This window comes from Phocoena sinus, chromosome 9 (assembly GCF_008692025.1).
Source record: "Phocoena sinus isolate mPhoSin1 chromosome 9, mPhoSin1.pri, whole genome shotgun sequence".
NCBI classification, from domain to species: Eukaryota; Metazoa; Chordata; class Mammalia; order Artiodactyla; family Phocoenidae; genus Phocoena; species Phocoena sinus.
In genome coordinates this window covers 104662114-104805343 of record NC_045771.1, presented here as the reverse complement: position 1 = coordinate 104805343, position 143230 = coordinate 104662114, and the positions used below count along the sequence as shown (strand labels likewise).

Genomic DNA, 143230 nt, shown 5'->3' with positions numbered 1-143230 from the left:
ACTCAGCACTTTCACTGCCGGGGGCACGCGGGTTCGATCCCTAGTTGGGGAACTGAGATGCTGCAAGCCATGCGGTACAGCCAAAAAAAAAAAAAAAAAAGTCAAAAACCAGTTGTTCCAAGTGGCTGTTTCCTTCACCAATCCCTGGGGGAAGAAGAAATCGTCCTGCCAAATCAGTTGCTTTTGGGGGTGTTTGAGAGTCAGAGAACGGGGCCACTTCTGGCGATGTGGCTTAGCACTGGAATAATTATCGGTTAACCTTGAAGCATCGGTCACTGCAGTCTCTGGTCTCCCAGGCAATGCTGCCTCTGAAGGTGTGGGTCAATGCTCAGCAGACAGGTGTTCCACCTGCTGCTCCAAAGAGGCACCACCACCTCAGCTTGTTCTATTTAAATTTGTGATGGAAAAAAAAAATTCAGAAGCGGGTCATCACAAGCCTCCCCTGTAAAAACACAGCTTGTTTTCTATCATCGGCAACCTGAGTTACACCAGAGCCCTGACACGTACATTTCAGGAGAGATTAGGAATCGCCGGCTACATTTACATGACGTTAAGATCACTGTCTCCATGCACAAAATAAAATGAATCTCTTCCCATCTCTCCCAGGGGGCCTTGCCTGCGACAGAGTTCTGTCTGGCTTCCACTTTCGGAGCCCCGCTGATGTATGGGATCTGTGCATCCTTGGCTTTCCCTGGCAGTGGCTGGATTCCCCTGTGCTCTGGGCCGGGAGGGAGCAACAAGCCAGGCCCGCGGGAGCCAAACCGCCTGAGAACACGCGTGAGGTGAGGCCCAGGTTGCGCACCTCCTCCCCGGCATGCCTTGCAGCTGCAGGAAGCCGGCCCCCCCCCATTTCAGAAACCACAGGCTCCTGCGGGCGCCGAGATCCCCCGTTTTCTGTGCTCTGCAAAACACGCACACCATCTGCTCTCTTGGGAGTCGCCTCCTTTCACAGTTTTTGGAGGAGCTGGGCCTGGGAAAGGACAGCGTGACCTGAGCCCCGGGGCGTTGGCACTCCAGCCTCCCCATCCCCCTTGGCACCAAGGGCACTGCCCCCCTGCCTCGTGCTGGACTATTCCATCTCCTAGACTGCAGCACTGATGGCGCTGTTTCCTGTGATGGGATCGCACCCCTAACCGCACGGCAAGGGCGCTAAGCAAACAAGGACGTGTGTTTAGCTGCCACTGTCATTTTGGAAGCAGGGATGTGTCTCAGTGGTATGAGGAAGCAGGGGTCTCGGGGTTGGGGCCATGGCTGAGAGCTGCCGCCCCCCGCTTCTGCCCAGGGCACCCCCTTCCCATTTCCACCTGCCTGCTTCATCTGCTTGTCACTGAGGACTCAGCCCAGGGCCTGCATTGCATGCCTTCTCGACCAGATGCTGCCAGAGCCCCTACTGCTCTTCCCGAGGGCCCCACTGGGCTGCCCATGCCCGGGACCGTGGCTCTGAACTCCCTGGCCCTCTGTCTCTGAAGCCCAGCGAAGGGTCTGGCCATCCGTGGGAGGTACGGGGGCCCTGTCAGCCTCAGCCAACGGGTCGCCAAGCAGCTGCAGGTGGAGTATATCACACCAGGCAGGGGCCAGAGGTGGACTCCACAGCTGCCTACTGAGGGCTGCCCCAGGCCTCGGGGGCGGGCGGTGGGGAGGGTCCCTCCACGATCACAGCCAGCCTTCCCGACCACGAGGCCAGCCCCCAACCCCGGGGCAGCTGCAACTCCCAGAGCCAGTCAATCCCAGAGGCAGTCACCCCCCGAGGTACGGGACCTCTGCCCTTGACGACCCCTCCATCCTCCCGGTGCCCTGGGATCGGCTGCCGCATGCAGAAGAGGCAACTGAGGCCCAGAAAGGTCAGGCTACTCTCTCAAGATCACGTGACCCATAAAGGGCAGACAGGCGAAGCCATCAACGTTGAGAAATCCAATGCACTGGATGGTTTTCTGTTTCCCTGGCCGCCCACGAAGCCTGGCAGCTGGGTCACCTCCCAGGGCCTGCCCACAATGCGGTCGCTCGGGGCCCGGGTGTGGGAGGCCCCACCAGTACTGCTTCACAGTTGTGGCCTTGAACTGTTGGGTGTTTCACCTTTGACTTTGTGTTTGGTATGTAGGGTGAAGGGGACAGTGGAGAGTGTGCCAGGGGAGCCGTACTCCCAGCTGTCTCCCCACCCACCCACCCCGCCTTGCCGTCTGCTCCGGCACCCTGCCCCTCCCTCATGGCCGCCCTCCACCCTGCGCTGGGACCAGGCCTGGGTGTGGGACACAGGGACCTGGGGACCTGGGGACATGGTTAGGTACACACAGCTGTGGGCGGTGCCCTGGATACTGGGAGGTCTGCAGTAACCCCCTTGAGTATCCCCGAGGCCAAGGGAGATGACCTCAAATAACAAATAAAAACCCTCATGACAAGTTAAGAGAGAGACCACAAAAGAAAGAAAACACGTCTTTCCTCTTTTTTGCACAAGGAGCCCATGTCTTCAGTTTGCACAGGACCCACCCATTACGTAGCCTGCCTTGCCCACCCGGCGGGTGCCAGGACACCTGGTCACCCGGGACACAAGGTTATGGACGGAGTGCTGGCTCCTGGGGCCCACACCGTCCGGGACTTTGGCTGACGTTCTCCTTAAGGGATAGGTTGGGTTCGGAGGAGACAGACCCACCTGCTTCCTCTCTCACAGCTTGGTTTCTATACGAGCCAGGGCCCCGGCGGCCAGCAAGTTGGGGTCAGGCCACCTCCTACTCAAAGATGCAAGGTACTGCCAAGGATTTAAGAGCTGCATTCTCAACGCTTGTGGCTAAAATAAGGCTGCGATTTTGCATCTGCAATTATTTATGCCTGGAAATAAGGAAGTGAAATTCCCACCTACTGGAAAGACAGTAACAATGGTCACAAGGGCCACTCCCTGGGGCAAGTGTGGCTTCGGGCTGCGCAAACAGTGCCTCACATGTGTGGGGAGGCTCAGGGGCCATGACAGGGAGCTGCCAAACATGCTGGTGTCCCGCAAGATAGGGACCAGCCTGCGTTTCCTCATCTGAGATGTGGAAGGGGCATGGACTTCTCGGGGAAGTGGTGACGGCTGGAGGAGACGATGCAGGTCTGCAGGAGGCCTGTGCCCACGCAGGGACTGTCACCCACGGCTCGTGCCCTCCAAGGCAACCTGTCACTGACAATCCCGCCTGTATGGGACCTTCTTGAGGTGTCCTGGGCTCTGTCAGGCTCAAAGTCACTTTGGGGAACGCCTTTCTGTCCTTCATGCCCATGCTGGTTTCCTGTACAGGGCCTGCCTCGCGGGCTGCTTCAGTTCCTCGCAAGGAGCGGCCTCATCTGAGCTGACCTGTGAATGACCTGGATTCCATGGTCACTGCAGGAAGGGGCCCTGAATGGCTGACACCACCGACCACAGTCATCAGTTACAGGACAGGGAAGTGACCCAACCAGAGCCAAGGATGCTTCCCAGGGCCTCTGGACAGAAGAACTTTGTCCTCTGCAAGAGCTTCAAAGGCCAACATCCTCCCTTCCTCTGAATGGTACGAAGGAACCCCTGGATCTGGATGTGAGGGCAGAGCTCACCTGAGCAGGAACCACCCTGTGGATTCTAAGGATGACACCGTAGAAGGCTGACCATGGGCAGGGAGGATCTTTGATGTTCTTGCAGATCTGCTGGGTCTTCTTTCTGTGTCACCTGTTGACTTCCTATTTGAGCTGATACATTTCCTATACTGTTTAGATATAAGTTTCAGGTTTGTTTGGGTTTTTTTTAATTTAAAAAATGTTATTGAGGGATTTCCCTGGTGGCGCAGTGGTTAAGACTGCACGCTCCCAATGCAGGGGCCCCAGGTTCAATCCCTGGTCAGGAAACTAGATCCCACATGCATGTTGCAACCAAGAGTTCACATGCCACAACTAAGGAACCCGCCTGCCACAACTAAGACCTGGTAAACCAAATAAATAAATAAATATTTTTTTAAAAAATGTTATTGACTTGATAGGTATTCAGTTGTATCTCAGAGTTGTTCAACTTATATTTCGATTAAGTCATGAGTTAACTACTAGTTTCATCTCTTCTCGACCCCATGATGAAGGAGAGCATCTCGAAGTCCTTAGATGGATAAGTCTATGGACCATGGGATGGACCCAGCCTCTCTGGGAAGAGAATACCCTGTCTTGAGTGTGGTTGCACACCTGGGATGGTATGAACCTGGTGCCTGTATCATACCCATCCCCTGGATAGACAATCAATCTAAACTATGAGGCCAAGTGGGAGATGGAGGATGTATGTAGCAAGGAGAATTCTAAGATGATCCCCAAAGGCCCCTTCCCTTATGTAACTTCCTTCCCTTGAGTGTGGGTGGAATTTGTGAATATGATGAGATACCCATTAGCATAATTATGTCATGTTATATGGAAAGATGATTTTTGCAGATGTTATTAAGATTACCCATCAGTTGGCTTTGAATTAATCAAGAGACACTGTCTGGTTGGACATGGTCCCTTTCGATTTGGCTCTAGAGGCCAGAGGCAGGAAGTGAGCGACTCAGAGTGTGAAGGAGATTTGACATTAGGGGCATTCTCCACTGTTGGCTTTGAGAAGGGTGGGGACCAGGTTGCAAGGGCCATGGGCAGCTGACAGATGCTGGCAGCAGTCACCTGCTGACAGCTGGGAGGAAAGGGGGACCTCAGTCTTCCAACCATAAGCAGTGAACCTGCCAATAACCTGGACGAGCTGAAGCACGTCCTTCCCCAGACCCCCCAGATGAGAACTCAGTCCAGCCGACACCTTGATTTCAGCCTCAGAAGATGCTGAGCAGAGAAAGCCAGGCACACTGTGACCGGGCTTCTGACCCATTAAACTGTGTGCCAAAAAAACAAAAAGAGGGAATAGTTCTAAGACTCAAATTGTATGGTACTTTGTTATACAGCAATAGAAAAGTGATACAGGAAGCCAGCCCCAAGGCCCTTCTTTCTAAGCTTCCATCCAGGGGCCTACAAACCTGTTTGTACCTGAACTTTAGAGTTACCAGGGAAAATAGAGTCTTTTATTTATTTAAGTTTATTGAAGCTGGATTTTCATTGTTGGTGACCAAAGCCCTACTATAGCCCTTAAGTTCTTTAATTTCTTATCTTATGATACATTTCAAGGAATAAGATGACCTGGACAAGTAGTATTGACAGTTTTAGGAAAGCTTGATGAGAATTTTTAATTGTTTCCTAAAAGAGCGCATCAATATATCCTGTCATCAAAAAGCCATAAATATGCCAACGTCAGCATAATGTTTACCATTATTGACACTTTTATGTCATATGATGTTATACAGTGACCATAGGATATTAATTTGTGTCTCTGGGTGTTTTTTTTTTTCAACTTTCAAATTGGATAATGTATAATCAACTTCTGTGAATTGTCTGTTCATTAAGTTTGCCCAACTTTCTATTGGAGTCCTAATTTTTTTCTTACCAATTTTTATGAGAATCCACATTAAATCTCTTATCATATTTATTGAAAATATTGCCCAGCTTGTTTCCTTTTCATTTTATTCCTATTGTGTACTTGCTTGATAGAAATTTCCCATTTTTGTGTTCTATATCTGTTATTTGCTCTCCTTATAATTTCTTATGTTGGATATCAAATTTTTGGAATTATGCCAACTTTCTGATACGTGCTTTACCGCCATATGCATTTCTGAGACTTTTCTATGTTATTAGTTTTTTCAAAAGTAACTTAAATTTATTTATTAATTTTGCTTTTGTGCATTTTTTCTCCTTTTGTCCTATTTCTCAGGAGTCACTCAGTTGCCTGTGACAGAAACCCAGTTTGAACTGGCATGAACCACCCTAAATTCTCATGAAAAAGATGCTTGAAAAATAAATAAATAAGTAAAGAAATTAAAAGACGCTTGAGTGAGGGAAGTCCCTGGCAGTCCAGCGGTTAGGACTCTGTGCTCTCACTGCTGAGGGTCTAGGTTCGATCCCTGGTCGGGGAACTAAGATCCTGCAAGCTGCTCGGTGCAGCTGAAGGGAAAAAGTAAAGGTGCCTGAGTGGTCTATAGCTTTGAAGGAGAAGCTGGACTGTGAAGCAGGATGACTGCAGGTGAAGAAGGCTGCGGCAGGGAATGCTCTCTGCCACCCTCTGTCTCTTTTTCTCTTCACTCCCGGATCTTGGTACCTGTTCTTTCCCAGTGGCTAACATTTCTCTGTGCTGACGAGGACACAGGACCATGACCAGACACCTTGCAGCCCATCACCCAGGGTGTGGAAAGTCTCTGGGCACAGCAGCACGCAGGAGAGTCCAGGGAAGGTCCTACCGGCGCAGCCTTACAGAATCAAATTCCAGTTGGTCTTTCTGCATGAAGAAATTTCTTGACTGTCGATATTGAGAAGACTTTAAATTCACCTTTTTTTTTTTTTTTTTTTTTTTTGCGGTACGCGGGCCTCTCACTGTTGTGGCCTCTCCCGCTGCGGAGCACAGGCTCTGGACGCACGGGCCCAGCGGCCACGGCTCACGGGCCCAGCCGCTCTGTGGCACGTGGGATCTTCCCGGACCGGGGCACGAACCCGCATCCCCTGCATCGGCAGGCGGACTCCCGACCACTGCGCCACCAGGGAAGCCCTTAAATTCACCATTTTAAAGCTGAGCCCTCCATGATCCAAGCCTCCTGAACATGAACCAGGCCTCAGACTGACCTCAAAGCTGAAAGCAGAGGTTCCATCCCTGAGCAGCCCTGGGGGCTTCATGATAACCCCCAGCCATATCCCACATTCTCCACAAATGACCACGGCCACCTGTCACAGGTGGAGAGAGGGCATTCCCCTGACCCCTTCTTCTAGAGAATTCCCACATCTGCCATTTATTCTCAGAAAGAGATCTGGATCCTTAAACCCGGACTCCTTGGTAAGTGGGCTGGAGTACAGGTTTCATTTGACCAAATCCAGACGTTTTGGGTCAAGTTTTTCTCTATTATTATGGTCAAGAGTAGGGAGACCAGGAAAACAGCATCCTTGACACAACTTCGCCTGCATATCGCTGTCCGTTTATGCTATTTGCCACACAAATTCCCTAGGCTCCATTCTTCCTGAGCAAGTTGGCCCCAGCATCACAGGGTGCCACATTGCGGTACATAATGACACATTTTAAGCCACATTTTTTGGAGGAGCAAGCTTTCCTCAACGTGGTGAAAACTTCTGTTTTCCCAGTGCGCATTAGTTAACTTTATTTGCATCATTTGGGGCTTTGGTTTCAGTCAGCACCATTAATAATTTACTCTTGGACTTAATGGTGCTGTCGAGGGGATGAAGGAGGTCCAGACGGTATGGACAGCTAAGGGCACCTGGTGTGAGTTGCCAAGTGCACTGCAGGGTAATAAATGTATAACGAGCCAGGCCGCCTTGCATGCGCTAAAAATGAACTCTGAGTTAAGTAAGAGAGGCGTTTCGGGGCTTCACTGGTGGCGCAGTGGTTGAGAGTCTGCCTGCCGATGCAGGGGTCTCAGGTTCGTGCCCCGGTCCGGGAAGATCCCACATGCCGCGGAGCGGCTGGGCCCGTGAGCCATGGCCGCTGAGCCTGCATGTCCAGAGCCTGTGCTCCACAACAGGAGAGGCCACAACAGTGAGAGGCCCGAGTACTCCCTGCAAAAAAAAAAAAAAAAAAAAGAGAGGCGTTTCCACTGTCCTGCCTCTGCTCTCTGGGAACCTCCCCAGCCGTGGAGCTGCTCAGACCCCACTTCTCAGAAGGAGCAAGGGGTGTGTGTCCACGGCCAGCCCCAGCGCCTGCAAACCCTGTGTTGTTTCAGAAACTCTGCTTCTCCATCAGTTATCTTCATCAGGAGAGATCATTAGCCGCGTTCCGGATCGTGCGCCGTGTGACAGGGCTCTGTTCTCCTCCACGTTTTCCCATCTCACGCATTTTGCTGAGCCTGGACTAAGCCATTCCAGGGCCGCTTGTGGATGTGAAATGGTTAAACAGTAAAAGCTCACAGGTCTGCAGCTATGGGCGATGGGGCTGAGTGTCTGCCCACTGGACCACATTCACAGTGGGGAAGGATTTGCTCTCCACACACTCAATCCAGAGGAGTCATAGCTGTTCACAGGTCCCTCTACTCATGCCCAAGTAACAGAAAAGCTGCCAGAACATTCCAGAATGGGAGGAAAGTCCCTCCCAAAGATTTAGCAACAATCAAAGCCATTTGGAGTGGGTAACTGCAGTTAAAATGTGAGTATCCATCACTTGCAGAGAGAGAAACTGAGCATCTTTTTCAGTCAGGGTAAAAGACCCTATCCCAGAAAGATGGCCTCGTGAGGGTCAAGAATGAGCTGGGAGCAGGGGTCAGCCTGAGCAACACCCACGAAGGAAGTGGGCCTGATGATTCAAGACACCGGCCAAAAACAGGACCCAACTATTCCATGGCTCCCAGCTGACAGCCTCCCCCCATCCCCTAACAGAGTGGGAGCAGTGGGTAGTATCAGACACCCTGCAAACTAGCTACAGTATTTTATACACGTGATTGGCATCTATAGCGATCCCCACTGGGTAGACCCCCAACCAGCCTTCACTCCGTATGCATACGCCACATTGCAATACTTAATGATAACGTTCAAGCCACAGAAATCATAGAGAAAACTTACTTTAACAATAGCAGGGAGACAAGGAACACAGCATTCTTTACAGAACTTTACTTGACTAGCACTGTCTGTGCTATTTCCTATAGCGTCCAGGATTTCCAAATTTTAAAAAAGGTAAAGCCAAAGAATTAGTGCTGGGTTGTTTTCTGCTATTTCAGTATTCTTAGGTCATTTCATTGTATCCAACCCAGCCCTTCTCCCTTAGGTAGGAACCAAGGGGGCATTAGGCCTACCTCTCTCCCAAGAGGCTAACCCTGTTGGTTAGGGCAGAGATGGGTCATTTTCAAGGGTGGGCCCTGTTATGTGCTCAGGAGGAAGTGGTGGGTCTTCCTGCCCACATACACACAGGAGCCCAAGAACTGGAATTAGCCTCCATATTGAGTGAAGGACCCAACCTTGATTTATTCATCCAATAAACATTTATTGAGCACCTACATGCATATAAAAGAGAAAAGCTTCAGGATCCTGTCCTTGAACACTGGTAACATAGCAGTGATCAAAACTGACTTGATTAAACCAAGGTCGGGGGTGGGAGGGTGCATATCCAAATGGCTCCATCCTGGAAGAACCCAGGGTGTCACAAAGGGGGCTTTCTGAAATGTACTCTTCCCATCGCGAAGAGCAGAGTTTAAACACTTGTCTCTGAAGATGGAGAAAACACAAGAACAGCTGTGCAGAAGTCAACACATTACGTTCTTAAAGAATAACATGCTTAATTAAGCGCATGCCATGTGCCAGGTGCCCTTCTAATCCCTTTATGTGCCTATTTAATCAACTCGACCACACTGACTGAGGCCAGATTGTGTGCCAGGCATGCTTTTACATGCTTTAGAAACACTAATTCGTTTACCCCTCAAAGCCACCCTATGGAGAGGTACTATTATTATCCCCATTTTATAGAGGAGGACACTGAGACCCAGAGAGGCAAAGTAATTTGCTCAGGGACACACGGAAAAGAAGAGGAAGAGCCAGGACTGGAATTCAGGCAGACTCTCTGTGGACTCCATGCTCTTAACTATGGTGCCTCGTCCCAGGTGAGGGAGCAAGTGTCAGGCACAGAGCAGGAGGAGGCAGAAGTGGAGTGTCTGCTTCAGTGAGAGCCTGTCCCTGTTACCCGGTATATAAGCAGGAAGACCACGGTAGCACCTTCAGCTGGGCTGTGTGGACGAGGGGAGAGAAGAGTAAGAAAAGGAAAAACAAGTTCATACAGAACATATGTGAGTTCAAGTCTAACTTCACCAACTGACTAGCTGCTCTGAGCCTCAGTTTTACTCATCTGCAAAATGGGGATAATAATGTCTACCTCCCAGAGGTGTGATGGGAATTCAGTGATGCATAAAACCTGTTCACACAGAGGTAGTGAGCAAAACAATGTTAGTCACTTCTCATAAACCGGGTCCCTCCCTCATGAATGAAGATTTACTGTGGAGCCAGACAGGACCTTAAACTGCTCCCAGAGCACCTGCGGTGTCAGCAGAGATGCTGCTAATGGGTTCTAACAAGACACAAACATACAGGCCATTCATACATAGATGTAATCAGGTAACCCTCGGAGTCCCTTCTGCTTCAAACACCTGATGTGCTGGGAGTCGAGATTACCATAATTATGGTCGTTGCATGGTCGTTGCCAACACACAGATCAATACTTGTGGAAGAAAAATCACATTTACTTTGGGAAATTAAATGAAGACTCTCCTTGGGCAAACTTTCTTTGCCTTACATACACCCCATTAGCAGGAAATGAATATATTACATGTAATACATACTTATTTAAATACAAGCGGAAATCAATTATTCCTCAATTCTTTTTATATTTATTTATTTTTGGCTGCATGGGGTCTTCGTTGCTGCGTGCAGGCTTTTTTTAGTTGTGGTGAGCCGGGGGCTACTCTTCTTTATGGTGCCCGGGCTTCTCATTGCGGGGGCTTGTCTTGTTGCGGAGCACGGGCTCTAGGCGCCCAGGCTTCGGTAGTTGTGGCACGTGGGTTCAGTAGTTGTGGCTCACGGGCTCTAGGGCGCAGGCTCAGTAGTTGTGGCACACTGGCTTAGTTCCTCCGCAGCATGTGGGATCTTCCTGGACCAGGGCTCAAACCCGTGTCCCCTGCATTGACAGGCGGGTCTTAACCGCTGTGCCACCAAGGAAGCCCCTATTCCTCAATTCTAATAAGTTTGGAAATAACACTTTTGGAAAAAAGTTATAGTGACATTAGAGGAAAGGGGAATTCTCTTTGTTTAATTGAAATTTTCATAAAATTAGGTAGAAGATTTGACACATTTTCAGATTTTCCAAATGGAACTGTATTTCTTTTTTAGACAGAAAATTAGAAAATAACTATCCATACGTTGCTGATGTCCAAATAGCAACAAATATCATTAAATGACAGTAGCAAGCAGCTCCTAATATTGTCTATAGATGCTGTAGCAGTCAATACAGAGGATTATATAAGTGAGATGTTTGGGAGAGGGGAAAAAAGAAAGGTGAGGCAACGGTGATACATTTTTCTAAACATTTTTCTAATCTGATTTTACAATGGCTCAATTACTCTCTTTTACACTTCATTTCCTCTGTGCCTCTAAATGTATACAGCTCATGAATGTGATCCACAACCCCTGGAATATCGCCTATCAACCTCCATACCTTAAACCCCAGCACCATGGGGCAGACCTCCTCCATCCTCTTTAATGGCTGGGCTGATCGATCTCATTAATTGGCAAGAGCTATTTGTTTCTTTTCTAATAAATACTTCTTAATTCAATTAATCTTTTTCCTAGAGGACACGCTAAATCTAGAGATTGTGCTTTAATAGCAGAGGTACCATGATGCGGGAAGATTGCTATAATAGCAAATTCATTCTTTCCAGAACATTAGCCCAGAACTTCTAATAACCTCTCAGGAGCAATCGGGTTTGCACAGGAACACAATGGCTAAGTCTCTGGCCCAATTTATTCTCTTACACAGATACCCACGCTAATTCACAAGCTTGAAATGTATCCGTTTTAAATTGGGAATTTAGAGGTCTTCTTGATAGAAAGCAGTAAACTAGTATGCTCCAATTCCAGGCATGGCTAATGGAAATCTGATTCCTAACTGTTACTTAATTACTTGGATATTGTGTTTTTGGTTTCTGTGACCCATTACATACTATAACATCTTTATTTAAATGGCATCTCAGGTCATATTTTCAACAACCTATTAAAAAGATAACTGAGTTATCTATAATAAAGGAACTCATTTATTACTAACAGTTCTAAACTGAATAAATTCTTCTTTCCCTTTTAGATGGTCAACAAATTAAATAATCAACAAATGTTCCTGTATCATTTTAGAGGCAGGAGGACCATTGTGTGCCTCGCACTGGCTGGCCCTGGGCTTCTTTGCAAACACTGACGGAAAGAGAATTTATACCTCCTGTGCCTTCTCCTGTTCATTTCTTTATAGATCCAACTCCTGGTTCCTGCATTTTCTAATTATCCCCGACACTCATACTGAAAATGCCATTCCTGAAGCTTTCGGAGAAAAAGAAAACCTACTAAATTTACAGATAAGATAATTACACATAAGAAAAACTTGCATTGAGGTAGCAGAGGGGTTGAAGACGTTTCAGTAAAATGAAGGGTCCAGCTCACTCCTGCGGAACAAAAGGAGACAGAAATTCTCTGGTGTCTTGATAATAGACCAGGATTACAGAGCGTGATTCAGGCTCACAGCTTAGGATCACCCCAGCCTCAGGAGTGACTCACTCCCTTCACCCCCCACCTCTCTGGAATCTCTCTTCCTTATTCTCCAAGGTCCAAGGCATCAAGTCTTCTACGTGGGGGAGCTAGAAAGCATGGGTGTGCTTGTTTCATTAAACAAAGACACATCCTTTTCCGAAAAAAAAATACCAATTTTAAAAAGCCCTTTTTAGATTCTGTTATATGAGAAATGTCAAAACTTGGGAAACAAAATCCTTAAATGTACATCAGCAGGGAAACGAATAGATCAAAAATGACGTGTCTGCATTACAGACTAATATGCATTTTGAAAAAGAATGAAGTACAACTGAATGTTAGAAGTTGGAAAATTATTCACGACATGTTCAATTTTTCTTAAGTATTGAGTAGACACAAAATTATTAATATACATAAAGTACAATGAATAGCTAACTAACAGCCATGAACCCACTTGGTGCATTAGGAAAACCAAGTATATCATTACTTTGAGGTCCCCCTTCCTAATCTCATCTCCTTCTGTCCTATGTTCTTTAGAAAGTTATTCTTATTTCTCACCATCTATAAATAATATATTTGGTTTTTATGTCTTTGGACTTTACAGGAATAGAAATTTACCTTTTATATTCTTTGTGACTTGCTTTTCCCATTCAAGAAGAAGTTCATGACATTCATTCATATTGATGTGTGATGAACAGTTAGTTCATTTTAACTGCTATGCAGTACCCCCAGCTTTTAAAAATATTCACTTGCCAGTGGACCTTCTGGTTTCTTACAGTTTTGTTTTTACAAAGAGTGCTACTTTATATTCTTGAATATTTTAGTTTTTCCAATCTGGTGATATGATAATATGATTTTAACTTGCATTTACCTAATTACTAATGAGGTTGAACATCTTTTCATGTGTTCAGTCATTTACGTTCTCTTTTGTAAGTGCCTGTTCAAGCCTTCTGTCATTTTGCTATTGCTTTATAATCGACTTTTAAATTCTGATTTGTAGGAGTTATTCATGTATTCTGAAAATGAGTAGTACATGTTCTTTACAGATTCTGGAAATGACTATGATATGTATGTACTTGTGAGAGAATCCCTCAGTTTGGAGCTTGTCTTTTCATTTTCTTTATAGAAGTTTTTAATATTTTCTTTTTTAAAATGTGCTTTTTGTGTCAAAACTTTCCTTACCTCAAGATCATGAAGAGTTTTTTCTATATTTTCTTCTGAAATAAAAGTTTTTTACTTCACAATTTGGTCTTTAATGTCTTCATTTTAAAGGAATGGATTGAGGAGAGGGTTAGCTTTCATTTTTTTCCTTCTGTAGATAACGAATTATCCTCTAATTATGACTTACTGAAAAAACTTTCCTTCTCCATCATTTGCAATTTTAGCTCCATTATAAATTGTTTCCGTGTATGTATGAGTCTATTTCTAGGCTTTCTGTTCTGTTCCATTGATTCACTGGTCTATTTCTGTACTAAGACCAGACCATAGTAGTCACTATGTTATTCCTAATAATTCTTGTTAGCTGATCAGGAAAATAGTCCCGCATTTTGAATCAGGATTTTCTTAGCTACTCTTAACTTGTGGATCCCTTCCACATAAATCCTAGAATTATCTTTTTGAATTCCTTAAAAAGGTAGAGATTTGACTGACATTGAATTGAACTCCTCAATCAATCTGGAAAATTGACATGTTTAAAATATTGAGTTATTCAATCCATGAACATGGTACATCTCTCTATTTATTTAAAAATATGATGGTAAATTTATCTATTTTAGTCCTGTGTGTGCAATTGTATTTCTATATTATGAGGCTATTTCTCAGTTTACAAGTTTATTACAAGAATTATTATATTTTTCTGACAATGATGTAATAACTCTTATTCTCTCATAATTCCCTTTACCTTAGAGTCTCTTTGGTATGATGGGAATATAGCTACACTTCTTTGTTTGTTTGCTTTGATCTCTATTTGGCTACTTTATCTTTTCTGATAGTTTCATTTTCAATCCTTCTGAAATCTCTATCTTATATCTATCATTAAAAGCCTATAGCTTTGTTTATTTTTAAAATCCACCCTCAAAATCTAGTTTAATCTCAACTAGAGAATTTAGCCTATTCAAATTTATTTTAAGTAATGACATATTCTGATTTATTTCTATCATTTTGCATTTTCTGTGTATTCTGCCTTTTTTTTTTTTTTTTTACTATTTTCTTGTTTCCTTTTGAATTGTGTTTTTTCTTTACTAATAGTTTGACAGTTACATACCTTATTCCTGTTTTTTTGTTTTTAGTGGTCACCATAGAAGTTTTAATATGAACACTTAACACATAAAGTTAATAAATATTTTTACCTCGATTCAGAAAATGTTAGGACCTGAGGTTCCTCAACTCCAGTTCTCTTCCTTCCGGTTTACACGCTATTGTTGTAGCTGGAGCCCAACAGAGCCTGGGGCCAATGCCTTAGAGTTTGTCTGGGCGATTTTTTCCTGAAGCTGAAGTTCATTTCCAAGATTTTCTGTTCTCCCAGGATCTTCCATCACCAGCTTTGGATGGAATCAGAGAGCTCATCCACAGGCTTTTGTGAAACCAGAGAAAGTGACAGGAGGAACACACTGCACTTGGATGCATCTTTACCAGGATGAAAATGACCAGGGAATATTCTCCTCATACCTTACCTGCCCCTGGCTAAATCCAATCCACCTGGGCTCAGAGTGCAGCAGTCAAAGGCTGTGTCTGTTAGCATCTTCTAGGTTTGGGGGCTCTATGTAGTTGTAAGAATATTCTAAAGTCCTTTGAAGAGAGGGGAACTCTGAGGCTCTTAGAGGAAGTGACTGAGGTCACCCAGGAGTCAGTTGGTAGGGCCAGAAATAGACTTCAGGTCTCACTCAGTTCAGACAAGACAGAATGTTCGCTTTGATGCTACCAGAGAGAGAGAGAGAGAGAGGCCAACAGACACCATATTTGTGAAGTCGATACAAGAGAATTATCCACTTAAGAACAGTTCTTTCTTCTCCCCTTCTACTCAAGCCCATCTGAAACTCCTTTGCTGACTGGTGTCACTATTAGGAATACTCCAGCTACAAGAAGTCCTGAATGGTAAGCACGGCAGCTGCCGTCCCCCACAGCTGCGACCACGTCTTCGTCTTGTGATTTCCGCAGCGCTCAGCCTGTGCCTCTTTGTTTCTCCTTGCCCTGCATGCTGAGTGTGAGAAAATTCTGTGTGGGAGACTTTGTCTTGAACCCTTGGGGTGTGTGCCACCGCCGGCCTTTCACTCCTGAGTACACTGGCATGAGGGACGGCTCTGAAACGGTGTCAAGACAACTTTAGGAAAGCACAGGGAGAAGGCACACTTCTGACTTGCCTCTCACCCAGCTCTGAAATCCCAAAGGCAGGGCTTCAAAGAGCAGAGAAACTCTGGAGAAGAGATTAGTCTTCACTTGGTTTCCTCCCCAGTGGGGCAGCTTGAGGCCCTACACGCCCTCCTCCTAAAAGAGACCAAGGCCACACAGCAAAGTGAAGCTGTGCCTTCAGATTTTCTCCCTTTCCCAGAAATAAGAGGTTACAGAGAAAACACAAATGGAATCTAAATCTGGTAAGATTTGCAGAACCTCGAGGTTTCGCTGGATCAGGAACAGAGTAAAAATAGTCTCTCGGGATGAATCCTGGCCAGAAAAATAGAGACAAGTGAAGGGCAAGAAAATGCATAGTAAAATTTCACTTTTTTCCAACTTCCTGTTTGGTTTCACTGTTTTCTCTGGATCGGTCATTTCTCCCACCGCCTTCATGGTATTTCTGATGAGCCAGCTAGGATACCAGAATCCAGGGGATTGCAGAGTGGGGAATTTTCACAGGTCTGCTCATCAAATCTGGCCACAGAGCTGGCCAGACCAATTCCTATGATGCAGGACCTCACCCCTCAGCACAAAATATGGCCACAAACAAGCCTTGAGGGAGACTCAAGAGGCCAAAGAGAAGGAAAAACCGAGGGTCACTTCATCACCAGACACTCCCAGCTGTCCCCGATGAGCAACTGCTCTCTTATTTCTGGAAACCTTCAGGATGGAGACATCCCTGCTCTCCTCGATGGCTACCTCCTCTCTGTCCGACACTTACGTTCATTTCCCTCAGGGCGATCCAGCCTGTTCTCACCCAGCTCCTCCTTCTCTCCTGATGCTCTTGTCATATTCTAGGGTCATGACTTAAAGATTCCATGTACCTGTCATTAGAGTCATAATAATCTGCTTTTAAAGGACTATCTCAAGACATTCAACTGCCCAAGGTCAGCAAGCATGAGAATAACCCACACTCTGAGATTCTCTTTTAGGACAAGAAGTCAAGTTCTGTAGGTTGCAAGTAACAGAGACCGACTCAACCTGCCTTAAGTAAAAAGTGTGTTCTCATGTTCTTTTCTTTCTTTGTTTCTTTCCTCATAAGGAATAAGGGGTGTCTGTGATACCCAAAGTCAGAGAGGTCCCCCGGGGCTTATCAGAAGTTAGAACCAGGAGCAGGGAAGTCCCAGCTGAGCACAGCCAGGAACCTCGACTCTTCCTTCCTTGGCAGCAGGTCTCACCGTGTCTTCCCCCTTCCTCCCTGAGTGCCTCTTATTCCTACGAGTCTGCAAAATGCATTTCCTTGTTGAGGCATCTACATCAACAACTGAATAGAACTACCTCAACCTCAGGCTCATGACCTTCCTTGGATATCAATCAGCATGTCAAGTAACAATTCCAAGTTCCTGGGAAAGAAAATCTAACTGGCCCGTCTTAGGTTAGGAGACAAACCCTAGTCCAATAAATTGTGCCCAGAAAGAGGAGGGACTTATGGTTGAAATAAAGACATATTCCCACCTTGTATGGGTGAGACCCTTGTGGGCTCCCACTACCCACCTGCTATGAGACTAGCAAATGACTTTCATCGGCTTAAAGTAATTAATAAGCTTTATCCAGGCCACTGTGTCTAAGAAAATGGCCGCTCTGGAACCTTGGAGGAGAGATGCACTTGCATTCTTCCCATATATTCTTTACTTTGTTAGGACTACACCTCAAGGGAGAGAAAATATTGAGTGGGCCTGAGCCCTCTCTGGGTATGACCAACGGGAGCCCACATCCATCAGCTAGGCAGATGCAGTGGTAACATACCATGGGTTATGTCACTGACGGATCAGTTATTAGTCGCACAGTCCCTGGGTGCAGGTTTAGTCCCAATATCAAGCCCATACCCAGCATGTGCTGCTGACCCCAAAAATGTGTATGCAGGACAGTAGGACAACCCACTCCCATTGCTTGGAAGAAAATCACAAAGCCCCAGTACTCTGGATCATCTTTGTTTGTAAAGGTGAAATTAAAACGTGCTTTGAGACTTAGGAGGTGGATGACCAAGAGAATATCAAACCGTAATTATGTCCAAGTTTCAATAACATCTTAAATCACCCAGTGCATTGTCTCAGTCTTTTGGAACTGCTACAACAAAATGCCAGTGACCGGGTAGCTAATAAACAATAGAAATTTACTTCTCACGGTTCTGGAGGCTGGAAGTTTGAGATCAGGGTGCCAGCACGGTTAGATAAGGGCTTTCCTCCTGGTTGCAGGCTTCTCGCTGTGTCCTCACATGGTGAAAGGGGCTGAGGATCTCTCTGGAGCTTCTTTTATGAGGGCACTAATCCCATATGTGTGGGATCCACCCTCATGGCTTAAGCACCTCCCAAAAGCCCCGCCTCCTAATACTATCACATTGGGCATTAGGAATTCACATATGAATTTTGGGGGGACACAAACACTTAAAAAGAAGCCCCTGGTGTCCCTGGGGCTTTCAGTCTACTTATCTCCTCTTCATAGCATTGATCATCCAGAATGGCATTAGATTTCATGTTCGCCTTCCTCACTAAACACTGGGGCTGTTGAGTGAAGGCACCATAACTTACCATGTCATAGGCTTAGAGCCGGGTCCAAGACCTGGTATGTAGCAATAGACAGTTGACAGTAGATGGTTGGATAAATGACGTATGGAGGAAAAGATTTAAGAGTTGAAGGCTGAAAGAAAGGAAGGAATGGACTGAAAGGAAAGGAAGGAAGGAAGGAGAGAAGGAAGGAGGGAGGGAGTTCCATAGCAAACATGACATCAGAGTAAGCCTTGGTGTCATCTATCCTGTGGTTCAGCTTGGCAAGCAGGTGTGAGCAACCTCCTGGACCAAAAAACATCGACACAGTGCTGCTACTTGGCTTCACCCAAGAAGCTAACAAGCTTGAGCCCCAGGCTAAAAGTTCCCAGTGTCACGTTGCTTTGGGGGTTTCTCTTCCACTCCTGCGTACCTCTCTCCTCTACCCATTTCCTCTACTCCAACAGTGTCTTCCTCACATCAGACAGGGAGGACACTGCTATGGGCATTTGCTTTTGTGAGGGACTACGTTTCCGTGTAAACGTGCTCTAGCAGTTTTAGTCCAGTGGTACTTAACCTTCCTGGGTGGATGCATCACAGGCCTATCAACATCCCGATAAAAGCTACCACTCCCTTCTAGGAAAACGTACCCCTACTGCCCCTCAAATGCACAAACTCCGACACCATTCCAGGAAGCTTCTGGGGCTCACAGCCTTGAGATCTGTGGTCCAGGGCTACTGGACTCTGTGTTATTTGGCTCAGGATATTTTTTAATGTGAAACTTCTGCTCTCTCATTGGTAAAGTACCCAACTTAGAGGACTGTCAGGCACCAATAACCAGACAGGGAGAAACATGCTTCGCTGATCTGAATCAGACCTCGAGGTGCAGGAAGGAAAGCCTTGTTGATCTTCCTGGTAATTGGGAAAAGATAAGGTACCAAGGATGGAGATGCCCTTCTCCCAACCCCTCGGCTCCCACCTGTCCTGCACACACACGCAAACACACACACACACACACAAACAGTGGTCATTGGGCAAAAGTGCTAGAAGACTATCACCTCTGGGGAGCAGCCCCCATGGACGATTGTTATGAGTCAATGGATCAGCTGCTCAGCTTCCTTCAGGTGGAACACCTAGGCATGCTCCCTTGTCTCCCAGAGGCCCCATGGGGTGCAGGTGCAGCTGCCCACAGTGTCGCCTGTGCACTCATGCACCCGTGTTGGCCTCCTTCCCTCCCCAACTCATCTTCCAGCTCGGCCACCAGGGCCTCCTGGGATCATCTCCTGAGAAACTACCTGCATGTCAACCCTTGTTTCAGAGTCTGAATGAACACAACCTGACACAGGTGGTGGCCAGAAGTTTGAACAATCAGATACGATTCTGAGAGGGCTTTATAAGGTGGTCAATAGATTTCACCATCAGGTTCAGTATCTAGCCTCCTGGAAGAGAGGAGAAGGAAGCAGGTGAGGGTGTGGCTGTACCTGGGAAGTAGAGGAGCAGAGGGTGTGAAGAGCTCACCTCCAGGCACCTGAGGGTGTGGCCCTGACAGGAAACGAGGTGGGTCTGTCACTCAGGCCACCCTGACGGAATGCCCCAGGGTGGGGTGCTTACACAGCAGACCCTACTTCTCACAGTTCTGCAGGCTAACATCCGAGATCAAGGTGCTCATAGATTCTGTCCTTGGTGAGAACCCTCTTCCTGGCTTGTCGATAGCCCTCCTCACTGTGTGCTCACACAGAGGGGAAATAGACAGGGGGTCACTCCTCTTTTTCTCCTAAGGGCACTAATCTCACCCTGAGGGTCCCACCCGTGTGACCTCCTTTAAACCTTACTACTTCCCAAAGGCTCCACCACTAAATACCATCACAGTGGGAAGTCAGGGCTTGAACAAAGGGATTCGTGGAGGATATGGATATTCAGTCCATGTCAAAGTGTATAACTGTTTTAGTTGGAAACTATACATTGTTTCAGTTAGCACTTAACCATGTTTCTCAGATGGCATTTGCTACCCAGTTTGTTGGTTGTTTGAAGTAGCTGTACTGCATCATATGTCTGATATGTGGAGCTCATTTTCCAGGGGGCAGCGGCCACTCTAGCCATGTGTATTTAGGGGAGGTGGGTCCTAGACTGCAGGAGCCCAGGAATTTAAGGGGAGGGAGGGAGCCCAGAACAACACCACCAAATGCCTCTTTGCAGACACCCTAGGAGACTCTTCCAGTCAGGATGCCACCTTTAAGCCCTTAGGGAGTGGCTCTCAAAAACCATCAGCATCAGTATTACCTGGGAACTTGTGAGACATGCAAATGAAGGGCTTCACCCTAGACCCACTGCAGCATGATTCTGAGTGGGCACCACCAATCTATTCCAACAAGCTCTCAGGGTGAGGACACAGGTTCAAACTGGAGAGTCACTCCCCGAGGGGTGTGGCAGTCCTAGAAGGGTTGTCCTTGTAGGTATAATTTTCTAGCTTTGGGGGTTGTGGGGAGTTGAACACCTACCACCAGTATTTTTTTTTCAACATCTCACACCAGACAGGTTTTCCTCAACCCTGATATCACCCAACAGGTGCTGGTATCAGTGGTCTGGACCCTTGTTGAAGATTTATGAAGTCAAGAAAAGAAGCAGAACGTGTCCCAAGACTTGTGAGCAAAAGGCAAGTGGAGAAGCCAAAAATCTTTCTGCCAAACTGTCATCTCTGTGCAACTTCTGACCCTCCTCTTCCCCAACCACCATCTCCCACTTCCACACAAGTCTGGGATGGCCCTCAGTTCCTGAAGAGATTCTCATGCTTACTTTTTTTTTTTTTTTTTTTTTTTTTTTTGCGGTACGCGGGCTTCTCACTGCTGTGGCCTCTCCCATTGCGGAGCACAGGCTCCGGATGCGCAGGCTCAGTGGCCATGGCTCACAGGCCCAGCCGCTCCGCAGCATGCGGGATCTTCCTGGACCGGGGCATGAACCCGTGTCCCCTGCATCGGCAGGCGGACTCTCAACCACTGCACCACCAGGGAAGCCCGGGGAAGCACCTGAATCCTTTTTTAAAGTTGGCGACTACATTTTTTTCTCAATGAATAAGTAATTGTTCAGTACATAATGATTTGTAATTTCTTAAGTATCAGAAAATACAAACCATTGGATCCAATTGTAATGACTGAAATCACTTTTTACTTTCAAAAGTACTATTTAGCTGCTTTCTTTCCACTTATAGCATACATCTCATCTCTCTAACATAGAAAGCTTTAGCTTTTAGGTCACAGTTTTTTTGGGGTTTTTTGTTTTTTGTTTTTGTTTTTTTTGTGGTATGGGGGCCTCTCACTGTTGTGGCCTCTCCCATTGCGGAGCACAGGCTCCGGACGCGCAGGCTCAGCGGCCATGGCTCACGGGCCCAGCTGCTCCGTGGCATGTGGGATCTTCCCGGACCGGGGCACGAACACGCGTCCCCTGCATCGGCGGGCGTACTCTCAACCACTGCGCCACCAGCGAAGCCCAAGGTCACGGTGTTTTTTTATGACAACAGGTAAAACCCATGAAAAGCTTCCAACTTCTTAATTTTACACTAAAGTTTTATTTTCACCAACTAGATGAAGACCATGCAGTTTTTGAAGAATAACAACAACAACAAAGGAAACAGACATTTTAATACAAAATTATTTCAGGGAAAGAAAATACATTTAAGTAAATAATCATGGGTGATAAAAACACACCAGAGTTCCTCTTACAGATAAATTTGAATATCCCAAAATGCAATGAAAATTGACATTAAGATATGACATTAAGATTGACATTAATGCAGTCAATGAAAGAAAAAACAGATAAGTTGGACTTCAACAAAATTTTGTGCATCAGTAAATCAAGAACACTACCCAGAGAGTGAAAAGACAGCCCATAGAATGGACCAAAATATTTGCAAATCATGCATCCAACATGACTCTAGACACTAGAATACATAAACTCTAGTATACAGCCAGAATATCTAAAGTGTTCAGAATATATAAAGAACACTTACAATTCAACAACAAAAACACACACAATCCAATTAAAAAATGAGTAAAGGACTTGGATAGGCCTTCCTCCAAAGAAGATATACAAATGGCCACCAAATATATGAAAAGGTGCTCAATGTCACTAGTCATCAGGTAAATGCAAATTAAAACCACAATGAGATACCACTTCACAACCATTAAAATAGATATAATCCAAAAAACTGGAAATTCATGGGTATCAATGAGGATGTGGAGATACCGGAACACTTATACATTGCTGGTAAGAAGTTAAAATGGTGCAGCTGCTGTGGAAAAAAAATTAGTAATTCCTCAATAAGTTACACATAGAACTACCACATAACCCAGCAATTCCACTCCTAAGTCTATACCCAAAAGAATTCAAAACAGGTACAGTATTCAAACAAAATCTTGTACACAAATGTTCATAGCAGCTCTGTTCACATTAACCAAAAGATACAAACAACCCAAATGTTCATCAGCAGATGAATGGATAAACAAAATATCACACAGTGGGATGTTGTTCAGCCATAAAAAGGAGTGAAAAACAAATACATGCTACAACATGGATGAACATTACTCTCAACAACTTTCTAAGTGAAAGAAACCAGACACAAAAGGCCACATGTTGTATGATTCCATTTATAGAAAATATCCATAATAGACAAATTAATGGGGATAAAAGCAGATTAATAGTTGCCAGGGGCTGGGGAGGGGTGAATGAGAGCAACTGTTTAATGGGTATGGGGTTTCCTTGGGGTGATGAGAAAGTTCTAGAGATGATTGTGGTGATGGCTTACAACACTGTGGATATACTTAACACCCCTGAACTGTACAAATAGGTTATGATGTAAATGTTATTTGATGTGTATTTTACCACAGTAAAAACAGTCAAATGCTTCAAAAGCATCATCCAAATTTGTTTCATTAGCCAATTTTATTTCAGAAACTAGTGCTTCCACTATGTAAAAATAGAAATTCTCTGTGTTTAAAGCTTATTTTCTATGGGACAGTTGTAACGTTTCCCACCTTCATCTCATGTTCTAAAAGAGCATTTTGTTTGTTATACTGGTTTGAAAAGTGTGTCTACTCTTTTTAGTTAATATGGCTTCCACAGCTGTGTATTAAATCTTGGGGTTCAAGATGTGTGATAGATTCATCATAAATGCTGTTCAATACAAACAATAAATGCTAGAGAGAGTGTGGAGGAAAGGGAACCCTCCTACACTGTTGGTGGGAATGTAAGTTGGTGCAGCCACTATGGAAAACAATATGGAGGGTCTTTAAAAAACTAAAAATAGAACTACCATATGATCCTGCAATCCCACTCCTGGGCGTATATCCAGACAAAACTATAATTCAAAAAGATACATGCACCCCTCTGTTCACAGCAGCACTATTCACAACAGCCAAGACATGGAAACAGCCTAAATGTCCATTGACAGCTGAATGGATGAAGAAGAGGTGGTACATATAGACAATGGAATATTACCCAGTCATAAAAAAGAATGAAATAATGCCATTTGCAGCAACATGGATGGATCTAGAGATTGTCATACTAAGTGAAGTAAGTCAGAAAGATAAAGACAAATATCATATGATACCACTTATATGTGGAATCTAAAATATGGCACAAATGGACTTATCAATGAAACAGAAACAGACTCACAGACTTAGAGAACAGCCTTGTGGTTGCCAATGGGGGAGGGAGTTGGGGGAGGATGGAATGGGAGGTTGGGGTTAGCAGACGTGAGCTATTATATATAGGATGGATAAACAACAATGTCCTCCTATATAGCACAGGGAACTATATTCATATCCTATGGTAAACCATAATGGAAAATAATATTTAAAAAAATATATATATATGTATAACTGAATCACTTTGCTGTACAGCAGAAATTAACACAACATTGTAAATCAACTATACTTCAATTTTTAAAAAAAGAAAAGAAAAAATAAATAAATGCTGTTGGAGACATATTTATGGGTCTTTCTAAATTTTGTATATCTGGGTTTTATTTACCAGTATGCAATAAACTGTCTTTCACTTTTCCAATAAAGTTGATAATTAAGCTATCAAAATATTTGCATCTAACACTCTTGGACTCATGGATATCTTAGAATTAAATTAATTTTCAAAACAGTCTTTGCTTATTATATATTTTTCTTTTTCCTTATGAATTAGTCAGTTATCATGATGGTTTCCAACATAATTTTGACCCAACTTAGTTTCTTGTTAACACTTTTTTAATTCTATGAAGCAAATCAAATGAGGTATCTCAACTACAATTTTTTATATTACATAGCTTTATCGATAATATTAGATATTACTAATAATACTGTAATACAGTCAAAGAATATAGAAAATTATTAAGAAGAAAATATGAGTCACTCAAGAACCTCTCACCCACAGGTAATTGTTAACATTTTAGTGAGAGCCTTGTAGATATATATATGAAAAACCTGTGAAATGCTTAAAAGCATTTTGCAATTTGAATTTTCACTCAACTACTCATAGTGGGTATCTTTTCATCTCAAAAAATCATCTACATCATCTACTTTTACAGGAACTACTATAAAAACTACTCATTTATAGGAACATATATTTATAGGAACATATCAAATTTTATCTTATCTTGTGATGAACATTCAGTTTGTTTTCAATTTCTGTTTCTAAAAACCTCATTCTAAAGAACCAACTACTACGTATAAAATAGATAACTAATGAGAACCCACTGTATAGCACAGGGGACTCTCCTCAATGCTCTGTGGTGACCTAAATGGGAAGGAAATCCAAAAAAGAGCAGTTATATGTATACGTATAGCTGATTCACTTTGCTGTACAGCAGAAACTAATACAACTTTGTAAAGCAACTATACTCCAATAAAAATTAATTTAAAAAAAAGAAGACTCAGGGCTTCCTTGGTGGCACAGTGGTTGAGAGTCTGCCTGCCGATGCAGGGGACACAGGCTCGTGCCCCGGTCCGGGAAGATCCCACATGCCGCAGAGCGGCTGGGCCCGTGAGCCATGGCCGGAGCCTGTGCTCCACAACGGGAGAGGCCACAACAGTGAGAGGCCCGCGTACCGCAAAAAAAAAAAAAAAGACTCAGAGTACAATGGAAAGAAGAAAAAAAGAACCAACAAATCAGATACACACACACACACACACCTAGCTCTTGAGCATGCATTCCTTGAAGTTACAAAGTACACTTACACATTTTACGTTTTGATTCATATTGACATGCAATGCTCAGTGGTGCACTAATCTACCCTATGAATGCCACCAAGGAGACCCGCTTTCTCCACTCCCTTAACAGCAATCTTTGAGGTGTGATAAATAAAAAGTCATACCTTGCAATATATTTTAATTTTCATTTTTTAACCGCTACTAAAGCTGAATCTTTTTCTTGTATTCAGTGGCCTTTGTTTTCTTTTGTAAGTTGTATAATGAAGTGATTTGCCCATTGCTTATTGAGTTACTTCTTTTTCTTATTAATTTGTAAGAGCTCTTTGTATATGAGCAAATATATGTATATATGGACTTTCTTTCACATGCATTGCAAATATTATCTCAAGCTATCATTTGTATTTAAATAGTGGTCTTCTTTTTCTTTCTTAAAAAATGCTATCACAGAAATTTTCAAATATATACAAAAACAGATAATCACATAATGAATCCCCATATAGCCATCACCTCCATCAACAATTATCAAAGATATTACGAACCCGGTTCCATCGCTCAGCTGCCTTTTTTATTTATAATTCTTGTTGTTGTTGTTGTTTTGCTGGAGTATTTTAAAGCACAGCTCATTTTACCCATAAATAGATCAGTAGGCATCTCTAATTGATAAGGACATTTTCACAACCTATCCATCTTTAATACTAAGAAAATTTCACCTACCATGTGAAACTTTTTTGGATGATATATATCCATTTCAAACTACCACCCCCCCAGGTCATTTTGCTTGGGCTGTTTGGCCTTTTTAACCAGAGGCAATTTCATCTATCTACTTTGCATAATTTCTTATACACATGTCTATAATTCTTATCATATTCTCTTTCCCTACAAAGAATTTTTGCTCCACTCAGATGTTCTCTACACTTTCATCACATTCTCTTTTCTGAGCATCAGATGATTGTAGGCCTTTGAACCTACACACTGTTGTAATTCTGATCTTCATGGCCTCTCTTCAGTTTCAGCTCAACATTTCCAGTTGAAGTGACAGTGTTTGCTGAGATCTCAGGGTCTCCCTGCCCATTTTCCGTGTTGTAGGCATTTACATAGGCATTTGGGGAAGTCATGGGTTTTCCCCAAAGCATTTCCTACTTACCAACGGCCTAGCTCACAGCAGAGTTCAGAATTTCCCTCAGATCGATACACTTACTTTAGTCTGATATTAACTCATCTTCCTTAAATCTCCCCTTTCTGAGGCAGGGGGCAGCCTTTTCCAAGAGTTCTGATCTTCACCAGGTGTCTCTCTCCTTTTACTCAGGAGGACTTTCCCAAGAAAATCCTACTGCAAGCAAGAAACATCAAGCTTCTCTGTGAGGGCACTACACAGATCAAAGGCACGTGGATCTTTCTCTCTAGCACGTATCTGTTTTACTTATGTTTCAGGTAGGAGAACTGTCTACTTCTTCACTCCTTCTCACACAGTCCTGAAGTCAAACCATCCAGGTTTGGCCAAAGAGGTTTAGTCAGTATAGGTTAGTAGGTGATGGAGTTACTGGTTGTGTTGGTGCATGTTTCAGGGTGTGATAAGTTCTGACTGCTTTTGGAAGAGTTAGCCCTCAGTGTTTGGGGACTTCTGGGAAGCACGGCACTAAAGGACAGAGGGAGGGTGGACTTACAGATAATGGGCCAAGAGCCTGCAGAGCTTTTTGCCAAGGCTGATCTCAGGTCTATGCAAGCCCACAGAAAAACATTGCCAAAGCCAAAATCAAGTCATGGAGGATCATTCTGGGGAGACCACAGAGACCATCTTGTCAACCATTCCAATCTTATGAACAAAGGAACTGATGCTTAGGAAGGTGACCTGAAGGACTTGCCCAAGGCTGGAGAGAGAAGCATGACCAAAACCAGGTCACCTGACTCTAACGAGGGACACTGTCCATCTACCCAACCAAACCAAACTGTCTCTGGCTGGTGACACTCTCCACCTACCCAACCTCTACCAAAGCTCAGAAGGCCAGTGACGTTTCTCTAAAGCATCTCATCTTGTCCAGAGCCTAAAATCACCTCAATGGGGTTGACCACCATGGTCAAACTAATTCCAAGGGACTCCAAAGATAACTTGCTCTATCCGGGGTCCCATCAATTGCAATTCTGGAATCCCTCATCATGGACATCAGGAAGATGGGACTAGATATTGGCCTGTTGGGTGAGGTAAGGGCTACTGAAAAAGAAGAGAATGGTTGGCCTAGGATAAGATGAAAAATACACTTCAAAGGGAATAGACTACTAACCCTGCTGTCCTCCGGAAGCCCCAATCCAACGCTTCAATTCCCTCCTACCCTTGGCCTGCCTCTGTCCTTAAAGTACTCAGTCTTTTGTCTGTGAAAAGACAACAGGATTGGGTCTTTAAGAGAAGAAATAAATAGTAAGTAGTTCTCCAGGTTTTCTGCAGCTATGTCTCATATTTGACAATCTCACACTCACCGACTTGACAGTCTGCTTTCGCTAATCCATATGCATATAAGGTGTATATTACCCCCACGTCTACGAGATTCTCACTTAGCCAACGACATCTGTCTGTGAACTGTCACGAAATGCTAGAATGATTCTTTTTCTTTTGTGGTGTCAATTCCTCTATCTGTCATTATGAACCTTGTTAAATACCCTCTTCCCTCCCCTTATGAAAGGCATGAACTGAGTGCTAAGTTTCAAACATACCCCCTTAGCACATCCAGATGGGGAGAAAAAAAGCACATCTAGCTATCTACTTAATCAAACATCTACTTTTACTCCATCAACGGGGAGGAGGCCCTTTTGTACATTTAACAAATTCAAGCAATTTAGCAACTGGGTTAAAGCCTATGTAAAGTACTTCAACAACATGGGAAATAAAGACACTGGTCTTCTGTCTTAGAATTGGTTAATGGAAGACGTGAAGTCTCAAAGCACGCACAACCGCGGGTTCTTACGGAGCTGCCCTAATGCACTGCTGGGAAAACCTTGTGAAGTTTTCCATCACGGGGGGAGGTGGGTTGACAGTCTTTGCCTTTGCTGTCAGTTCCACTGTGGGAGGCTCCTAAATTTATTACATCTAGGAAATAATTCTGGTGCAAGCCTATCCTGGAGGAAGCAAAGAAGCAAGGCATGCAGCCCGCTCTTCCGAATGTATTGTCTGTTATTACTACAAGGCTGTGGGCCGAGTCTTGGCAACTCCATGGGCAGGGACCTTGGGCGCTTCTCGGTCTAAACTTGATCAAGGGGAGGCAGAGCAAGAAAGAGGTCCCATTGGCCTTTCTTCATCTACCAGCTTGACAAGCCCTAGCTAAACAATATATTCAGAAAGTTAAAAGGAATCATCACAGTGGAGCAGCAGTGTTTTCCACTGGTGTGAATGTCTCCATCAAATACCATCTCTGCTAAGTCATCAAAATGCTCAATACCACCTGTTAGAAGATCAGATGTCAAATATTACTTTTGGATCAAGAAAGAGCTTTGTCTCTTTTTTTGCAATCTCCTCACTTTGGGAGGGTCCATCACCTCAGTTTCCTCATCCACAAAATATGAATAATAGCGTGGTCCAACTTCCTGGGGAGGAGAAGATAGATGAGTGCTTTTTGCTGACTAGCTCAAAAGCCACACAAATATAAATCACTGAGTACTGCACACGCTGCCTTGCTGCTGCTGTAGGCGCCTGGAGCTGTCACTGAAGCCTGCGAGAGCTCCAGGAACCTACAAGAAATATGTGCTGGGAGAGCCGGGTCCAGGGTCTTTTGGTGGTGATGACTGAAACGCTGTTGTAGTGGAGGGGCAGCTGCTAAGTTTATGGTTCTCGACCACTGAACTTGGACTTGCTCTGAGAAGCCTGCTCCATCAGGCCATCCAGCTCCAAGGGCATCAATCATTTGGTGCAACACTGTGTCTTATGGGCTTAATGGTATTGGAATCTGAAGGGCCAGAAGCCGCCCTTGGAAATGAACAAAGGGCTGTTCACAGGCTGGAGGAGTGAGCGCAAGATGGACCTGACTTTTGCTTCACAAATAATCTAATAATAAAGGACTTAAACCAACACGCAGGCTCTATCGATCTATCATAGCGATTGAACGATCAGTAAACGCACATGTGCACCCTACAACCTAGCAAATGGAGCCAAACCTCTCAGTTGTATCCTCAGGTTAGTTACGTGGCTTGTCACCTTTTGATGATCGTGGAATGTGTCCCCTACTACAGTTAATCATCTTACAAACGTATACAAATCCCCCATCTCAACTTGCACCAAGTACTAGCAATAGCCTTTGCTATCATCTATCAATCAATACATTACCCCTTCTCCCCAAATGCAGGGTCATTTACTATAACCTATTGGAAAATGCTGCTCGGCAAAGAATGTTTATGAGATATAATCATAGAAAATAAAGGGATATTATAATGAGAAGTCAACCCTTCAGTTTAATTGCAAAAGACTGTTTGAGCTAAAGGAAATAGTGTATTTGAGCTCTGAAGTGGAAATAAAGTTGCCAGTTTCTGAAACGCATATCATAGAAAATGAGTTCTTTTTCTTCATTAGAAAAAAACGTATCTGCAAGTAATAAGAATATTACGAGTAAATACTAAAAGAATACATAGCCATTGGGCTGTGAGTAGCTACAGAGTACATTATATCTTTGAATAATCTCTAAATCACTGACTTAGAGAAATACTGAGTCCTGGCCTTGCTAAATTATAATCTGTGTTCTTATCCTATAGAAATGAAAAGGATCATCACCCCACACAACCAGAACAGGAGAAGTTTATTATGAATCTGAAGTGTTGCATTTGTAAATTATTCTTTGTCTCCTTTTTGAAAAATAGCTTGAAAATGAACAGAATAATGTATGTATAAGGATAGTATGAACTAAATTGTCATATTCTCTATAGACCTAAGGAGGAAAGAAATGTGGAACTTGCTGTGCTGAAGTTGTTGTTCCTAAGGAAGCACTAAACAGGTGAAGGCAAAACCCTACGATGTGCATGAACCTGGTGCCCCAGATGGACAGAGGAACAAAGAGAAGGTAGGTCCTTCCAGCTCTAAAGCCAGGAAAAAGCAGTTCCTATGCAAATTTGAAAACAAAGATGACAACTCTTTGTTGTTTGACTTAAACAAAATTGTTTTTTCTGAGTTAGAAAAGTCAGATTAACCCTTCAAAATCAGTACCCATAAATGGAAATACCAGTTAACTGTTCTGGTCACTGTTGCAGCCACTGAGGAAACAAAGGAAAAGTATTCTATCTTCCTAGAGAGTAAACAAAATAAGTGTTAACTCTACAACATGGTACAGATGATAAGGGCTGTAGGGAAAAAAGGAAAGAAAGGAGAACAGGAAATTCTTGGGTGGGGGTGGGGGGAGGGTTGTCGTGCTTTACAGAGGGTAGAAGTGACAGTCTCTGAGCCAAGATGACATCGGAGCAAAGACTTGAAGCCAGAAGGAGGGCAGGCAGGCAGGCACCCGGAGGACAGTGAGCTGGTCCAGATGCTTGAAAAGTAGCAAAGCAGAGCCAGGTGGCTGGAGACAAGTGAGCAAGGGGCACAAGAGCTGGACATGAGACATGGGAGAGACATGAGGAAGGAGAGAAAAATCACACATCCTCAGGACTTCGGCTTTAGTCAGAGAGCGCTGGCACACTGTCCAGCGAAGAAGCACACAATCTGACTTCATTTTTCTCAGGCTCTCCCTGGGTGCTGTGAGGGGCGAAGACAGAAGCAGAGAGTGCCTAGGAGGGCCCACAGTTTGCAGATGGAAGGCGACCGTAGTTTGGACCAATATGGTTGCCATGGAGATGAGAGGAGGTTGGGTTCTGGATACCTGTTGGAAGAAGAGCTGGCACGAGGTCTTTGCAGATGGGATGGGAAGAGAAGGAGGCATCCTGGATGACTTCAAGGTTTTTTGGCCTCAGCCGTTTCCAGTTGCTATTAGATAAGATGAAGCAGGTTTGAGGGGAAATATCAGGGATTTGGTTTGAGGCCATGGTAAATATGACATGCCAATTAGATCCCCAGGTAAAGTGTATGAATCCTGATTTCAGAGGGAGGTCTGAACTGCAGATGTCAGGATACACATGACATTGAAAACTATGTCTGGGGCCTTGTGTGGAGAGCTCCAGCATTTCAGGAAGGAGACGGAGAAGCCCATGACACAGGGAAAAACCTGGCAAATGTGGCCTCATGAACATCTACCTCCCTGATGTCATCAGGTCCAGAAGAAATGTTTATTGGTGTTATAGGTAAACTTTAAAGCCCTAGATCAATGCTCACTTACTACTCCTGGAACCAGCTGGGCTTTGCACGAACCACTTTGAATTAATTCTTCCCAGCTCTTCTCAGATAAAGAAACAATCAATTTGCAACTTGGTCGAGGTGAGTCCCAACTGCGAGCCTGCAAACCCCTTTCAGGCACTTGGCCTTCTTCCTCACCTGCTTTCTGCTGGATGTCACCTTCCAAGAATCCTCAAGGACCTCCTTAAGCAGGGGAAAGGAAAGAGAGGGGACTAACATGGACTACCGGGCACTAGGATTGAAAATTTACATCCAGGCTCTCAATCCATCTTGAAGCCAACTCCATGAAGCAGGATTGACCTCTCCTGTTGTAGATACAGATAAGAACATGATGGCCAGAGAGGTGACGTAATTCAACTAAGTTCCTACCGTGGCCTTACCTGGAGCTGGGAGAGACACCGATATCTTCAGGACAGTTTCCACTATAGAGACCCAGAGCTCAACCCCTTCTCCAAAACCATCCCAATTCCTCTACAGATGGGATAGGAAAGATTTATGATGTATTAACACTGAAAAGAGAAAGTTGCTATAACAATACAAAAATAGCTAGACTCAATGTCTATGTACTTTACAGATTGGAAAGCGCAGTCACAAACCTTCATCTTTCCTGGATGTGTCGATCTGATCCCTTTACCAAGACTGGTGCTGCCAAGATCGGCAACTTGGCCTCAGGGGAAACAAAACACTGAAAGTGACCTGGAAAGAAAGACTCTTCACCAGCGGGAGGAGGATGTCTTAAATGTCCTTAATGAGTCCTTGGAGGGATCTCAGCTCTCTGCTGGGAAACAGGGCATAGGCAGGGGGCATAGCTGAGAGAAGTGACCGAGATTTGTATTCCAGCCCAACCACTTAGAAACTGAATACTTCAAAAGTATCGAACACTGATTCAGTGCTAAGTATCCATTCAAGGTTGCTTAGCGCACATTGATTCATTCAGACTGTGGACGTTACTGATGAAGATCTGACTGTTGGTGGTGGTGTCATATTCCCATTTTTACGGAAGAGGAAACTGAGGCCCGGGGAAGCCTAGGAGCTTGCCAAGCTCCCAAACGCAGTTTGGCTCCAGGGTCTGGCCCTTAACCTTCAACCCCGGGCAAGCCACGCTCTCTGAACTTGAGTATCCTCGTTGCGTTGTTAGACGGAAAATAACCTGGCAATAATAGTCTGGCAATGTCCTCCACATAGCTGGGCTCAATAGGGCTGTTACCTGAATATGACTGTTCGCCTTTGGTTAATTGTCTCTTTTGAGGAAACTCTTCTAGAGCCCCCGCAGGTAGAGAAGACCAGCGCTTCCTACACCAGCTCGAGTACCACTGAGCAGCTTCACCCTCTGTGTGTCCACAGGCTTTGTGTCTGAATTTACCACAGCGCGTTGCACGTCAAAATGCAGTTGTTTCCACTTTTCTGGATTAGCAGTTAGAGGCCCTTCAGGGATAAGACCACATCTGATGCTTCATGGGGACTACCTGTCTCTCAAATACCACCCGCAAAGGTAGGCGCTCAATGGATACACGCTCTTTGCATAAACGAATAAATGCATCCCACCGGAAGGTGTGACACCACCAGAAATAGTGTTCCAATCCCGAACTTACCCCATACAGTCAGTGGGGGGAGGGTGACACTCAGCTCTCGGTTTTCTTTCTCCTAATCTGTTCAGATCACTTCAATATCTGCTTTTCTTTTACTCACGCAAAACATCTTTAAACCTTTTCATTGGAAGGCTTTTGGGTGAATCTATCTCCTCCAAATCACTATATCTGACTCAGTTTGTTTTTCAGTTGCTTCTAAGCAAACGATATTGATAAAAAGTCACTGTTTTTGAGAGTCTAAGTGTATTCTTCTTACAAATATCAAAGGGAATAAGGTGAAAGAATTATCATAAAGTGGGAAGGATTTGCTTGTCAGCTGCCTCACATCCTTGATTCAAAACCCAGCTGCACTGCTGCATTTCTCTGAGTTTCAAAACCAGGAGCCACGGAGCCTCTGGAGAGGACATGGTACACCCTAAGGGGTCTCCTTCTGGGTCCCCAGGCATTTCCCACCCGGGCTCTGCCAGCTGGACGGTCTTGGCTCTGCATGAGCCGCCCCCCACACTTCCCCACCCCTGAGTCCTGGTTCTTCACTTCCAAACCCAAGGAGTGAACCCCAAGGAAAAGGGTCGAGGCCTTGCCCCAGGCTGGAAAGCTTTGGTTTTCAAAAACAGAAGAACCAGAAGCTGGAGGTCATAAAAACTGGGAAAAAGAAACCAGAGCAGCAGAGCCCTTGTTGCAGAAGTTTCATCCCAGTGCTTGGTCTTTTTCCTCAAGTTCATGATCCTTCACACCATACAGAACCACAAGCGTTCTGTATGAGTTTCACACTACAGAAAGATAACAGAATTTCATGTTTTACAGAAAACTTTACCTATTATTTAACAAGATACTTACTATTTCTCAACCGCTGGAGGCAAAGGGATGCTCATTTTATTGCTGTTTAATAGATTTTCTTAAAAAAAAAACCATCATCATCGTAATTACTTACATACATTATCTCATTTAATTTCTCTGAATTCTAGCAACACCATGGGAAAGTTGGTATGCTCTGTAGATGACAAACTGAAACTCAGAGAGGTTAAGTAACTTACCAAGACTCACACAGCTAGTAAGAAACAAAACTAATAACCACACTTATCACCTCAACTATCCTTTTCCTCTACAAAACTCACTCTCCTTTAAAATGCAATCCAGGCTCTGCCAGAACAAAAGCACCCGTAGCTGACTCCATTATTACAGTAAGTTCTGAATAAGTAGACTTTGATTAATTCTATAGGTGTTTTTATTCTTCTGAGAAGATTATCTCGAAAGAAAAAAATGGTAATTTAGCAATTATTGTCTGAATGAACTAAGCTATTTTTAACACTCTAACGTTATGGAAACAGCTATCTATCTATATCTATCTACACACACACACACACACACACACATATATATATATTTCTAAAGAAAAAATGACACCTGTAACTTTTCAGAGGATCACACCTGTTTCAATTTCCACTGATACGTTTTCTCCTCCAATGTGTTTTTTAATGTTTATCGTTTTTATTTTTTATCGAATGAAAGATTCTTTAAATTATACAGTGCTTTACAGTTTAAAAAGTTTCACACACACACACAAAAAAAAAAGTTTCACACACGTGGTTTCACGGAATCCCATAATAACCCTTTTTTTAATCCCCTACCCCTATATAGATCTTCCAATATGCTTTTATTGTTGTCTTCAGCAGCTTTAACTTCTGATGGAAGGGTCATCTCTGGCCCCACGGACCCAGGTTACAAGCCGAGTTCCTTCCGCTCCACCTCTTTGCAGTGGTACATGAGACTGGCTAGTAATAGTAGAGTTCATAATAAATAATAATTACTGCTCACAGAGTCCTCCTCTCTGCTATAGCAAGAAGCGTATGGCAAGGAGTTTTGTATGTGATCTACTTTATTCACCAACAATTCCGGGAGGTAGCTTATATTATTACCGTCAAGGTATAGATGGGGAAACTGAAGCTCAGAGAGGTTAGTGACCTCGGTCAAGGTCACACAGCCCAACGGCCTGGGCTCCTAGCCTCATGCTCTTCTGCCTCAGGAGGCTTTGCCTTGGTGGGATGAACACATCTGAGTCCTCGACACGCACTCCTAGGGAACCACAGCACACATTTAAAGAGAGGAGCCTGGGGGGCGGAGCTAAGAGTGTCGCACTCATCCAAGGTCATGACCCCTCCACCGGGTCATCTGCCTCCCTTGGGGCCCTGCACCCTATGTTTATTGCCTCATTGAATCTTGACAAGGACTCTTTAGGATGAAGTCGCGTTTATTTCTTTTGCAGATAAAGATGAGGCTCAGAGAGGTTCAGTAACCTTCCCAAGGTCACACAAGTAAGGGAAGGACTAGGAATTAAGTCAATGAACCTTCTACAAGTCCAGCCTCCTCTGGGCTTTTAAGCGCGGAGTTAACTGTCTCGGGCTCAGCACAGCAGAATTTCAGGACAAACCAAGTACTAGTGTCTTGGCATATGCTGTTTGTAGCTCAAGGATGGTAGGAGAGACTTCTCCCAGGGATGGCAGAGGCGAAGGTGGTCAACAGGGCCCCTGGCCTCGCCACGACCAGCCTCCTTAGACGGGCCACAGCCTTCCCTGGCCTCACTCAGCTGCCCGTTCCCTTTGCCCGGAGGCACTTCTCTCCACTTGAAAGGCCTGCCCAGCCTGCCGCTTCGAGGCCCCAGAGCCCTTTCTCGCTCTTCCCATGGAAAGGCGCGGTCCCGTTTTGTTTGTCCTGCTCGCAGCGATGCGCCGCCGTTTATCTGAGCCTTACCGATGCGCCCCTGCAAGTCTTGAAAGGCCGCGGTCTGGGCTCGTGTAACAGACCCTCCCCTGGCGCCTGGGCGGGGGTTGGAGGCGATGCCCAGCACAAATCTGTTGAATTCATGACTCCTGCTCTTCTGCTCAAACTGAGCACTCTCGCCGGGCTCCTGCCGGGTGGGGCCTGCCTGATCAGAATGACGGATTCCTCGCGGAGGACGAAGAGGTGCGCCATCAGAGCCGGCATTCCCGTTTGAATCGACACTCAGCGCCTTACACTCCCGCTTCGGGGCTCGCGGAGGGAGAGGCTGAGGCGCAGAGAGCCGAGGAGGGGTTACAGGTTTGCCTTCCGAGCCGCCCGCGCCGCCGCCGCCCTTTCACACTCGCGTGTGCACACAGGCCAAGCCGGAAGGCGCGATCCTAACTTGTGCCTCGAGCGGGTGGGAGGGAAGAGAGACGAGAGGTGTTCCATTGGTTGTCTGGGAAAATGAATTGCACCTTCCCCTCACTTGCGGAGGATCAACTTTTCCCACCCCCTCGGGTGGGCACTCATAACCTGGGGTCGCAGCCAGAACCGGGAAGCCAAGTGGCCCTAGCTGGAGGGAAACGAAGCCGGGCGGGCAGTGGGCTGCCCTAGACGTCGGGGAAAGTGCTTCACGGGACCCCGAGTGCCCCGGGCGGGCGAGCACGCGGGTGCCCCGACGAGCGGCCCGGGGCACAGGGTCGTGGGTCCCCTGGAGGGCGCCCCGGCTTCAGCGGCCCCGCACGCGTCGTCCGCGCCGGACCCCCAAGGGTTAAGCGCGGGCCCCGCGGCGCGGTGGCAGACACGCCAGCCAGCCCGGGACGCGGAAAGGCGGTCACCGCCGGCCGCGCGGGGCCGCGGCGGGATGCGGCGCTGGAATGAGGAAGCGCGGCGGCGCGGGGAGGGCTGGGGCGCGCGGGCGCGGGGGTGGCGGCGGCGCGCCCAGCGGGCCCGGCGCAGGCGAGCGGGCTGCAGCCGGCGGCGGCGCCAGCAGGTACTGCCCGTGCCCGCCGCCGCCCCGAGAGCCTGGGCTCGGGGGGGGCCGGTGTCCAGCCCAGCGCGGAAAGTTTGCGCGCGCGGCCCCGGAGTTGCGGTCGGGACGGCGCAGCGCGAGCGGGCGACCGGCGGCAGGGGCGACGCGTCCCGCTGCGAGCCCCGCTCCGAGTCCCGCGCTGCGCCCGGTTCCGAGTCCCGCCCCGCGGCCGGTCCCCGTCCCTCTCCGAGCCCCGCTCCGCGTCCCGCCCCCCTCCCGGCTCCTGTCCCGCTCGGTGCCGGAGCGTGCGCGGGGTCCGAGGCGGCGGCGGCGGCGGCGGCGGCGGCGGCGGCGGCGGCGGGGCAGGGCGCGCCGGTACCGGCTTGGCGCGCAGCCCCAAAGTTTGTGGAGCGCGGGCTGCGGGCGCGCGCTCGGGCCGGGCGGCCGCAGGTGGTGGAGCGCTGGCCCGCGGGGGCGCGGCGCGGAGCCCAGGTACGCGGCCCGTGGGCGGCGCTGTGCGCGCGGGACGGGCCGACCGGCCGGGAGCGCGAAAGCCCGGTGGCGGCCGGCGGGGGGTGGGGAGCGCAGGGGAGAAATGGGGAACAATGCGAGTGAGCAACTTCAGGAAGTCATTGTGAAAGAAAGCTGGGAAGAGCTGGGCGGCCGAGCGAGCCGGGCGCTCTGACAAGTGCCTGCGCGGCCCGCGCCCGGGGCGGCGTCTGCGGCGACGGTCCTGGGTCCCCGCGGAGCGCAGCCGAGCCCGGGCGGGACGCTTGGCCGCGGCGAGGGGGCCGAGCAGGCGAGCCCGGCTCCGAGGTTGCTCTTGGCGCCCGAGGATCGGTCTTGGACCCCCAGAGTGCGACGCACACATCCACGTGAGTGTTTCCAGGTAGAATTTCCGTAGGAAAACTTGGATTAAAAAAAGAGAGAGAAAGAAAGAAAAGACGAGGCGGTTAGATGTGTAAGTCCTGGTTTCGCTCGGGTCCGCCTCTCCTCTTTGGGGACAGTGGGAGCGCTGACTTTTGTCAAAGCCTGGGCCACTTGGTGCTGTCACTGCAGGTGCAGGGCAGGCCGGCCGCGGGACACCTGTGAGCCGCCCCGCTGTCCGCGTGGGGAGGACACCGTGGTCCCGGTCGTGTTTAAATCGATCTACGCTTATATAGTGAGATCACGGAAGTCAGCCTTTATAAAGTCATTCATAACGCGCTTTCTTTTCTTATTTTTGACGTGAGAGCTTTTTGTTTATACTGTAAAATAAACAGATCGAGTCTGAACTTGCTTTCCGCAAAATCGGAATTATCCCGGTTTGAAAAGTTGGTAGTACTTTTGCCGAGTGCCGTTTTGGCTGTCAGGTTACGAAACCCCTCGGTCAAAAGGCGTCGGGTTACTTGCGACTGTATTTGAAACGTGTTTGAAAAATTCGTCAAGGATCCTTGGTGATTCCTAAGGAATCTCCTGAAGGTGTGATTGTTTTTTTCTTCTAAGTTGGAGGCACGGAGTGTAGCATCTGGAGAAGCAAAAAGGGTTACGATTCGATTCGCAGGGTCTGATCCGGCACTTACAAATGCAGTTTCCATTCTCTCTGGACTGCAGCCCCCGGAGTGAATGTCAAGGCCCTGTGCTTCCCTCAATTTCAACACTCAAAATTCCCCACCCTGCTCCCCACGGGGTATTTCAGCTCTGAGGTACCTTATTTTAAACTTGGAAAGACAAACTGTTATTGAAGAAATGTCTCCTTAACCTTCTGTTAAAAGTTAAAAAAATAAAAAAGGAAGCTGAAAATATTTTATATGCATAATATTTAAACTTTCATGGAAATTTCAGTGATTTTAAGGATCGGTTCACTTTGGTTATGAGTTGAGGGGAGAGTGGAACCTGCAGGAAACGGTCTGAGCCTCTTGAATTCACTGCTTTGTTTGAGGATGTTTATTTGATGAGGTTATTTGGATTCATCTTTTATATGGGATTTTTAAAGTAATAATTCAAGTATTATGTATATTATATGTGTTGCAATTGTTTCAGTGACAAATTAGATTATTTGATATGTGGCTTAAAATTTAAGCAGTCACAGATAGCTCTAACCGGAAGATTTCTTGCTCACATTCCAGATTATACAGAACGTGTTAAAAAATAATTTGTGTGCACAGATATAAATAATGATGTCGCATTTAAAAATCCTATACAGCTTGGGTTTGATATAGTGTATCCGATTTCAAAACTTCCCATGGTCATACATGTTTATACCTTTTTTACGTGGGGAAAAAAATATGTGTTTCCTGGCCTCAAAGTCCGCCAGAGCTGAAGACCAAAACATGTCACTGAGTTAAATGGTCAGGTTTTCTTCCCGTCCTGTTTCTTGGTGATAGTTGAAGGCAGCAGCTTCAGAAATTCCTCCTTGCTTCTTTCATTCATCAATATTTTAATAAAAGTGCTACATCTTGGGAAACTACATATCCTCGGACATTCAGGAGCATCGTAACAATAAAAGCCCATCATCCGGCCTCATGGGATGAGCCCACAGGTCCGTGAATCAAAGTGTGTTGCATTTGGGTCTTTTGAGAAGTATGTCTGAAGTCTCCTGAGAGAAGGTAACCAGTGGTTTCCTTGCAGCCATTTCCCTTGTTGAAAATTAGGATCACAGCCAATTTCCTGGCCAAGAGGCTGCAGCCAGTAGTGCTGGGACCACTGTGTCTTCCTCACTGGAGGCCTAGATTCTGAGGATCTTGGTTCTTTGGTTTGGGGATCTTTTCCCCTTGGCTTGGATTTGTGTGTCTCATGTTGGGCCATGTGTAGAAGCATATTGTCAATATAAACGTCAAACTCTTGAAGTTTGAGAGGACCCGGTGTATATATACAGTCTACTACATGCCATGCTGTGAAACACCTCCACCCCACCTGTCCACGTGTCGTGTGTATCCTTCACGGTTACACGTGTATTAATAAATACAGGAAATAAAGACATTATGCGGCCATATGCATACGGACACACACAGGGAGTACACACAGCGTGGGGAGAGACGCAGGGGGCAGAGTGGGAAAGGGTTATAGCATCAAACACACCTGACCTGAGTACTAAAGCCCCTCCTTTTTGGGTTCGTTGGTTGGTTGGTTTGATTTTTACCTTTTACTAAAACAAGACAGCTTTTCCTGCTTGGAATGGTGAATCTAAGCATAAGTGACGTTAGTACTCTGGGTGTCTGCCTCACGTATTTGCAGTTAACCCAGAACTCATCAAGGGTAGCAGCGTTCAGAGGCGTTTTTGTTTCTTTTTCCCGCCTCTAATATTTGTCATTATGAAATACTTTCACTACGAAATAACTCTTGGTTTTGTTGCCTTATTTGAATGGAGATTTATATCAGTGGATCCAGCTCACAGAGAGCAGCCCTTTGGGGTTGACTGACAGCCCTTGCTATTTCTCTTTTTTTTAATTATTATTTTAAAAATTTCATTGAGGCATATTTGATTTACAGTGTTGTGTTAATTTCCGCTATTTCTACACACATTTTTGGGTGCTGTGACCCCCACTTGTGGCCATAAGACCTTGCCCCTCCAGCCCTGATGGTTACCGTTAGTCCCTGTCTGGTGTCGGTCCGTTTGTACCTGCAGGGCCCTCAGGCATGTGTGTGGCATCATTCCGTGTCACTGGAGAAAACACAAGATGTAAAAGCGACAAGTGACCCATCCTTTGAGGCTGACAAGGGGAGAACCGTTGATCCAGTTGACACCTTGAGACAGATCATTTTGGTTTTGCTCAGAGCAGGCACATGTACACATGTGATCCAGACCTTGGGCAGGTTGCATTTCAGAGCATAGGCATTACACACACACACACACACACACACACACACACACACACACACATTTAAAATCCAGATGAGGAGGGAGACGGGGGTTCATCAGGGACGTGGGCCTCCCAAAGCAGACTCAAGCCACACCAGCAAAACTGGTTGTATCATGGGGTCGAGCAGATGCCCACCCTGGTTTCTCCACGGAGACCTGGCATGTTGTTGTTCTTTGCAGTGTATAAATGACTCTGCACTGCGGGTTATCTTTCGGCATCTCCTGTTATATATGTTCATGTCCTTCCCTTTTCAGTGTCCGTTGCTTTAATAGCTTGTGTTTGACATCACTTTGAAACGTTTGATGATAGTCTAACAAATATTTGTAAGATGTTAAGAAACCTTAAAAGTGAAATGCTGCATTGTTACAAGTGAAACAGAGCAAACAAAAGAAGCTTTGCAGAGAGCCCCAGGGTGGAGAGGTGGGCAGGGCCCACCCTGCTTTGGTGTGTATTTGGTTGGGGACCAGGAGTCTCTCCTGAGAAGGGCCTGGTGGGGAGGCAGCCCAGGCCTCCTCTGCAGGAAATGGCCTCATCCCTTGAGTCCATCTTTTTTTCCTTCTCCTGTTTTGCTGCAATGAACAGGTGGGTGGATGCCTTGGGTGCCTCCCACGATCCACCTGGGGGTGAACTGTGAAAAATGGTGAAAACCCCGAGTTCCAGGCCTGGGGGCCACCTGCCTTCCCCACCACAGGCCTGGCTCTGTCTCCCTTCTCCCAGGGCCGTTTGTTTCTGCCTTTGGGGTGCTCAGAATGCCTGTTGACTAAAAGAGATCCCTCTCCCACCCGCCGCAAGCCCGCCAAGTCAGACGTCCTAATCTGTGAACCCGTTTTGGTCAGGACAGGAAGCACGGGCTCCCTTCCTGCCCCTGTTTTCCTGAGAGAAAACTACCTTCCCTCCTTTTTTGCATATTTGGCAAATGGGCCCACCTTCCTCTCCACCCCAGTGGAAGGCGAGGAGGGCAGTGACGAGGTGAAGGAGACAGCAGGGTCCCTTGCAGGTGGCTGAGTCCAGGGCCTTCTGCGCAGCTCAGGGTCCGAAGGCCCCAGGCCTCCAAGGTAGGACTGGGGGGCAGCCCCCCTGGGTCTCCAGGGGCCACAGGCTCCTGGGTGAGATCGCCCATTTCTTTGCTGCTTTTCCACAGATGGGATGTTCCCAGCGTGCACTCTCCTCCTTCCCAGGGCAGCCTACGACCCAGCCCCTGCCCGGCACCCCTCCTGTTGTCTGTCCTGGGTGATGGAGAGCCTCATTACCTTCCATGTGCTCTCTCTGCTTTCCGGGGTCCCCGCTTCACCTCCTGATGGCTTACGGCACAGGGCCACGGCTTAACGAATTGCTGAAGATGGGCCCCAATGAGTGGGAAAGCTCCTCCTTCAGCTTTTCTCATTCAAGTGTGCAATGATTCGTTTTTCTTCAGCAGTCAGCTCACTGCTAAAAGAAATCTGACTCTCTTCCTGCCATGTTCGCGCCAAAAGTGAGCTCTCATGGACGTGCAGTTGGTGCAGGGCTTCTGGGGTGTGTTGAGGGCAGGTGCAGTGTGCGAGGGTCCCAGCTTTGTTATTTCATCCCTTCCCTCCCTCCTTCCTCTCTGTCTCTGCCTCTGTGTCTCCATCTTCCTTCTGTCTCTCATGTGTGGGGTTTTTGCGGAGACAACTAGGAACTGCATAAAGAATTTTTAAATGACCTTACACACGGTGAAATAGACTTCTGGGCCCCATTGTGGAGTCCACATGCTAAAATTGACACTCTAAATCTTTTTCGGGCAGTTTGAAACTGTCTAAGATTGAACAAGATGGTTTGGATTAGAGTCCTTTTCTAAAGCTAGGGGTTCCACGGTGAATATTGATTCATCAGGTTTTGGTAAATTTTTGTTGTTACATCAAACTTTCACTGGCACACTTGGAGCATATGAAATAGCACGTAAGACACCTCCTTAGACCAAATGGGGAAAATGTTTAATTTAGAATCTTTAGGAGAAATGAAAATGAGGGATTGATCTCTTATAAGCTGACTTTGGAGGCACTCTGAAATGAACTCTGGTGCTTTTAATGGAAACTAGAGAGAGCCGGCGACCCCCTGCTGTGAGCCCCACTTTGAGCCTCCTGAAAAAGTGACCTTTACTTCCTTCTTTGTGCTGGGTTTTGTGTAGGGCAGTGATATTCAAAGAGATCCACAGTGAAAACATATTGATAAATTGTATATCCTACTTCATTAAATTAAAAATCGTACTGCTAATTATCTCAGGTTGTTAGAGATAAGGCAATTAATTTCCATTTAAAAATGGTTTAGAAATTTCTAGTGCATTTCTACCTGCGTTTTCTCACTTCTCTCTGGAGTTGTGTTTGTTTAACCTGAATTTCAAGAATTTTCAGTTTAATTTAGAGCGGATAGCCTTTTGTAAAAGAAATGTAATTTGCTGGGAAAAAAAAAAAGTAAAACATTGAAAATAAATAATTTAAACTTATTTAAGGGCTGCAGAAAAATCTGACTGTAGTGTTTAAAATGAGTTTTCCTATATTTTGCTCCCTGATGGATGTGAGCATTTTCTGCCTGATTATACATAAAGATGTGCTGATTTTGTAGGCCTGAAAACGAGGAAGTTGTAAGCCTCTGTGAGGTTCTACTGACGACACCCCCCCCTCCCCCCTGGGTTTGCATGAGGACATTGTGGATGACAGAACGGACACCAAGCAGTCCTTGTTGGGCCTGATACCCGCTAGGAGAGCATATCCACATGGACCTTGTTACGTGTTCTGTTACGTTGGGCATTTTGTCCTCGGGATCCTACAAGGTTTGGGTTACAGGATAGCTCAGCTCTCTGTCCGTCACCGATTACAATGGAAATCTAGAACTTTTCTTGCTGATTTGGTCCAACTAAAGAACCCATTCAGAATATCAAGTGGTATTCTCCTCTGTGATTATTTTAGTTACTGTCAGTAGCAATCACTGTCACCAAATCATTGATACATTTGTACTTCCTTTACCCTTCTCAGATACAACTGAACTTGACTTCAGCTGACCCATTTAAAGCTGGGGTGACCAAAGTAAATTCCCAAAGTACTGAAGCTGCTAAGAGATTAAGCTGCGATTTAAGGAGCCTGATTTTTGAATTTATATTCTGTGTACTATGAACTTGGTTTTGAAAAGTGAATAGAGATGATTTTTTAAGAATTTTTATAAGAAGTTACTTCATTTTAATTCATTATAGCTGATAATTTTGGGGTGTTGTAGACAGAACTGATCTCAGAATGCAAGTCCTTTAGGGAGAATTTCCCATTAACCTGGAAACCACATGGCCTTAACGTGGAGAGTCAGCCATCAGGATGTCTGCACCCATTTCTCTCTGGAGCCAGCATCGTATGAGGCTCTGGAATACGTTTTCTCTCTCTGTTTGCATCTAGATTTGTAGCTCTTGTTTCCCCACCAGCTAGGCGGGAGAGACTTTTCTAAATTTAGAAAAAAAAAAAAAAAAAAAGTTATATGGTAAACTGGATGAAACTGGATGGTGTCCTCAGTGGGAAAATCAACAATAGCTCTTCAGCTGTTGTTGACAAATAGATATGTATGGATTGCAAACACTGGGTATTCCTGTGGGGATTAGCGTAATTTTACTTCCTTGGGTCTAAATGGCATAAATATAGCTTTAAAAAGAAGTCCGATGGCCTTTGTAGAAACCTCAGTAGGACAGGTATGTTTTTCGGAGTGTTATGAGTAGACACGTGGATTTTGCTACCGTATACAGTTTTAATTTTGAATTTTTCATGTCCACATAAAACTTCACTGCTAAGAAGGCAAGAGGAGATACTGTGTTCGTGACAGCATCTTGCCTTGCTGAGTAAAAAACTGAGTTCATATTGTAACTTTGTATTTATCTATTTTATAAAAAATGAAAAAAAATCTTTGAAAAATAATAGGAACACAAAAACTATTCCTGGGTTCCTCTGTCTCTTCACTTTATGATGACAAGAGATCAACACTTACGAGAATATCCGTGTAAATCATTGTTTTGGTCCAGTTCCTACATTTTTCTTTAAAGATGGAGATGTCACTTTTGTTGCACAGTTGCTGGCCAAGCATGAAGTCTTCTAAAATCGGGAAGAAGGTAGAAGAAAATGATCTAAACTTAGACTTTTTACTTAAGTGATGAAGTGTAAAAGACCATTTATATTTGAGGAAGTGACTTAGGAAATGGCCTCTGATGATGGCCAGAATCAGGAAAAGTCCTCCAAAAGAGTATGTAAATTCGGAGTGTGTCTGCCTCTCCCAGGGTTGCTGAATAAACAGCAATTACTGTTAGCAGTTTGAGAGCCAGTGTACAGGGGTGCACACATGAGCGAGTCCAGACACACAATAGTTGTGTAGTGCTGGACCTTCCTGGGGCACCTGAAACCCAGCTCTGGACCTGTTTTGAAAGCACAAACTGTCTCCAGCTCTGTTTTCTGTATTATTTTCTGATTTCTAATATTTCGCATCTTTTTTCCTGCCTCACTTCGAGACAGGTGGCTCCATGATGGCTTTTACAAACAGTCTCACGGTTCTTTTTCATTCTGTATTAAATCCCTCCTCACTAAGAATGTTTTCAGACTGCAGGGTTTTCAGCTGTTTTTTGAAGAGGCTTCCTGAGTTCCCCCTGACCCTTCCTCTTTTGCATATCAGTTCCTGCCCCTAGAAAAAAAATGTGAGGACAGAATTGCTCATGGGAGCTAATTTGCCCTCAAAAAGCAGGTTCACAGCCGAACAAACCACTGGAGGAAGAGTTCTCTGTAGCTCAGTTTAAAAAAAGTGTGTGTGTGTGTGTGTGTGTGTGTGTGTGTGTGTGTGTGTATGAATGGCTCAGTTAAATATGGGGGAGAGGGTGTGTGAAAGCCAAATTGGATTCCCTGCCATCCTGTTTAAATCTTGTTTTTCATTGTTATTTGTACCAGCCCTAATCTCTGTGGAATAATCATGAAAATGTGTAGATTGGCAGCTAATTTTTGAAAAATGAAAAGACTCAGAAATGGAGTAACTGGGCTCCGAAGTTGTTACGTTCTCCCGACCTGTTTTGTCAAGTTGTTAGGAAAACCTCTATGGTCCCCAGAACCAGACACAAAGACCCTGCATACTGCCTTTGCTTTCTCTTGGAAAGTTTCCTTTTGTAAGAGACAGTGTAATTCACAGTGATAGGGTAGATTTGCAAAAATAAAATCTACCAGTCTGAAGATCAAAAGACTTTCTCTCAGCAGGAATAATGGGTTTTATTAAAGAGGTCTGTGACCTGAGACATTTTAAATAGATTATAGGCTTGGCCCGTGTTCCCCCTTCAAAATAAGCGTCATTGAGATTATAAGGAAATAACCCCAAACGTAACTCTAGTGTAACCTCACTCATCAGGGAGGAAAATAACCAATAGCATCCATTTGTTTGACCAAATAACCAGAATTTAACTATATTGTAGAAGTTTTGTGATGAAGTTTGCCTTAATTGCAGGGTATTACAAAGAACATGCTTATTTTCTGTGAAGGTACAGGTAACACCCATTCCTTATCCATTTATACATTTAAAATTTGGGACCGCCTCCCAAGTGGTCCTGGGTTCAGATCTCAGCTCTGTTGTCTGTTTAGATGTGTGGCCTTGGGCAGAATACTTCTTTCTTAGCCTCGGTTTTCTCATCTACAAAATGGAAAGAATAATATGGATTATGTATAATAAGAAGAATACAGTTTAATCGTAAGGATTAAAGATGCACACTTAGCAAATGGGGATTGAATACTAGATCTACAGTGGGCACTCTGCCGGGCACTCAGATAAGGCAAGAGGACAACGTGGGTGGTGTCCAGGCCTGTGGGGATTATAGCAGTGAAATGCCAGGCGCGTGGTAGTTGCTTCAAGAAAGCGAACTAACCCCGGTATCATTTCCTTTCCCTCTTTTTCTGGCATATATAAGGCACTCAAGAAAGGCTATGAAGTATTTCTGGACAGAAACTCACCCATGTGGTTCATTTGTTGTGCTGTGTACTTAATTCTTTAATTGCCATTCATCAGGGTGGCTTGGAGAGTCATCAAATTGTGGTTCATGGCAAGCATCTGGCTTTTAATTTTGACTTCATTCATCCAGACTCACCTTTCTGGGTTATGGAAAAGCCCTGGCACCTCAGGGAAAGTGCTGTGAGGGGAGGCGGCTGAGGAGGGTCTGGGGACCCCTGCTCTCCCCGGCCCTTCCCACCTGAGTGGTCCTCGCAGGCTCTTGCCGAGCCGTTTTTCAAGCTGCTTGCTCTCCGGCAGGTAGAAATGGGGCCGCTCGTCCTGGAGACGTGCCCGGGCTCCTCTCTCAGAAGCCACGACTGCCCAGGGCTGTTGGATGCTTGTCCCCGGGGAGGCGTCCAGGTTCCAGCCCCTGTGGGTACGGGAGGAGGAAAAGAAGGCGAGGTCAGGGAGGGGCTTCCAGAAGGTCTTGCTGTCCCCCTGGCCTGGCCACCGTGGAAGCAGGATGCTGTGGGCCTGCTTCCGTCCTGTGCTTGGTCCTCACTGTTCCCCTGTTCCCTAGACTCCAGAGGTACGGTGGGGAGAGAGATGGGCAAGTCCCGAGCAGCAGCAGGGGAGTGACGGTCCTGACCGCAGGCTGTCCCTCCTGAAAGGACAGGCCCCGCTGGCTGCCCCTTATCTCTGCATCTGTTTCCCCTTGTGGGGGGTTCAGGGCTGCTCACTCCGAAGAGACAATAAAAAAGTTCACGTCTGTAAGAGCTGCCCGGTGACGGTAATTTCCTGAGATTGGTGTGTTTTCTGCCATCAATATGTTGGCTCTGGCCTCAAATCACCGGGGCTCCCTGTGCAGAGCAGAATATGGCAATGTTCCCGTGAAGTAAGTGTACCCTCTGGCATCTCCCTTTACAGGCCTGCTGGCCTTCGTTTGGGTTTAGGTGAAGGTTTGTGAAAATAAGGTGTTAAGTCACTTTTGTGATAAACTCCCCTTCCTGACTGCAAGCTCTTTTGTACTGAGATCAGATCAAGCCTGAGTCCCATTTTCCATTTGACACTGGGCACTGCTTCCACGAGTCTAAAAAGAAACCCAGAGCCTGGGCCGTGCCTGTGTTCCCGGAGATGGGGTTATTTCACTGTCCCCTTCAAGACCCTTCCAGGCTGCCCCTTGGCAGCTTCTTGGTCTTGGAGGGGGTGGCGTTTCCTCTCCCTCAGACAGTTTTCCATTGTCGGATTATTCCTTAGTCTTTGCCTAAAAGCAAAGTCACTTTTACAAAAAAGACTCACTACTTTTTAGTCCCAAGAGATGCAAATTTCGACTTTGGGGAAGTTTGAGGGAGCTTGTCAAGCTACGCCCCGAACCACTGTGTGATGTCAGACAAGACAGGCCACAGAATCACAGGGCCAGCGTGGACTGTGCCCTAATGTCTTCCGAATCTCAAAACGATGGTGCCAACAAGACATTCGTCCAATCAAGGGGGGGCAGCCCGGAAGCACAGCCCCAGGACTGCAGTGGCTGCAGGCCCACACGTAGTGGGTCTGTGTAGGGTTGGTAGAGAGTGCATTTGGAATTCTAAGTGAGTCTGAGGACGTAACAGTTCCACATGGGGGTTGCAGACATTCAGTGAAAATGGAACCAGGCCTGTGACAGGGATCCTGCATCCTCTGATCACTGGGGTTGGCTGCCTACCACGCCCACTGTCCAGAGCACCAATGGACACTGAGGCAGGGCTGGATCCAGGAGGGTGCCCTCGCCCTGCCCCCTCGGAACACACAGGCACACGCGCCCGCCCGGCAGAGCCGGGCCTGGGCCTTAGCCACTGGCCCAGAGCATCCTTTTGCTGCTTTGTGACACGTTCTCACATCTCCCCACCTGAAGAGACCGATGCACCAAGGGGAGCCGGGAGTGGGTAGATTTTGCCCCGACAGTGAACCCAGAGGGTCCATAGGGTCCGGTGGGCTGGAAGGCACCTTCTCCGGCAGGGCTGGGGTGGGCCTTACGAAACATTTTCTCTTTTTACTCGGAAATTACTTGAATATACAGTAGGGTATTGAGGAAATCAGTCCCTGCCACCGAGCAGTGCGTAGTCATTAAAACAAGAATGCCAATGCATATTCGTCAATTAAAAAGATACGTGCAGTATTAAATGAAAAAATTGTTTTACAACAGTTTATTTGGAATATGTTTAGTGTCCTGTTCTTCTAAAAAGTTCTGTGTGTACACACACACACACATACACACACAGAAAAAATGTAGTAGTCCTAAGCAGTGGAAATGATGGGCATTTACTTGCCTCTGTGTTAAAACAGTTGTAAAATATGTATCACTCACATAGCAGAAAAAAAGTTCAAAGTCAACAAAATAAAAATTGGGAGTTAGAGTATCATTTGTTGCTGCAACATTTGGGTTCTATCTACTATACGTCGCCCCGTCAATACGGGGACACTTTAGAACTGGTTTGTGATATTTCACTGTAAAATACCGTGTTTGTCTTCAGAAAGCTGAATCTTGTATTAATGCCGCTCAGTGAACACAAAGGTTTTTCTCATTTGAGTCTGCCTTGTTTCTTTAGAATTGTTTCAGCACGTTTCAGAAGAATCATAGGTTTTTTACCTTTTTTACTGTTAAAAGGATGTGAGACTTTGGACACATTGCTTTTTGGTGACCCTAGACAGGTTTCGTGTTTGCTTCTGGGACTAGTTTGTCAGGCTTTGCTTTTGGTGGACCCTCAGTCTTGGGGCTGAAACATAAGTGGGCCATGGGGCCTTTTTCCCTTCTGGGGTCACGGGCTGTACCCCTAAGGCCCACACTTGCCTTGGAAATTTGAGTCACAGCTCAGACTGGTGCAATGGCTTTTTCAGGAATAGATGCAAACCCTTCCCCATCCAGAGCCAGTGCTGGTCGTCCGTGACTCTTCGTGACTAGCGCCGCCAGGACTGAAACCGAAAATCTGTATTCCGAATGCACCATGACGGCTGTTACGTACACACACACATGGCCTCTGTCTGCTCAGAGCTGTAGCCTCCCCTGAGAGGGCCAGGCCCCCTGAACCTTCCATCACTGTGCAGGCATCTGCTGAGAACAGGCCTGAAAGCGCAGACACACACATCTGAACGGGAGAGACAGAGGTGGTCCCCCAGAAGGAAGTGAGCTGATTTCGAGTCAAAACAGGCTCCATTGGCTGGTTGGAGAAGGCGCTCTTCTGAAGGTTGTCCAGCAGGGCATAAACACGCAGACTTGGTGGAGGTCATCTGCCGGTGGGCCCCAGCTTTCCTACCCACGGAGCCTCCAGATGTCACCTACCAGGGCTACCTGAGACCTGTGAGGTGCAGGCCAGGACCTTGAGTGCAGAACGCAGCCATCCCTCCCTCCTGCTCGGCTGACGTGGCCTCTCCCCGGTGTTTGTGGTGGCCACGAGCAGAACGGTCCCCATCGCCACCCAAGGGCAGCTCCTCCAGGCTCGCTTTCTCTCTTTCCACCCGCCTGAGGAGCCAACCACGTGTCAGCAGAACAGGAAGGTCTGGGCACTCTCCGGGTCCGGTCTGGCAGCCGTCGTGAGGTTTCCTTCTCCCCGCGTCAGAGCCTGGCAGGGTCTCAGGCAGGGGCCCTGAAAGAGCGGGGGACAAAGCCAGCGGCGCGAGGCCCATCTGCCAGGCTGGAGGTGTATTTATTATTGATGGACGGAGCACGGTGGCTGCTCGTATACGCAGCCCTGCCTGGGTAAATGAGACATTCTTCAGCAAATTGCTTCGTCTTTTGATTACTGATTGTACGCGTGTCACCAAGCTGACTCAAGGTTCATCGATGCATGCTCAGTAAATTAGAAAGAACGTAACTGTGGATCAGCCCGGAGAATGAATTCTGTGCCTACAATGACCCAGGGCCATTTAATTTTCTGCTTAATTTTGTTGCAGTCAGTTTGCATTTTGGGTTATTATGCGGTAGGAAATTAACAATAAATAACAAATTTGGTCCTCCTGTCCTTGTAATGATATTTTTATAAATCTTTGTAATGCTGTTTTTCAAAGGATCAAGGTCTGTGCCAGTCTGATACTCCAGCGAGTGTGTGAGGAGGAAAATGCATTATTCTTGGTAGATAGCCTCGTTGTTAAAGAGCTCAGCCCTTATCTCTCTCTCTCTCTCTCTCTCTCTCTCTCTCTCTCTCTCTCGTATCTTATGAGTAATTTGCTTTCAACTAAAATCCCTTCCTCTCTTTCTCAGATAACCCGAGGACCATGGATGCTGATGAGGGTCAAGACATGTCCCAAGTTTCAGGTGAGAGCTGGTGAGATGCCCATATGGGGAGTCCAGGAAGCCCACTCCAGTGGGCACCCAAAGCCAAGGTGCTTGCCGGGGGGGCGGGGGAGGTAGAGGGCTGTCCTGCCAAGGGAAAGGCCGAGATGGAATTGGTATCCATGTTTCACTTCAGCTCTTAGAGATTATCCCAATGTGGCAACCAGGACAGAAAAATCTCCCTCCCAGATAAAACTGGTCTTCCTGTTACATCTGCGAGCAACTTGGAAAGGATTTAATCTATGTTGATACTCTGGGGAAGCAGAAAGGACGGGTGATCTGCCCTAGAGTCCAAACACAGGCCAGTGAAAGAGAGAGAGAAAGATGGAGGGAGGAGGCGGAAGGGAGACAAGGAGAAAGTAGATTGGAAAACAGAGTTTGGGGCACAATTCAGGATACTTGCTAAACGTGGCAACAACGCTGCCCCAGTCACCATAGGTTTATTTCAAGCCCTATTGGACATAGCTCCTCCCATCCCGGGAGACCCAGGGCCTGGGGCAGTCCTGGGAGATGAGGCCCAAGGTTGGATCACGCTGTCCTGCTGGGCGATGCCCGTGCGCTGGACCCCCAGCCGGTCTAGCCAAGCCTGCCCAGCTCCATATTCGTGGGCCCAGGAAGCCCACTGTCTGGCTAGTCCTGAACCTGGATGGGTCCGCAGCAGTCGGGTTTTCAATATTTTATATTCTCCAGTCTCAGGCCCATGGTCGGTCCCAGGTAAGCCTCTCTGCTAGAATGGCCCATGCGGTCCTCTGGGCATGGCCAACCTGCCCCCACTGGTTTCCAAGTTGTGAGTGAATTCTGCGTCTGGGCCTCGGTCCGTCCTGGTGATGGAGATCAGGGCTGAGTGTGTGGCTGCCACTCCCGGGAGATGAGCAGGAGGGGAGATTCAAGTCCCCTCCACCTGGAGACGGCCTCCTGCAGCCCACGGTCCCCCCTGCTCTGTCCCTGCCACTCCTGTCATTTAGAAAGTCTGGGTTGAACTCTCCAGGCTGTGAAGTACCAGCAGACTCCTGGCTTTTCAGCTGTGGCATGTAGGCAGTTGATGGACAGTTGGAGGACGTGAACATCGGTCAACATGTTTGGCCTTATCTGTAGAAACGAAAGTTGTGTTGGAGGAATCAGCCCAGGAGACATGCTCGCACACAGGCACAGGGCGTTTCTGCTGATGCTCGCTGCAGCGTTGGTGCTGATACCGGAAAACTTTGGTCCCTCCATGCCCTTGTTCGTTCGGCTCTGAACAGTGAGGGCCATCGGAACATAGTCATGTGGAAAGACATCCAAGATGTATGTGAAGGTGAGAAAAGCGTGTTTCAGGATGATATGCAGAGTATGATCCCATCCTTTGAAATGAAAACGTATCACACACAGACACACACACACACACACACTTTCCACATGCCTGTATATACGTTTAGGAAAATTCTGGAGTGATACTTATTAAACATGCGCTTCCTCTTGGAAGACTGAGGTTGGAAGGAGGGGATGGGTTAGAGAAGAAGGGGACGGAGACTTTGGCTTCTCATCTTCTACCTTTCAGCATTATTTGGATTTATTTCCCTTAAACACACACTTTGTTTCTTAAATGTAAGTAGAACAGCAACAACAATAAAACTATTTAAAAAAACAAAAATGTTCGCTCTCTGGAGCCTCTCCTTCGGCTTGGCCAGGATCTGATAGCTGCTGGTAGATGCAGTCTGAGCTGAAGGAGAGGTGAGCCCCATTCCCTGGAATTGCAGACCATGGCTAGAGGTGATGAGAGGGCCAGGAACACGGGATGTTAAACATCCCAAAGGCGCAAAGAGACCCCTTCATGGTTCCTGATCCTCTGTGTTCCCTTGTCACCTTCGTCTTGGGTGGCTTCCAGATTGGCGTCTTACATGATGCATTGAGGAGGAGAGCCCTTGGGTCCATGCAGACTCTGCTGTCCCAAAGGCAAAGCCGAAAGCCTGAGCCTGGGCTGGCATCTCTAGAAAGTTTTGTAGAATGGCCAGTCAATATTCTGATCCCCTCAGTTGGTAACAAACATAACAAAACCCTCATTTTCTTCTCCTATTTTTCTTGCCCTTGACATTATGCTAAACACTCAATTTGTCTGGAAGTGGCTAAAGAGAAGGTTGGCAGGGGGTGGAGTCAAGAGTGAGGTTGGCCTGAAAAAGCCAACTCTTCTTTGGTTTAAAAAAGATTCAAGATTTGGTCTGAAATTTACTTTGGTATACTCCTAGCAAAGGAAACGCTACCTGTAGTACTTTACACAAATAGTCCTTTGGATTGTGTTAAGCTTGGAGCATTCTAAACAGAGATTAGAGCATTTAAAGAGTTGTGCCCTTTTTAAAAATATTTTTAAAATTTTATTTATTTATTTTTTGGCTGCATTGGGTCTTCATTGCTGCACGTGGGCTTTCTCTCGTTGCGGCGACGGGGCTACTCTTCATCGTGGTGCGCGGACTTCTCACTGCGGTGGCTTCTCTTGTTGCGGAGCACGGGCTCTAGGCGCGCGGGCTTCAGTGGTTGTGGCTCGCGGGCTCTAGTGCGCGGGCTCAGTAGTTGTGGCTCGCGGGCTCTAGAGTGCAGGCTCAGTAGTCGTGGCGCACGGCCTCAGTTGCTCCGCGGCATGTGGGATCTTCCAGGACCGGGACTCGAACCCGTGTCCCCTTCATTGGCAGGGGGATTCTTAAGCACTGTTCCACCGGGGAAGCCCAAATTGTGCCATTTTTACTAGAGATTTGAAGCACACTTTTTCTACTTCTTGCTGCTTCTCCAATACAATCCTTGTAACGATCACTTTTCCTTTTTGATTTCTAAAATGGAGGAAAGTGGCAGTAAGCTGTAGAATAAGGATGTACATTTAGCCAAACAGAAGTTAAATTTTTGATTTATATGGGGGATATGTTCTGAATCATCCCCTTTCCCCACAAAATTATTCCTTGTTATATGCTGCTCCCAAAAAAGAAAAATAGATTTTTGTCTAAGTTGAACCCTACGAAGTTGCCACTATCATAGGTAAAAAAAGTTCCAACATCAGCAACTGCATGGGAGTCCACCTAATCTATGTGCACTACTCCCTTGAAAAATAGAGAAGTACTTAATACCTAACTCTTTTTTCAAACTACCTGTTTCTTTCTTCCCTGGGATTTATCCTAAATGTGGACTGAGCCCTGGTTTACAGGGTCTTGCATATAGTAGGCACTCAATAAATATTTACCCACTTGCATCCACCAGAGTCGGGAAATGCTGTTGCATAGGCTTGGTGGAGAGTATGTCTAAAGCAAAGCCATCCTTTCCTTTAGGGCACATCTCCTTCATTCTTTGGGTAAGTTTTCTATTGCTTTCTCTGTCTCTTTTTTCTTTGGCACACTTTCCAAATTACTAGTTATGCGTGTGGTTTATGGTTTGTTTCGGGTTCTAAGGGGAGAGGCAGCCTGCGGGAAGACAGGAATTGTGAGGCCCATATCAGCACCTCATCTGTGCCTCCAGCTCTGAGACCTGAAACCGTTCTCCATGCCTCCTGGACCACTGTGTGTCCTCTGCAAAATGGGGGACTGGAGCCAGTTGAGCTTAAGGATGCTCAGGCTCCTGGGGCCCTATGGGATGTTTTCTCAGTGGTTGTTTGTAATGTTCTTTGGAACAAGGAAACAAGAACTATGCTCTGTAGACATCCATCGCCTGCCTGGGAAATGAGGCTCGTCTACGTTGAAGTGTCAGTGCAAATGTTAATCAGAGTAAGTCACATTGATTGAGTGCTTGAGATTTAACAAACACCACCCTCGGCATTTTTCTCCTTTCAACTTTACAAGACCCCCATGAAGAAAATGCAGGGACTGTCTTCAATTCACAGGGAGCTGAGACTCACAGTTTCAATAACCAATCAGAAGTCCCACGGGAGCCAGACATGGCACTGAGTAGGAGCTTCCCCACTATTCTGTAGAGTCTATTTCCTGAGTTGTTATTTCCACCGAGGAATTACGTTCTCCTGGGTAACTGTGCATAGTAAAAACTCATCCACTAGGGAGAAGGGGAATCGCAGAACTTTGTTGGGTGAATTATAATCTACTTGAGGAATATTTGCTTGCTGTTGATAAGCTAATGATACAATTTTCTCATCTAATTTGCCCAAAATGCTTCTCATAGGTAAAGCTTTATTTGAAACACGGGTAGTAGGTAACTTACATAGAAATTGGTAAGAAGTTTCTTCCATTTTTCTAAATAGGTAAAATGACCTCTCACCTCCTAAATTCTTCCATTTCAGTACTTGATTTCTCACTGTCTGCAGCTCTGCGTGTCTGTGTGACACTGTACGTGCACTTGGGGGACACATGGGCACTTGGTGCTGTGCACACCTCTTTCTATAGGATGTTATATTTACAAAATAATACCATAAGCTTACTTAGCATATTAGCATCCATGCACTTTATTATCTTATCCTCACAACAACCTGTGAGCTAAGCCAAAATCATGTTTTTTAGCCTCATTTTACTCTTGAGGAAAGAGTCTTAAAGAGGTGACTTATTATGGAATCTGTCTTGTAATTGGTCAGATCTGAGCTGTACCCTGTGTCAACTAACTTCTAGTCACAGTGTGTTAATATCTGCTATGTGTTGGCTTGATTTAATAACTTCATTTTCTTATCTTTTATCATGGTGTTGTATTTTATACCCGGTGTTGTATTTTAAGCGGTTAACTGGGTAAATTGGTTTAAAATCAACACATAAAAATATGTTTGCTCCCCATGAAGGTCATGATGAAGTGGTGGAGGTTCATCGTGGAAATCTCCAGCAGGGGAAGGATCCCAGGGTCGCTGAGTACCAAGGCTCAAGCCAGCGATTAATGCCTCAGTAGCCGCTGCTCAGACTTGGGGGCTTTTAGGCAAATCAGATGAGCTCTTAAAATCCATCACAGAGTGCAGGCGAGGTGAGGCTGAATTCCAGCAGGGCTCGTGACAGGTACGCAGCTGTCTCACCTCGCTCTCTTCCAGTACTGACTTTTTACCAGATGTCCCTGCACATGCCGAGACTCATGTTTTATTCTCGCTGCTTCTGCGTGGGGAGCTCCTATGGATCGACCCGACCCAGGGTATTTAGAATCATGGTCCCTACTGTTTCCATTATTCCTTTTCCTCCCCCGTGTAGGAAGCAATGAAAGCGCTGAGATGCTGCAGGACTGCTGGGCTGTAGCTCGGCACAGGAGCCCAGCCAGGCGGAAGCGCGCCTAGGGTCTCAGCAAGTTCTCCCAAGAAACGAATCAGTGAAATTTGCAAAAAGATTATGTGGATGCATTTTTCACGTGAATGGAGGAGAGAGACCACATCCCTTCACTGGATAAATCCCGATTCTTTATGATGCTCCCTTGGTTTCCTCGTGCCCGGGCATCTAAATTGATCCCAGAGTTCTCCAGTGTTATCATCAGGAAGCTCAGAATAAAAAACAACACAAAACATGAATACAGTCTAGTTTCTCAGTGTCCCACTCCCAGCCCGTAGCCATGACGGCTGGTTAATCAGAAAGGCAAACGTGCACACCCCACGCTCTGTACCTTTAATGATCCGGTCAGTTTGTTGGGCCAGAGTTCCCATGGTCCGTTCTGTGGAGGCTCCTTGGGGGTCTTCGCAGAAGCAAGTGGCCTGGGCCTCTGGTCCTTCAGCCGGAGGCTGAAGATGGGCACAGAAGACGGGTTTCGTATATTGAAGTTCTGTGTAAGAACTAGAGATTTTCACCCGAAGTGAAGTAAGTCAGACAGAGAAAGACAAATATCATATGATATCACTTATATGCGGAATCTAAAATATGATACAAATCAACGTACCTACGAAACAGAAACAAACTCACAGACGTAGAAAACAAACTTATGGTTATCAAAGGAGAAAGGCGGGGAGAGATAAATTAGAAGTTTGGAATGAACAGATACACGCTACTATACATAAAATAGACGAACAACAGGGGGTCCTACTGTATAGCACAGGGAACTGTATTCAATATCTTCTAATAACCTATAATGGAAAAGAATCTGTGAAAGAATATGTGTGTGTGTGTGTGTGTGTGTACGTATAACTGAATCACTTTGCTGTATACCTGAAACTAACACAATATTGTAAATCAACTTTACTTCAATAATTTAAAAAATATATTATTCTTACCCCAAAAAAATTGAAAAAGAGTCCTCTGACCACCTCCCTGAAGTCCTCAAGGTTTGAAGACCATAGCTCTAGGAAATTAGAAGGAAAAAAGAGTTGTCAGTTGGTCATATGCCTCCTGCCGGCTCCTGTTCAGAGCTTTGGCCCACCTGTACTGGTGAACAGTAACACTGCATCTTTAGCTGTTGCTACTTTTAAAGTCTTCCTTTTAGGGCGGTGAAAATATTACTGATGTAATGCACATTTAGTGTAACACGAGCACTTCAATCATTTTCTCTCTGGCCTTTGGCTTTTCCTTGGGAAATTCCTATCAGCCTGCCCCACCTTTAACTATCCATCTTGTATTGGCTATCCAAATATACCCATTAATGCTCTTTCTGAAAATATGCCAATTGAGGTAATTACAGCTAAGCTGGAATATTAAACTGTGATGTCTGGTTTTCTTGTTGTTGTTTTTTTTGTTTTTTTGATACGCGGGCCTCTCACCGCTGTGGCCTCTCCTGCTGCGGAGCACAGGCTCCAGACGCGCAGGCTCAGTGGCCACGGCTCATGGGCCCAGCCGCTCCGCGACATGCGGGATCTTCCCGGACCGGGGCATGAACCCGCGTCCGCTGCATCGGCAGGCGGAATCTCAAGCACTGCGCCACCAGGGAAGCCCTGTGATGTCTGTTTGCTAGAGAATGCGCTACTATTCCCCAAAGCATCGCCTTGGTGCCTTGCAGCTTCTATTTTAAATTATTCCTGGAAGGGTCGTCTCCTATGCCGGGGATGCTTGCACTGGTCCTGTCCTTCCCCTGAAGGGTTGTGTTGCTTTTCACAGGTGGTTTATTCAAACAAACAAGACAATTTCGCACTCTGCCTCGCCCTGTCTTCCAGGCTTGTCTTCCACAGCAGTGCTCCTGGGCTATTCTGCATCCACTGGGGGCCTCACCAGCTCTTTCCTTGCCTGGGCTTATTGTCTCCTAACTCAATTTTAGGTAACATCTATGTTAGAAGGTACAGGGGTTTCCATTTCAAAGGAGAAGGAGCATTTTCTACACATCTAGGCTTCCCTGTATTGAATTCTTGGGAGTGGGAGGGATTTCCCCATTTCTGGAGCTTCCGATGAAACCTTATAATATAGTCAAAAGCAGAGTCGGGCATCCCATAAAACCCTATCTCATTTGGTAAATCCTACTTTGTGAAGCAGCTTTTAGAGTTGTGTGGATTCTGTTTTGCTTTCATATTTTGAGGATAAAAATTCCTGGTGGCAGACTCTCTGTGCACGTGGGGCAGAATCGTGTTGATTCCCTGTTCATCCTCCTTCCAGGCTTCCCGGCCCCATCAAGTTAATCAAGTCGGGCAGCTGGCAAAATACCTACCCCCTGGCTCTGGAAAAAGAGAGTGAACAGACCCAGAATGTGTAGCTCTGAGCAGGACACTCAACCTGGTGACCTTAAAAATGAAATAATATGAGGGTGTGGTGAGCAGGCTTGTAGGAAGGTAAAGTGGAACAAACTTACAGGGGAAAATTTGGCCCTAACACGTGAAGAGGCTTAAAAATGTGGATGCCTTTTGACCCAGGCATAAAACTCCCGGGGTTTATACTATGGTGATTCTTAAAAACGTGGGCAGAAGCTGTCTGTCTGGAGGTTTACCACAGTGTTGTTTCATTAAAAAAAAAAAAAAAAAAGATTGAAAACAATGTAAGTTCAAAAGTAGAAAAAGGATTTAAATAAATCCTAGTGTGCCCATGCAGTGAAGTATTACACAGACACCACAAAGTTATGGAAGTAGGGCCACTGGTTATGAGAATGTCTAAAAAGTACAGTTTATTTTGATCAAGAAAATATGTCACCACGCATTATCCATAATATATAAGTATCCATGTATGTGTACACACACACACACCACAGTTTTAATAGTGGTGATCTCTAGGTGATACGTAGTTTTCACATCTGTGTCCTCTCAGTTTTGGGTGTGGCAATGATACTATTTTACAAAAAGGAAAGCAGGTTCTAATCCCCAGAGAGAAACGTGAACTCAATCCTGTAACTCGAATGAAGCCAAACCACGGTGAGGCCCATCGCAGTGACCACCACCCCAGGGGTGACCATGTCCCCAGAAACTCAAGCTCCTAATTGCCTCCTCAGGGAAGGAAAGCCCCCCGGTGAGTGACACCCCCGACGATGGCGATGAACCCATGCCTGTCCCTGAAGACCTTTCCACCACGTCTGGAGGCCAGCAGAGCTCCAAGGGTGACAGAGGACTGGGTAAGTGGCCTCCTGTCCACAGACTGTCACGTGCTCTAGTCCTCCTGGACCTTTGTCTCTTTACAGTCATTTCACCTGTGGTTTCCCCTCAACCCCCCCACGTCAAGGAGACACAAAATGCAGGACGGGGCCCTATCGTATGCAGGACGGGAGACCCAGCTCAGTGTGGTCTTGAGCCCCATGTGGGAAGCAGCATGGCCAAGCTGCCGAGCATCCCCCAAAGCAGGCACATCACTGGCCTCGTGTCCTCACCGCACCGCAGCCACATCCAAGTTTATGGATTGTAGACGGGGAAAACTATCCATTTTATGTGTCATGGCAATAGGGCTGTTCATTTTCATAGCTTTGGTTTAGAAGGAGCTGAATCTGGCCATGTTAAGTTACCCTTCACATCTCTGTTTCCTGAATGTCCAGTTTAACTGAAAGTAGAAAATTTGACAAGTAGAAGAATTTTAATGTTAAAAAAAAATCTAGATAATCTTGACTAGCGGACATTTACACGCCTTCTCCATAAAAGAATGTGTATGGAAGTATCTGCTTACCCAGGCTACAGTTCATGGTGAGAAATCTCAGTCCACCCTCTTTAAGAAAACAGAGGCCCAGAGAAATTCAGTGAATTAGCCAAGGTCACATAGCAGAGTCTGAAGGAGACTCCATTTCTGACTCAAAGACTGGTTTTCACTCCATCATACCCTATTCTCATCAGCTAACGAGTCAACAGTTCCTTGGAATACCTATCTTTTTTCTTTTTATAAAGATAAAACTGTGATGTTGAGAGCCACTTATCTGCACAAAAGAGTATCGTGAAGGGTACACAGGTGGAAATGAGGTAGGACAGGTAGGACAGATCTCATGTGCATCAGCTCATAGGAGCCACAGCCAAGGAGGGTACGTGTGTAAAGCTCTCGGGGTTCTGAAAATCGCCAGTTATTTTCCTGTAGGACATCCTAATGTGATAACTAAGAAACAGATTTTGTATGTTTTCATGTGTCTTGGAAACCAAATAGACCCTGGGTATTATGGTTCTTCTGTCTTAATTTAGCTGTACAGACAGACAAAGATAGTGGCTAAAGCCCTTTGACGTAGGTGAACCAAGAAAACATGTACATTTCTGAATGCCTTTTCCCTGTTAGAAAATGTATATGTGGGTGAGTAGGGGGAGGGAAGAAGGTCTGTGGATCTTGCCTTTTGTTCCACACACATCCTTTCAGGGTTTCCCAAAGCTGAGACACGAAAGAGCATGCTTTATTGTAATTGATGCACTTATGTTTAAGATTGTCTTCTGTTTATTACAAGAGATACTGGTTTGTCATACACCCTGTACTGCTGCAAAGTTTCCTTTCAAGGCACATTTACATAAATTACAAGATCAAATTTAAGTAAAAACATCGGGACGATGAGGGTGTGTATACCTGATAAAAATTTGCAAAGGCTCAGGGACCAAAAGCCAGAAGAAATTATGTGGATACGTACCCACTAACCATTTAAATGAACCGAGAACCCAGACATCAGAGTTAGGACTCCGGGGTCATTATGGAGAAACTGGGGAGCTGCCCCCCTCCGCCCCCGCACCGAAATCCCTGCATGCTGTGCAGGCTGACAGCCACAGTCACCTTGGGCAACCTGTAGAAAACTGAAAGTCGGGCCGGTTCCTGGAGAGTGGAGAAGAGTCCACTTGGTGTAGGTAAACAAGCCTTCGTTATAAATGCCTTCACGGTCTAAATATACCACCCCTTAAGAACTTCAGGTTTTGGGTGACCTGCCTTGGTAAGAGGTCATCAAGCCCCTGGTTCCAAGGCTGCGTTCTGGTGGTGAACTTCGGGCTGGGTCCTGACGGAGCCCGTGCAGGTGTGGCTGGTACAGCCGGGGGGTGTGATCTCCCGCAGGCTCTCTCCAGTGCTTGCTCGCCATGCGACACGATGCTCACCCACTTCTCCTTTCAGCGTAAAGTTTCTAAAGACTGAATTTCAGAGTTGTAAAACTTCAAATGCCCAAGCATCCTCTTTCCTTGGTTTGTAAACAGCGGCTGCCGTGTGGACAGTCAGGGAAGGTGGTTGGAAGTGGGGGCCAGGGACAGAGGAGTGATGGGTCACTGCCAGAAAACAGAAGCACAGACTACAGGAGGAGACAGCGGGCAGGTTTAAGGAGACAGGTGAGTGGGAGAGAATCCCAGAAGACCAAAGGGTAGAGAGAAGCATCAAGGAAATTGACTGCTGTTCACGCTCGGCCAGTGAGCTTTAGAAACCATCCCTTATGGCTTTTGAAGGAAACCAGCTGGCTTGAGTAGGCGGTGGTAGGTTGTTTATTAAAGTGATGCATCTTAGGTAGCACCGAACAAATGAAGTCTGTCAGTAGCGTTAGGAGACCGCTTTAAAAGATGGGGAATTCGAAGCCGGAAGGAAAAGGAAAGGCACTCAAAGGCACGTTTCCTCAGCTCCCTGGGAAGAAAGCAAAGGAAGGAGGGTCAGGGGACAGACAACAGGAAGCAGGAGCCCCGCCCTGCTCAGGGGGGCCCCTCCCTTCACAGAAGCCGGAGCAGCACAGCACAAAAAGGAAGAGCCAGGGAGAAGGCACCGGGGAGGATGGTGAGGAGGGCGGAGGCTGGCCCAGGAGAAAGTTGCACCTGGGAGGGCAAGGGTGGAGCCTGGGCCCCTCCCAGGCAGACCTCTGAGCCTTGTTGCCCTCATTTCAAACTGGCGGCAGCATCGGAGCTCAACTCACAGCATGGTCTCCAGGGGTAACTGAAAACATGCAAACTCGCTTTGCTGAAGACAGAATAACAAAGTCAAAAAGTAAAACAGACAGTAAAAGGCAGAAAAAGATCTTTTAAAGGTTCATGGGCAGAGTAAAGGAGCCTGTTGTAGCTGCCCCTGAGAGAAGGGAAAGACAATGGATGAGATTTGCAGCACCAGGAATAGAAGAGGAATTTACTAATTAAAAAACTGTGATCCAGAGATCAAGCAAACCGAAAAGACAGCCAAGAAGACGGGGGAGGGATCAGTTAGGAGAGGGCAAGACCAAGAGAGAGATTGAGGTGCTGGCTGCCCCCAGACCCAAGGTCCAGTCAAGGGTCCTGGCTCCTCCGGTGGAAATGTCAAGGAGAAATGGCGACAGGCCAAAAGATGGGAAAAGATGGGAAAGTCTTAGGTGATAATAGATCACTGGGTGTCTGTTTTAGAAGGAGCCAAGTGATGCTTTTGAAAAGCTCTGAGCCCTCCTTACCAGTTTTAGACAAATCTAATCCCAACCAGGAGAACAGACCTGAGTAATGAACAAGTTGTTGGGAAAGGTAGAAACCAGCCCCCTAAGAGGGGGAGGTAGCATCTCACTGGTGGCAGGTCATTCCCAGCATGAGAAGAGTAATGATTTCGCACCTCAAGCCTTCCCGCAGTCTTGAGGGAAGTCCTGGAGGACTCTGTGGAAAGGTGGTCAGAGGAGTAAGGCCAGGCCAAGGCTCTGGCTCTCATCTGGCTCCATTTTCTTCTGGGTCTGAATAAGAGGACGCAAGGGTCTGAAGTGCAGCGTGAAGAATGTAAGATAGACACAGGGCTTCCTGGCCATGAGGGATTTAGTCATCAGGACAGCCTACTTAATGAGATGCTAGCTCGTTCTTCTGAAGTGGTCCCTTTAAAAATGAGAGAAATCTTGCCTCTCTGAAGTGGTTGTGTATGAAACTGCTAAAACGGAGGATGCACTCAGTGACCTCCTAAGGCAACCCCCAAATTTACTCAGTCACCCATGGCAGGTGCCCTAGAGAAGTGGAAAATGGGTCGAGAGTTCTTCTGACAGCTGTTGACCAGGGGTGATTAAAAGTGTCTCGTGTAGAAATGATGTCAGGACGGGCGTCTAACGGGACTGAGTGAAGGAACGAAAAGCTTAGTTCTTTTCCTCCTTTATTCAATAACCCGTATGTTGCTTTCTTCCTTCGGGCGTGGATTTTTACCCATTACTGCCTTGCTCTCCCTTTGCTTGTGTGGGTTTCCCTGTCCTAAAATTGGGCAGGGGTCTTCCAGCTGCCGCATGCTATCAGTGAGTGCACAGGCCTGGAGGGGAAGGGTGAGGACTGCAGGCTGGCTGGTTCCAGCCCCAAGAGAGACTGTGAATAAAGTCAGAAGCCCCTTCCCCTCTGAGTGTAGATGGCTGGCAGGGAAGGAGGCTTGCTGGGCTGGAGCAGAGGAGACAGGGAGAGGCCAGAGATGGAGAAGAGAGATTTGAGGCCAGAAAACCAGATGGTACCCTAAGAGAGATGCCTGGCAAGGTTAGGATTTAGAGTAGAATCAAAGGGAAGACCCAGGGGCAGAAGCCCAGTAATGCCCAGGGAGTGGTTGAATTAGCCGACGGCCAAAGACACGAGGCTGGTTTGAGGTTGAAGGAGGCTTTCCGAATGGCTCGGTCGGCTCCACGGACAGACAGTCAGGATGACCTTGTGTAGTAGTCACTCGCATGCAGAGGGAGATGCGAGGTTGGGTGCCTTTTGAATACGGGGCGATGACGTGTGTTTGTGCCTTCCCTGCCACATTCTAGAATGTTCTTCCCTTGCTCAGGACCTACGCCCAAAGTAGGGCGGTGACAGCCATTGTTTCCTGGGTGGTTTATTGCAGGATGTAATTCCTGCAGGTCACATCCCCCAGAGTGGTGTTTGGAGCATTCTAGAAGCTGAATTCTTACATCAGCTTGGGTCCTTGGGTCCTTCCCTTGGAAGATTTTGACCAGGGTTTGATTCACCCTGGCAAAAATGGAAAGAAAAAAAAAAGTAGAAAAAAAATCTGGCGTTCTTGCCCCCGGAATCCAGGAAAATGATTGTGTCTACGCATAAATTCTCTTTTTTGGTCCATTCACTTGAAATAAACATTGCTTTATTCCATCATGAGTTCCAGACCTAAAGTGTGAATCGTAAGAGGATTCATACATTTTCCACTGGTGATCCTGGTACCAGATCTCACTTTTGTTTTAAAGTTCTAGGCAGGGCACCATGACGGTGGCCACCGTCCGGTGGGTGAGGGCTGTAACACCTCTCCACAGCCTGGGTTGATGGGAGACGCTGGAGAGGGTTTTTCACGGTGGAAAACAGTGGGCTTTGGTCTAATTGGAGCTGGGGCGCTGGCGTTTGAGTACGGATGCTGCGCCCGCTTATCTAATCAGCAGTTAGAGGAAGTCGTTTTTATCTGTGCAATGCATCTCCTCTGAACCGAGAAACCCCATTTGAGCTCGGGAGAACTATTATCTCACAGCATCTGAGCATTAGCTGCAGCTGGTCTCGAGCTTGTTGGGATGGGATGTGCGCCGTGAAACAGTCTCACAGAGAAACGCATCCAGGGCTGAACTCCATCCAGGGCTCGGGCATCTTGGTCTCCAGGCTTCTTCTGAGGAACAGCTCAAAGCATGTCATTTAGATTCGTGTCCACGCCTCTGGTTTATTTAGTTCCTTACTCCTTTTCGTAGTTGACACATTGTGCAGTGCTTCTGATGGGCACCTTTTAAAGATTCTGTCCTCTTCATCTTCCAATTTGCTGTCTCTGCCTGCGGTGCCTGGTGAAGACCACCGAGGTTACCGTACATCACCAAACCAAGAGGAGGCCAGTTGGAAAGATTCTCATTTTCCTGAATTTCCCAAAACGTGAGACACAGCATCAAAAAAAAATATATATATATATATATATATATATTGCCTACGGTGAGGGCTGGCCCACCGGGAGGATGTGCTTGGGGACGAGGGACTCGCGGCGCTGAGCTGTCAGGTCATCTGAGGACCAGTGTGTCCTGCTTGTACTCGGAGATCAGTGACCACACGGTTGGCGGCTGTCAAGGTGTGTGTGACCGAAAGCAGGGCCCCTGCTGGAGGCCAGGCTGCTCTGGGCCCCGCCCTCCTGTCACGTCCCCACTGGGTTCACTTTAGGATTTGGGACTGCACCGTTTAGGTTGGCTTTGTGCTTTGTTTGAACTTGTGTTTCTGTGACTCTTAGGACATGAGGACCTTCCATTCAATAAGAGTAATATTGACTGAGCCCTTCTCCCTGGCTGGCTGATGCAGCCGCTGCCTTGCAGACCTTAACAGTTAACAGCTTGCAGACTAATCGCCCAGCGCCGTAAGGCACGGCAGAGTGCTCACAGGGACATCACGTTTTCTCTAAAGAAAGTGGACAGAAGGGCTTGTTCCCAGCTGGGCTGGGGAGTGGGGCCATGGGGAGACTCAGGGAGCTGAAGTTCTCACAGAGGCGCGAAGGTGAGTCATGTCTGACCTTAGGAAACGCGTGGTAGTTGGGAGGGGCAGAAGTGGGTGGGCAACGTCACAGCAAGGGCCCCCGTGGCCAGCTCTGGGAGCGAGCTGTGGCCTTTGGAGGGGACCCCGCAAAATGTTTCCTCCAGACCTGAGTGCTGGCAAGATCATCTGGTGACAGCAAACAGGGAGAGATGTCCTGTGCCGGAGCTGGGAGGGGCCGGGTGGGGAGGTGGTTCCCAGCAGTGGGCACAGCGTGTTCCACGCGGTGTGGGCCCATGAGTGAAGGGCCTGCAGCGATTCTCTTAACAGAACGGGAAATGGACCCAGAGTTGGGGTTGGCTGGAAGTCCGCTGACAAGTTCGTAGCCAAGGAACTGTCTGGAAGGCAGGGCATGGGAGGGGTGGACGGAGCTGGTCCGGCTATCAGGAGGGATGCTAAGCCCCAGGGCCTCGGGAATACATGTGTGTGATTGTCGGGAAGAGAAAGCAAAGGAGGAAGCAGAGAATCAGTTGCTTGATTCGGGTACAATTTTCTGGAAAGAAACATGGTGTAGAAGTTACCGGGATAGAGGTTTTAGGGAAGATGCGAAGCACGAAAGGGAGGACGGAGGGGCTGGGAAGGGGCCTTCGGGAGTTGGGCGGTCGCTTCCCAGAGGGCTCGGCAGGGGTGGAGGCTCAGATCGAAATGTAGCGGAACAGGAGGGGCCGGGGAGCTCAGGCAGCCGGCAGACAGTAGGGATGCAGGGACGAGCCGGGAGCAGGCTGTGAGGATGCAGCCAGGGAGGATTCTCAGGGTGGCCCGTGCTAGAGGAGGATAGTTAAGTCCGTTAGAAGGCAGATAGGAAGGAGTGACTAGAGGGAAAGGACTAATATATGACAGCCCAGTGGAGCCCCAGCGCGGGCAGGACCAGCCATCCAGGGGCTGGGCTGGGGTGTGTCTGCCTTTCCTGCCCCCCACCAGGCCCTTGTGACCCTCTCCCCTCCTGCATTCAGTCTCCATTCGGAAATGCCACTTCCGAGGGGCCCTCCCTGACCTAAAGTGGCAGCACCGACCTCTGGCTCTTCACCTGTCCCCACTTGCAGGGAAAGCACGCCCCGGGGCTTTGCTCACTGCATCCCAGCATCCGGTGGGCGCCCAGGATGCGTGCACCGAATGCATGGGATGGTGGCCCAGCATTCTCAGGCAGAGAGCTGGCAGGACAGCAGAGAGAGCTTTTAAGTTGGGGGGGGGAATTTAAGGCTGCACCCAAATTTAAGGTTCGTCATGTGGATTTTTTAGGCCCCTTTTCTCAATGGGTGCCATCGATATTTGGGGTGGAGAGCCCTTCCTGGGCTGACTGTCCTTTCCCCCGCCAGGGGCTGTTTAGCCACCTGTGTCCCACCTCAACCCCCTCATCAGGATGCCCAGGTGTCACCATGTTTCCCCACTGAGAACCATCTAAGCTGAACACCGTCATCCTCACGCGGTTCCATGTGTCCACTCACGCGAGCTTCACACTGCAGACAGGCGTTTTGTGGCTGACTGTTGAAGATTTTTTAATACAGTCAGTAGTGTCCCAGAACCAGAAGTATGACTTTTTTAAAAAGGGCATAACCTATAGAAAAACGGGGCCCGGAGAGGTTGGAATACCCCAAGGCTGGCATTTCCAAGCCACGCTTCCAGTTTTCTTTTTTTTGTTTGTTTTTTGAATTTTATTTATTTATTTTTTATACAGCAAGTTCTTATTAGTTCTCTCTTTTATACATATTAGTGTATACACGTCAATCCCAATCTCCCAGTTCATCTCACCACCACCCACACCCCACCCCTGCTTTCCCTCCTTGGTGTCCATACGTTTGTCCTGTACATCGGTGTCTTTTATTTCTGCGTTGCAGACTGGTTCATCTGTACCGTTTTTCTAGATTCCACAGATATGCATTAATACACTGTAGTTTCATTTTGTGTCTCCAAAGGAGTGTGTGAACTTGGAAATGCTGGTTATTTTTACAGAGAGAAACCAATGATCGGCTTCTGTCCATCTTCCTCTGACAACTTAAACTCAGGATCACGTTGTACCTAGTTGGTTTACTGAGGGAAATAAAGGTAGATTCTTACCTATTAAAGTAGAGAGATAAGCGGTATGTTCTGTTTTAGGGTCTTGGTCCCCATTTTATTCTCTGCTTTGTTCCATCTGTGTTGAAAGCATACTTAGCTCTGGGGATAAAACAACCAACCGACATTTTGTTAACTTTCCTTCTGCATGGGGTTTCAGAAAGAAATGGAAAAAAAAAAACAAAAGCTTTTGAGCTGTGGTTGCCAGTTGCCACCTGTCCTATCTGGTTAGGACATTTCTGATTTGGGGAGTGTAAATATAACCCAGAAAAAAAAAAGCTTCCCCTCCTTTTATGCAAAAGTAGAAGCCTAGGCAGAGCCGAGCCCTAACCATTGCCCTGTAAAGTTTCCACAGTACCAGTTCGATGAGATGAAAACACTTGCTCGGTTGAGCCAGGCCCCAGGAAGCCGCCTTCCTGGTCCCGCAGCCGTGGGGTGGGGTTGAGGCCGAGCCCACTGTAGCCGCCAGATAAGCCCAGCACCCTGCAAGGTCTTAGCAGGAACTACAGTTCACACGTTACCGCAGAGCCACTCAAAATTGTAAGCCCTTTGCCTGTTAGGACTTGGCGGGGAGACAGGAGCTTACAGGCAACTAGGAGACTGTCTTCAGGTTCTCGGGCTGGAATCAAAGCTTCCAGGCTCTCGTTATCTATTGGTAGTCGGCGGACTACCGTGATTGGAAGGATTTACACCGAAGAAATGGGCAAATGCTACAAATTAGGAATTTTTTCTTTTTCTTTTTTTTTTTTTGAGAGCTAGTTTACCCGCATACAGTGGCTTCACACTGGTTGTAATGTCTTGACAGCTCCAGTGGAAAGCAGGAATTATCTTACTGATGGCTGTGCGGGGTGGGTGTTTTTCGGAGCGGGTGTTAGGGAAGTCTCAGTCTGCTGGGGAGACCGGGGGCAGTGAGGGGTAGATGCAGCTTGTCCAACACGAGTTGATTCCAAGTGATGCTTTGCTGTTGATGTCACAAACTGGAAATGTCACAGCAACTAGATTCTCTGATTTGGGAAGAGAATTTGATTTGGGAAGAGAATATTGATAGGTAGAATGCTGCTTTAGCGGTTTAGTTCTGCTGCTGGGGGAGTGTGATTAGAAAGGATTCTGTGTCTTATTTATGAGGTAGTAGTATTATTATTATTGCTGTTATTTCGGTTTGAAGAACTTTAAATGCGAAGCGAGACTTGTCTGCATTCCATCAATACGTTGCTAAATTACAGTGATTTTTCCAGGAAAGCATTGGGCTCACGCCGTTCTTCAAAACACATGGGATTGAACTTGGTCTCCTCAAAACTGTTTCTGTATTGAGTTCCTTGGATGAAACACAACCCTGAGATGTGGGTACAGATCTGGGAGGTGACCTCTGTGGCGGCCCCTAAGTGTGCGGTGGCTTCACTGGGACATTTTCTCAGCAAGGGCCCAGCAATGTGTGAGCGGCCTGGGGAGCGGTTGGAAAGCTAATCGCCATTGGAGGACCAGAGAGGCTCCTTCCAACATTCACGCTCGGAGCACCTGACCCTGGCGGCAGCTGGATTAACGGAAGAGTCTTCGTGCCCTACTTGGAGGAGTGAGTTTAGCTGCCAGGATCTTTCAGCAGGTCTAGGGCGCGTCTTGCGAGGCTGCCTGCCAGGAGAACACTTCCCCTGCGGGGCATGTGGCTGCAGGCTGTTGATTTCCACTGAAATCACCCGGGCCCGATTCCGGTGAAGCCCTGAACATCCGGTGTCTTCCCCGCAGGGTGGGGTGTGCTGGACGGAAGGCCTGCAACCCCAGGGCCTCACTGTGTTGACAGAGCGCGTGGCAGAGGCGGCCACTTTCCTTTTCAGAATGAAGGACTGCCACGCTAGAGGTGAAATCCTGCTGAAATGAGAAAGGGACTCTGATGACAGCCCCGCAGGCAGCTCTGTGATTATTTTTATTGTTATTCTTGGAATGTGGCAGAATTTTGCTCCTGTTGCAATATCTCTACTCTCTCCAGTCAAACGCGGTAACAATAAAAATATGACTTAGCCTGTACTCCCCCCAGCACTTCTGATGGCCTCTGTTTCCCCCCACCCCCCATAATGTTAAATGATGACGCTTAACTATTATCCGGTATAGAGAGCACTTAGGTAATCTTAGCATTACGGTTCAAGCGGCCTTTGGCGAAATTCGTGTTCAGTAGACAAAGCTGTGGTTTTAAGTGAGAAGGGAAGGGGAGGGAAGGGAGGGAGGGGGGGAGGGGAGGGGGGGGAGGGGAGGGGGAGGGGAGGGGGGGAGGGGAGGGGGGAGGGGAGGGGAGGGGAGGGGGGGAGGGGAGGGGAGGGGAGGGGAGGGGAGGGGAGGGGAGGGGAGGGGAGGGAAGGGGAATTATTTTGTCATGATCAACACGACACAATTTTAAAGAAGTGCTATTATTATAAATATGTGGACTCACTGCTGATTTTTATACTTGAAGCCAGAGCTATAGGTGTTAACAGTTAAGGGTTTGTATTTGTTCATTTGTTTGTTTTTCCCATTTCGATAGCTTTTTTTTTTAACCGATGGAGTATCTCCTAGCAAGGCATCCTTAAAATCAGCCTGCCCTGTGCATGCACACGCATGCTCACTCTCTGCAGGGTAGGTGTGGGGTCCTTCCAGCCAGGTCCTCGCAGGCAGCTGGACTCCAAACCTTCTGAGACATGGTGACCTTGAACAGCCCTTGTTTGGGAAAAGGTTTCATGGATGAATGACAGCCAACATTTCTGGAACGTATTTGTGAAATCTGGGAATCACCTATTCCAGGGTAGCACTGTCCATGGAATACAATAAGACTCACATAGATAATTCTCAATTTTCTAGGAGTCACATTAAAAAAGAAAAATGGCACAGGTGGGACGAATTTTTATATATATTTTATTTAACTCAGTATGCCCCAAATTTTATTATTTAAACGTGCTATCAGTATAGACAATCATTAATGACCATTTTACCCCTTTTTTCTACTGAGTCTTTGAAACCCAGTGTGTATTTGAGGTTTACAGGACATCTCAATTTGGATTGCGTGTGTTTCAAGGCTCAGAAGGCTCCTGTGTCCAGCGGCTACCTACTGGACGGAGCAGATCTGGGATTCTATGGAAGTATGTGTCATTACGTCATAGAAAACCTTTTACAATTAATTCTTGCTGAAATTAAGCCCCAAACTAGTTAGTCTTCCACTTTCTGAAAGTAGTTTTTAAATCAGTTTTATCTTCAAGACATTTTCTCAATTGTCATCACAAAGGAATTGGAAATTTTTCATTTTAGTTCTTCTGGTTTGGGCCACATTTGATTTAGAGAAAACCTAGGTCCGGTTCCATTTTTTTTTACATCATTGGGATTTACTTAATGTAGCTCTGTTTCAGCCATAGGTTTTGTAGGCATTTGATTAAGTACAAAGTAACAGGAATAAAGCAAAATGTAAACATGTAAAATAAAATAGTTTTCCAAAGCATAGTGGCGGAATGAAACACAGGAATCTACTATTTTTTTCTTGTTTTAGTTTTCATCCATTCATTTTATTCTCATGCACTCTCTATGGTCATTTTGGGTGGTGGGAAATCCTTTTGAATGCTTTGAAGCAAGGCAACTGTTTTATAGACGTAAAGCACATTTCCGTAAGAGTGCCATTAGGACCGGCACCACGTGAACTGAGCTCCAAAACCGGGCACCATCATATTGGTGAACTTGTTTGCAAAAATTGTGGAGAATGAAGCTTCTTGATAACTTCCCAAAAGATGCTGCTGCAACCTGATGAAGCAATGGGGCAGAGGTGGTAAAGGAGAGGCTTTTCTCTTTTATTGTAATGTGGGAGAGGAAAGCAGCCGTGCCTATACTGCACCCTGAGTAAACAAGCCTGGGGTTTCATCTCAGCACCAGGTCCTGATGCCCGTGCATGGGGCACCCTGGCACCCAGCCAGGCTGAGCTGTGTACAAGCCAGACCCCGGCCTTCCTGTGCAAGGACGCCTCGTGCTTTCTTACTGGCTCGCTTCTTGCATCTCAGGAGACAGCGTGTCCCTGTGTGGCTGCTAGGTTTCCTGAGCACAGCAGATCCAAAGAGCCACAGAGGCGGCAGTGTGGCTTTGATTGTGCTGTCACTCTCTCAGGCTTTTTTTCTTTCTTTCCTCCTGTCTTTCTTTCCTTCTCTCTCTCTTTCTTTCTTTCTTTCTTTCCTTCTCTCTCCCTTTCTTCCTTCCTTCCTTCCTTTCCTTCCTTCCTTCCATCTTTTCTTTCCTTCCTGTTTTTCCCTCCCTCCCTTCCTTCCTTTTCTCCCTCCCCTTCTTTCTTTCTTTCTTCCTTTCCTGCCAGTGTTCCTTCCTTCCCGTCTTTTTTTAAATATTGATCTTGGAAACAGTTTCATCAAGGTTCTCTAACTTGGGTCCAAGGACCAATAATGGAAACCTTCAGCTCAGGAACAAACTATCTTAGGAGGCCTCAAGGAGAGGCTGCCCCAGTGCCCTCAGGTACCACTTACCTGTGCAATAAGCGACCTAATGTAGCAGTACAGTCGGCAGTGACGGGAAGACTCACAGCCTCCCAAGTTCAAGGTCACTGGCTCTCGCCTTTTGCTGCTTGTTAAATGGAATAGACAGGGATGACCTGGTTCATGATTTGTTGAGAAGAACCACGTCTTTGTACAAAAGGGCTGTACCAGGAAAAACCATCGTGGGGAAGGGTTGCCTCTGGAGCTGAGGAGCACACCTTCCCCAGCTGAGCACACGTGGAGGAATGCTGTGCCTCCAGGCTGGGTTCCAGGCTGCTGCACCTGAGTGCAGGTGCCCAGCACTTGTCCTCAGGGGCCCAGATTTTTCCATTGCTCACACTCACTTTGTAGCTTCCGCACCGTCATTCCCTGCTGAACCCCAAGCACCTACTTTTGAGTATTTGAGGCAAGCCTTTCTTTTTCTTTTAGGAACAGTTAAAAGTCCATTTGGAACCTTAGACCTTTGCACGAAAGTGTTGACTTAGTCTGGGGAATGCTATTGTTTGGTTCAAACACACAGTTTAATTGTAAAGTAGTGAGAATTGTTTTCTGGGTTGACATAAGTTCACCCTAAAAAATCACCCCCGGAAGATGATGAGTCCAGCTCGTTGTAGGATTGGAAGCAGAGCTCCCTGCATGCACTGCCTGCGTCTGCAGGTACATTGAATGAATCAGACGTTTTCCCTAAGTGCATTCCGTGTAAGGTAGTATTTAAAACTGGCTTGGAAAGGATGACCATCTTGCTGTGTATTTGCCGTGCGCGTCTCCTCGTGCGTGGGGGATGGACAGGCCACGTCCTTTGCGACTCCAGATTCGTTTCTTTGTCCCTCCCGATGAGTCCTTGAAGAAGCCCTTCGGCGCCTGTCTCCCCCATTCTCTTTACAGGTTGGTACCGTGAGGACCTGTCATCCACATCTCACCTCTGTACCCATTGTACTCTGGGAAATATATTTCACAACTTCCAAGCTGTGTACCTAAATTCACCTGAGCACACCTGGCCTTCCTGCACTCCATCAGTGCTGAAAATGCAAAACCAGCCTAAGATGCCGTGAGGCACATGTGCCGCCTTTGGACGGGACCCGCCCTGAGGGCACCGGATGCCCAGTGCCCGTGCGTTGCGTCCAGCTAGATGTCAGGGTCCCTGCAGGCAGCACTTCTCCTGCTGCTTCTCCAGCCCGTAACACAATGAGGGGAAAAGCAGGACGTAATGAACATCCTGACACTCAGATATACCAAATCCAGTGCATTGTGAAAATCCTCTTTATTGTGTCTGTTCATGAGACTGGCTGTAGAAACAGAAAATCGTTTCAGTTGAAAGTCTGGAAACAATATTTTAACCATCGAAGGAAAGTAGTTAACACAAATGGGAAGGAAGCAATACTTAACACAGTTGAGGGGAAAATAAAATGTCATCTAAAACTTTAAATCAGTATGTATGGGAAGTAAAAGGGAAATGAATATTTTCAGTTTTGCTGTATAGTTAGGATTTGCTTTGAGGTCCAGAGTCTGTGAAGGGCCCCCCCCTCTGGGCTTCTCCCAACGCTTAAGGGGACAAATAACCCGAATTAACATCATCCTGGGATCCCAGAAATTATTAGCATGCCCTACACGGAAGTGCCATCTTTTCCAGTGTTTACAGGCATAGACTCTGGGTTTGTTCGATCCTCTTCAGTCTTGAAAATTGAAAAGAAATCCCATTGCTCATTGACATCGTGTTGAAAACCGTCCTGTCTTCAAAGTGCTATCACTGAATCCATCCCAAGCTGCTAGACTAGCTGTCATGGGGAGTCAAAGCTGTGTGAGAAGCGGCATCTACAGGGGTTAAATGGACAGAGGGACCTGAAGGGTCCCTGGTAGGTTTGTGGCTAAACGGCTAGCCCAGGTTCTAAGCAGTGTCAGCGTTCCAGATTGCAGGGGAGCAAGCTGGAGGTGGGGATTGAGCCAGCCTTGGAGGATTGATTAGTGAGAGAAATGTTTGTTAATTACCTGCTCCATCCCAAGCACCCTGCTAGGCACAGGGGCGACTAAGAAAGGTAAGATTCCAGGGCTCAAAGAGTTTACCTGCTGGTGGGAGGGAGGAAGGATGCAGCTGAGCAGGGAGAGAAATAGTAAAAAGGGAAAATATAGAAATAAAATATTTCTTCTTGTCCGGCAGACGGTTCTGCCTGGTTATAAACGTCTGCTTCCTAGTAATGAAAACGTTTAGCTTGATGCTTTGGAGTTCACGCCTGCACTGACTGCAGTATGACCGTTCCCCTAGGGAAAAGGTGAATGGGAGCATCTGTCTGTACGTGCTTGAAACCAGGCCAATTTAGGAAAGCTTCTGAAGCTGACTGCTTCCGCCACCCCAGCACTCACGGAACCAGCCGTGTACACAGCTTGCTTGCCCTCTGCTCTGTGTCTGCGGTAGGGATGGATTCCCAGTCCCAGAAAGCATTCCAGACCAAAGTCCCCGAGTGGTCCTGAGCCCAGGGCTCGGCATCCTTGATAGGGGATGGCCGGCCTGTGTGGGCACCTCGTGAGACAGCCTGCTTGAGGTTTCGAGAGACACTGAATGTTAGAAAAGCCTTGAAGGAACCTGCTTCTGTCCAGAGCCATCCCTGCTATAGCAACACTTTCTCCGAAGTGTGGGAGCCCCACCAATCGTTGGAGACAGTAGACCAGGCCCTCGAAGCACCTCCTTCTCCCAGCCAATGTGTTCTGGTTCCCTCCGAGTGTGATGAAATAAACAGGATCGTATATTTGCTCTGCCTCTCCTCACTGTTCTCACGGTCCCTGGGCATTGCACGGTGTGCCCAAGTGTCCTGAAACCCGGCACCAAAGGGCCTCGCTGGCCTTGGCTGGGGACGCAGGTGAGAGAGGAAGCCCAGTCTCTGCCCCGAAGATGAGCTCCCCTTGGTCCAGATCTACCTCTGTCCCCAGGGTGCGAGGGAAGACCGCATGTCAAAGCCAATTTTGTTACCGTGCAGGACTCTCTGCTGTTAGTTTATAAACACGTGGGTACAGAACACATCTTCTGTCCTTTTGAACTTTAATGTTCTAGTTCTGAAGAGCAGGGGCCATGTAGGAATAGAGCCTTCCTTGATTGGGTGCAGGTTTCTCCTAGATGCACGGTCGGGTCAGATGTGTGCAGCCGCGACTTGGGTTCACCGCCAAATAAGAACTCGTCGTCCATTTCTCAGAACAGCTCTGAAGACTGTCTCCCTCCTCTTGCACCTGTGCCTTTGGTGTTTGGAGTGTCCCATGCTGTTGGGTACAGTGTGTTTCCTTTCAGCCTGTTAGGGTCCTTCTGGAAGGACTGTGGGTTCCTCGTGCAGGGACAGTGGTGAATCAGAGGGGGCCTCCCTTGACATGCTGGTACCTCAGCAACTTTGCCTGATGAAAATGTAGCCTTTTTAAAAAACATTCAGATAATCTAGTTTTCTTAAAAAGATGAAATTAGCATACCTGTACTGCTAATGACTCCACTCTGTCTGATCCCCGATTCCCTTAGGATCTTTGCCCTGCTATCAGGACAAGCAGATATAAAAAGGAAGCAGTTCACGGTAGTTTGTCAGCAAACCAGGCCTAAGGTCAAAGTCTTGCTTTTAAACCTAAGTTTTTAAAAGGTTCTTAAAAGGAGCAAAGCTCACACCGTACATCAAAGCAAAAAGCAGAAAAATATACCATTGTTCCCACTGAAATTCTTCCTGCATCCTATTTTATTCTAGGTGAAGCTAGTCTTGCAAACAGCTGTGTCTATGAGATCTTTCATCGAGTTTAAGTTTTACTTTTGTAAAGAGAAACGTTATCTTTAAACAAATCGGTCCACTCCTTCAATCCAGAATTTCCACAGCTCAGTTGAAACGTCAGGTGTCGTGTCACGTAATTTCGTGAACCATTCACATGCAGGTGGTAGGTACACCGTAAAGACGGAAAGATTTCTTAGAAAGTTTTAAGTGAAAGGGAAATCGGGTAGAAAGTGTGCTTGAAAATATTAGGTACGTGGGTGGTCTTCTTTGTGATGCTTTGTGTAGTCATCACGGTTTTGCTGCCGTGACTGGATTCCCAACTCTTTGGGTCAGGAAGGCTCACGTTCCAAGACGCACAGAGAAACAGGGGGAGCCTGGAGGGAAGGATGCTTTACTGTCATCGAAGGATGAAGTATGTCCTTTTCTTCATTTGGGAAGAATAAAGAAAATGCCAAGATTTCCCTATGAGATGCCCGAGGCATTTCCAGGAGAATTCCCCTTTCAGAGAGACACATCTGTAGATGCCCATCAGTCGGCTGTACCTTCCAAATAGTCAAACAGGGAAAGGAATTCCGCTTTTAAGTTTGTCAGAAAATTTTAATTATTTGAAATCTTCAGCTGCTGCCCCTGGGAGTGACAGGCCCGACGTTTCGGAGTCCATGGAAAGAGCATGAGATTCCCACAGGAAACAAAACGAAGACGCATGACTGATGAGTGATTTCGGGAGATGCCCCACAAACTGGCTGTTAGCAAACATTCTCACCTCAAGAAAAATAAAGAGTAGAGTATGTACATTGAGAAACAGTTCTTTTTGGCACATTCTTTGAGGTCAGGTACCTCTGTGAGGTGCTGCTTCCTCGTTACTATGGCACGAAGGTCAGAACAAGAGTGAGGTGGTTCTGAAACCATGGGCGTCGATCAGAGCAGCTACGGACGCTCCGCCCACTTGTGGAAGGAGGCCGGCCGCCATGTTGATTCAGGAATGAACAGATGGATCCCATGGCAGGTGTGATCAAAGCAGGCAGCTCTTCTGAAGGTAGACAAGGGAAAAAGTAAAGAAAACACAACTTGAGATAGTACAAAACAGTTACTATTTTATGCATAATAGTACCCACTCATTTAATAAAATGCCCCAGAATCATGCCCTACGGATGCCAACACCCTGCCCTTAAATGACCCACAGTCAGTTGGAGGGAGACAGAGCGTGGACAGGTGGGACAGGTAGGCATCACTCTCTCTGTTTTACAGATGAGAGCGTTCCCAGCATCTGCCCAGACCGTAACAAGGCCTAGAGGGGTAGTTGGTGCTTCGAGTCGCCCGGCCTCCTTGGGCAGGTGGTGGTTATACAGTTAATGAGGTTAATTAACTGATCTTCAGATCACACAACCTGTGTGAACCCAACTTTTCTGATCTTAAATCTTTCATTCTTTTGACTGTTAGTTTTACCGTTTTTATTTTAAGTGTGTGTGTTTACGATCTTTGTCACCGTTCAAAACACAAGTATTAGCTGAGCGACGTTGGACAGTACTGTCTTGTATTCTCAGTGGGGTTGGAAAAGTGGTGGGAGAACGTAGCCCCGATCGCTGCAGTCCAGCTGGCCGTCACCGTGCAGTGTTCGCAGGGCACAGAGGGAAGGGTGAAGGGGATGAGGAAGGCAAGACCAGCCTTCCCGAGGGGACAGAATACACGGAACGCTGCCGGAGCCAGAAAACCCCACAGAACAGGCCAGGAGCACAACCAGCTTTGATGAGAAGAGTGTAGGCTTTTTAGAAGACATGACATGTATCCTGTTCCCTCAAGAATGCGTAGGATTGTAAGAGCTTGATGGGAGAGGGATCAGGTGGGGGACATATCCGTGGGCCGAGGAAGCATCACTGCAGCTTTGGTGTCTGCGTGGGCCGAGGCGGACCCTGGTCTGACCTCAGAGGAGGTGCTCCGGAAACGTATTCCCTGGGCAGTCACAGCCATGGGTGAGGGAGTTGGGGCGGGGAGTCGCTGGCTTAGCTTTCCCCCCGAAGGATTGCAAGTTGAACCCTTTATTCCGTTGCCTTTCAACAAGAAATCCCATTACCTGGATCACCCTAATTGAAACCCTGTCACATTCAGGGCGTTCATTCTTCTAGGTGAAGTCGTGTTCTAGGAGCTCTGAGAAAGGAGTTCGGGGCAGATGGGAACCCTCTGTGCAAAGTTTGAGTCCAAGCTTTGGAAACCAGACAGCTTGTCTTATTTATTTTACAAATTCATCCAGAAAGCTGTTGGAATTTTGGAAAATTCCAAAAGTAGGGATGAGAACCCACGTGAGAAACAATTGAAATGATCCCCAAGTCAGACGGAGGTGTCGGAGCAGATCTTACGCGGATGCGGTGGCAGTGAGGGGCGTGGCCCTGGGTGGGCCCTGCGGACATGCAGGCCTGGGTGTCACTCAACATCACCGTCGTGACCACGTGGCTTTGAGGCGCCTCCCCCCACGCCTTCCTGAGCACCCGGTGCAGCTGCCCTCAGCTCCAGAGGCCGTGGTGGGAAATCCTGGGACACGGAAGCCCCTTCAGGGGGTCCCAGGGATCACGGCCATGCTCTGTTTCTCAAGAAGGCAGTACAGACCTCCCCTCCTCCCCTCTGTTGCCACCTCCATGGGTTTTCCTGGTGCAGAGTCCATTTCAGCTCTCAGGGCCTAGAGAAGAGAGTGAATTGAGCAGGTGAGATAGGTCAAGTCTCTGAACCCATCGTAGCCCAGGCCGTGGTGCTTCCCGTGACCCTGAGGCAGCATGCAGGTGATTCATGCAGCCGGAGAGAGACCCCTCCAGCACTTGGAGACAGGTAGATGGGAAGATAATTCTGAGAGCGTGTCCCCCAGTAGACTCGGCCAGCGGCCCTACATCATGTACAGATAACCACCTCGGTCTGAGCCATTGCAAGTGCGTCTCTGAAGTGTAAAACTATTTATGCTGTTAGATTTCCCATCATTTTCTGGTCTCTCATTTCCTCTCATTTGTATTGGTTACTCATAAATGTAGATCTTCGGTGCGATTTGTACAACCACTCTGTGTGTCGGTCTGTGAAAAGAAATCTTGGGGCCAGCCGAGCTGCCAGGGTCGCTTGGTCCCCACGTGCCAGGTGCCAGTGGTCAGCTTGAAGTGGGTTCACAGTGAGCCCAGCCTGGGCTGCTGACCACCAGCAAACAGAGGACAGTGGGCTTCTGGTTCCCTCACTTACTGTTGAAGAGCTGCTTTTGAACATCCTAGCTGTGCTTTTTAGCGGAAAGGTCTGGTGTCTTCACACAATGACTCTAGTTGTTTTAATTCAATTTGTGGATTACACCTCTGGGCAAAACGAACAGATTATAACCTTTATAAGTTCTGATTCGAGATCATTGAAATACTCACCATATCACCATAGTCCATTGGATCCTTTCCTTTTTTATTGTCTATTAATAGAAAATACCCACGCATCTAGCGCCTTGTAGTTTTATGATCTGGGAAGGAGTGGATTTAACCATTATACTAGCTTTTTTTAAGTTTAAAAAGTCATTTCTCATGCAGAGAAATCGTATGCCTTAATAAACTTGATAAACTAAGATTTGCATGACTACACCTTAAGGTTGAAACACATTTCATTTCATCATTTCCCAGAAGGGGCACTGAATTCACCCATTTCCTGTTTTTAATCTCAGAATGTTCTGTATTTCCTCCATATATCTGCTTTCCTGGCAGCAGGACCCTGGAAGCAATTGACAGCAAACTCTTTCACCTCAGATGTTTGCACTCGGCACGCAGTTGCCATCAGATCTACAAGATCTCTGCACAGAAAAGGAGGCGTGAGGCAAATTCGCTGTCCCTACTGTGTGCAGAATCGTTCAGCCAGCTGGTCCGTGAGCCCCTGTAATGCTGGGCCTGGTGCCAGGCCTCGTACCGGCTCTGACCTCATGGTCACGGTTCTCATCCACAGGCCACCTCATCCAACATCTCGGTCATGTAGCATTGGCGGGGGAGGGAGCATTTCTTCACAACTAAGTGTTCTAAATTACTCAAGCCTACTGCATCTTACGTTCATCGTGTTTTAACCCTTCTGGATAAGGAATCTTTGCTAGAACCTGCTAGACCCCCCGAGATCCTTTTAAGAATATCTTGAATATGCTCTCACCTTTTCTTCTTAAGTCCTTCTCACTGTTGTAAACGCTTAGACCCAGCATGTTGGAGAGGGCATTGCACGCACACGCTTGGCGAACTGTGAGCCCTGCCAGCAGGGAGGTTTGTATCATCAGGGCGTTCGCTTGCTCATCCATTTATTCATTCCTTCAACAGACATTTCTCACACCTGCAACGTAACGTACAGATGACAACTGTGCAGTCTTCCTGTGGCCAGAAAACCTACCTGCACGTGTCCAACCCTTAGGTCCTGAACCTGGCTTCAGAAATAGTCATTGTGGTGTGTATGGAGCTTATCACTCACTGTTGCCTAAATGACCCTGGCCTTGAATTCTCTCATCTGTTTGGATAATATTTTCAGTCTCTTCCTTGACTTTCTCATTTGCAACTTTTAATCTGCTGAGTGTTAAGAAAGAACCACTTAATCGTTTCCACAGCTGTCCACGACGTGGAAGACAGATGCCCCCGCCGAGCGTGGAGGGACTCACCCATGAGTAAACAAGTGAATTTTGGCTGAAAGGTTTCCTACTTCTCTTTTATTGGTTGTCTCAGAGGTCAGTTTTACTTTTTTTCTCCTTCCGGACCTGTTGCTGTGGGTCGTTGTAGATGGCCGCGTGGCTTCTGAGTCGTTGTAGATGGCCGTGTGGCTTCTGAGTAAGGGAGATGGCGTGCACATGAGATCAGTAGGTGATGCTCTTGAGTTCCTCAAGTTTATATTTCTGAGTTTTTCAGTCTCTTTGATCTTTATTCAGATCCTTCCAATTTAAGTTTTCGTTGTGCTTCTTTCTGTCGCTTAAACCGGCAGCCTCCAAATCAAAATGAAAGGCTCATAGTGGGCAAATGAAAGGCTTTATCTAGTGGGCAAATAGATCTCCTTATTTCTTTATTAGAAATGTTATTTTACTTGGCTCTCAACCATGACATGCCTTGGAATAACTGGCAAGCTAAATAGGAATATTTTGTCTTTGCAGGGGGTAAAACTTTCTCTGAATTCCACGTGTGGTGTGTATCTTTCCATCTTACATACTGTTAGACTTTTTAAATACTTGGTTTTCTGAAAATAAAATAAAATTGCTTCTCAGCAAGGTTATGGCTTCCCAAATCTCCCTTCCTTGCTTCGATGGCAGAATCTCATCATAGAAGTCAAGCTGGAGAGCCGGGGTCTGGAGGGGCTGCAGGACTGGTTGGCGGCTATGCTTCCCCATGGGACATGCCAGGGGCCATCCTCTTCCCCGCCGTCCCACAGAAGTTGCAGCTCCGCTTCTCCCAGACTTCCAGGGCACTTGACAGAGAGAGGAACCTGCTTTTCTGTACCCTCAGCCGTGCCGGCCACAGCTCTGGCCAGAACGTGCTGTCTTAGCCTTCAGACCCTTGACCACCACCGCCCCACCCCGGGGTGGGTGGGGCTCCTCATGTCGGCCACCACCCACCCATCGTGCGTAAGTCTGCTGCTCTTTCCTTTTCCCTTGGCCTGTGAACCCTGTGAAGCCTGTAGGGTTTCGCACTGATGCTTATGAGGGAGAAAAGAAGTTTGCCATTCTCCCTCCGATCCCCCTCCAGCCACAATGCTGGGGACTCTCTGATGTCACCAGATGCAGTGACTTACCGTCGAAGCCAGTCCTCTGGTGGGGACATGGGGTCTCTCTGGCCCCAGAGGCTTTGGAAGCCTCATTGCCAAGGACCCAGGGGCTGCATCTCTGCTCTACGAGATCCGCTAGTGAGTCTCTAAATCTGCTGCATTTATTGAAAAGTGTCCACAAGCCTTTTGCCTGTTTCTCCTGGGACCTCTGTTACAAGGAGGGAGACCCGTTCACACCAGGGACCCAGCCCGTCCCAGAGCCAGGGTGCAGGAAGTGTTTTAAAACTCTGAATGACAAAGGGTCCAGGGAAGGCGGAATTCCCCCCGGAGCATCTTTAGCGGATGGTGCTGGTTGGGGGGTTCTACCCGCGTTTATCTGTGACTCAGGACTTAAAACCCCAGGGCTAGGGGCTTCCCTGGTGGCGCAGTGGTTGAGAGTCCGCCTGCCGATGCAGGGGACGCGGGTTCATGCCCCGGTCCGGGAAGATCCCACATGCCACGGAGCGGCTGGGCCCGTGAGCCATGGCCGCTGAGCCTGTGCATCCGGAGCCTGTGCTCCGCAACGGGAGAGGCCACAGCAGTGAGAGGCCCGCGTATCACAGACACACAAAAAAAACAAAAAAACAAAAAAAAAACAAAACCCAGGGCTGCCTTCTGTGCAGATGAGCTTCTTCATTTTTTTTTTTTTTTTATGTTGGGGTAGGAGTTTATTAATTAATTTATTTATTTTTGCCGTGTTGGGTCTTCGTTTCTGTGCGAGGGCTTTCTCTAGTTGTGGCAAGCGGGGGCCACTCTTCATCGCGGTGCGCGGGCCTCTCACCATCGCGGCCTCTCTTGCTGCGAAGCACAGGCTCCGGACGCGCAGGCTCAGTGGTTATGGCTCACGGGCCCAGTTGCTCCGCGGCATGTGGGATCCTCCCAGACCAGGGCTCGAACCCATGTCCCCTGCATCGGCAGGCAGATTCTCAACCACTGTGCCACCAGGGAAGCCCCCAGATGGGCTTCTTCTTGATCAACAACCCCCCACTTGGAAGAGCTCAGTGGTTCTCCCAGCCCGGGTTTCCTCCAGGGCAGCTGGACGTGAGTGCTGTGAGCAGACAGTTAATTCCATTTAAAAGATGAGCCTGTGGGAGGGGGAGCAGAGGAAGGCACTGGGCGGAAAGCAGAAGGGAAAACCAGTGAGCAGGTGACCACCATCTCTCCAGGGCGCTCTGAGCGCCAGGCTGGGTGCTGGAGGGGCATGCGTGGCCCCCTTCCCCCACTGGCCGAGGGCTGCCCCACGGAGGTTGAGCATCCACTTTCTGAGATGAGAAAACAATTTACCAAAGCCCAAGGGAGAAAAAGGACTCAGACAGTCAGGGGTCACGGGCCTTTGGTGACCCTCCTGCATTGCCGCCCTTTGTCCCCAAATCGGAAGGAACAAGGCAAAAAGTAAAACAGGTGAACAGTGCCCTTGGTGACAGGCTGTGGCCCCGGGGGTGGATGTGGCACCCTCGGTGGTGCAGAGAGTTGGCGCCACAGGTCTTCAGCATGAGCTGGTTGGGTAAACTGAAGTTTGCCCAGGAAGGAAAACGCGCAGTCTCGGTTTGACGTGGACGCTTGGACCACGTCAGGATCAAAGCGTCACGTGAGGGGTAGGGAGGATGGGTGATGCACCGTCATCTAGAACGTTCACCCAGGAGGCCCGGAGGTGGAGTCCTGGGGTCTTGGGTGGAGATGGAGACAAGGGCCTTGACCCAGGGCAGCCCTCTCCGGGAACGCAGCCCCTCCCGACCCCGCTGCACCCCAGGTGGCGTGCACAGGGGTGAGGTGATACCCACAGGCTGAAGGTTGGCCACCGTCTCCTCGGGACACGGCCTCTCTCGGTTTATATTCGTGTGATTCAACATGTGAGCCTGTGAAGAATAGCCGGAAAGGACCACTCCTGGGAAGGTGCTCCTGAAACGTAGTCTCAAGAGATAATCCGTAGTTTTCTATAAGAACAATAGTAGTTCTTGGAAAATAAGGAAGGGGGAAGATAGTGCATTCATTTAAAAACCCGCGGGCCCCGGGAGGGAACTTTCCATCTGAATTCAGAGACCTCAAAGGCAGGTCGGTGGGCCCCCGCCCCTCAGGCACAGGCCATGGAAATGCTAGATAAGGCGTGTTTCTGAGCGCCCTCCAGGCTCCTCCGGTGGGAATGCCTAACATAGAGAACCGCTGCTGGTTATCTCCACGCACAGAGAACGCCACAAACGAGTTAATTCACAGTTTCTTTCTCATTTTTCCCTTGATTCCATGCTTTACTCTCGTGGCCTGTTCTCATTTTTAAAAATGGTATTTGGACGTCCCAAAGAGGAGCTACCTGCATATACTTACGTTTTCTGTCCCTTTAGTCCATTGTTTTGGTCTCGGCTCTCAAGTTGTGTGTTTGATGACACAAGGCAACGTTACCATGTTTTTAACTCCGGCTTTGTAAATACAAGAGAAAAATAACAGATTGGCCTCCGAGGATTATTGGGAATTTCTGGATCTAGTATGGTTTAGTGCAGACGTGCAGGTGACCCTTGCACCATATCCCCCAGCCCACTGGACCACAGGGCAGACGTGTCCCTCTCCCTCCCGGGCTAAGAGCTAGGAGATCCTCCTCTTGTAGAAGTTTGACTGAGATGCAAGACAGGGTGTGTGAGCGTCAGTGTCCGTCCGGGGGTGTGTATGTATGTATGTGTGACTGTGTGTATGTTTGCGTGTATATGAGTTTCTGGGTATGTGGGTGTGTATGTGTGTCTCTGTGTACATGAGAATGTGTGTGTTTGAGTATATGTGTGTCTGTGTGCGTATGGGGGTGTGTATGGGGGTATGTCCGTGTGTGAGTGTGTGTGTGTGGGGGGGGTGTGTATGTGAGTGTGTGTCTGTGTGTGTAGGTGTGTATGTGTCTGTGTGTATGGGGGTGTATCTGTATGTGTGTGAGAGTGTGTGTCTCTGGGTATGTGCGTGTGACTGTGTGTGCATGGATGTGTGTGTGTGTCTGTGTGTACCTGTGTGTGTATGTGGCAGTGTGTGTATGCGTGTGCCTGTCTGTAGGCGTGTGAGTGTGTGTGTGTATGGGGGTGTGTATGTATGTAGGGCTGTCTGTGCGCACACACTCTGCTCAGCCACCCCAAATGCAATTCCTGCGCTGCTTCCCTTTCTGTCACTTCTCCATAATTCTCTGCATTTCGGTTGGGCTGCTGTCCCGCGCTTCCTCTTTCCCCGCATTCCTGTATTTCATTACTCGCCCTTGTTCCTCTTCTAGGGCTTGTACAACACAGCCAGGAGGATGTGGAAACGCAGTTACAATATGACACATGGGCTGCCGTGTCACAATCGTGCTCCTGGGCCTGTCTCCTGGAGGCTTCGGGATGAGGCGGGAGGAGGGAGGCACGGAGAGGGGAGAAGACAGAATGCAGAAGCGCTGGCGACGCCAGCGTGCTTCTCCTCTAAAGCCTGGAGTTTCCGCTAGCCGAGGCTGCCATTTCTGCTTAGGGAGCCTGGGGCACCCAGGAGCCCCTTCCCGAGTCAAAGCCTCCTTGCCCTGGGCCACCACGGGCTCCCAGCTTCCCTGTGTGACTGTCTATCTGTCTGTCTGTGGGCTGTTAGTCTCCTCCACGTCCCCTCTGCCCAGCCCCCCCACTGCAGCCCCTCCATCCCGACGCCTAACCCAGGCCCCCCAGCGCGGCCCCCTGAGCCGGGACCTCGATGCTCCCTGTGGCCTGGGGGGGCCTCATCTCAGCTTCCAGGAGCCTCCAGAACCCAGCCCTTCCCCACTGCACCCCGTCGTCTGGAGGACCTCCGCCACCCATGCGACTGCCCTGTGTGTCCACTGGAGATGCCTTTTTCCCACTTGTCATTCTAAACGTGATCCTTCTGGGAGACCAGGCCCCGTATCACTCTGCTGGCTCCAAGCAGGGGGACTCCCTGGTGCTGGGCCCCCTGAAGTGGGGGGCCTCTCTCCCCCTGCCCCTCTTAGACTTCACCTTCCTGCCGTCAGAGACCCTATTGCCCTCCCTCGGGGCTTCGCACCACACTCTGCAAGGCTTGAGTATAAGCCACCCCTGAATGCTAGGTGCCCAGGCGCACTCAGGGCCTTCTTCATAAACTCCTTCATTGCCGGCCCCGGGGGTCTTCAGAGGCCAGAGCAGCCCTGGTGGGACCAGAGGAAGACGGTGAATTGTTTCCCGAGTGATAACCCCCTGATCTCAGGCACCAGGGTTCAGTCTGCTTTCCCGTCAGACGGGCGTGGCCTCATCAGGTGAGCTGCAGGTAGCAGACAACCCTGGGGGTTGCGGGGAGAACTGGGTCCCAGTCCCCACTGGCAGCCCTGGGCAGGGCAGGCGGCCTGTCTGAGCCTATTTCTCCATTCGTAAAGTGGGGTCGTGGTTTCCTCATGGGGCAGCTTCAAAAAGGAAAGGAACGGGTGCCCAGAAAGCGTTTTGCACAGTAGCTGGTAGCACACCCAGACGGGAGGGGACAGGTCCAGGCCGGGCAGCCCTGCCCTAGATGGTGCATGCTTGGTACAGCTTGGATGTTGAACGGGAAGAACACGTGACCTAAACTGGTCCTTTTCACACGTTTCTCAGTACATGGTTTTGAATCACAGAGCTGGTGGGGGCGGGCGCTGGGGAAAACGGAGGAGGAACCTTCCTCATTTCAAAGAAATGTTGCCCGAGGGAAGGACAGGACTTTTTGAGAGACCCTAGTCCTAAGAAACGGCTGAAACCTACTGGGAAGGGTGGGATGTTTCAGGCTCTTGCCCAGAGATGTGAAATGTTGGCTGAAGTGCCGGGATGCGGGGCTGCTGAGCAATGAGTGAGCCCTTCACAGGGTGTGGGGTGTCTGTGCCCTGCGACTGCTGGGCCCTCGCCCTCCGAGGGCCTGCACCCCCGAGCCAGCCTTGTGTGCTGGTGTCACATCTGAGGGGACCCAGCCTGAGGCCGGGTGACGCTCTGGGTCCCGGAGCTTCTCGAAGGCGGAGGGAACACAGCAGGACTTCTTTCCCCAAATCCATCTCCAGCGCCCTCCCTGGACTAAAGGTCTGGGATCATATCCCAGAGCTTTACAGGGACGGTGGATACACTGACATCGCATTTGTTAGGCACGTAGAGAGTGAGAGGGGTGAGAGGAGAGAGAGGAAGAGCGGGAAAGCTTCAGAGTTCCGTCAGAGAAGAGCTATAAAATGCAGAGTATCCAGACTTCTTTTATGCCGGGTCGCAGTAAGTCCACACTAGACACTGAAGAGCTTGTGGCGGCCGCACCTCTGGCCCGTGTCTCCCCCTGTGTGAGTTTACTGTCAAGATGGAGGGCTCCTCACCCAGGAATCTCTCCAGGATGGTTCCCAGCTAAGAAACGGAGGGAGCAGGGACCTCACCATGACTTCTGGGTACGGTGGAGATGCCTCTGACCACGGGGCTTGGTGGAAGTGGGACGGAGCGGGGCCCGTCTGTGCCCTGGGGACACTGTCCTTCAAGTGTGAGAGTCAGCATGACAGCCTGGCTGTCTACCTTCGAGGCTGTTTCTCTGAGCTGCCTTTGTAAATACATGGGCAGGAAGAGCAGTCTTTGCCACTGACGCGCACACACACGTGCACACACGCACACACACGTGTGAGCCCGGTGCACAGGCCAGGGGCGCCCACCCCACCGCGTGTCAGCCTCGGCCCTGTCCCCCTGCAGATGCCCAGGTGCTCGCAGACCTGAGGTGCCTCCTACTTTCTGCCCTTCCCTCTTCCATCCTGGCCCCTCGCCTGGCCTCACCTCACCCCCAGCTGCTGCCCGACAGCATGCTTTTGGGCGGAGAACAGGAAGAGGTGGGAAAGGCAGGGTGAGGGCTTGTCTCCGCCCTGGGCCGTAGGGCACAGTCATCCTGAGCGGCCTCTCCTTACAGATCAGCGCCCTTGAAGACAGGGCGCGTTGCTGCTCCCCTGGGCTCAGGACAGCGTGGCGGTGGGCAGAGCTGTCCTTCCAGACCCACCTCCCCCTGCTGAGTCACCTCTTGCTTGGAATTCTGGCAGGGACCCCCCTGAGCTTCTGGAAGGGAGGGACGGCAGGGGACCCGCCCTCCGTGTGTCCCGGGGGAGATTACTTTATCTCTGGCCTCCCCGAAGCATGGCCTGGGCTCCTGGGATCTGTGGGGCTTGACACCGTGCCAACTGCGGGGATGGGAGGGAATGGCCTGGAGTGTCTGCAGAGCCGGAGGGGGCCCTCCCTTCACCCCTCTGCCGACAGAGCAGCCCGTCCTGTACCTCCTCAGTGTGGCAGAGGTGCACACAGCAGCCGTGCTTCAGGGGCCAGGCACATCTAACCGTCGAAACACCGCCTTCAGCTTTCACCGCTTCATTTTGCGCTGGCAGTGACATTCAGCCCGTTGCTTCAGTAAGAATGTGCCCCGGGAAAACCACAACTGAAACACGCACAGTGTTTACAGTCACATCAGCTAGAGCACCTGCGGGTACACCCAGCACACGCCCCAACGGCCAAGAGCTGTCCATCCCCATCCCTCCTGTCCGTGTGGCCAGGGGTCCAGTCACCCATCGCCTGGTCTCTTCCCCTCCTCACGGGGCCTTGACACTGAAAGGAGGCCCCATGCACCTGCGCTGGCCCCGCCCATTGGCACCGTCCACATGCCTGCGAGCGGTCTGAGCAAACTCTCCCTCCCTTACCATTTCGGCCTGTCTGATCCAGTATAAATTCCCCTCACCGAAACAAGATTTTGAATGGAAAAGAAAAACAAAATAAAATTCAAGGTTTCACCTACATCCAGGCCCTCACACTATTTCAACCTCCCCAGGTCCGTGGTGAGAATTTTATGGCTTCTCATTGCTTCTCCAGCCATCTGAATTTCCTTCAGCCCTTATTTATTGCCTGAAAATGTCCCTTTCCTTCTCTCATTTTAAAACTTGAGCTAAGCTCTCTCACTCTGTTTTTATTATGTTTCCATGTTCTCCTTTTCATGGTTTTCTTTAGATTATAGACGTTGGAGGCGAATTTTAGAAATTCCATCTTGGTATTTCTGTATACTTGCTATCTTTGAATAGGCAAATACTATTTTTACCAATAAAAAGGTATTTTTTCTTTAAAAAAAAAAGAAAAAGAAAGAAGGACACAAGATTCTGAGAATATTCCTAAATCTATTCTTTAACCTGTTGAATGTTTTACCATAAATTGCAGTAAACTCTATCTAAGAGGGTGAGTAGGGGGCGATTCCAAAGGACACCAAAGCAATGACTTCCAAGACAGTCCCATAAACAGAATCATCATTTTTGAACCTGTTTGCTCAGTTGTGCTCTTCAGGAGAAGAGTCTTTGCTTATCCACGTTTCCCTTTCTAAATTATAGGTTTAGCGATCAGAGCTTTTCCAGGCTATTTAGTTCGCTGTGAACACTTAAAATTGTACTAATGACATATAAACAGAAATAGGGCTGGTCCCCAGCTGGTCTCCTCCATGGAGAGAATCAGAAGTTGGTTTGTGCCCGTCAGCTCATCAGGCTGTTGGTTAGTTCCGTGTGTTGTCTGCTCTGGACGGCAGACCCAACAGTTGTCGTGGGAAGGGACGCCAAGTGGACTTTGGCCATTTTGTCGCTTTCCACTTGAAACAACAAAAACTGTCCCACGACCTGGCCGTCAGCTGGAAACCCTGTAAGTGTGAGTGAAGGCCTTATAAGGCCACCCCAGCCCCATTCCCAAGTGGAGGTGAGGACCTGCCGGGGTGTTTGGGGTGGGAGGGAAGCCTGCCAAGACTTGGGTTTCCAGGTGCCAAGGACATGGTCCCCGAGGGTGTCTGTCTTTCCTAGGCACCGTCATGGTCTTGCAAAGCACCAGCCCTGTTGTTTTCCCTGTGTATTAAAAACGTGGTCAGTGCTAGTCGGCTGTAGCCAATCCTTTCAGCCTGAAGTCTTTGTTGACGAGAAGATAGGTGTTATCATAGGTCCTGGTTATCTGCCCAGGGCTCCCCACTGAGAAGAGAGCAGGGCCTTACAAGCGTTGCGGTGCATTTGCACGTGGACCCGACAGAATAGACACCATGATTCCCGTTCTGTGGGTGAGGAAGCTGGGGCTCAGGGCAGCTGGTGCCTGACCGGGTCCGCATCACCTGGGGGGACAAAGCCAAGTGTCCAGCCCTGCAGCCCCTGCACCCCACTCTTCGACAGCGCCCCTTTTTCCCAGAAGCTGACACAGCTCCAGGTTCGGGGACGTCTGGGGCGTGATGTGACACAGGCAGGAGTAGCCAGAGGACAGAAAGGCTGGGCCCACGTGCTCGGTTCTCTAAACTGAAGTCAAGTCCAGCACTTTCCCCGAGACTCACTCGACCTAAGTGCACCCACTTCCTTGGGAGCCACACTCAGACCTAAGAAGTGCAGTGCCTTCTGCCTCAGACTTTGCAGTTCCTCTTGGAATGAAATTCTGAAAACGTCCAGGTCGGACGGTTGTCTCCAAAAATAAGGAGTTTGTTGATTCAGTGACCCTGTGATGAGCCCCTCACGTTCTAGGTCTTGTGCAGGAGGAGAGGGAATGAGAGAAGGGAGCAAAGTCCCCGTAGCCTTTTATCTGATCACGGAATTGGGCTCCAGACACACCAGCTTCCAGAACTGGGCGCGAATCCCAAGGGCTCTGGCGTAGAGATGGTGCAGGCTGTCGTACCGAGAGAGAGGGTGGGTTCTGACCGGTTGTCGAAAGGGTAGGAGAGCAGAGGGGCCCCTCGGGGGGCGGAGAGGCATTGCTAGCTGAGCAGGTCGGGGCACGAGACTTGAGGCCGGTGGCCCTGACATCTGCACAGGACACAGATCTGCTTGGACGAGGAGGACGTCTCCATACCGGCTACAAGGTGTTTACAAATGAGTGCAGCCGGTGGTTTGGTTTTTCTTGCATTTTTCCTGCAGGTTCGTCCGTTTGGTTGTCTGAATAGCATTACCAGCTGGGAGGGTCATGGTCATTGCTGACCAGTCCTAGAGGGATTTGGCCCAGAACTTGGGGGTTTTGTCTCATCACAACAGTGCAGACCAGTGGAAGCTCTGGACGTAGGTGCCCTGACAAAGGCAGCCTGTGGGTGAGGATCTCAGGGCGATGGGCAGGGTGGATTGGAAGCGGAGCCTGAAAGCGGGGTCCCCAGGGTGAAGGTCACCCCCTCCCTGTGCCGGGCAGTGGGCAGGAAGCCCTGGAAGGATGTGGGGCGGGGGTGGGGTGGGGGCCGTCCTGCGGGGCAAGGCAGCGGCTTCACGCGTGTGCTGGCTGCGATGTGACTGGAAAAGAGTCAGAGAGACAGAACTCAGAGAGAAATTGGCCGTGGAAGGCCAGGGGAGGGAGTGAGGCCACGCGGCCAGATGAGAGGGCCACTGGCACATGGGACAGAGGCCGGAGAGCTGGGTCTGAAGAAAGACCTTGAGTCTGGATTAGGGACGGAGCCCAGGAGAACCCTGCGGTCGGGGCGCTGGCACATCGCTGCTTCCTGTGTCCATGAGGACACAGGGCTGAATAGACGCCGGGGCCCAGGCTACAGGAAGGATCTGGAGCGAGAAGCAGGGTGTAGCAACAGGAGCCGCTTGGGAGTGGCTCAGCTTACGTGTGAGGCCTCAGCCAATGCTCGTGGGCTCCGTGTGCGGGCTCAGACTAGCTTCCTCTTCTGTCAGTCTGGAAGGACACCCCCTTCTTGGCGTGAGTGGTCAGGAAATGTCAGCATTCTCTTCCCCAGCAAGACAAAGAGCCCCCTAACACAGAGGATGGTCTGAGGACAAATCTGCACCCCAGGAATGTCTGGGTGTGGCAGGATCGCAAGAGAATCTGGATCCGGTACCTATGCAGGATGTAACCAGCTCTCTAGCAGGAGCATGGCCTTGGGGTTTTGGCTCTGGGGCGGTCCCTGGTCCTCTCCTTTGCCCACTGGCCCACTCGGGGACCCTGTCGCTAGGGCAGTGACAGGGTGAGGATGCCCTTCCCTGAAATGCTAGATCTGCAGGTATCACAAAGGTCACTGCAAACCATGCTTACACAAGTTAATAAGAAACTGATGATCCAGCTGTGACCGACAGGCTAATATGATTTAAAGAATATGTAAAAAAGTCACATGACTGCACATTTCTAAATTCTCCTACATACGAATCTGAATGCGTTTACACTGAAATCGTCAGTCTTTTTTTGACTTGGAAGTGGGCAGACTTCCTCTCTCCCAGTTTGAAAATCCCAAGCATGTTTTCATCTCTCCTGAAGGTTCCAGCAGTGTGAGAAGTACGTAATTATATTCTTTATAGTTTGCACAACTAAAGGCAAACTGAAGAGTGTGGTTTTGGGGGCTTTCACCTTTTTCCCAGAATGGTCATCAATTGGCAATCTGAATAGGGTTCAAAACCTGAGGCACTCCCAGCGTTTTATACAAAAATGTTCGTGACAATTTGGGGAATAAAAATTCCTAGCAAATGAGCTCAGTTTGCTCTTGGTTACAAGAATATATTTCATGAAATTTAGGAAACTTAACAAGGTTCATTAAATCTGTTTGTGTCTGCACCTTTTTATGAGACAAGAGCCTGAAATGTGGGGTGAAATTTACTAGGGAAATGAAGACAAGGCTGAGAGTCAAGGAGGCATCACTTCTGCCCCCATGGTGAAGCTTCTGGGACCAGACAGGATTGTGATCAGAGACACATCAGGTCTGCACCTGTAACACAGCCTCCCAGGTGCCTGGGGAGAAAGGTGGTGTGGCTGATTTTCACACTCATCAGGCATGTGGACACCATCAGAGTGCAGGGTACTCGGGTCAGCCGTCCAGAGAGAGCAAGAGACCCTGACCACCATGCGCACCATGCGTTCTCACTGCCCGTGGGCAAGGGGGCTGGGTGGCCGTGCAGAGAGCAGCAGGGGGAGGGGGGCACACTTTCCAGACCACTCACTGGTCATCATTTTGTTGTGTGGGCAATTCCTTTTTTTTTAGTAAAGATATTTATTCTGTATTTTATAATTTTTAAGTGAAGTACAGTTGATTTACAATATTGTATTTGTTTCAGGGGTACCGCATAGAGATTCGGTATTTTTTACAGATTACACGCCATTAAAAGTTATGACAGGGCTTCCCTGGTGGCGCAGTGGTTGGGAGTCCGCCTGCCGATGCAGGGGACACGGGTTCGTGCCCCGGTCCGGGAGGATCCCACGTGCCGCGGAGCGGCTGGGCCCGTGAGCCATGGCCACCGAGCCTGCGGGTCTGGAGCCCGTGCTCCGCAACGGGAGAGGCCACAACAGTGAGAGGCCCGCGTACTGCCAAAAAAAGTTATGACAAAATAATGGCTATAATTCCCTGTGCTACACAATATATCCTTGTTGCTCATCTATTTTGTTCTTTTTATTTTTACTTTTATTTTCATATTGGAGTAGAGGTAGTTTACAATGTTGTGATAGGATGTTTCAGGTGTGCAGCAAGGTGAATCAGCTCTACAGATACAGACATCTATTCTTTTTCAGATTCTTTCCCCACACGGGTCATTACAGAGTATAAGCAGAGTTCCCTGTGCTCTACAGTAGGTCCTTGTTGGTTACCTGTTGTTTACACAGTGGTGTGTGTCTGCTAATCGTGCAGGGGATTCTGTAGGTAAATGCGCTGTAGCTCTCACGCGTGGTAAGTGTGCATGCAGGTGCGGTAACGTTCTCGCGGTCCAGTGCCTCTCCAACATCGTAAGGGAGAGAGCACAGCTCCCAGAGGCCCTTCCAGCAGGGAGAGTGTGTGTCTGGAGTACTGACTCTATGCGTCAATTACATATGGTCTCAGATTCACATGTTTCCCTGCTAACCACCAAGAGGATAAACTCCAGAGCTTCCTGGAAGCCCCAGCCTCCTCCCTGTGACCTAATGATAGTTCCTGCCTTGGAGGGCCTCGTGGGGACCAAAGGCAGCTTGTGGAAAGAGCTTGTAAGTCCCTGGTGTTTACAGAGCTCCTGGTGAATGCCTTCCCCGAGGCACTGGACCGACCAGAGTAAAATGGGATGAGATGGGACGGAACGGGGCAGGATAGGGTGAGTTTTCACGGTTCCCTGCTGTGCATCATTTCCCCACAGGGAGTGAGAGCTCTCATTTTCCTGAACTCAGAAGTAGGTAACTGCAGGAACGTGTATGGTACCCGAGCAAGGGTGAATTCTTATCAGTTCAGCTTTCCTCGGGAAAAGCACAACAACTTTATAGCTACAGCTGTTTTGTTTTTTAAACTTTTTGTAATTTGAAGGGAATCAAATCTTTAGGACAACAGCTTTCAAATTCATTTGAATTATACTAAGCAAAGAACTGATGCTCTTGAAAAATGATTAACATTCAGTGTCCGACGATGTGCTGTAATATTATTTATATTCAAAGGTAAAGCATTCTGACAGAATTCCATACTTTAAGGCTTACGCTCTGATCACCCAGGATCTGTGCAAGTGTACCTCTCCTCCTGGTGAGGCAGCTTTTAGATAAATGCTGTTCATCATCACGCATGGCCTGTAGCTGAAGGGGTACCAGGAAGTTCACTTTCAAATCAAGTCACGCTCAAGCCCCCTATCAGCAACCTCAGCCGTATCTCAGGGAATTGGGGCAGTGACATCATTTAATCAGAGAACTTTATGCTATGTGATGTTCCTGATTTAAAAAGGCAATGCTTACCTTTCAAAACATCTTGACCTTTTCTCCCTTATCTGAGATGGTAGCACCCCCATGACACAGAGCGACTGAGGTACCAAAAGTCAATACAAAGGGTTAGAACTCAGTGAAGACGATAGAATTGCAAAGGTCACTGTGAAATCAGCATCCCATGTTTGACTGTCTGCAGACCGTGGAGCACAGGTGCACCCAAGTGGACCACCTGATGACAGCGCTGCTGGGTGGGACACAGGTGGTGACTGTTAGATTCGGATGCTCAAGGAACAAAAGGAATAGAGGAAGACTAAGGGTTTGCTAGGAAATCATTAAGGTAGCGACTTCAAGGAGTAGCTTTGGACGTGTCTACCGAACTGTTTCCCTATTATCCCAGTATTTTACTAAATTTTTCATGAGGAAAAAAAAGGGAGGGTCTGTGGTCAGATAAGTTTGGAAAACACTGGTCTAAGCAAACTTCAGTAGGTCTGTTTCCTGCAGGAAACTCTGCTAATTCAGTAGTTCAGCAACACGTTTAATTTAGCAGCTACTCGGTATGCATAACTCAGTTACTGGGGGTCACTCCAGCAGAGAAAACTGTGTGTGTGTGTGTGTGTGTGTGTGTGTGTGTGAGAGAGAGAGAGAGAGAGAGAGAGAGAGAGAGAGAGAGAGAGGAGAGATGTGCTGTATCTATTAAGTTTCAAGATACAGGCACACGCTGAAAAGCTATGACCTACAAAACCGAACAAACTTGGCGATTTGAGGTGGTGATAGTATTCATGAGGGCAGCTGATAAGGAATACCCACAGAAATTGGTAGCTCGTTTTGAGGTAGAAAACACGAATTTTTCCCCACTCAGTGTGTTGCATGAACATTTTCTAATTTTCTGGGAACACTTTCTAAGAAAAAGCTGAAGGAAGAACATTTGCAACGCAGTCAGCCCATTAAGAGTCACACTGCTTTTGTGAAGATAAGCGCTTTCCCAGGAGACGCTTGGCTGTGATGCTGAGATCTTGGACCTGTTTATACCAACTCCCCTGAAGGGTTTCTCCGCAGAGAAAGTTCTAGAATGTTCTAGGTTGCAGCCCCTAAGATGTTCAACACACCAGACGTTGCTCTGCAGGGCCTGTGTGATATAGTGCCATGAGATCAGACCTCTGGGAAGTAGTGGGGTCGTCTTTCTGTGTTAGCACTTGTTACGGTTTCAGCCCTCTGTCTGAGAGCTAACAGTACCAGATTAGTAACTAAATAATGGTTTTGAGTAATATTACTTTCCTTTTAAAAAACAATGCTTTCTTTTAAACTCTTACTCTGTCTCTCAGATGGTGTTACAGCCCAGCTTTCTTTTTGCCTTCTCTATTGCAGTTGCTTATGGGGTTGACGGCTTTAGGGATTTTCATGCAATAATTCCCAATTCTTTCTCTCGTAAGTATACACTTTGCTTCTAGAAAACGGTAACGTGTATTCATTTCATACTCAGTTTCCATAGTGTAAATGTTGTGAATGCATCTTTTTTCATCACCTTCCTTAAGATAAATTAAATATCAATCACGCTGTTTATTAAACATCTGTCATCGAGAACATCTCTTACACACTGAGGTATGTATGCCTGGTTTTAGACCGTTGGATATACTACGGAGCATGCCTTTTGTGGTGGCAATGCAGTAATAGTAAGGGTAGAAGTAACAATAGTATCGACGGAATTGTTACCCTACTAATGCTGTGAAACACCCTTGTTACGAATGTTACGCGTGTCTCCTCTTTGTTGAGTGTGACGATAAAGGCCAGACTTTCTGTCACCGTTAAATAACCCGACATACTTTCAAGATACTTTTTACAGTTTTGTAGGACGGAGAAGGATACATACTGTCCTTCTGTTGCTCTGAAGTGTTAATTTCAGAACCGAGAGGAGAAAAATCGCGGGGCTTTGAAGCCGTTAGTCCGTGGTCCTCGCTTCCTGAGCAGACACACTGAGTGCTTTTGCGTGCGGGACGCTCCTGATCTGAGCTGTCAAACCAAACACAGATGTTAATTTCATTTTTCTTTTTTATGAATTGAGAGATAAGTGTATTTGGGCAACATCCCTGAGGGAGTATGTTAAGGACTGGCAAGTGCTTTTTAAAAACGTCCAGAGAGCTGAATATTCAAAGTGGTACAAGCTGGTTGCCCCCTTAGGACTTAAGTCTTCAGAGCCTGTATTAATAAATTATCTAATATTAAAGCAACATCAGAAGACAGGCCATGCTTGTTAATACTGTAACACTTATTAACACAGGCTGTAGTCTAAAAGGTGTCAGTAGCTGTTACAGATAGGTTTCTGACATCCCGGCTATCAAAAACTCTTTGGTACCTAAAGGGTTTAGCAGTATCAACCTAAGGATATCTCTTTTCTCATAACCTACATTGACTGCTTTTCTAGTATAGAGAACGGACTTGAGGACGCGGGGAGGGGGGAGGGTAAGCTGGGACGAAGTGAGAGAGTGGCATGGACATATAGACACCACCAAACGTAAAATTGATAGCTAGTGGGAAGCAACCGCATAGCACAGGGAGATCAGCTCGGTGCTCTGTGACCACCTAGGGGGTGGGATAGGGAGGGTGGGAGGGAGACGCAAGAGGGAAGAGATATGGGGACGTATGTATATGTACAGCTGATTCACTTTGTTATACCGCAGAAACTAACACAACATTGTAAAGCAATTATACTCCTATAAGGATGTTAAAAAAAAGTTATAGAGATCTTTCTCTTACTAATGTTCCTTTGAATTAACTTTAACAGCTTGAAATTTATTTCTGTGAGATCTATATGCATATATATATATAAACGTTTATATGTGCGTATATATGTCTGTGTGTGCTGGTATGATTATATAAAACGTTATACTAGGACAGATAACTAATTTCGAGATGAGCAATGACATTGTTGAAATATTAAAAAGTCAAAAGCACTTAAGAGTAAGATAATGCATTCTCAGATGTGTTTTCATTAAATCTGAGGAAGGTTTAGGCTCGAGCATATTGTAATATCGGAGCAGATCCTTTGGTGAAGACTTCAGTATGTAAAAAATTGCTACCTCTACAATACTTGGAGATACTGTAAGATAGATGATACATGTTTCGATACACTTCCTGTCTATATATTTATACAGTTGGGTTCACAAGGTATTAGTATCTCTTTCTCTCCTCCTTCCCCACCCCCTCCCACGTACCCAAGTTGTAACTAAATGGCTGTTGACCTTGATGAAGTCTCCACCCAAACAGCAACCCAACTGTTCTGGGCCAACATCACCCCCTAGTGGTCATAGTGGAAAATTGTCCTCCTCACTCATCTCTCTTTTTTTCCTTCTTGAAAATTAAAAACATAAACTGTTCGACCCCCTCTACCTCAGTTTGTGTCCCTTGTTACCTGAGGAAAATGTAAATATGCTTGTAATTCATTCTTTTTTTCATAATCTTCCTCTTTTGTCTCTCCCTGATTTCATTCCATTTAAAACCTAAAACATAAAATGAGGATAAACGTATTCCTAACCATGCATCTTTGCAAGGGGAAAAAAAAAAACACCTGCATTTTGAATGATATAAGTTATAATAAATGGTTTCAGTAACCTCAAAAATGCTTGAAAGTTTTCATAAATCCTTTAGAGACAGCGCAAAAACTTCTACACGTTTTCTCTGCATCTAAAATTTTCGTTTAATTACCCTCATTCAAGATATCTCTTAAATATTTTTATTCCATTTGATTTTCACTAGTCGTCAGTTGCAGGAATACTTCTGTCTCCTGTTTCTTCATTTAAAATATTGAGCATTTTGAGCTTCCCTGGCTTAAACTCACAGTGACAGCTTGGGGATATCTTTTCAATGGAAAAATGCTGTCAGAGTACCATTTACCTCACCAGGAAATATAAAGACACATTCGAAAGGAAGAAGAAGACAAAAGGGAAACAGAATCCCTTTGTGGGGCGGGGCTGCCAGTGCGCATTATTCCTGTGTATTAAAATGATGTGATCATTCATGAGGCCGTACGACGCTTGGCAGGAGACTAGGGCCCCGATGACCCCGAGTTCCCTGGATTCTCTCATTGCTAAGCTTGTCTAAGTGCTAAGGTTCAGGGGTCCAGGCTCAACTGGATCTGCCCTGTTACTAAACACATAGAAGGCCTCTGAAATTTATAACAACGAAACTTTCATTTTCCCGAATTTTCAATTGCATCGGGGAAGGAAAGTGGCTTTTGCCGCAGGATTTGAAGGCATCCACTCTTCATGCAGCCACATTTATTAAATAATGACATTGGGGTCCCGTCCATTAGCTCCTGGGCGTCAGTGGAAAGGCTGCAAGGCTAGGCCTGAGCCAGAGTGTTCTGGGGTCAGGAAACACAGAAGTCTCCATTTCATGTTCTAGATTTAATAATCACTTCCATTCAGCACCTCACTGAGTTTGACATTTTTCTAAGTGGTGGGAGGATGGAGTCAGAAGATATTTGTAAGTATAATCCCTGTATTCAAGGAGAGTATAACATTTCACAGAAGGAATACTGCGGCTCAGCAGTTTGGGGTCCAAGGAAACGGAGCCAAAGAAGTGGTTTAGGAATTCCGAGGAGGGGAGGGACATAGAGACAGCCTCCGTGGGGTGGACCCCAGTACACCAAATGCAGGCTAGGGAGGACGGACCATTTCCTGGAATTGATGACGGGCGGGTCTGAAGAAAGAAAACGACGGGGCTGGTCCTGTGGCGTTCTCAAGAGACGACGCAGGAACCCTGCTTGTCCCTTTGGGTGGGCTCCGGGCTGTTTGCATGTGAACCTGCAGGAGATGGACAGCTTGCATACGCTCCCAGCACCTGTTCCCAGTCTCCTCCTTCACTGGTTGGAGTAAAGGCTGGTGCCGCTGACTCTCGGTGGGTGGAGTTCAGAATCACGGGCCCACCAGCACTCAGACCCCCGAGGGCCTTCCCGCACCAGCACCCGCCCCTCTGGCGCCTTGCCTGGGAGCCTGGCAGCGAGAGCTCGGCTATTGCCCTCTGCCCTCGGGCTGCTCCGAGGCCTCCCAGGGCGGGTGCCCCCCGTGGAGGGACCTCCGATCCCCACTTTGCCGCCCTTTCTGCTTCCCCTCGTTCAGGAGCTCAGGGTGGGTGGCGGCATCTCTGCTCTCAGCCGGAGGCTTGTGTCTCTGAGCCGAGCATGTCCAGGCCCCGCGATGTCCCCTAGGAATGGGCTTCAGTGTCCCCCGACTTCCTTCTTTCTGACCCTCTCCGGGCTGCACTCCCCCATTTAAAGGAGGCGTCCGGCCTGGCTGGCTCAGGGGACTCTAGGTGTCAATAACAGAGGCCCCCGAGACCGCAGCCTCCGCTGTCCTTTGCTCAGGCCTCGTCTCTAATCGAGCTCCTCACGACCTAAAAGCCCCGAAGCCCTTTTCACATTTCCCGAGGCGGTGAAGCCAAGACACCCCTGTCCAAGCTTGTGTTTCTAAAATGTGTATTCTACCTTAAGTGATGGACATCTGTTAGATTTTGACCTTTGAGATCTGGTCTGTGTTTGCCATGTTTTAAGACAGTTCCGTGGCCTGATTTCCATCATCTACGAAAATAAGACGCATGTCGCCTGTATTCGCCTCCCGATCAGACAAGAGGCCCCGTTTTCACAGACGCAGGGGTGGGGGGCATCTCTGCCCCTCTTCCGTGCAACCAGCACCCAGCCTGCATTTGTCCACGAAGAGATGGGAACCTTCCCCCAACACTGAGAGAAAATGCACACGTGCTTGAATCTGCTGAGCCCTCGCTGACGTGTTGCCCTCTGGTTCTCACCTCCACTCCCAGCCCCCTCAGGCCCCCTTTCTCCCCTCTTACTTGCCACAGATCTTTCCTGTCACAGTCTGGCCTCAAATTCACCCCCAGAGCTCTAGCACGCGTCCGGCTACGCATCCCCGGCACCTGGCCTCCGGGACTCAGTGCATCTACCCTTTGCTTGCCTGGGGCGCTCTGTCCGGTTCCCATTATTTACGCTGCCTTGGCCTTGCCACAGTGATGCAGGGACCCCCAGTCTGGGGGTCTGCCTACCTTTTTTCCGAAACCCAGAACATCACAGGATACTGGATTTTCTTCTTCGAGTTTGGTCTCTTCTGGCACCAAACACATCTACCTCAAGTTGTACGAGGGGACCCACAGTGATCGGAGGGTAATTTAAAATAAGCTCTCTTCAGCCTCTGGTTTTCGGCTCTGTGAACAGGGTCCTCAGAGAAGCTGCCACGTGGCAGCTGGCCCGCCTGCACAAACTGCGGTCGGATGAGTGACTGGCGTCAAGGCTTCTGGCTTGAGGGCGTCTGCGGTATTTAAGGTGACATCCGTCCCTCGATTTTCACTCCCGCTGTCCTCATCCCGTTCACTCCTGACGCGCTTTACCTGCTCTGCCAGCAGGCTGCCCGCGGGACCGGGACGTGTGTCCTGATGGCAGAAACCTCAGGTCGCCCGAAGCTCCCCTGTTGCTCACCAGGAAGGGCCCGCACTTCGTCATCGACACAAGCCACAGGGCCACCAGACGGTCACACAAACACCTGTCTTCTTAATGCAGAACAGGTGGGAGTTGGGGGCAAGTGTTAATAAGTCCTATACTGAGGTGTGTTTTGGAGAAAGCAAGAGTCGGTCCCATTGAGCTGGTTGCCTCTAAACTTACGGCCTGGAGCTGAGTGCAGGAAGATCGGCGGAGGGAATTATGCCAGCGCTTGTTCATTTGCCTGGTTCCCTTCCTCCGTCCACAGGGTCCTTGGCCTGCACCCTGGGTCCCACCTCCGGGCACTGGAGAACCTGCCACACCTACAGTCATTTGCCCCGCTGTGCTCTGAACTGGCCCCATCTCATTTTCAGAAGCCATGAGACAGATGATTAAAAATAACCCCGGTGAAGGAGTGCAGAGGGCTTTGAGCATTCCGGAGCAGAACCCAGTGGGTAGGGAGGCCCTAGTGAGTTAGCTTTGAGAACGTGATTCCAGAGGGCTCAGGGGTGAAGCTCCTTCACGTGATGGCACAGCTACCCTCCTTACCTGTCTCGTCTCCCGAGCTCGCCATGTTGGAGGGCTTGGTTCCCTGTCTCCGGAGGCTGGGAGAGGTCAGCGGGAGGCCGCTGAGATGCGGGATGCTCCCAAGTCCCTGCTCTTCGGGATCTAGTAGGGGGGCTCACCTGGACACCCCCACTTCCTGAGTCCTCGGGACAGTCTTCTGTGATGCCAGAATGTGATGGGAAGAGATATCCCCTCACTTCTGGGGTCTCCAAGTCCACAGTGGGGGTGTGGCCCGTGTCCCAGCTCATTTGTTCCGTTGGCTTATTTGTCTGCAAGTCTTCTTTCCAAAGATCTGATGGGCAACCTGGGCGGTGTGGCGGTTAGGAGCGTAGGCCCTGGGGCCAGGCTGCCTGCAGTATCTCCCAGCTGTGTGACCTCAGGCAAGTTGCTCGACTTCTCTGTGCCTGGGCATCTTCAACTGTAAAATAGGATAACAGCACCTCACTTACAGGGCCGTTGTGAGGGTTACCCATTACAGGGCAGTTAAAGTGCCTGGCACACGGTCCGTGCCATGAACATTCCTGGGGAGCCCCCTCAAGGGGACGGCTCTATGGGAACGTGCTCTCATTTGCCAGGCCGGTCACTGGCCTAAGTTCACTTTACATCCCTTTACCCACTAAATCCTCTCAGAGCCCCTGCTGGGCTAGTGTGGGTAGTTCCCGTTTTTACAGATGAGGATTGCCCAAGATCTCAGAGCCTATAAAGAGTGGAGCTGAGAATCCAAACCAGGACTTTTGATTTCAGAGTCTGGGCTCTGGGCTTCCAAATCACGAGAAATGTGTTAAGTCAAACGAACTTGGAGTGTCACTAGCACAGTTTTTCTCAGACTCGAGTGTACGTGGGAATCCCTTGGAGGCTCACGTGAAGAACGCCCAGGGCAGGGCCCACCCCCCAGACTTTCTAGTTCAGCGGGTTAGGGTGGACCCAAGAGTCTGCTCTTCCAACAAGTTCTCAGGAGATGCCAGTACTGCTGGTCCAGGGACCACACGTGGAGAACCGCTGATTTACAACATTGATCAAAGATTTTGTAGCCGTAGTTACTGTCGATCTCGTTGATTATTTCACTGGGCAGAATTTACCTACTTCCTCTTCTTCATCTCTAGAGACTGTGATGAACTTGAGGCCTTTCAGTGTAACTGCAGTCTCTCCCGGTCATTACGATATTGGATTCAGCCATCTATCATCAGTTGCTGTTTCAGAAGAATGCAAACCAAATGACTGTTTTCTTTACTGAGAAAAAATACGTGAATGACAGGAATGATGACTAAATGCAGAGCAGACAGTGGTTATTGTGCTGTTACCAGGAGCCCTTCACCCCCGTGCACGCACGAGTCTTACTTTCTGAAAAGCTAGTGCAGGTCTGTCACGTTCACCATCATGCTGGTCAACCCTTCTGCAACTGGAAGAAACCTGAGAAATCGTGGCCCTACTTTAGGACGCAGGTTTTATTTTCATCATGGAATAAAAAGAAACAGACAAACAGAACTCTTTCAGGAATCTCTGGTCAGAAATCTGAGCGCGTGTTTGCTGAGTTTTGTCTCCATGTTTATTCATACGTGAATGAAGGAAAGGTAGTTTATGCTTTTCCTTATGATTAAGGGGACTTTTTCAGGCTAGATAAGCGCTTCTTAGGGGGTTTTGCCAAACGAGGTCCCACACCTGGGGGGGGTGCTACGTGATCAGTACTCACCTTCCGGCGTGAGGGGTCTTCTGGCTCACAGGGTGTTGGACTTGGCCTCAGGTCCCTCCAGAGGGGCCCAGGCTGTCACGGTGGACCCCGTGACCTTACCCTGCATAGAGGTCCCCCCACACACACCCAGTCTAAAGCGAGAATTTATAAATTCCATTCATTTCCACCGTCTGCCCTTCAGACCTACAGAGAGGGCAGACGAGGGTCCCAAACCCCTGATGCTTGCTGCCACGTATCACAGTCCCCTGTGGGCCGGTGGGTCCAGAGCCCGGGCCACTGTCCCCTGGTGTCAGCTGCCAGGAACCTGTGTTTAGAAGGTGTCGCTCCCGCCGGGTTGTCTCTGCTGCTGTGCTGTTCTGTTCTGTTTTTGCGATGACACTGAACGGCCCCCTGTGTTGTATTGTCTCTTTCAGCTGGTAATGTTAAAGTAGAGACTCAGAGTGATGAAGAGAATGGGCGTGCCTGTGAAGTGAATGGGGAAGAGTGTGCGGAGGACTTACGGATGCTCGATGCCTCCGGAGAGAAAATGAATGGCTCCCACGGTGCCCAAGGCAGCAGAACTTTGTCAGGAGCTGGGGGCATTCGACTTCCTAACGGCAAACTAAAGTGTGATGTCTGTGGGATAATTTGCATCGGCCCCAATGTGCTCACGGTGCACAAAAGAAGCCACACTGGTAAGGCCTGGCGTGGTTCCTCCTTTGGCGGCCTGGAGGGGCCCACGGGGTGTTGCAGAGGACAAGGCCCTTCCCGGCTGAGTGTCCTGAGCGAGGCGTAGCCTCCCTATTCGGGAGCAATATTCCGAAAAGGACTTCTGAACATGCACCAATTCGATCCTATATATTAGAGCCGTAAACAAAAAGGAAAAGGTAACCGGTGTGCAAGTTCTGACAAGGGCCTGAGAGCACATTCTCTAAATATTGGCGGTGGGGCTGTCAGGTGGTTCACCCTTCAAAAAACAAGACAAAGCAAGATAAGAGGAGATTGATACGCTGAAATCTACTCCTCCAATTTTCCACTAAGAAACCCATGAGTCAAATGTGCATGTTGGGGGTATCCAAACTGACAAGGCTTGATTTTTAGAAACATTCGTTGAATGATTGAATAGCGGTGAAATTTAGTCTTTCAGAAAGAGTTCTGTTTTCAGATGGCTTATCCTCCAGCAGGTGACACTCCCACCAAGATGCTTTGGTTGCCACTAGTTTCTATCTCAAATTGGTAAAGGATTTAATACCCAAACCCCTGTCCCAGTGGACGGGGCAGCGGAGGCTTTGGCAGTAGAAAACAGTATTCTGTGTCCAGAAATGAAGGGATGCAGACAAGCTTGTGTCTGACGGCTGCACCCAGGCTCCTGACATGTTCTCACATTGAGGGCCGGAGGAATAGGGTTTCCGTTCTGCACCATCCACATCCCCCAGGGTGCACAGTCCTGGTGGGTGACCAGTCACGGGGTGTCCCCACCGGGACTGTCACCACAAGTGGCACTAGACAGTCTGCAAATTAAAATGTTAACAGGTCACATCTTACCTAAACTGCATGCATAAGGTGTCTTTTGAATTGAACAGAAACTTTGCTCTTCTGCCTGAAAGGTGGAAACAACACAATAAATGTGCCAACTCCAGTGGTCACTGAAAGTTTGGACATAAAACACACCGTGAGCCGTTGCTGTCCCCGTGGGTGGCATCTTAGGTCATCGTAAAGCCAGCGTCTGCCCCTGTTCTCCACAAGAGGAGAAAAACAAACCGATGAAAGCAGGCTGAAGAAGCAGGGTGGGTTTTGTCAGCTAGCTCAGGGAAGTAAGGAAGAGCATCACAGCGATTCTCCCCAGGGGCCAAACGTTTATCTGATTATCGAAACTGAAGCGGGAACTCAGAAAATTCATGGAGAAGAACAGCTGGGTCGTCAGGAAATGCGGACCTTTGTGGAGTTGTCATTTTTGTATTTGAATCAGGCAGTTCCCCAAATAATTTCTGTTTGTCACACATCTGGAAAACCGTAAAATAAGTTTATTTTCAGTCAACATTCATTTTCGGTAAAAACTTACCTTCTACAGTTTAGCAGACTTTGCTTTTCCTAATGTACCTCTTAATCCTCCAATTATCCGGTGGAATGTCCACGCCACGTCCAGCCCCAAGGGAAGCTCGCAGGAGAGTAGCCAGGCTCCCCGCTTTGTAATGAGGTGGAAGTTAACGTGAAGGTAGGTTACGTGGTGATAGACCCTTCACAGGATAACACCGGGACCCATATCAATTCGTTCCTGATGGAGGAATAGACCTCGTACATGAATTACTTTCCTGCTAATTCATGTAAAACCTGACTATACAGTGAAAGTTCTCTTCAATAAATATTTGATAACTAATGAAATGCTGGCATACTAAATGGCCAAAATATAATGACTGCCTGCCCTGAAAGAAAGAATAATTGCATTTAATGAATAAACCCGCCAAGCATAGACATGCAGAGTAGTCCGGCTGTTTGCTGTCCACTTCTGCCCACAAGTAGTGGCCACGGGCCAAGTAGGTGCCAACACGTAGAGTCTTTCAAGTTCATTCCAGAAAGAGGGACATAGAAACCATCAGTTTTATGGTTCCTGCTTTGACTTTTATTTAAAAAAAAAAAAAAAACAAAACGAAACAAGGCACTCCCGATTTGTTTTCATAATGCTTTTCCACTTTGCATAAATACAGTCATAGGTCGATATAGAAATAGTTCGGCCAAACTAGGTTTGAATAAATAGACATGCTAGAAGGTTTCCACTTTCCTGGAATCGGAGTGGAATGTATCAGAAAGACATGCTTTGCTAATCACCGACCCCGTCCTGAATTCTCTAACACGTCAAGTCCCCATAAATCACTGGGGTGTCCTTTGAAAATGCAGACTCTGGTCCAGACCCAGAGGACACTGGGAGCATCTGTAGGTGGTGGGACATGCAGTTGCCAGTGGACCGGAAACAGTGCCATTTCAGGGGGCCCTTCGTCGGGGAGCCTGGGCTCCACCTAATGTCCCCCCAGAAGCCAGGACTTGCACCTGCCGTCACCGAGTGGGATGGGCGCACTGGGGTTTCCTTCTGGAGGACTGCAGCTGTCCGGGGCAATCTCCCACGTCACCGCCTCCGAGCGGGGCCAGGGCTGCCCTTGTGTGAGTCGTCCACTGATGACACCGTTTCACTTCCCCAGTTTTGCTGTTCAGTTTCATTTTTTTAAACTCAAGCCTCGTAGTAACACTTTCCCGCCAACCTCTGAGGGCTCACGGGGGAGTCAGACAGAAGGTAGTGGGAGAGGAACGTGCAGTAATCTGATTCTAAATGATGGGATTTTTAACAGGAAGCATCAAGAAAAGTGTCTGAATTACGGTTATTCCGTCCGGCCCTGTGCCCACTCTGTTCCCGTCTCTAAGGCGGAAAGGCAGAGTCTCCGTGCTTTATAAACACGGCATCGCACTGGGTGCTGTTACAAGGCACAGCTGCAGTAAGCCCAAGCGAGGCCTTGTAGTTCAGTGTATTTTTTAATTCACTTTCTTCGGATATAGGGTCAGAAATTTCTTGATGTGGGCATCCGTGGAGACTTTCTTTTTTGCCCAATTAAGTTATGCAAAGGAGCTCAGACATTTCTTACAGGGAGTCTCTGAAATGGCAGATTATAGAGTTCCTGGGATTAAAAGGTAAATTTTGAATTAGTGATATGAAGGCCCTCATCCCAATTAACTATAAGGGAATACAGTCTTGGAGGAACTTGGTCTAACTTGGCTCCCATCAGCCGTATACGTGGGGGGGGGGGGGCAAGCGATCACCAGTAGCAGTACACAGGTATCGTGGGCCGTGTTGTGTCGTCTAGCTCCGGGGCCCTGATCCCTTTCCTGTTAACACCTCCAAAGGGAAACCACCTCGAGTTGAGCTCCGTGTTGTCAGTTCAGGGAACGCTGTCTTCCGGTCTCCGGGCCCTGTGATACATATTCATGCCAGCACAGCAAATCAGAAACAAATAGATTTCCGGGAACGCTTACCAGCGGGATTAAGACACCAGGCCCAGCAGGACACACTAGAGCCGATGACTCAAATTGGAAGACAGATTGCACTCTCCAAGGCACGGCCCCTGTCTTTCCTGCCTGCCCTGTTCTGCAGAAGGGACGCGTGGCTGGAAGGATCTGTCCTTTCTCGCTCTGCTGACCGGCTGTCCCGCACAGACGCTGGCTGGTCCAAGCCGGTGTTCCCTCCAGCCCGCCCGAGCTCGGGGGGAGCCCAGCAAGCACCTCGTCAGCACAGAGGGGACGCTTCACAATGGGTGGGGTCACACTGAGGCACGCTGGTCACCAAGAGTGGCCCACATCCTTGTCACACGCATTTGCGTGGCATGAGACCACCCAGCTTTCCAGAACAGCCAGCCCGAGGGTCCCCCTGCCAGAGCGAGTGGGTGGAGGCTTTTCCCCTGCGAGGTCGCTCTGGACTCTTCTTCCTTCTTTTGTCTGCTTAGAGTTAAGCACGGCAGCCACACGCGCGCGCGCGCGCGCGCGCGCGTGTGTGTGTGTGTGTGTGTGTGTGTGAAGGCTCAGAAGTGTTTCTAGTAGGTAATTAACAATCTCTATTGGACGCTCCTCGGGGCTGCCTATCAGCTATTTTAATCTCATCCAGTGTGGCCTCCTAACTCAGAGATTTAGGTAGTTAGTTACTTTTATAATCACCTTCCCACCTGCTGGGCTTCCTCTGCTCAGCCAAGTCCAATCTAGATCTAGATTTGGGAGAATTCTGAATATATTCTGGTTCGTGTCAAGTTTCCAAATGGTCTATGATTGAATATCACTGTAAATTAGTTTCAGTTTTTCCAGTAGCACATCTGTCCTGCCCACTTAAAATTAAGAATGATGGTAACCGTGAAACTCAGAGGCCAACACAGACTTTTAAATTTAATCTGGTGTAGATTTTAAGAGTACCAGATATGCTTCTACTGAATCGCTTTTGCTCAGTGCTGTCTTGTTCACTAAAATCATGTAAGCCAATTGGGAAAATTGACTGTACGTTTTAACACATTCTTCTTTCCGAAGAAAAAATTGTTAATAGGAAGTGCATTCTCATGGTATCTCAACGCCAGATATCGTGGTCATACAGAGCTCTCCTTCTTAAAAAAAAAAAAAAGGAAGAAAAAAAGCATTTGTTTTTAAAAGAGCTTTAATGCTTACTTAAACGTGACAAATGTATCCCTCTTTTAATTGAGAGTTAAATAAAAATGTTCACCGATTTTAGATTCTGAGACCTATAGCATATAGACCCAATAGCATATTTCTTGAGCACAGATACCTGTTTATTCCTTTGTTGGATTCAGAGTTTGGGGACATGAGCTGACACACAGCAGAGGGTCCAGTGTTTTCCTGTTGTTTTTGTTTTTGTCACCACTCCAGGAGTGCCACCCCTGAAAGAATTCCTAATGACAACTAAACTGCACCTCTTAGAATATTTGTACCGAAGATATAACTGTCTTCTATGAATACGGATAGAACAATACTAGCGTCAAGGTTGTAGGATTGTGAGGAAAGCAAAAAGCCAGAAACCTCAGTGCAGGTCAGATTTTGAGGCAGCATCACGGGAAGATTCGGGACTTTTCTCTGGACGGTGCAGACCTTCCCTCCAGTTTCTCAACTTCTCATTTTATTCAATCTTTCTCTTTCTCTCTCTCTCCCACCCTCACGCTCTGTCTTGTCTCTTTCCTGATTTGCCGGCATAGGGACAGACAGGTAATGGAGAAGAAATTGAAAGGGAAAATACAGGGAAAATGTAAATGAAAAGAAGTTATTATAACTGTTATAATGAAGTGCCTTTCATTTAAATATAAGAATGTAACGCTGAAATGAACTTGTGATCCTGAAATGCATTTTTAATGAGTTTCCTTTTTATTTTGCTGCTTCAGTGGCATATTTTAAAGACCCTTTGAAAAAAGCCACATTAAAAGCCCCACCAAATGCCACAACACGCAAAATTGGATATTGGTTTATTCCAAAACTGCTGATGAGGAAGAGTGGCTCTTCATCGCAAAATGTTGCAGCCACTTTATTTAAATGGGTTTGAATTTGCATTGTGATGTGCCATTCTGATTTAGGGAAAAAAAATTAGATTTTCAGATCAAATTGACCCAACCAGTGAAGCGTTAAGGAACTGGCAGGTTTAGTCTGAAAGCCTCACGTTCCATCAAACCTGCAGCCGGTGGAAGTCACCGGGCCCTCGGGAAACAACTTTCTCGCCACATCCTCCCCTCGTCCCAGCGCTGAGTCCCGCTCTCACCGGCTCCCTTCTCGTCCCCGCAGGAGAGCGGCCTTTCCAGTGCAACCAGTGCGGGGCCTCCTTCACGCAGAAGGGCAACCTGCTCCGGCACATCAAGCTTCATTCGGGCGAGAAGCCCTTCAAGTGCCATCTCTGCAACTACGCATGTCGCCGGCGGGACGCCCTCACCGGCCACCTGAGGACGCACTCTGGTAGGTCCTCTGGGCGCAGGCGGGGCTTGGCTTGGGGACTGCCTGGCATCCTCTCAGGGATGCCCTGCTCCCGGGACACCACTCCCCCGGTCATCGGCTGCACCTGACGGAGACAGCAGTGCCCTACCCCATGTGCTCTGATGGGTGGGGAACCTTAACGCACACACGTGTGCGTGCGCACACACACGCACGCACATGTCTCATCTTAGGTAGAGTATTTCAAAAGAGGCCTCCTCATCCCCTTGTGTCAGGTAAGTGGGTTTCTCTTTTAAAGGATTTTGCCAGCCCGTACTTGTCTTGAGTGTGCTGCTAACGCCCCAAAGTTTCCAAATACGTCTCTCAATGTTAACCGTTCAGCCACCCTCGCTACTGTTTCATGCCGAGCATTTCGGGAGTCATCATGGGGCTAGTTTTCTTTGCAAAGGTGGTAGATAAGGTGATTCTGTCCTGATTGGTGTTGCCTGTTCCCTGAGGGTGCGCTCCCGACTGGGCCCAAGTGCAACGGTCACACCAGAGGCCAGCCGAGGCCTCCGTGGGAGAGGCCAGTTTGGGGCTGTTACGAGATTTTAGTAAATGCGTCCTGAGTAATCAGGGTCTCAGCAAGGTCATGGTAAGCGAGAATGTCCCACAATATTCGAAGCGCTCCAGCCTGAGAGCACAGATCCACCTCTGAGTAGACTGGATCTTCTGTCCCCGGAGAAGCTTCCTTGGTGTTTCATGATCCAGTGGCCCCGTAACCTTCCAGGTCAGGAGACAGGGTAGGGAATGTGTGCTGTGCCAGCACGCCACCCGCAGGGGTATTTGACATCACGCCCTTCCAGCCCCGAGAGCAGGAGGTGACGGGCCCTCATCCCTGCCCTCAGGGAGCTCACTGTCCAGACTGTCCAGACCTGCGGTGGGAGAGAGGAAGAGGCTGTGGACCAGCTCCCCCCGACGCCCCCAGGACAGCAGCGCAGGAGGCGGGGATGCGCGTCCTTGGGGAAGCTTGGCTTGCACTCAGGCCCCGCTCCCCAGAGGTGATGGGTGTAGTTGATGCCAGGGCTGGGGCCGCTTCCTCGTCACGCATTTAATGAGCACCCGGGGGAGGAGATGGCAGAGCCCCAGCGTGTGCCGGGTACCATGGTGCGAGCATCCGAGGGACAGCGGGAGCGCAGGGAGGGGACAGTCAGTCTCGGGCGGGAGGTGTCCATCCAGGAGGAGGCAGGGCTGGGGTCCAGCCACAGGGCGAGTTTCTAGGCTCACCTTCGGAGAAGTTCCCAGTGAACATGTGGTCCTGGGAAGGGAGGTGCTGGGCATTTACAAGTGTTGTGGGGAGGTGGTCCTCCTCTGGTGGGTGGTGCCTGCAGGGAGTCAGCGGAAGGCCACAGGGACAGTGGGGGGTGGGTCCCGGCAGCTCTGGTTCTCAGATGCTCGGCCCGGCCATCGCCCCTCGTTCCGACCTCCTTCCTGACCGTCAGCGTGGCGGAGGCTCCCAAATGCTCTTAGAACACTGAGATGGCGTGGGAAAGCTTCTCAGAATCTTCCGAGAAAGGAGCCACACGAAGCCGAGGAGTGGCTTCTCCACGAGGAGAGGTCAGCGGGGGTGCCTGTGGGGCTTGGGCCCTGCTGAGGGCTGGGGAGGACCTTGCTGCAGGGGACAGGAAGACAGGCGGCTCCCCCAAAGCGGGACGGTGACGCCGTGACAGTGAGCATTCGCAGGTGCTCACACGTGTGGCTAACAAGGAGCACATGTGTCGTCCCCCCAGAGGTGGAGGTTTGCAGGGTCTCTGTAGGCTTCAGATGTGACAGTGACACCGTCTGTGTACAGAGCCGACCAGGGGCTCTAGGGCAGAGAAACGTCACAGGTGGCCTTCATGTGGAGTCAGGTTGACCTCATCACAGCAGTAACACTGCATTAGAGTCGTAGGATGCACAATATCCCCTTTGGTAGAAAACATAAAGACTCAGCCTTAGCTTGACACCAACCATACTGTCGTCATCCCTGGGTCACTCCGATTGGCAACAGAAATCTCTCCTGCGTATCAGTTCTATGGTGAAGTTAGAAATACCTAGTGCAGTATTTTAACTTATTCTGGCTCCATGCCTGCTTATTTCATTTGAGGCGTGATGGTATCCCGCTCCAAGTGTGGCTGATTATATATAACAGTGGTAGACTTTGGACACTTTACTTCTGTCAGGGATCCACTGATAAGCGCGTAGACAAAACTGTAGTGAGAAAACCGTCATTGATCCAGGGCTGCTGGTGATTCTGCCATTGAAAAGTGCCACAGACACAAAACTCCTGCAAAAAAAAAAAAAAAAAAAAAAGACAATGACTTAGGTTCTACAAGGTGATTTCACTAGAATGAAATGAGGACTTCAGCCTTTGTCTGCAAATTCAAATATGGTCACGTTCTAGTCCGTTGTGAAATGGCCACACCCCCATTCCGCTAAAAACCACCATCAGCCTGGTAGCTTTCCCTGGCAACCGGTGGCGGCCTGAGATTCCAGCTATAGGATTTGTCCCATACTGATAAGAGGGGCTTGGGTAGTCTGGAAGGGTGAGGAAGGGTTCCCCTCCCTTCTTCTCTGCTTTCTTTGGAAATTGCAAGCTTGGCTAGAGACCTTCTTTCCTGCAGAACAGTGGACTACGCTTCAAGATATACTTTCGTTCAGTTGCTTTCATGAACTTCTTATGTTCCAGAGTTAAAATCAATCATATACTCAGACAGAAATGGGTATTCAGACACCAGGCTCTATGTATGGAAATTTGCTAAAGCTGTAGCTTTTCCAGGAAAAGACACTGAGTGGGTTATCTCTATTCTATGAGTTTCTAAAGGCCATACTCAGTAAAACGTGCGGTTTTAGGCAACATTGTATATGTCAATGTTGTTTCTCTGATGTTAGGGATACAACACTTTCTCCGGATAAAAAAAGCTCCCTTTTCCCTCCAGTAAATGTTCCAGAAGTCAAATTTTGGTTTTCATCTAGTCTTCTTAAACCATAATTTCTGTTCACCTAAGGAAGAGATTTAACCAGTACAAGATTTGGTTAAGCCGTTTCACCAAACAGTCCTATTTGGATGGCGTCGATTTTGACATAATGCTCTCAAATATGTGAAATCTAACAATATGAGGAGGAACTAAAAGGTTCTGGCTTTAGGATGGAAATTTGTATTGTATAAATAATAGAAGATCCTTTATCCATTTTATCTCCTAAAATGCTATTAAAATCTTTAAACTTAGGCATGATATGAACTTGCGCTAGTCTTCTCTTCCTAAAATACCACTCCATAAAATTCAGGAAGAACTAAACTCTGTATAGAAGTGCACTGCTCAATACAGTAGTCACGAGCCATATGTGGTTTATAAATTTTAATTAGTTAAACACAATTCAAACTTCTGTTCTTAGTGGCGCGAGCCATACTTTGAATGCTCAGTGGACACACATGGCTGGTGGCTGCCATATTGGACAGAACAGGTGGAGAACATTTCCTTCTTCGTAGTAAATTCTGTGGGACAGGGCTGATCTAGAAGCCATGCCATCCCTAAAGGTCTCTGGGGAGAAAACAGGGCTTTTCCAGGTTAGAACAAGAAAGTACATTTTGGAAACAAAAGGCTTATTTCATTAAAGTCTATTTAAACACTGTGGTGTCTTAGAGACCTCAGGTATTTGTTTAGCACTAGTTTAGGAGTTGAATTCACTTTGGTTGCATTAGACCTGACGCCACTGTCACTCCAGACCTGGCCCACGGTGTGGCCACGGACAAGAGGCCAACTTTGGAGCTGAGTCTGTATATTATCCAGCCAGCTCGGGCCTCCCTCACATCTCTGCCCTGTTGTCGGGCATCCCTGTTATAACACTGCAGTGGTTTGTTTCTTCCAGTTAAAGTTCAGACTTTGTGATTTAAGTAGAAGAGAATTTGTTAGGCAGTGAACAAGTTAAAATGATAAAAAGGTAACAGGAGTTCTTGGTACAATCCGGAAACACCTGGGCATTCACATCTTTAAATTCAGTCAACTCGACGGAGCCCATAATGCTTTTAGCTCTCAAGAGCAGAGTTTTTTTTGCCTTTTTGGTAAAAAGTGTATTGCATGCCTTCCCATGACACGTACGGCCGCTATTTAATCGGGGTCTTGAACTCCATTGTGTCTCCTGCAGTTGGTAAGCCTCACAAATGTGGATATTGTGGCCGAAGCTATAAACAGCGAAGCTCTTTAGAGGAACACAAAGAGCGCTGCCACAACTACTTGCAAAGCATGGGCCTTCCAGGCACACTGTACCCAGGTAAGCGCCGAGGGCACAGGCTGCCTGGCCTTGGCTCCCCCTCCCTCCCCAGCTGGGGGGAAGGAGGGCCCCCTGCCCGCTGGGATGCAGCTGGACCAGAGCACAGGCCCGGGAGCCACCACGGCTGGGATGGAGGGATGTTTTTGGCCGCTGAACTCTCACTAGGAGTGCCCTGTGCTTCCCAGCTTTCCAAGACCTCCTCTTACCAGGGAGCACGTGACCTTGAAACCCCTCCCTCTCGAAGTCTGGGGAAGCTTCTAAGATTGTAGTGACCCTTGAAAGTCTGGGTTTTTTTTCTTTTCTTTCTGGTTTTTGGTGTTTTGTTTTTTTGTGTTTTTTTAACCTGGAGTATCGATTGCTTCTTTGTGCTTAGTCATCAAAATAAGATGTGAAATCTGGTTTTAAAAATGATTTTTTCATGAAGTGGATCAAATAAGAGCTTTCAGACCATGTTTTCATTCATCAGTGTTGGCACCTGCCTGGAACATGGGATGACTGGAAGACCCTGACTGTCTGTAGTCTTGCAGCTGTCACAGGTTTCAAGGAAAGCTTGCTTTTTTTCCTCATGTGCTCTGATGCTTTGCTGTGTATTGCATCTCGAGATAACATTTGGCTCTGATCTGAGATAATGTAAAGTGAAAGATGTAAACAGAGAGAGTGTGGATCCATTTAGTCCTAAGATGCAAATCGATTCCCTTTGGTGATCAGATGGTTTGGGATTCTTCATGATGGCTTTCTGTCCCGTACTCAGATGAGACGGCTTCTCGTGTGGAGCTAGTGCTGGTTGAGGGTCCATAAAAGCCAGTGGAATTCCTGCAAGACTACACCGGGTCCCGGGCAGGCAGTGGGTGGGGGTTTCGCTGTGCTGGGCTGGTTGACCTGTGCCCTCTGTGCATTTCTCATGACCCATCCCTCCCGGGCCCCCCAGGACCAGCCCCCATGAGCACTCAGATGGGCCCTTAAGCAGGCTCACCCCTCTCCATCCCCTTAGGTTGGAGCCATTCTTTGGGCTTAGGTATAGACAAAGCCTAGCTTATGAGATGTAGCAAAGATTTAATTTTTCTGAATATGATTTTATTTGGGAAAAGGCTTTTTGGTCATCTGTCATAATTTCCTAATGTCTTTGTGGAAAGCATGAGGTTCCCTTGAGCCTTAGGTGCACAGATTGTGTTACAAGCTTAGAGAGAAATGAATCAAATGGCAGAAGAGTCAGTGGTCTGGGAGCCCTGGGCTCGTGGCCCCTCACTGTGCTGTCTCTGAGGGTCTCAGGAGGCCCCATGGCCTGGCAGAGAGGAAACCCAGCTCGAGATGCTGTAGGCGCCCTGGACAGGCCACAGGCCCGGCTTTGCAGAGAAGGATGGATACACCGGGAAGCATATTAGCTTGATAGATCAAAAATACTACCAGTGCAATTGAATTCTATGGATTTTATGGATACCCCTCATATAAATCAGGGCATGGGCTGTTACGTTTGTCCATTTAATAAGAAACCCACATTTCCAAGGCTAAAAAATTACATTTACCAGCGCTAATAACCAATTTGAAATCTATTTTTTCAAAGTGGCATTCATCATGAAGCAATGAAGACATAAAATGCTTAGAAATAATCTTAGGTCATGTGCAGTCCATGATGAAGAAAGCTAGCAAACAATACTGGGGCCAGAAAACATGGAGGAGTCACAGGGAGAGAGGCTTGGACACTGCACGTGTGTCCTCTGGGATCACAGCATGGTTTTAGCATGAAATTGGTTTGTCAATCTTATTGGAATGTCATAAAGTGTATCTGGAAAAGCAAATGCGGGAAATGGCATTTTTTAAAAAGAAGAGTAATGTCTAATGCTGTATTCAAATGTAGCTGTCATCTGGACCTCTTTGAAGAATAGACAGACAAATCAATAATAGAAATGAGTAAAACTTCCAGAGACCCTGTGATCAATCAGCCCGTCCCATCTGAAAAAGGAAGAAGCACAGAGCAGTGGGATTTCAGTGGACTTTTCAGAATCGGTGTGGGAAGAATTGATTAGCCATTTGGAAGATAATCAGTTTGCATTTTTAGCTTCTTATAGCTTAGGATAAATTGCAGGGGGATGAAAGAGCGATATTTCCAAAACTCCAACCGTAAAAACTAGAACACGGATGGTTATGCAGGATACAAAGCTGTGTCTTCAATTATGGAAAGAAAGGGATGACATAGAAAAGCACAGGTTGGCTAGAAACACTTCCTAGATCAACATTCACCTCCACAATTTCTAGATTTCCTACAGTGCATGTTTTTTGATTTTCCGGTTTGCTGTGTTCAGGGTCCAGGAGCTCTGAGTTCGTTCCCATGTTGCCAGAATTGGCCGCAGCATCTCTGTGGCCAGGTTTCTCCTGCACCTCTGTTCACTGTGGCAGAGTCCGAGCCTTAGATCATTTCTAGCTGAGAGTTCTTTGACTCTCAGGAGGGCTGCTCTCAGGATTGACTGAATTAGTGGATTGGGGTGTATTTGAAAAGTTAAGAGGACTTGTCAAAGGGACACAATTACTTAATCACAGTCTGGCTTCTAGGGACAGTGGTGGTGCTTATTCCCTGGTCTTGGGGGATAAGGCAGGTGTCATTAGCAGGTGGCTCTGGTCAGCCTGCATCTGGCTGGCAGGGTTGCTAGGAAGATTAGAAATAATCTCCGTGAAGATCCTGGCTCTTGTAGGCACTTAACACATGTCATGTTTAACACTGATGATGAGACTGAATCCTTTCACCGTAAGTGTTTCTAAACTGGTCTTTCTAACTGTCTTTGACTTTAGTCATTAAAGAAGAAACTAATCACAGTGAAATGGCGGAAGACCTGTGCAAGATGGGATCGGAGCGCTCGCTCGTGCTGGACAGACTAGCAAGTAACGTCGCCAAACGTAAGAGCTCTATGCCTCAGAAATTTGTTGGTAAGAGTTAAACGTTTCCTGTCTCTTAAAAGAACAACCACGCGGGTGCTTTAGATGGTGATTAGTTGAGGGTAGAAGAAAGGAAAACATATCTCATTTTTTTAAAAGCAAACATTGGCAAGCTTAACATTTCTCAAACATCTCGGAATGGTTTTCCAATAGGCTTCTTAAAAATAACAGACCTTCTCCCAGGAGTTGTCCTTAGAGGTGGTTCTGCAGCTTCTGGGGCACTCGGCGAGATCTGCCTGGGACGCTCTGTGTCCTTTGGGGGTGGCCTGTCAGTGGGCACAGGGCAGCGGGTGCATGGCCTGGAGAGCAGCCTCTCTGAGCCTCAGGTGCTCATTTCTCAGAAGAAGCTCATAATGCTCCCCACATGGGCTACTTTGATGGCTAAAAGGGCAGAATTGCAGGGCAGCTGGCCTGTGAGGTGCCCAGTAAGGAGATACCTCTGACTCTCTACCTGTGCTAGGTGCTTTCAGGGTGGGGCAGCCCTTCCTCTAGGAGGTTATTGCCAATGTAGCCATCATCCAGCCCAGACCCTGGGAGTTCAAGAAGGATGACACCTGGGCAGGAGGGAGGGGCTCTGGGCTCTGGGCTGGGGACCCAGCCTGAGGGTGTGAGTTCACAGCCACACTGTCACCTTCGCAAAATTAGTCAAACTCTCCAGTCTTGGTTCCACTCTTTACGTATATCACAGGGTTTTATGAACGTAGATTAGCACCGAGGAAGTGACAACATTTAGAAGCCCTCAGTGTGAAGATAATATCATGAAGATAATGTAGAAGGAGGAACATAGAGGAGAGGGTCACGTCCAGGGAAGAGGACTGGGGTGGGGAGGGTCACGTCCAGGGAGGACTACCAGGGGGGAGGGTCACGTCCAGGGAGGAGGACCAGGGGGGAGGGTCATGTCCAGGGAGGAGGACCAGGGGGGAGGGTCACATCCAGGGAGGACTACCAGGGTGGAGGGTCACGTCCAGGGAGGAGGACCAGGGGGAAGGGTCATGTCCAGGGAGGAGGACCAGCGGGGAGGGTCATGTCCAGGGAGGACTACCGGGGGGAGGGTCACGTCCAGGGAGGAGGATCAGTAAGAGCTTGTGAAGCTGACAGTGACCTGTCACTGGGAGGGAGGAAGAGGATTTCAACACATTTTTGACAGTGGAACAATGGAGGAGGGTTCTAGGCAGATGGATACAAATACAGAGAAATGATGATGCCGTTTGGGGGCTGGAGCGGGACGTGTGGACACGTCTGACAAGCAGGGCGCATCCCAGGGTGACCCACGGATCCTCAGGGAAGCCATAATAGTAAAGCCCGAGTCAGCTCTGGCCACAGGTGAATGGCCTTGGAATGCCAAGGTGAGAAAGGTAGCCTCAATGCAGTAGGCAGAAGAAAGCATTGGCATGTTTTTGATTGGAGCCACATCTTGGAAAATAGAGAGCTCGAGTGCCAAAGATTGACTGGAAATGTGAGGACGGTGGGGCTGTGGTGGAAGGAGGGAGGTATGGGGGCCGTGCCGGGACTGGGGGATGGAAGTTATGAGTCATGGGGACCCATGTGCCATTGACAGGTTCTGGGAAAAGATAGAGTCTGGGTCTGATCTGCTCGTTTTCAAGGGCTTTCTGAGTGACGCCCTGTGGGAGCCTGGGAAACGTGTGTTGGGAGAGGGCGTGGGTCCAGCACGGGGTGAGTGGTCAGTGAAGACTGGGGCAGCTGCTTTCCTACAGGAGGTGGGCAGGAGCAACAGGAGGCCAAGTTCTTGGGCTCCATCCTGTCTCTGACACTTAAAACAGGCTTCATTTTGATCGGAGGCTGGGTGTTTGGCGGGGTGGGGGGAGGAAGGATTCAGTTAAAAAACACTTTTGCAAACCACCGGCTGGAGACGCGGTCTGGGGAGTCGCCCACACAAACCTGAGCCTTTAGACTGTTGGGCGGGGGAGGCCTCATGTTTCCTGAGCAGAGTGGGAGTGACGTGACGTGGAGGACCAAGTGCTGCGGGTGGGATTTCAGGTAGCACCGGGTGGAGGCGAGCCTGGGGCCCCTCAGCTCCTCCCTGGAGGCCTTGTGTGGAGGGAGCTTGGGGGCCGGTGACCAGGAGAGATGGAGCAACACGTGTGCCCGAGGATTGTTGACAGTCACGGGCCCTGGGGAGCTGGGTACTACTTCCTCCTTCAGGTGAGGAAAGTGAGGGATACCAAGGGCTTTATAAATGGGCATTTCAGCCCCTGCAGCTTATGGAGACTTCAAATAACTATCTGTGAAACTCCGCAGTAGCCACCGCGGGTGTGACCACAATTTAGGTGTTGTATTGAGATTTAGATGCTATTTATAAATAAATAAATAAACAAACAAACAAACAAAACCAGAACCCGTCTGTCTGATCAAACAAAGCTAAGGTAAAAAGGAGTCACTGGGGAGAGGTGGACAGCACAGGAGAAGTGACAGGGTCCCGGGGGGAACGACAGTAGACAGTAGGACAAGGATGGCAGAGTGGAGATTGGAAAAAAGGGCTCAGAACTGGCTGTGTGTTCTGTTAGGTGTTTGCCCAAGAGTTTGGTGATTGGCAGTTTATTTCTAAAAATAATGCCTCTTCTTGCCCCCAGATGACTACCTCACCCTCATGTCAACTTGATGGGGTTTTCATCAACCACTCCTAACCTGTGGTTTCTCCATCTCTAAAATTAAAAAGGAGATGGACCTCTAACCTCTAGAAGTGGTCTATCTTGTATACAGATTCAGAAAGAGTGTGTAGGAATGCAGCTGTTACCGTACAAGCTGGCAGGGTATTGGTGGGATTGAAAGAGCTCCGAGTTTGAACTCAAGAGAGGCTCAGACCCAGCCCTTCTACTACTTTTATTTCTATTTATTTAGAGTGATCTCTTAATTGATTGGACTTTACATGCCACTCTTTTCAAGAAGCTTCTGTAGGTATTCTGTTTTCATAATTGCTTTGTGTTTGAGGAGGTCTGCCTGCTGCCTTTCTACCTGAAGAGCATGCTGACAAGTATGTGATGTTGTTCACTCTTTTTTTTCCCCTGGGAACTTTTTAGATCTTGCCATCATGACTGAAGGCAAGATTTTCATTTTCTCTCTGAATGCCTGAAGAGTTTTTTCTTTAACCTAAAAGTTAAATACCCTAACTGGGATGTGTCTTGGTGTTTTTGCATTCTGAATAAAAATTTCCTGACATTTTAATCTGGGGATTCCCTTCTTTTCTCTTTTATTTCTTGGAAATTCTCTTTTTTATAAGTATATATTTCGTTTCATCTGCTGGGATCTCTATTCAGAGATACCAGATGTCCTTATGTTGGAGAGTTTGTCTTCCATATCTGTTAGCATTTCTCTAAGTTTATTTTTTTGGCTTTTTCACATTTATTCACTGTTATTATCTTGTGTTTTTCCTCTGTGTTAGTAATTCCATTTTTAGGAGTTTATGTTCTATTACTTGATGTTTCTAATCCATGTGTTAATTCTGTAATAATACTGTTTGGACCTCATTTTGTTTCCTGAGATCGAAAATCTCTGTTTTCATCTTATTCTGTTGTTTTAGCCTGCCATGTTTCAGTATCTTTTTTAATTGAATCCGTGTCACAAAGCAATTATGAAACATTACTTCTCTTCCTTGAATTAAGCTTTTCCCTAGGATGGGCTTAGTGTTCTGTGTTTCACTTCCTTTCTTCCCTTGTCTTGCTAGAAAATATCTTCACAGCAACCATGACCTTTTCTTTTCATCTTGCTTATTCAGCTTGGGCTGATAGAGTTTGATTGACATGTCTACATTCTTCCTATTGTATCTGAGATTTTTTTTTTTTCCTGTGAGAGCTATTGACTTTTCTCAATACTGAAAGAATGCCAAGGATGGGGTTGGGAGAGTTCAGGTGATGCGAAGTGCAGCCTTTGTTAAAAGAGTTCCTCTCCGCCCTCTGTCCCTCGTTCTGAGACCTGGTTAAATGCCCTAAACCAGTTATCACTGTACCGTACCTGGTTGGGGAGTATTTCCCACAGGGGCCTGCTCTGGTCCTTTGGGCTATTTCCTCCCAGTGTACAGCATTGAGGACTTAACTCCTGTCTCCCATCCAGAGAACCAGTCTCACTGCTCACTTGGCCAGGGTCACCTGGTCTCATTAGCAGAGGTTTTAACTGCTTTTTGATCATAAGTGGGAAAAGACACCTATTTGAATTGATTCTCTATGGATATGAGGATATTAGGGAAAATGCTGAAGATTTTGTTGATTCATACTTAAGGTTTTTGTAAGTGAGATCAACAGCCAAGCTTTGCCATGTATCTCATGCCAGAATTTTCTTTCCTTGGTCCTTGATTTTTTATAAACATGTATTTCATTAGACTATGTACCTTTCTTTAGTATATTGCCAAAGTGAATGTTGTGGGATTTTCTCACTTTGTGGAATAGTAGGGAAGAGAAATTCTGTGGGTGGTTTTAATATACCACGTGAGTCTGAAATCTATGTTGTTGTTTTTTATTTCCTACATCCTTTTGTTGTTGATTCCCAGTTTTAAAAACAACAGATTTCAGTGGTTGCTTAGGAAACCACAGAACCATGACTTTGGGAGAAACAGGATGATTAGGTGGGAAAGCACCATTTTTGGTGGAGCTGTAAGCACTTTTATATGTATCAGAATTGTCTGTGAAGTCCACTCCCCTCCCCTCCCTGCTGGGGTTTGGTGGAGGGACAGACTGAGATACCAGCCAGAAGGGACTCCTTCTCCTCTGAGGTTAATGTAACCAGACACTGGGCACCTCGACACAAAAACAGGAAAAAAAAAAACCCACGTGGTTTCTGTAATGCTACTCAATTACTTCTAACCTTAAATGGGGAGAAACACCACTTCTGTGATCCCTGCCACCCAACTTACGTAGAAATTCCATTCTGTTGCAGTTCTGCAGAGGGCGTGGCAGTCCACTGACAAGTTTCTTTGTGTCATCCAGGGGTCACATTGTACTGTTGTCAGGGCGTGTGTCGCTCCTGACCACCAGCAGATTTGAATGAATGAGAGCCAGGCCGCTGTATGATACACGTCCCTAACAAAGCAAGAAGTGGGACCTAATGATGCTTTCTCGTATGATGGGGCATACTCCTGGACAGTTATCAAAGGTCACAGACATTTTTGAGGATGATTAATAAGTCTACGAACTGTGGAGCAATTTTTCCTTTCGTTGCTGAGAACTAGCTGCAGACTGTGCTGTCAGGTTTCAGTGTGGGAGGTGTGGGGGTCCTTGCTGTCACCAGCCGCTCCAGCCACCATCAGCTGTAACCTGGACCCTTAGGCAGCCGGAAGGCATTCCTCACCTTTGCCTCCCGCCAGTGACCAAGAAGGGTGCTTCCTTCCTTCGGATCTTTCTGTCTTCCTTCAGACACAGTCTCTGCAGGGTTTACCCAGCCTACTGATCCGCCCAGGGCTCTGGCCACCTTCACCCATCCCTTCAAGGCTCCAGTCTCCCTCTCCTCTCGGTCCTCTTGCTTCTCCTGTGTGGGACACACTTCATGGTCTGCAGCCCGCTCTTAGCAACAGAAGGATAAACTGCTCCATGCTTCCCAGACTTATTATTAATCCTTAAAAAAATCTGTGACCATTGATAAGTGGCAGGAATATGCCTCATCATACTAGAAAGCTTCATTAGGTCCCCGTAGCAAACCTTCCTTTCCTTTCATGCAACTTCTCAGACAGGGATGCACTGCATGTTATCATGTGTTAATGCTTGTCTCCCCTGTGGGCTGCTGAGAATGGGGACCACTGTTACTTGTTCGCCATTCCGTCCCTCCTGTCTGCTTCAGGGTGGACACATGGTGGAGATTTGGTGCGAGAAGGAAAGAAGCAGAGCGAGGGGTGAAACGTAAACAATTCAGACCTGCCTGTGGAGGGCCTCTCGTCCTGTGACTTATTAACTAACCACCGCTGAAAGTCCAGTGAATCAATAGCCCTGACCATGAGGACAGACAGTTCATTAATGAATTTGCTAATGAAGCCATGGTTTCCTACTGAGCTTAGAACCAGTATATCGGGAAGGTGTATCTTCAAGTATATTCATTTTATTTCATTGTGAAAATTTATACTCGAAAGTTAATTACAAGAAGTCAAATCTTTTCTCAAATTTCCCCTTTCCAGGGGAAGCGAGCTCGCCGCCTTCTACAAACCGTGATGTTAGACCCTAAGTTTCTTGAGGCTAAGCTTGCTGACGAGTCCTTGACAACAATTCTCGGGCATCGTTCACGCTCAGTAATTGTTTGAAAGGACAAGTAAATGTAACCCCTGGAGCCTCCTTGCTTTGCTCCCGGCTCTCCACCCCGTGACTCTGCAGCACGGGCTTGGTGCTGCTAAGGGCTGGGAGGCGAGAGTGGAATTGGAGGCCAGGCAGGATGTGGAGGCCGGCACGTCCGACGATGCTTTTCACTCTCACGCGAGTCAGAGCCAGCTTTGTGCTACTGACAAGACTGATACCATTTCACTATAAAGGATATACAGTTTTCGTATTTTTGATTAAGCCTTATTCTAGCGTATTAAAGATGGGAATTTAAACATACGAGATAATATTATTTTAAATAAGTACGTCGCACATTGTTGTAATCATATAATTATGTTTTAATTAAATAAATTTGATAAATTAAGCAGCCATTGTAAATTTCTTACAACAGTATATTGAAAACACATCATTTAAATATTAATGTTAAATATAAAAATGTTAAAAAAATATATATAAAAATGTCTATAACATCCGGAGTAAAAGACACAAGTATTGGTTTCATCCGTTTGAATATATGCTGTTTAAATTGGCACACCATCCTTATTTCCCCGATTCATTTATCGATCTGTCCAGACAAATCGGTTTAAACGCCGACCCCGGGCAGAGCCCCGTGCCAGGAGCCCGGCAGGCAGAGATGTGTCAGCTCTCCCCCATGTTGGAGGTGCTCCCGAGGTCGGTGCCCCGCAGGTGTAGTTGTCGGCTCTTGCCGCCGGGTGCAGAGGTAACCTGGGCCTCTCTGACTGTCCCCCGCTTCCCACAGGGGACAAGTGCCTGTCGGACTTGCCCTACGACGGCAGCACCAGCTACGAGAAGGAGAACGAGATGATGCAGACGCACGTGATGGACCAGGCCATCAACAACGCCATCAGCTACCTGGGGGCCGAGTCCCTGCGCCCCCTGGTGCAGACGCCCCCGGGCAGCTCCGACGTGGTCCCGGTGCTCAGCCCCATGTACCACCTCCACAAGCCCCACGCCGAGGGCCCCGCGCGCTCCAACCACTCGGCCCAGGACGGCGCCGTGGAGAACCTGCTGCTGCTCTCCAAGGCCAAGTCCGCGTCCTCCGAGCGCGAGGCGTCGCCGAGCAACAGCTGCCAAGACTCCACGGACACCGAAAGCAACACGGAGGAGCAGCGGGGCGGCCTCATCTACCTGACCAACCACTTCACCCCTCACGCGCGCAATGGCCTGTCCATCAAGGAGGAGCACGCGGCCTACGACGTGCTGCGCGCGGCCTCGGAGGGCCCCGCGGACGCGCTGCGCGTGATCGGCACGAGCGGGGAGCCCCTCAAGGTGTACAGGTGCGAACACTGTCGCGTGCTCTTCCTGGACCACGTCATGTACACCATCCACATGGGCTGCCACGGCTTCCGAGATCCCTTCGAGTGCAACATGTGCGGCTACCACAGCCAGGACCGCTACGAGTTCTCGTCCCACATCACACGGGGGGAGCACCGCTTCCACATGAGCTAAAGCACCCCCCACCCCCACCCCACCCCCACCCGCGGACCGCGCCCCGCCCCGCCCCCAGGAAGAGCATCCAGGACCCGCGCCAGCCCCTGCGCGGGCAGCCGGGATGGACCGACTGCTGTGCTTTGTTTTGACCTCTAGGTCGTGTTTCGTTTTGTTCTGAGTTGGTTTGCTTTTGAAAACAAGAAGTTTTTCTTGTTAGATGCAGGGTTCCATTCGGGGCCCCCGAAATGCTCTCTTACTAGACGATTCTGTAGACCGCTGGCTGAAATCCCCTCCCCTGTTGCTCCCTAGAAATTGCTGTCCTCCAAATGATGGGTCACGTTCAGAGAGAATTTTATAAAAACAGGCGGAAGCCCGGGAAGGAATGAGCCGGTTCCGTGCTAAGCATGGGATTCACGCCCCAGATGGGGTTTCCGAGGTCCCGGGAGCCGTGTGCGCAGCCCCTGAGCTGTGGTCGTGAGCTGACCCTGGGGGTGAGTGCCCCTACAGCAGGGCCGGAAGCTGCGTGTGCATCCAGGGAAGACAGGCCACAGGTTCTAAACAGAGATACGATTCTAAGTGAAATTCTGCACGTTGTTGGGGACAAGTGACCATTGGGCAGAGGGAGCGAGGGGTTGCACAGCCTTTGGACTCATTCTCGATTTCCAGACCGTGAGGTTGCTCAGCCCACAGCTAAGCCTTCCGAGGCCTGTTGTCACGTGTTCCCCTGGGGCACCTGGGACTACTGTCCTCTGCTCCCTCATATCAGTACTTTTAAGGGCCCCCCACCAAAACCTATCACTACATTTTTAACACCAGTCCTGAAATTTGAACCTTAATTCCTTTTGAAATGTTCAGATGATAAAATCCCCCAGAAACCAAAATTTTATTCTAAATTCCACACTCATTTCTTTGGTTCTGTACTCCTTCCCCGCTGGGTTCTACCTATGACCAGAAGGCTATTTTCCCTGCAGAAGGCCCGTCCTAGACCTCAGTTAATGTTTTGTTTGCAGCCCCAGGCCTGGATTTCTTACCGTCAGTACATTTCTTACCCTGCTCGCTGTGTATATTATTCTCATTTTAAAATCCTTAAAAGAAACATTCAGAATGACCCTTCATTTTTAGGTCAAAGAAGTTTGACAGGTGAAGTCCGGGAGACGCTTCTTACACACAGCACCTATTTGTTTGAAACTAAACTTTCCAACCATCTGAAACTCTCTCCTGTAAGGACAGAGCTGTACCCTGCATCCACGTAGGCAGGACGCACCCGTCTGACTCGGGACCATCTCGTGACCAGAACTCGAAGTCCAACAGGACAGAGGCAGGTGGCCCCAGAGGTGCTCTCTGAAGCTCCACGAAGGTGTCCGTGGGTTCTCATCCCAACCAGGAAGGTAATTCTGTCATTACGGACATTCATCTCCACCATCTAGCAGGAAGGGCATACAGTTTCAAATGTTTCCAGTATCTGTCATCACCAAAAATGTCCAAGGTGACCATGAAGAAACAGGAAAACTTGTGCACAAGCACCTCTGCATTTCATCTAAATCCAGAGTTCTTGGGCTCAGCTCTCTTGACATTTGGGGCTGGATACTCTGTTGCAGGGGATTCCCCTGGGCATCATAGGCTAACAGCATCCCTGGTCACTACCCGATAGATGCCAGTAAGACCCCGAGTTGACTACCAAAAATGTTCCCTGGGAACAAGAGTTGCCCCTAGCGGAGAACACTGCTCTAAGCAAATTCTGAACCAGTCAAGGGTCTGGAGGCCTTCTAAAGGGTCTGGAAGCCCTGCAAGAATGTTTCCCATCAGCAGGCTGGAGCCTGACTCCTGTTCCTTTGGATTCATTATAAATTCTGTCAATGAATTATCCCTCTTCAGTCTTCAGAAACATACCCTCTCAGGTCCATTTGAGTTTTCTGGAAAGGATGGCGTCCCAGCATCCTTGAGGCACGGGGTTCTTTGCTTACAGAACCGTTTGACATTTTGAACCTGGAAATAGACGAAGTTGTAATAATTTGGGCAGTGACACACTGATGCACTGGGTGAAGGGGCAGAGGGAGGCTCTGGGCTGTGGACAGTGTTAGTTCCATTTGCAGTTACAGAGAAAGACCCACCTCATCCCCAAGAACATATATATTCAAGGTGAGAGACTGCTTAGATTTACAGTTTGTAGGCCAAGTTCACCTGCCCTGTCCTTTCCCAGCCAGCTCCACAGGGTCCATTGGCTGAACGGAGTTATTTTTCCCTGTGACTTCAAATAGAGCTGGACCCACCACTGTAAATAGTGGCTACAGGAGTTCTTTTCTCCAGGGCTTTCCCCTCCCTGTCTCTGCCTTTTATAGCCAATATAACTGTTTATTTACACACCTTTTGTTGTGGTTTTCTATTGTAACACCATTTTTCTTTCAAACTATTGTATTTAAAGTAAGTTTCATATAATGTCAACAAGTAATTAAATTATGTTTGAAAAGCGGCCATGTTCTGTACTGAAAGCTGTTAATGTTTTCCTCCTAGCTGGTAAAAGTAGGATTTTGCATGATCTCACTCCCTTTTGTTCTGTGGTTTGTTCTGCTGTTTGATGGTGTGAGTGTGTGTCTCGGGGACTGTCATGGATGCACTAGGTTTAATGCATTCTCGTTTCGTTGAAAATAAATATCAACCAAAGGAGGGGCACCAGTAGCAGGTGGATTCGTTGATCACGAGAAATCCCTGCTTGGCGTTCCTGCCGCTCCGTGTCACCCAGCTTCCCTCCACACGAAACACCTGGATGCCCGCTCCTTACCCAGGTCCTCCTGCATCGCGTCCCTTAAAGCATGGGCTTGTCCTAGTAGAAAAGTCACTAAAAGGAATTGTGTTACCGTTGCTTTATCGCGCAAGGGCATGTCCCAGCACCCAGCGCTTCAGATACCTGCGCGTTTCACTTCCAATTCAGCATCAACCGCAGAATGAAATCTCAGAATTTTCACTGAGAAAGACAGCTACCTGTTATGGAGATGTGAGTTCTTTTTCTTTCTTTTCTATTTTTGTGCTTTTTTCTTGTTTTGATTGTGACTCTCAATGGTGTCATCATCTTGCCGAAACAAAAGCGAGATGGAATGAACTGCTGTAGACAAGTCATGAAGCAAATGTATTTCCCTCTCTTGCACTTCTTAAGTTCCAGCAATAATGAAGGGTCACCACTACTCAGAGCCCGCTCCTTCAGTTCAGTGTGTGTGTGTGTGTGTGTGTGTGTGTGTGTATGTGTGTGTTTTACTTTAAAATGAACCAAAATTAGAGTTATTTAAGATATACAGACATCAGAAAAAAAAAAAAAAGCACATAGGCTGTTGGTGCCATTAGCATTCACTGTGAACCCGTGTAACCAGATATGAATATGCAATCTTGTTTCCAATACTTTCTGATACACTTTTTTACAATGTTGTGTGTGATGACTGTTCAGGGTTCAACTTGTTTGTATCTAATGCAGCTTTAGGTGTTCGGCTGCCATTCTGGCAGTTACGTGTACAGGATTGTAAATGGGAAAATGCAGTTGTATTTCCAATCTGCCTCTATGACGATGTTAAATTATTTCTGTTTTGCTGTGAACAAGGGGTGTACCCCTGGAGGAATAGAGTATCCTTTTGTACACATTTTGAAAAGCTTCCTCTGTAGTGATAGAACAAATAAATGCAACCAGTACTCTGTCTGCCCTATCCTGTGAAGCCCACGCTAGTCTGAGAGAAGGTCCTGCAGAGCTGCCGCCTGCTACAGACCCCCTCCGGGTCGGAGGAGACAGAGGTGGGCTTGGGGGCGGGTACAGTACAAGTTGGAATCATATGTGATCGTCTGCCTACGACGTTCCCGCCAGTGCGTCAGTTCACTTCAGCAGACTGACACCCCGCCCCTGCCCCGGGCCTAGCTGTGCTGGGCTTACAATACTTGTGGGTTTGAGGGTAGGTAGAAGTCGAGAGCAGCAAGACATACATCCCTGGCTCTTTGTAGAGCAGTGCTTAATGCCGCAAGCAGCAGGCCCGTGGCCCCGGGGAGCCCAGAGGCAGTGACCGACCGCAGTGACCGCCTGGTGGCGCTCTCCCTGCAGAGCTGCACACTTAGGGCAGGGGCGCTCCAGCTCTGCTGCAGACCCGCACTGCTGCAGACACTCTCGGTGGTGAAAACCCTCTGGTCCTTTTGGACAACTAGCCAGACATCCTATGGGTTCAGATCTACTAAACAAGGTGAAGTGACTAAGTTTCCATGGTCCAACATTTGACCCATGTGGGGCGAAACTTTAATGAAATCCATAGACGGTACTGTTTCACATCAGGCTCTGGCATCAGGGGCTTTTCGTAAGCGGTGCTGGCTGAGGCAGCGTCCTTCAAAGGAAGTTCTCACGGTGAGTGCCTTTGCGGTTACAGCACTGACAGTGCGCGTGAGTTCTGAAAGAGCGTGTGGCTTAGAGAGACGTGATGACACACCCATTGCCAGATCCATCCCACCGCTTCACAGCTATGTCCTGTCATTTCTCAGCGATCACAGGTCCAAAAAATAAAGGCGGCTTGCATTAACTCAGAAATGACCTAGGCTCAACCTAAAGAGAAAAAGTGACTCGAAAGTGTGGGGTTAGACCGTGAGAGTGAGGACGTGACTGTGTTTGTGTTCATCTTACAAAGCCTAAGGAGTGTGTGTGGAAGGGGTGTGAGGGAAGCAGCTGCCTGCCCTCCTCTCTCCAGCCTCCCTGGTGCCCGTCGACTGAGCATGGTGGGTGGGGGCGGCGGCGTCCATCCTGGATCCCGGGACGTGGCGACGAGTGAGGGTGAGTTTTCAAACACCCACTTCGAGAGCCACTAGAGAGACGAGACTTCATTCCTTGGTTTTCACTACCTTTTATTCTATTTGAGTCCTCCTAAGAATGATTATTCTCAGCATGTCTTTCTGATGCTGTAAACCATCGTTCCCATTAACCTTCCTCTGGGCCCCTGCGAACTTGTAGTGAGTCAGTGGTATATCCACTCCATGTGCCCAACCCGGTGGGCCCCACTCTGGGGAGGCTGACCTGGAGGGTGTCACCTTCTTGGGGTGACGGTGAGGACCGGAGCGTTTCACCTCCACACCTGGGAGGGAGCGGAGTCAGCATCGGTCTGCCTGGTTGGCCCCAGGAGGACTACGCCTAATTCCAGGTGGATGCAGCAAGGTTCGAAGAGCCGGTGGCCGGCACGGAGGGCCGGGAAGAGGCTGAGTGGAGGAAGCAAGGTATGGACGCAGCTCTCACACCTGACACTGTTCCCAGTGCACCTGGAGCAGCCTGGCGCGTGCTGGACATCTCCCTCTCTGGTGGTGCCCCTGGGGCAGCCCTGGAAGTTTCCTGCATGCGGTTTATCATCCCCCACCCACCCCCTGAAAACAGCTGCTCATCTGCAGTCCAGTTCTATTCCTGATGAGTGCTGTGCTATATTTTAAATATTAGTGTGAAATCTGGGGAGCTAAACATCAGAATTCGGGGTTCAGATGCCAAAGATTTCTGATCCCATTTCCAATTAATTGGTCACCTTTGCTATCAAAATAAGACGTCTTGGTGGTTCTGTGACTCCTTGGTGAGGTCGTGCATTCTCATTAAAAGCTCGTGCATTCTCAAGGAACAGGATCCCTTGGACATTGCCAAAAGTCTTGTTTTTTTTATATGGCCACCTTTCAACTCCAAACACAGAGCAGAGCTCAAAACAGACATCTAGGAGCTGGACAATCTGTTGAAGACTCGGAAGACGTTCTCAGACCACTGACACAGGAGTTCAATATTCCTCCAAAACCCAGGGCATCGCTCTGAACCCCGCTGGCCTTTCTCTGCCACCAGAACCCAGAGCAGCAACCCTGGGTGGAGCCCGAGTACTGCCTATGTAGCATTGATCTTCTCTGCCTTTCCCCAGAGAACCCAGGAACGAGGGGGAAATGGATTCCCTTGGCTCCTGGAATAACAATTCTGCCTCACAGCCAAGCTGCTGTCCTCCCACTGACCTCTCCCAAGATTAACCCAAATTCCCAGTTCCTGGCTCAAGGCTGCTTCTGGACTCCCTAAACCATGCCACCTTCCCTAAGCCCCGGGGCTTCCAAAACTCCCCCATGACCCTGGTTCTCAAAGGCGACTCAGAATCACCTGGCTGGTTCTTTAAAATGCAGTTTCCAGAGACCCACTCCTGACCGTTCTGGAGCTGGAGGTCTGCATGGAGCCCCACACACCAGGTGTGGGACCAGCTCCCCAAGTCCGGATAAGCTGACTCCCCCCAGCCCCCTCGCTGTCAAGGCAGGTACAGCCTTCACCCTCTCCTCCAGCTCAATCAACCCCCTCTTTTTTGACAGAGGAAGAAAATTAATAATTATTAATAAAAATGAATAATTATTAAAAATTAATAATGTCTCTCTCTTCCCCCTCTTAAGTTTGAGACAACTCAGATATAGACAAGAGAGTCAGAGAATGGGAAGTCAAAATCCTATCCGTGCTACCCATAGAAACCTAGATTAGAGGACATGGCTTCAGTGCATGGACCACAGCGGGCTTGCAAACCTCAGGCAGACTTGCTCTGCTGGATGCAGACAGGACTTAAACTCAGGTACCCCCTGAAGAGGCTCAGCCCCTACCCTGCAAGAAAGGGGAGGGGGACCAGAGCCCACATCCTGCAGGCAGCAGACCCCAGGAAAGCAGCAGAAAGCAAGCTCAGTTCCTGCAGCCAGACAAGTGTGGAAAGGTAGGGAACCAGGTGCGGGCGAGCCACTGGAGACAGAGAAGAGAGTGATGTAGTGGGAACCAGGGAGAGCGATGGGAGGGCCAGGCAGCAGTCCTGGCAGGAGAGACATGGCTGTAACCTGTACAGCAGCGGGGCTGGAGCAGAAGCAGAGAGGGGAGGACATGAATCTCTGCCACTGGAATGCAATCTCCAGGAACAGGGACAATTTTTTACTGTCATATCCTCAGTGTCAAGAAGAGTACCTGGCACATAGTAGGTGCTTGCTATTGTCTGAATGTTTGTGTCCACCCAGAATTCAGATGCAGACATCCTATGCCCCGGAAGGTGATGGTATTTGAATGTGGACCTTTGGCGGGTGATGAGGTCATATGGTTGATGATGCCCTTGTGATGGGATTAGCGCCCTTATAAAGAGGCTTCAAGGAGCTCCCTCACCCTTTTGAATGTGAGGACACAGGGAGAAGTCTGCCACCCGGGAGGGGGTCCTCACCCGACCCTGATCTCAGACGTCCAGCTTCCAGAACTGGGGGAAATAAATTGCTGTTGTTTATAAACCACTCAGTCTTTGGCGTTTTGTTATAGCAGCTCGCAGATGGAGACGGAGGTCAATAGCCATCATGCATAATCATCTACTGAAGATGACTAAAGTGACTGCACATGAAGGGATCATGAGGCGTTGACCCCAAGTCTCCGGTCCTGTATGAGCAGTTAGTAGGGAGGCTGGGCAGTGGGATTGGGGAAGGAAGCTCGCTTTTGTTTAATTGAAGCCATTGGATGACCAGAGCAGGTCAGCTGTGAAGACAGGTCAGAGTTTGAGAGTCACGTGGACAACAGCAAGGAAAGCGGGATGGACACAGGGAGGTGCCCAAGGGGAGAGCCAGGTGGGAGGGCGGGAGACGCTTTGGAACTGCAGAGGGAAGAGGGCGATTGTGCCAGACAGAAGGAAAGCATGCTGAGTCCAGCACCTGGGTCTCCTCTATGAAGAAGAGGCCAAAAAGCAGGTGGTCGGGCAGGTGGGTTCAAGAGGCAAGGATGGGCGGAGGACGGCTGGGACCCGAGACGCTGGCAGAGAAGAAATGGGGACTCCCTGAAGCACGGGCCTCAGGCCTCAGCTGGGACCTGATGCTTCAAAAATGCCAAGTACTGGGCTGAACTTTCCTAAGGAGGAAGGTGAAAACCTCAGTGTGAAGTCCCCTCACTTTTTCTGCTTTTTGGCAAAGCCAAGGACAGGAGCAAGGCACCATCCCTGTGCGATGTCTCCTGTGGCCACCCTTTTCTGGGGCTCTGGGCACCCCTGGGGAGCCGGCCCCACCTCCCTCCCCAACTCAAGCAGCCCGTGCTCCCCTTCCCTGGCAGCAGGGTGCCGCCCCGGCAGAGCAGATGGGCTGTGGCTGCCTGGGGGATCGCAGGACCGGAAGCAGATGTGGCCACCGTGGTCCCCTGCGCACAACTGGGACCCAGCCGCTTGGGGAGGACATTTGCATAATAAGGATAATTTGGTACCAAAGCTGTCCCCTGAAGTGAACTGCCTGGATCTCGGTACAGTTAACAAATTTCACTTCTTCTTTCCCATGTTTTGTCAAGCCAACTAGATACGACATTGAGTGTGTGAATTGTCCAAAGATGTCTTCTTTCTCCCTGTGTGAGTCAGGCCTCCTCCCTCTCCCCTGATTTTACTCTCCCAGGGTCCCCTCCCCGGCTGGTCCATGGCCCCTCTGGGCAACCCAGCAGTGCCCCCTGCCCAGGCAGAACCCCGCTCCCTCTCAGAGGGACCCCGTGGCAGGGCCCCAGGCTCCTGGCAGCAGCTCCTCCCGGACACCTCACCCCATCCCCACACCTGCGGCTGCATCAGCCCTCCCGCTTCCTGTGGGCAAGGGCAGGCGAGGCCCCACAGCAAGGGGGGCGTGCGGTTTCAGGCCCTCAGTTCGATTCCCCTTTCAGGGCCCTCCTCCCTTCTGGGCACTGCCCTCCACAAAACCCGCCGTGGCTCCCCCTGCCCACACCCGGACCCCACCCCTTAAGGCATCACAATTCCTTTGCTAAGTTGCCTTTGAACCATCTTACAAGAAAGCAATCATACGTGTATATCCACTGCTACAAAAATAAAATAGGCACGGGTATGAGCTCAGGGGTCTGTTGCCATCACCAAGGGCCTGGGGGTCAGGGAGACGGGTCTGGGGTTCAAGTCCACCCCCTCCAGAATGGCATCCAGCCTGATCAAGACCTGACCCCCGCCTCTCTCCAGGCTGCTTCCAACCTTCAAGGCAGCCTGGTACCCAGGCTCCCTCTCACCACGAGCCCGCTGGCCCTGGGATGCCCCCCGAGCCTTGCTGGCTGCTGAACTAGGCGTGTGACAAGGCTGAACCCTTGTCTCTGGCTAACTTTTGGAGTTTTCTCAAGGCCAGTTCTCTGGGCTCCTGGAGCAGCATGTTTAAGTCTGTGTCAGGGCCCTCACGGTGCTATGTTAAGTGCCAACCTCCCCTGTCGGACTATGAGTCAGGGGTCTTACCTCATCACCCCCAAACCTTCAATCCAAGCTGGGGTCATGCCCCTGTGGCCCCAGGAATGGCACGTGGCATGTAGGATGGACTCTCCTCCCCTGCGTCTGGAAGTCTGTGAGGTCTTATCTCACCCAAGATGATGGCCTGGACCCCAGCCCACGGCTCTTCCTTCTGAAGCCCCCTCCCATCTTTCCACTTGCTTCAGGGCCAGCGTCATCTCCCCAGAGAAAGGCAGGAGGCAATGGGACACAGGGCCCAAGCTCCCGGGGTCTCCAGGAGGGTCCTCTCTCGTGGGTCCTGGTGTTCAGGCCCTGGCAGGGGTGTCTCGTCCAGGGGACAGGCTGAGCAGCCCTGGGGGTGGGGTTGGGGGTTGCTGCTCAGAGAGCAGCAAGGACTGGAGGCAGGGCAGCCAGGTTCCGCTGACCAAGTGCGTCTCAGCTGAGTCAGGAGAGACAGAGGCAGAAACACTCGATTCAAACCAGGGAAGGCAGAAGGAGCGGAAGACAATTAAGTTTTAAAAAAGGAGAGGAACAAGGGCGACAAAGAGAACAGTAACAAATGTGGTGGCTACCGATCCAGCTGTATCAATCCTTAGTTTAAATGTCATTGATCTAGATGCACCAATTAAAACACAGCGGCTGTCAGGGTGGATCCACAGACAAGACCCAACTACACATCATCCATGAGAAATTCACTTTAAACATAAGACACATAGATTGAAGTGAAGGGATGAAGAAGGACACACCCTGCCAACACCAGTCGGAAGAAAGCAGGAGCGGAGCCTATACTATGTTCAGACACAGCGGACTTCAGAGCCAGGGAAGTTACCAGGGGTAAAGAGGGGCCTTGTGTCACGATAAAGGGGTCAGTCCTCTGGGAGGACGTAACGATTCTTAACGTGTATGCACCTACAAACAGAGCATCCAAATATGCCATAGGACCACGAGGAGAAATAGACAAATCCATTCACGGTTGGAGACGTCAACACCCTCCATCAGAAACAGACAGATCCAGCAGACAGAGAACCAGGAAGGACGGGGCTGATTGGAAAGACAGAAGGTGTTTGGGTGAAGAAAGGTGTGAAGGCACTTGGGGCAGAGGGACAGGTGAGCACGGGTCCAGAGGCCAGAACATGGCCATGTGTCTGGGGACGGCCATGCCATTGGGTTTGGCCAGAGGGACACGGAAGGGCTTTTGGGGTCTGCAGCCTCCGTGGTGCTGAGGAGCCAGCCCACTGGGGGGTCCAGCAGGAAGGGGGGCATCCACACTGAGCCTGAGAAGGGCCTTCTCAATGCTAAGCAGAGGCTTGGGGAAAGAGGCAGGAAACAAACCCCCGTCCTGGTCCTGGAACTGCCCGGCTGTCAAGGGACCTTGGAGGAAGGGCGGGGAGGGGCGTTATCAGCAGCTTCAGGTAGTGAAAGGAAGGCCAGAGAAGCAGAGACACTCCTTCATGGCGACAGAGAGTCACCCTTGAACCACACTTCCTGACGCCCCTTATGCCCAAGATACACAGTCCCTGAATGAATATTTCTCTGGGTCAGACACATAGGAAAAAGAATAATACTGCACAGAAATGCAGATAGCAATCCTGAAACAAAGGTGTCGCTATCCCAGTGCCCTAGAGACGATGTGAAAGAGGCTTAGAGGGTCCCCACCTGGCCTGGGGTCCCCCAGCTGGGGGGAGCTGTCACCACACTACGAGGCCGTGGGGCAGCTCAGACTCCTGGTGACCTGGGCAGGAACTCGTGTACAACAGGATCATGTTAAACCACCAGAAAGGAAAACAGGTAACAGTGTCTTACCCTGAGGATTACCTGGTCACTGCCACACACTCTGGGTGCGCGCCCAGCCCCACGCAGGCTGTACTGGGAGATTAAACACAGAGCAGCCGAAAAGGCGCACGGAAACAAAGGCGTGCAGAAACAAAGAGCAATTCTGCTTCTCGCCTGTTTGCTTCGAGAAACAGGGCATCCTTTTCCACACCTGCGGCTTGGAAATGCCAGAACAGAGTATTGAGATCCTTCCCCAAAGAGAGGTTCCACACAGAACGACACTGTTCCACACGTTAGCCGCCAGCCACCCCCGGCGATTTAAACTTAAAATCATCAGAACTATATAAATTATAACATTCAGCCTGTCTGTTGCAATAGCCTCCTTCTGAGTGCTCCATAAGCCACGTGGGGCTTCTGGCTGCCATGCTGGACAGAGCAGATAGGAAAGCTTTCCATCGAAGGGACAGCTCTGTCCCAGGGTGCCAAGCAGCCCCTCAGCGTCCAGCGCCTGGAGGGGGACACCTTAACTCCCTCCCCCCAGAAAACCATGGGCTCCCAGCTTGTTCCTGAGGAAGCCTGCCCTGGGGTACCGAATCCTGAAGGCTGCCGTCAATATTCAAATTATGCAGCAACTTTCACTTCCCCTTGGGGAATCAGGCCTTCCACTCTGCCGGCAGGGACACCGCATCTGCCTGAGACCATGTACCTTTAATAAAGCAGGCTCACAGGCCCTTCAAGGTGTCTCTGGGGTAGGGCTGCTCTTCCCCGATGCCCCACGGGTATCTCCCAGACTTTCACCCTGCTGCCCCTGGGTCTGTGCCCCGGCAGCTCCTCCTGTGACCTCCAGTCCCCTCCTGGCAGTGGCGACCTGCCGAGCAGCCGCAGGAGGGTGGGATTTCCAGCAAATAGGGAAGGACTCTGATGCCCTGCTGGTAGATTCTTGCAGGACCATTCTCCTCTCAGGAGAAAAAGAGGAAAAAAAGGCAAATCACTTTCCTCTTGCTTCTGCTTCTCCTCGATAAACTGCTTGTCTCATTTCCTTTGCAGTTAGAGAAATGTTCCTCGTGAAAGCGATTTCCACACATCCACACGCTGTGCCACCCAGGCCTCCAGGAGGGATTTGCATGGCAGTTTCCTCCCCGGGCCTGGCTCCCCCATCCCTGGACTTTGGCTAAAGTCCTTGCATCTCTGTCGGAAGACAAACGCCAGCTCGAAGCATCCAGCTCTTCCTTTGATGGTGTGTGCTCATCTCCGCTGGACTCCAGGGTGGGACGGGATGCACATCTCTGGGAGCTCTGGAAGGTTTCCCCCGAGAACTGGGGGCCTCCCAGGGTGGACGGCGACCTCATCAGCCAGCAGCAGCCTCCTGAAGGCCCAGGCCTCTCTGTGGCCCTGCTGCAAATGGACAAAGTCCAGGCCTCTGTGTGTGCTGGGGGGCTGGGGACCCCTTGGTTAGCAACTCACTCTAACCTGCCTCCTCTGTAACAAGCAAGGTTGAACATACTCGTCCTGAGAGCAGAGGGAAGGGTGCAGGAGACGCTAGACGTCAAGAGAGTACGTGTGCACTGCCCTCCCAGGGAGCCATTCCGTGTGTGTGTGTGTGTGTGTGTGTGTGTGTGTTCAGTGTCTGGGCTGAGGACCTGGGGACTCTCTGGCAGGCGACCGAGCTGGGAAAGCACAGAGGCTGGAAGGGTGGAAGGAACCGACTGCCCGCCTTCCCCCATCTCCACCGGTTCACACGTCTGCTTGGCCCAGGAAAGAACAGGTCCCTTGGAAGGGACTCGAGGTCATTTCTGTGTACACAGAAACCAGCATCAGTAAAGCAATCCAGCTGGAAAGCTCCCAGTAACACTATAGGCCAGAGCATTTTTAAAAGCCAATTCAGTAAAGCACAGTTTGTTTTTAGTTTAAATACAAAAGTGAAGAAACTCAATATGTGAGTTGTGTGGCAAACTAGCTGAACATTCTCTAACATCTGAGTTGGAATTCCTTAAAATAGTATCAAACTTCAAATGGAAAGACAAATACCATATGATATCGCCTATATGTGGAATCTAATTTAAAGAATGATACCAATGAACTTATTTACAAAACAGAAATAGACTCACAGATCTCAAAATCAAATTGATGGTTACCAAAAGGGAAACGTGGTGAGGGGGGGGAGTGATAAATTAGGACATTGGGGTTGACACATACACGCACTGCTATGTATGAAATAGATACCTAATAAGGACCTGCTGTAGAGCTCGAGGAGCTCTGCTCAATACTCTGTAACAACTTATATGGGAAAAGAATCTGAAAAAGAATAGGTACATTGTATACCTATAACTGAAGTACTATGCTGTACACCTGAAACTAACACAACATTGTAAATCAACTATACTCCAATAAAAATTAAAAAGTAAAATAAAACAAAAAAGAGCTCACAAATGAAATTAAAAAAAAAAAAATGTCAAACGGCTGGCTGGATACAGGCAACTCCAGAGCCCACCCAGAGCCCCAAGGAAAGCGGGAGACGCGCGCCCCCTAGTGGTGAAGGCAGAGAGTGCAGCCGCCAACCCCCGGCTTCCAGGACGGGGTCTCACAGCACCTATCAGGGGAGAGCATTTCTACACCCTGAGCCCAGCTCGCCACTGCGACAAGGACAAACGGAGCCCTGAGGCAGTGAAAACTGAACTGGTCACTTAGCATGTTAAGGCTGGAAATGTGTTCTCTCAGTATCATTAGCTTATAGTTTGATGTTCAATACCCTTAAAATCCGTTATTCAGCTGTTATGCCCCCTGAAATCAGTTCTGGCATAAACTCTGTCAACACCAAGCACAGAGACCTCCCCCACCCAGAGGGGGTCCTCACTCTAGCCCAGAACCCTTCTAACTTGATGGGTGCTCCTATCTGACCCCTACCTGGGATCCCACCTCGACCTCTGTGGAGCCTCCCCCTGGCCTGAGCAAGGGGTCTCGGGAGCTCACCTGCTCAGGAGTGATTCTTCTTTCCACTGGCCCTTAACCCGGGGCCTCCAGGTCCCTGGAACCAAGATACCTGATGTCTGTAGAGAAGGAAAAATTGGCCTCTACCTACTTAAGTTCAGTGGCTGAGTCTGCAAAATAAGCTAACAATAGGTCAACAGGAGAAACGGCACACGATTTTATTTGGTGTTAAAAAGTTTTACGTGGCACAAGGGACTTCATAGAAAGGAGAGAACTCCCCCCCAAGAAACAGTGAGGCTTGGGGGCTGTTGAACCATCCAGACAAAGAAAGATCCATTTAATGAGAAGGGCCGAGACCGAGGAAAGGGACTCAATGTGCGGGGCTGGTAGTTTCTGGAAAGGCAACGGTACGTAAGGGTTGGCTAGTAAGGGTGGTGCAGGTACTGTGATACTGTGATTCATAAGAAACACATATATACTTTTGCTCATTCACCTGAATCACCACGCACGTTTCTCCTATATGATTGGCCTTCACGCACCATCCCTGGCTCACAGATCCTGAAACCCTTCCTTGGGCTGTCCTAAGCGATAAAAGCAATGGGATCAGCTTCAGAAAACCCTTCGGGGAAGGTGACTTTTGGGGTCCCACCTAAGGATGGGGCTGGTTTCCAGGAGAACCAACCATGTGATCAGACAGTTGGAACTTTCAGTCCTACCCCTCACTGCCCCCCCCCCGATTTCCCAGGAGGAAAGAGGGGCTGGAGGTTGAATCTATCACAACAGCCAATGATTGACTCCATCCTGCCTGTGCCATGAAGCCTCCATAAAATCCCAAGAAAACGGGGTTCAGAGAGCTTCTGGGTTGGTGACCATGTGGAGGCTGAGGGGATGGCAGCACCCAGAAAAAGCATGGGAGCCTCACCACCTTTCCCCCACCTTGTCCTATGCATCTCCTCCATCTGGATGTCCATCTCTATCCCTTATATCCTTTTATAATAAGTCAGTAACTCAGTCAGTAAAATGTCTCTGTGAGTTTCGTGAGCTCTTCTAACCAATGAATCGAACCCAAGGAGGGGTTGTGGGAACCTCTGATTTATAGTCATTTGGTTAGAAGCACAGGTAATAGTCTGGGTTTGGGACTGGCCCCTGAAGTGAAGGGTGGTCTTGTGGGACTGAGCCCTTCACCTGTGGCATCTGATCCCGCCTCCAGGTAGACAGTGTCAGATCTGAGTTAAACTGTAGGACCCCCAGCTGCTGTCCGAGAAGTGCCTGGTGCTGTGGGAACTCCCCTGCCCCCAACACGTTGGAGTTGGGTCCAGGGTCTTTATGGAGGCGCCCACGTGCTTAAGAAAGGGCAACCCCACCACGTGAGGAGGGATGGGAGAAAGTGCTCGCGAGATCCCGGCCCTGGAGCTCTAGCCCTCATGCATGAGGTCTGTTGGCCTCCAGACGGCGGGCTCCTTTAGGTCAGGCCTCACGTCCCGTTCATACTTGTAACCCCACTGTCACCAGCAATTGTCCCTATGTGTTTATTGAATAAATGTCTGTGAAGAAGGGCTGAGGCCAGACAGGAGGCTGCAACAATGCACGGAAACCTGAGGGTGGGAGAAAACCTGCCCACAGCGGGAGATCGATTGCTGAGGGTTGTGTCCGACTGCCTGGGAACTGACTGCATTCTGGTCCTTGGAGACTGTCGGGGATCCCCAGAGCCCTGGGAACCGGGAGGCTCCCTGACGTTTATGGACTCTTGGTCTATGCTAGGATGGACTATTTGGGAAAGTGAACGTCAGAGCAAACCAGTGACCTCTGATGCCTGGCGGGCAGCCATGTCCTAGAGCGGACCGGACCCTCGACATCCACAAGCAAATTTGCCTCGGGAGACTCGTGGGTCCCCAGCTTCACAAGGGTCCTCCCAACATGCGTGAGGAAGACTGACAAGCCCGTGGCGTCCTTCACCCCAGGCTCACCTTGGGGCCGGGAGACCGGCCTCCGTATACAAGCGCATCCATTAGGATCCAGTGCAGATAACATCACCGCCCGTCCTGGCACCTGGGACCCCTGCAAATTGTCAAAATCACAAATATTTAACCCCATATGTAGGATTTGCTGGAAACAGGGTCGCATTCCTTGTACTTAGTAGCCATTCTAAAGGTAAAAGGGAAATGATAGCCCTTCAACTAATTTAACTCATTCTGCCTCACTCTGTTAATGGCACAGGCAACAATAAATAATAAGCCGCTATTGTGAGAAGTCTGAAAACTGAAGAATTGAAGGAAGATATTTAGCCAAGATGTTGGCTCTAAATCCAGACTCACCTCGAAAATGGGCTCGGATTCACTGGCTGAGTCGCAGGTGTGGTCACGGCAGTGAGGCGACCTCATCTCGCTAAGTGTGCCCCCTCGTGTGTCAGACAGTGACTATTCAGGAAAATGATCCGAAACGTGGGAAAAGCAAAGGACGGTGTGTCTTTAGAGGATCACACCGGGGCCCAGGCGCACAGATCCACCAAGGCTCACTTAATTCTCTAGGAGAGACTATTTGTGTTTAACTTATTATTTATGCTATTGCTGTGGATTCAGCCCAGGTTCTGGGAAGTTGTTTGTCCACTTGTGCACCTTGTCCAGCCTCCGATTGCTTTTGGTACCTTTGTACAGGGAGCGGAGCCCGAAGCCCAGAGCATCTCTGTGGGGATGTGTGCTCGTCAGCAAAGGTAGAGCAGCATCAACCTGGCCTACCTACTGCAGCCCTGATGAGCCTGCCCCACAGAAGGCCCGACAGCCCTAGGCTTCGGGGGAAAGCCACACCACCAAAATAATAGCAGCGGCAGCATGGTGACATACACCACAGATTCCAGGAGGAAGGGGGCGCTGCTATTTGGATTCAAGACGAGAGCAAGCATCACTTCAATTCTGGCTCTGGGCACCTAAGCGTTGAGACTTCACAAGACCCTTTCAGCTAAATGACAGACCTGTTCTGGATTCACACCTCTCAGGATAGGCAAGGGCTCTCATCAACAACGTCCAGGTTTAAAACCCTGTGGGTGTTTCATTTAAGAGTAAGTGTGGAATCAACCTCACGGTGCAGCTCCCAGCAAAAACTCAGAACATTAATGCGGCAAAGCCATTAAATAAGTAGAGACCATTTAGGAAATGATCTGCTCAGGAGACACAGGAGAATAAAGAGTTTTTCTAGTGGCATGTAGACCTGTCCTGTCTCAAACAGTAGTCACCACCCACATGTGGCTTTAACTTTAAATTAACTGAAATGAAATGAAACGAAACATTCAGGTCCTTAGTTACACTGGCCACATTTCAAGTGCTCAGTAGCACATGTGGCCAATGGATTTTGTCTGGGACAGTGTAGACACAGAACATTTCCAGCATCACAGAAAGATCTTTGGGACAGCTGGTCTAGACAACGCAAGGATGTGGAAGGAAAGAAAACAAAACATGGGATGTGAGACCAGATGTGACGTGCTATGTGAACGGCAGCATGGTCCTTTGATGCTGTTAAATGTCACAGGGTATTTAGATGGATGTTTCCAAGTAACTCACCAAGTATCTCTGCAAAATTTTTGAGTAATATTTCTTCCCCACTGATATTTCTAATTCCTCCTTTTCCGGGCTCAGGAGACTTTGGGCAAGTGGACGCTTGGCCATTCACCGTGGGAACACCTTTCTTCTTTGAAGAAAAGATGGACTTGGAAAGCTGCCCTAGGAAAGCACGGCCCTGCGAGCTTGGGTCCTTATCTCCACAAGAAGCACTCTCTGTATAGCAAGAATAGAACAGAATAGAATAGAATAAAGGTCAAATAAGGTAAAGCAAGATAAAATAAAAAGCACGAGATGGTCTTCACTTTTCCGTCCCGCTCTCTGAGAACAGTGTTTGTTCCTTCTCCTGCCCTGTGACATCCCTCTGGGTGGAACCAGGAAGCCTGAGGAACCCCCCCCCACTCCACCTCTGCCCATCCTGAGACCCTCCCCACATCAGTGAATATACTTTTACTCCATCATCTGTCTTGATGGCAAAGCGCTTCATTTCACCACAGCAAAATACTTTATAAACCTTTACAATCGTTTCCTTTCACCCGCCCATTAACAAATATTACTTCATCAGGTTTAAACAACAATATGCTATTTCATATACTACGTTATAATTTATATTAATAAGTGAAATTCAGTTATAGAATTTCTTCTAATGTTTCACATGTAACTGGTACTGTGTACTTTTAAACATGTCATTTCAGTTGTTTTTATCACAGTGCTACGAGAGAGGCACACACAGTAGGTACAATCAGACCCATTTTACAGATAAGGAGACTCGGTTCAGAGCAGTTAGGTCACATCCAAAGTCATCATTGGGACTGAGTCGGGGTTAAAGCCCAAGACTCATCCAAAGCCCCACTGAGATGCAAGTTGCCACTTTAAAACTTTATCTTTAAAAAGGCAAAATTTTAGTTCATTAAGATGCAGATCTTCCCCAAAGTGCAACATTTTGCCGCACAAAACGTGGTGGTGAAATTCGGCTGTGCAATTTCAGAACTTGCAATCCAGTGCAAAAACTCACTCCTAGGTCATTTCCCTCCGTGTGCATGAGCGCCAGAGTGATCTGAGAGCAGCAGGTCTAACCCTAAGTTTACAGGAAAGAGTTGTGATATAGCGAAACAAGAGAAAAGTCCATTAAAACACCGAAGTTTGCGTGGTCTGGTACATAAACAGATAGGAACCAAGACTAGAGAGGAAGAGGGCAAGGAGACCCATTTGCTGGGCATCTGGGAACAGGCTTTTCCTTGTAAGATGGGCACGTAGGAGTCTCTGTGTCTCCCTCTGTCTGTCTCTCTGTCTCTGTCTCTCACTCCCTCCCCAGCTCTCTCTCCTGTCTCTGTCTCTCTGTCTCTCACCCCTTCCCCAGC

At 48.3% G+C, this 143230-nt stretch overlaps 1 protein-coding gene and 1 long non-coding RNA gene across 7 annotated transcripts; both read left to right on the top strand.

Moving 5' to 3' along the window:
- The first annotated feature begins 26682 nt into the window (after nt 1-26682).
- Nucleotides 26683-33938, top strand: LOC116759367. The gene is made up of 3 exons (XR_004351426.1): nt 26683-26809; nt 30281-30414; nt 33021-33938. It is a non-coding gene; the product is annotated as an uncharacterized LOC116759367 (long non-coding RNA).
- Nucleotides 33939-37496: 3558 nt separating this feature from the next.
- On the top strand, nt 37497-124467 carry IKZF1 (IKAROS family zinc finger 1). Of its 6 annotated transcripts, XM_032643042.1 has the most exons (8): nt 37500-37870; nt 51015-51068; nt 59346-59465; nt 103466-103726; nt 109341-109508; nt 113649-113774; nt 116559-116693; nt 123714-124465. In XM_032643042.1, the coding sequence occupies exons 2-8, from the start codon at nt 51029-51031 to the stop codon at nt 124421-124423; spliced, it is 1560 nt and encodes a 519-aa protein (XP_032498933.1). In that variant the 5' UTR covers nt 37500-37870; nt 51015-51028; the 3' UTR covers nt 124424-124465. The 6 variants fall into 6 exon arrangements, with proteins under 6 accessions (XP_032498937.1, XP_032498939.1, XP_032498938.1 ...); XM_032643046.1 differs by lacking the exon at nt 103466-103726 and having other exon boundaries at nt 37497-37870; nt 116559-116663; nt 123714-124466; XM_032643045.1 differs by lacking the exon at nt 103466-103726 and having other exon boundaries at nt 37498-37870; nt 123714-124466.
- The last annotated feature ends 18763 nt before the right edge of the window (nt 124468-143230 follow it).

Bases quoted from the DNA above. Each gene is read 5' to 3' on its own strand.
- IKZF1 (XM_032643042.1), top strand. From the start codon at position 51,029: ATGGATGCTGATGAGGGTCAAGACATGTCCCAAGTTTCAG. The intron at 113,775-116,558 runs GTAAGCGCCGAG...CTTTGACTTTAG, and splicing joins TCCAGGCACACTGTACCCAG to TCATTAAAGAAGAAACTAAT. The intron at 116,694-123,713 runs GTAAGAGTTAAA...CGCTTCCCACAG, and splicing joins TATGCCTCAGAAATTTGTTG to GGGACAAGTGCCTGTCGGAC.